Raw genomic sequence first — 125,208 nt, 5'->3', positions numbered from 1 at the left:
AAGAGAAAGTTTTATCAGACATGTACAGTATTTCTTGTTGTTAGGAAATGATATACGTACTGTTAACATTATTTATTTGCTTCATTCATACATGCCAGTAAACTATTAATATTTGTATTACAGTACTGTCCTTTGATATTATCTTCCAGAAATTCATCTTTCAGTATCATGTTTGTGAAGCAGTTACTACATAGGTAACATTTATAGAGTACAGTTCTTTGTTTTCAAAACTGTTTTTATAACTAAGACACTATAATTTGTTACATTCCTTTAAAACTAAATAGGATTACAGGTATGTAGGAAATTCCACTTGTTATCTTAGTAGTTGGGCAGATGACATCAGAAGCAACTTTTTTGTTTTGTATTTTTATACCAACTTTTTATGATCCACATATTTCAATAAATGTTAGTTACTTCAAAATAAATTTGTTACTGCAACACAAATTATTATTTATTAACCTTAAACTATTAACTTTAACTTACTGATTGGTTTTATTTACCATTTGAGATAACTTCAAGAAAATGCACTGAACGGCATATTACCTTTAATAGAAGTTATTATAAATAATATACACAAACCAAAATTTTAAAACTGTTCATGATTTTTCAGCACTGCAGAAGCTTATATTGTCATCTGTCAGACAAGCTAAAAATTTTAATAAGAAAGGAATATAAAGTGTATTTATCTGTTTGTGTTACTTTAATTAATTAATGATGCTGATTACAATTCACAAAACTGCAGTACCAGCTCTCCAAAGGGATGCCTTATGCTGGTGAAGGATTTTTGATCCAAAAAGTTAGAGCTACTTGGCCCTACCTTCAATCAAACCCAATTACCTTCTATACCCCAGGTACTGTATAACCTCTTTGGGTCTAATGATTCCTCATTAATATAACAATAACAATACAGTACCAGAACCCTCTGGGGCACATTTCTTTAAGTGATGGCATGAATTATGGTATTGCCTTGAGCCACAATTGCTGGGGCTTCCCACACCATGGTGGTTGCAGTGACGGAGACTGGCTAAGTGCTGCCTGTGTGCCTGCCATGTATAAAGCCCTGTGTATTATTTGTTTCTACTTCCCATTCCCCTCAACATGTAGCCCATCAGTGAACAACATGCTTCTTTTGTGTGTCTAGAAGTATTATTATAATCAAGTAAAGCACTAAACCTGTGGGGCAAAAAGTAGTGTGGGGGTCTATAAACAGCTAGTTGGCAAGGGGATCAGAGGTGAGGGAAGAAAAAGGCTGGAAGGGACGAAAAAGGCTTACGTCAAAGTTCGTGTATTAAAGTATAGTTGCTGACAAGAAGTCAAAAAGAGAGTGTAAGTCAAAGACAGGGCCATCAGCAAGGAGGGAAGATAAAGTAAGAGCAGTAGAGCAGCGACAGCAGTGGAGGTAAATTCTGCGAGCTCGCTGGTAAACTGGACAATCTTCAAGAAAGTGACAAACCAAAACTGGGACCCGACAAAGCTCACAGAGAGGAATAGTGCTGCTCACTAAACTGTTCAGCTAATTATGTGTGCCACCATCATCATCTGGTAAAGGGTTCTCTAACCAAGGAATTGGGGCTACCCTTTCCTTAGCTGAAGCCTGGGTGGCCCGTGGCCTGGGAGGCAGAGTGGCCCGCAGCCTGGTAGGCAGGGTGGCCCGTGGCCTGGTAGGCAGGGTGGCCCGTGGCATGGTAGGCAGGGTGGCCTGTGGCCTGGTAGGCAGGGTGGCCCATGACCTGGTAGGCAGGGTGGCCCATGACCTGGTAGGCAGGGTGGCCCATGGCCTGGTAGGCAGGGTGGCCCATGGCCTGGTAGGCAGGATGGCCCATGGCCTGGTATGCAGGGTGGCCCATGGTCTGGTACGCAGGGTGGCCCGTGGCCTGGTAGGCAGGGTGGCTCGTGGCCTGGTAGGCAGGGTGGCCCGTGGCATGGTAGGCAGGGTAGCTCGTGGCCTGGTAGGCAGGGTGGCTCGTGGCCTGGTAGGCAGGGTGGCCTGTGGCATGTTAGGCAGGGTGGCCCGTGGCCTGGTAGGCAGGGTGGCTCGTGGCCTGGTAGGCAGAGTGGCTCGTGGCCTGGTAGGCAAGGTGGCTCGTGGCCTGGTAGGCAGGGTGGCTCGTGGCGTGATAGGCAAGGTGGCTCGTGGCCTGGTAGGAAGGGTGGCTCATGGCCTGGTAGGCAGGGTGGCTCGTGGCCTGGTAGGCAGAGTGGCTCATGGCCTGGTAGGCAGGGTGGCTCGTGGCCTGGTAGGCAAGGTGGCTCGTGGCCTGGTAGGCAGGGTGGCTCGTGGCCTGATAGGGAAGGTGGCTCGTGGCCTGATAGGGAAGGTGGCTCGTAGCCTGATAGGGAAGGTGGCTTGTGGCCTGGTAGGCAGGGTGGCCCGTGGCATGGTAGGCAGGGTGGCTCGTGGCCTGGTAGGCAGGGTGGCCCGTGACATGGTAGGCAAGGTGGCTCGTGGCCTGGTAGGCAGGGGTGGCTCGTGGCCTGATAGGCAGGGTGGCTCGTGGCCTGGTAGGCAGGGTGGCTTGTGGCCTGGTAGGCAAGGTGGCTCGCAGCTTGATAGGGAAGGTGGCTCGTGGCCTGATAGGGAAGGTGGCTCGTGGCCTGATAGGGAAGGTGGCTCGTGGCCTGGTAGGCAGAGTGGCCCGTGGCATGGTAGGCAGGGTGGCTCGTGGCATGGTAGGCAGGGTGGCTCGTGGCCTGGTAGGCAGGGTGGCTCGTGGCCTGATAGGGAAGGTGGCTCGTGGCCTGATAAGGAAGGTGGCTCGTGGCCTGATAGGGAAGGTGGCTCGTGGCCTGGTAGGCAGGGTGGCTTGTGGCCTGGTAGGCAAGGTGGCTCGCAGCCTGATAGGGAAGGTGGCTCGTGGCCTGATAGGGAAGGTGGCTCGTGGCCTGATAGGGAAGGTGGCTCGTGGCCTGATAGGGAAGGTGGCTCGTGGCCTGGTAGGCAGGGTGGCTTGTGGCCTGGTAGGCAAGGTGGCTCGCAGCCTGATAGGGAAGGTGGCTCGTGGCCTGATAGGGAAGGTGGCTCGTGGCCTGATAGGGAAGGTGGCTCGTGGTCTGATAGGGAAGGTGGCTCGTGGCCTGGTAGGCAGAGTGGCCCGTGGCATGGTAGGCAGGGTGGCTCGTGGCCTGGTAGGTAGGGTGGCTCGTGGCCTGGTAGGCAGGGTGGCTCGTGGCCTGGTAGGCAGAGTGGCCCGTGGCATGGTAGGCAGGGTGGCTCGTGGCCTGGTAGGTAGGGTGGCTCGTGGCCTGGTAGGCAGGGTGGCTGGTGGCTTGGTAGGCAACGCTCTCGCTGCTAAGGCTGTCTGTGGTTCGATCCCCGGTAAGGGCAAAACATTGGGTGTTTCCTTGCACCTGTTGTACTGTTCACCTAGCAAGCAAGTAGGTACCTGGGTGTTATTGGACTGGTGTGGGTCGCATCCTGGGGGACAAGACTGAGGACCCCAATGGAAATAAGGCAGTCCCTCCATGACGCACTGCTAACCCTCCGGGGTTAAAAATCTTATCTCACGTTCAGAAGAAAGAAAATCAAGCCTCACCACGTCTTGCGCTGAATGACCCATACATGTTTAGCGCTTAACATGAATTATTGATCATATTTTTAATTTGATCTTATTATAATATAAGGTATAATCTGATACAATACAAAGCTCAGAAAAAAACCCAAGTTAAGGAAATACATTTTGGTCAAACTAACCTTAAAGCTGACATATTACTTACTAGACTCGGCTCAAACATTGGATCAGTACTGTATGACCCTTGTGGGTTTAGCGCTCAGTTATGATTATAATAATAATAATAATAATAATAATAATAATCAACCTTGGATTAAGAGTGTCTCACCTGCATCAAGGAACCTTCCAGTAGGAGACAAATATTGTCAGCTACGTCCTGAAATACATCCTTATAATATTTGCTTCCTGGGATACAGAAATAAATATTATCGTGACTTTCCCAAACACCTGCCCCTTGTGGTTTAGCGCTTCTTTTTGATAATAATAATAATAATAATAATAATAATAATAATAATAATAATTATTGTAGAAATTATTTAATTTCCGAAGCTATAGTGCCTAATAAGTGTTTAATGTGTTGATTTGGGTCAAAATGTATTTGCATTTTTAATGGAATCAGCTGGGTTCCCGCTGCGCCTGCGCAGATGTGCAGGGGGGTGGGGGGTCGAGCTGGGGCAGCAGGTGGCGGGAGTGTTTTGAATGGGTGAGGAGGCTGAGAAAACCGGGAATGAGGAAACTGGCGTTCACGGCGGCCTAAGGATCAATATAGGCCTCAATTCATAATAGGAAGTGTCGTGACTGTCCCTAGTGAAGAGTGAGGGAACGTGATTTACGGGACCACCGTAAAAGGGTGGTAAAATTAGTGAATAATGTTCGACCGGGTGTGACAGGTGCACGGCCATGGTGTGTGTCCAGGGGAAATACCCGTGTGTTAAGAGATTTCGTTCGGATTTTTAACCCCGGAGGGTTAGCCACCCAGGATAACCCAAGAAAGTCAGTGCGTCATCGAGGACTGTCTAACTTATTTCCATTGGGGTCCTTAATCTTGTCCCCCAGGATGCGACCCACACCAGTCGACTAACACCCAGGTACCTATTTGCTGCTAGGTGAACAGGACAACAGGTGTAAGGAAACGTGTCAAATGTTTCCACCCGCCGGGAATCGAACCCGGGCCCTCCGTGTGTGAAGCGGGAGCTTTAGCCACCAGACCACCGGGCCACCAATCCTCGCTCATCGGCCTCAGATCTTAATGGAGTGACCTCTAATGTGTATAATAGTTATGAGACGTTAAATCGTCTTGTGAATGGTAATGTAATCAGTGATAATAACATTGAGTTAAGAGAATGCGGGATGTGAAATAGATCGCCCTGCTCCGAGTGAACGTGTGACTCTCGTACCGAGGATAATGAAGCTTTATGGAATCACGACTTCTAAACCGGGACAAACCGACGGATACCTCGTCCTGCCGGAATAAGAACCGTGTCGGTGTAGCAGGACATCGAAATGAGATGGGGAATGGAGGAAATAAGGAGTATCAATCACCCACAGTTAAGTAACCCTTCTAGTTATAGCAGACTGATGCTGGCCAGTTAGGTATGTTGTAATTGGATAGGTTATGAGTGATCCAGCTACATCAAGTGACCACCAGAGAACATCTGGTAGTGGTGGGATTATGTACAAATGTTTTTCCTTGATGGATGTATCCATGTGTATCCTACCCCCCCCCTTCATTCAGCTAAACTAATATAATCTATACAGTCCACAATTAATTAGTAGCGCCGTGCTTGAGGGTACTACCCAATTTATACTGGTCTCGGATAGATGTTGACAAGATTGTGAGGGTCGAGGGGCCACCTGTAGTGACCAGAGGTGGTTTAAGTTTTCTCACATGTCTACACGGGGTGACTACGATAAACAATATGGTTGTCTCCCAATGAGATTACTTGTATGTATATAATGTTGAGGTACATACAGATAAGCACCCTATAAAATTTTCCACATCTGCCCTCTGGTCCTTCCTGAACCGGATGCAATCAGTAAAAAATTAATTGAATTAATTACTTAATAATTAAGTGACTGATTGAAGGAAGTGGGTATAGGGTACACAAATTTAATCGGTCGTGTGGTGGAGGATAATTAGCCCAATTAATTACCAGCACATGGGTGGCTAGGATTTATACAAGAGTAAAGTGCAAGAATTACTCTCACAAGGTGTCTACTTAAGTTGTATAATGGGTGATTATTAATTCCCTAACCATGGCTGGGTCTGAGGAAGTTAGTGCGGCTGGCAAGTCCATGGATGCCAAAGCAAAGAAAGCGTCACTACAAGCTCGGAAGGGTCATGTTACTAAATCATACAACAAGTGTATGGAGTTAATGAGACAAGAAACGGTAAACCCTGATGAATTAAAGCTACACCTAGATGCCTTAGGAAATAGACATGAGTCATATAGATTGTGGTTTAAAGACTGTGAAAAAGAGCTGCTAGAGAATTGTGCAGATGATGCTGAAAGGGAGCGGCTGCTGGATCAACATTATGAAGTGGAGGACAACATTGTGTCCTGCAAAACTAAGGCTTTGGAGAAGGTAAAGGGTGTAAACAATGTTGTTGGTCAACCTAGTAAGGAAAGTCAGAGGCGTCTACCAAAACTCCCAGAATTATGTATGCCTGTGTCTAATCCGGGAGAACACTGGGAGGAGTTTTGGTCTATCTTTAAAGCAGTCATACATGATAGGAGTGATCTTGCAAGTGTTACCAAATTATGCTATTTAAAGGGACAAGTAAGGGGAGATGCGCATGTTCTCATACAAGCATTCCCAAATGTAGATGACTCCTATAGTGAGGCAGTTGACTTGTTGGAGGTCACTTACGGTAACTTGGAGCAAAGTAGGCTGGATCTAGTAGCTAATTTGGCTAGTTTGAAGACTCCAGATCACAACCGCAACAGCTTACAGCAATTTAGGATCAAACTAGAAAGCACTCTTAAGACCTTGAGTAATAAATATGATCTGGAGGGAGCAGAGTGGTTGTTGAGTGCCTTGATTCAGAATAAATTGAACCACAAGACCGTAGAGTGGTTATCTAACAGATATCACAAGGGTTACTTCGGGTTGGAAGAAATAAGAGTGGGACTGCAAGAGCTAATTGTCCAACTGCAGACCAGCCAACCCATTACCTCTAGGAATACCACGTCTACAGACCCCAGTGCACCTGTCAAGTTCCACAAAGGGAAACCTTATCCTAATATCAATAATCCTAAGTCACCTACTAAACGGGGTTACGTAGGCACGTATCAAGTGACAGGGGCCAGTAATAGTGGTTCTCCACATCCAAGCAAGAGGAGGAAGTACCACAATAAGGGTAGCCCAGTTGATAAGAGGTCAGGCAAAGAAAGGAGAGATTGTATCTTCTGCAACGGTACTCATTTCTCTAAGAACTGTATTGCCTATAATTCATGGGATGTTAAAGTGGAAAGATTGGAAGAGCTTGCTAGATGTATCAGGTGTCTAGGAAATCATAATGTAAGGGATTGCCGTGCTAACTTGCACTATTGTTATCAGTGTAACAAGGGAAGACACCACATAGCTATGTGTAAGGGCGGATCTAATCGTAATGATGGTAACAATAGTACTGATAGTGATAATAACCCGGACACAACAGTAGCCAACGTAAAGATTGCAGCTAACGTCGGTAATGATGGCCTAGCTGAGGTAGCTTTGCCTGTGTTGGATGTGGTGATTAATGATAAACGGCGTAAATCCAAAACTGTAACAGCATTACTGGATCAGGGATCACAACGTACCTTCATAAAACGTAATTGCCTTAATGGGATGAAGGTACAAATGGGAGATCCTGCTATACTCAAGCTATCTGGCTTTCTCTCGAATAAGAAGGCCCAGTCATACGACACTGTTTATGTAACTGTCAGGCTGGGCAATGAGAGAAAACGTATTAATGCCGTAATTGTGGATAGGCTCCCAGAGAAAATATCTACAATAGGGCTTGGTAACGCTACTGAAAGGCTTTCAAGTAAGGTAAATTTGGCACCTTCTGGTATAAATAATGATTCTGTGGGGCCAATAGATATTTTGATAGGTAGTGACCATTATGCCACCTTTGTAAAGGGTATGACAAAGAAATGCGGAGTCACCCTTCTAAGGACCGCAGGAGGTCACGTGATGTATGGCAGGCTTCCTCGTACTGATAATGAATGACTGGAGGAAGCCATAAATACAGTTACGGTGTGTCTTACTCATGAAGTATCACCCCAGTATAAATATACTTCAATAGAGGATGAAGTTGAACCTGTGTATAAATTATGGGAATTGGACAGCATAGGGATCAATGTAAATGAAGAAAGTCCAGATGATTCCTTTACTCAAGAACAATACCAGAAGGATGTTAAATTTGAATCTGGACAATACTGGGTGAGACTTCCGTGGAAGCTGAACCATCCAGACCTACCAACTAATTACCGGATGGCGTATGGACAATTAAAGGCTCAGCTCCACGAATTGAGCAAGACACCAGAACTGTTGACTGCTTACGATGATATAATTAACGAGCAGTTAAATAATAAATTCATAGAGGAGGTACCTCCCGAGCAAGCCCAGATTTATGGTCACTATTTGCCACACCACAGAGTGAAGAAGGATTCTAAGACCACTCCTCTGAGGATTGTGTTTAATTGTAGTGCCAGGAGTAATAAAAGTGTACCTAGTTTGAATGACTGTTTGATGACAGGTCCGTCGTTGACGGAAAAACTGGGAGACATATTATTAAACTTCAGGTTTAAGAATTATGCCTTTACGGCAGACATAAGTAAAGCTTTCCTGAGAGTGTGTCTGCAGGAGGCTGACCGGGATTGCACTAGGTTCTTATGGCCCGAGAATCCTAGTGACCCACTTAGTCCCCTGAAGACTTTTCGCTTCAGGAGTGTATTGTTTGGTGCTACCTCCAGTCCGTTCCTACTCCAGGCAACGATAAATGCACACCTTAAGCGTACGGGTGGTCCACTGAGTGGAGTAATGGGTAAACAATTTTATGTGGACAATTTCCTGGGGGTGACGTCTACTGAAGAGGAACTAATGAGCATATACGCAGGGGCTAATGAAATAATGCAAGGTGCAAATATGCCCCTGAGGGAATGGAACAGTAATTCGTCCAGTTTAAGGGTTCAAATAAATAAAGACAACCCTGGAGTTGAAGTGTCCAAATATAGTAATGTGCTGGGACTGACTTGGGACACAGAGGGAGACTTGTTATCGTTAAAGTCTAATAACTACAGCATGCCCAATAAATTAACCAAGAGAGTCTTACTTGCGGAAGTTTCAAAATGCTTCGATCCACTAGGCTTAGTGTCCCCACTTACCATAAGAGGAAAATTGTTGATACAAGAAGCATGGAAGCTTAAGTGTGCTTGGGATGAAACCCTACCTGAGGAATTTGTTGAAAGGTGGGAAGAACTAATAGGTGAATATGTAAAATTACCAATGTTGGAGTTCCCACGTAATGTGGCCAGTCAAGATGGAGAAAATGTACTCCACATTTTTTGCGATGCTTCGAAATTAGCATATGGAGCAGTCGCTTACCTTTAATGTAATAGTGCCATTTCTCTTGTTATGTCTAAGGCTAAGGTGGCTCCAATCAAATCACGCACCTTACCTCAGTTGGAATTAACGGCCATTTATGTAGGTGTCAAATTAGCCAATTATATAAGAAATAAATTGCGAGAGATAAATATCAGAGACACCATAATTTGGTCTGATAACGATGTATCCTTACAATGGATTCGTAATGGTAACAGTAAGATTGTGTATGTACAAAACAGAGTCGCTGAAATCAATCAAATGCATGAGAAATATAACAGTTTGGGTCAGCATATGTTTACCTTTAATCACATTCCTGGTGACGAGAATCCGGCTGACTTCTTGTCTCGAGGCTTGACTTATGAAAAATTTGTGAGTGCTTTATCGTGGTTTAAAGGGCCAAGTTGGCTGGTGGACAAAATTAACTGGCCGGTGCAAAAGGCACATATTGCTCCTGTCGAAATTATGGTGAGCACCGCTCCAGTCAGTAGTCCCTCCTTAGCCATTGACATGAATAGGTATTCTTCCTTACCAAAGCTGATTAGCATGACAAGGTTAGTGATTAAATTTATAAGTAAGATGAATATCTCATATAATTTTCCCCATCCCCTGAAATACTGGCTACAGAGGGTACAAGAAGAAACCTACAGGGATGAGATTAAATTAATGATGGACGGAAAAATTGTGAAAGACTCAATAATAGAAAAGCTGGGGCTGTATTTAGAGGATGATGTAATTAGGTGCAGAGGCAGGTTACAAAATGCTAAATTGGGGGAATATGCTAAACACCCTATCTTGCTGCCCAAAACTCATCACCTGACAACCTTGATTGTCTTTAATGCCAATAATAACGTGATGCACAGTGGGGTACAGGATACCTTAAACTGTATTCGGGAAACCTTCTGGATTCCACAAGGACGGCAAAGTGTAAAAAGGGTTATCAAGTCGTGTGTAATATGTCGCCAGGTGGATGCCAGAACCTACATGTACCCAGGTCCTCCACCATTGCCCAAGGAACGCGTGCAGTTGGTAAAACCATTTGATGTGACCGGAGTGGACTATAGTGGGCCAATCATTTTAACAGGTACTTCAGATGGTGTTCCCTTGAATGTGTATGTATGTCTATTTACTTGTACAGCTACTAGGGCTGTTCATCAAGAAGTGGCTCAGGACTTGTCTGCAGAACAGTTCATACAGCTGTTCCGGAAATTTGCAGCTAGGAGATCCTGTTCAAGATTGATGATCTCAGATAATGCCACCAATTTTGTAGCGGGTGCTCAACACTTGAGGGAATTAAATAAGAGTGATGATGTACAGTCTTTGTTGACCCAGCAAGGGTGTGTCTGGAAATTTATTACTCCCAGAGCCCCTTGGCAGGGAGGACTGTACGAAAGAATGATAGGTACAGTGAAAAGATGTCTTCATAAGGTGCTACACAGGAAGAGAATTAATTTGGAGGAATTCCGTGCAGTGTTGGTGGAGGCAGAGAATCGGGTAAACAATCGCCCTCTGTCATACATGAGCGACACTCCTGACACGGAGATCCTGACTCCCTCTCACCTAATATGTGGACGAAGGTTAGAAGCTGCACCTATCTATAGAGATAATCCCGAGGGAAGTGATGAGGATTACAATAATGTGACCGTGTTGAGTGATAAGTTCAAGATGTTAAATAAGGTAATTACTCATTGGTCCGATGTGTGGCGTAAAGAATATCTTCTTACACTACGTGAACACTTTTATGGTGCGCCAGAGGCAGTAAACCGACAGAACATTCAACCAGGTGACATTGTGTTAATTGATACTGAACAACATCGAACATTGTGGCCTCTGGGCAAGGTAGTTACATTATACCCAGATGCACAAGGTGTTGTCAGAAACGTCAAAGTGTTGTGTCGTGGTCAGGAAAGTTTGCGTACCATTAATAAATTAATTCCCTTAGAATTAAATGGTGTTCAATCCAGTGCAGATGGAAATCTAAGGGAAAGTGACACGAGTGATATTGAAGACACTGACCGAGTAATGCAAGAAGAAATTGTAGTAAGACCCACTAGGAAAACAGCAGCGCAATCCACAGAGGGCTGGAATCGTCTCCTGGAGGAAGACACAATTTAAGTCGTCTAACAACGACTTCCGCCCGGCCACAGTGTGGAAAATATTTTAATTTTCCAAAACTATAGTGCCTAATAGGTGTTTAATGTGTCGATATGGGTCAAAAATGTATTTGAAAATAGGATAGAACCAGGAGTTCCCTTTGCGCATGCACGGATGTGCAGGGGTAGAGGTCGACTCGGGGCATGGAAGAGGTGGGAGTGTTTTGAATGTAGTGATGAGGCTGGGAAAGCATGGAACCAGGAAATTGGCGTTCACGGCGGCCTAAGGATTAACATAGGCCTCGTTTCATAATAGGAAGTGTCGTAACTGTTCCTGGTGGAGAGTGAGGGAACGTGATTTACAGGACCACCGTAATAGAGTGGCAAAATGAGTGAATAAGGGTAGGACCGGGTGACTGGCGCGTCGCCATGGACTGTGTCCCGGGGAAAATTACCCTTGGTTTAATCATCACTCATCAGTCTCAGATCTTAATGGAGTGATCTCTAATGTGTATAATAATTATGAGACATTAAATCGTCTTGTGAATTGTAATGTAGTTAATGATAATAACGCTAAGTTAAGAGAATGCGTGAAGTGAAATAAGTCGCCTTGCTCCGAGTGAACACGCTAGACCACGTTGTTCCCGTCACGAGGAAAGTGAAGTTCATTGAGCCACGACTTCTAAACCGGGACAAACCAACGGATACCTCGTCCTGCTGGAATAAGAACCGTGTCGGTGTAGCAGGACATCGAAATGAGATGGTGAATGGAGGAAATAAGGAGTATCAATCACCCACAGTTAAGTAACCCTTCTAGTTATAGCAGACTGATACTGGCCAGTTAGGTATGTTGTAATTGGATAGGTTATGGGTGATCCAGCTACATCAAGTGACCCCCAGAGAATATCTGGTAAGTGGTGGGATTATATACAAATGTTTTTCTTTGATGGATATATCCATGTGTAACCTATGCCCCCCCCACCCCTTCATTCAGTTACACTAATATAATCTATACAGTCCACAATTAATTAGTAGCGCCGTACTTGTGGGTGCTATCCAATCTATACTGGTCTCGGATAGATATGGATAAGATTGTGAGGTCGAAGGTCCACCTCCAGTGACCAGGGGTGGTGAAGTTTTCTCACATATCTACACGGGGTGACTACGGTAAACAATATAGGGTTGTCTCCCAATGAGATTACTTGTATGTATATAATGTTGAGGTACATATAGGTAATCACCCCTATAAAATTTTCCACATCTGCCCGCTGGTCCTTCCTGAACCAGATGCAATCAGTGAAAAAATTAATTGAATTAATTACTTAATAATTAAGTGACTGATTGAAGGAAGTGGGTATAGGGTGCACAAGTTTAATCGATCGTGTGGTGGATGATAATTAGCCCAATTAATTGCTAGCACATGTGTGGCTAGGATTTATACAAGAGTAAAGTGCAAGAATTACTCTTATAAGGCGCCTACTTAAGTTGTATAATCAGTGATTAATAATTCTCTAACCATGACTGGATCTGATGGAGTTAATGTGGCTGACAAGTCCGTGAATTTTAGAGTAATGAAAGCATCATTACAGGCTATTAAAAGCCATGTGACGAAGGCATTTGATTTAATGAATCAAAGAACCGTGAACCCTAATGAATTAAAGTTATATTTAGATGCTTTAGAGAGTAGATTTGATTGGTACAAATTGTGGTTTAAAGACTGTGAAAGAGATCTGCTGGAGAATTGTGCAGATGGAATGGAAATGAATGTTTTAATTAATCAACATTACGAATTGGAAGAAAAACTGTCTTGTAAAAGTAAGGCTTTGAATAAATTGAAGGGTGTAAGCCAGGCAGTTGATCAACCTATTAATGCAAAGGGTGGGTTTGTCAAAACCTCCAGAGTTCGGTCTGGAGAAAATCAGACTAGGTCGGCAAGAATTAATTGTTCAATTGCAGACCAGTCAGCCAAACAGTTCTAAGGATATAACACATAATGACTCTGAAGTATCTGTCAAGTCTCAAAAGGGAAAAATACTCCCAATGGTAATAATCATAATTAAGAGTTAAATAGGCACATATCAAGTGACAGGAATCAGTAATAGTGGTTCTTCACATCAAGGTAAGAGAAATAAGTACCTCAGTAAGGGTAACCCAGTTAATAAGAGGTCAGGCAAGGAAAGGAGAGACTGTCTCTTCTGCAAGGGTACTCATTTCACTAAAAATTGTAATGCCTATAATTCATGGGATATTAAAGTGGAAAGAATGAAAGAATTTGACAGATTTATCAGATGTCTAGACAATCATAATGCAAAGGATTGTCATACCAAATTGAACAGTTGCTATTAATGCAACAAGGGAAGGCACCATACAGTTATGTGCAGGGTTGTATGTGATTCTTATAATAATGGTGACAATAATGATAATGTTAATAACCCTGACACTACAGTGACTGATGTAAAGGTTGCAGCTAATGGCAATAATGATGGCCTAGCTGAGGTAGCCTTGCCGGTGTTGGATGTAATAATTCAGGATAAAGGGCATAAATCCAAAAGCATGCGGCGTCACTCTCCTCAACACTGGTACGGGCCATGTAATATATGGCAGACTACCGCCTAGTAATAATGACTAGAGGAAGTAGTGAATACAGTCACGGTGTCTTACTCATAAAAGGTCAACCCAGTACAAGTATTCTTCTATCGAGAATGATGTTGAACCAGTCTAATTTGTGGGAGCTGGACAGCATAGGGATTAATATAAATGTGGAAAGTCCAAATGATTCCTTTACTCAGGAACAATACCTGAAGGATGTTAAATGTGAATCTGGACATTACTGGGTGCGACTTCCGTGGAAGCTGAACCGTCCAGAATTATCTACTAATTATAGGATGCGTATGGACAGTTAAAGGGCCCAGCTCTGCGAACTGAGCAAGACACCAAAATTGTTGACTGCTTATAATGATATAATTAATAAACAGTTAAATAATAAATTGTTCTTACTTCAGGCGACGATAAATGCACACCTTAAGTGCACAGGTGGTCCACTGAGCCAAGTAATTGGGTAAATAATCTTATGTGGACAATTTCCGGGTGTGACGTCAACTGAAGAGGAACTAATGAGGATATGTGAAGGGGTTAATGAAATAATGCAAGATGCAAGGATGCCCCTGAGGGAATGGAACAGTAATTAGTCCATTTTGAGGGATCAATAAATATGGACAGCCATGGAGTTGAAGTGCCTAAATGCAGTAATGTGCTGGGGCTGACTTGGGACACTGAGAGAGACTTGTTATTGTTAAAGTCTCATAATTCCAGTATGCCCAACAAATTAACCCAGAAAGCATAGGCTTAGTGTCACACCTTACAATAAGAGGGAAATTGTTAATACCAGAAGCATGGAGGCTTGAGTGTGCTTTGGATGGAGCCCTACCTGAGGAGTTAACAGGTGGAAAGAATTAATGGGTGATTATGTAAATACCAATGTTGGAGATCCCAAGCCAGGTGGCCAGTGAAGATGGGAAAATTGTACTCCACATTATGTAAGTCGTCTAGCAACGACCTCCGCCCGGCCACAGTGTGGAAAATATTTTAATTTTCCGAAACTATAGTGCCTAATAGGTGTTTAATGTGTCGATATGGGTCAAAAATGTATTTGAAAATAGGATAGAACCAGGAGTTCCCTTTGCGCATGCGCGGATGTGCGGGGGTAGAGGTCGACTCGGGGCATGGGAGAGGCGGGAGTGTTTTGAATGTAGTGAGGAGGCTGTGAAAGCATGGAACCAGGAAATTGCCGTTCACAGCGGCCTAAGGATTAATATAGGCCTCATTTCATAATAGGAAGTGTCGTAACTGTTCCTGGTGGAGAGTGAGGGTACGTGATTTACGGGACCACCGTAAGAGAGTGGCAAAATGAGTGAATAAGGGTAGGACCGGGTGACTGGTGCGTCGCCATGGACTGTGTCCCGGGGAAAATTACCCTTGGTTTAATCATCACTCATCGGTCTCAGATCTTAATGGAGTGATCTCTAATGTGTATAATAATTATGAGACATTAAATCGTCTTGTGAACTGTAATGTAGTTAATGATAATAACGCTAAGTTAAGAGAATGCGTGAAGTGAAATAAGTCACCTTGCTCCGAGTGAACACGCTAGACAACGTTGTTCCCGTCACGAGGAAAGTGAAGTTCATTGAGTCACGACTTCTAAACCGGGACAAACCAACGGATACCTCGTCCTGCTGGAATAAGAATGGTGTCGGTGTAGCAGGACATCGAAATGAGATGGTGAATGGAGGAAATAAGGAGTATCAATCACCCACAGTTAAGTAACCCTTCTAGTTATAGCAGACTGATACTGGCCAGTTAGGTATGTTGTAATTGGATAGGTTATGGGTGATCCAGCTTTATCAAGTGACCCCCAGAGAATATCTGGTAAGTGGTGGGATTATATACAAATGTTTTTCTTTGATGGATATATCCATGTGTAACCTACTCCCCCCCACCCCTTCATTCAGTTACACTAATATAATCTATACAGTCCAAAATTAATTAGTAGTGCCGTACTTGTGGATGCTATCCAATCTATACTGGTCTCGGATAGATATGGATAAGATTGTGAGGTCGAAGGCCCACCTCCAGTGACCAGGGGTGGTGAAGTTTTCTCACATATCTACACGGGGTGACTACGGTAAACAATATAGGGTTGTCTCCCAATGAGATTACTTGTATGTATATAATGTTGAGGTACATAAAGGTAATCACCCCTATAAAATTTTCCACATAAATGGTGTTCAATCCAGTGCAGATGGAAATCTAAGGGAAAGTGACACGAGTGATATTGAAGACACTGACCGAGTAATGCAAGAAGAAATTGTAGTAAGACCCACTAGGAAAACAGCAGCGCAATCCAGAGAGGGCTGGAATCGTCTCCTGGAGGAAGACGCAATTTAAGTCGTCTAACAACGACTTCCGCCCGGCCGCAGTGTGGAAATTATTTAATTTCCAAAGCTATAGTACCTAATAAGTGTTTAATGTGTTGATTTGGATCAAAATGTATTTGTATTTTGAATGGAACCAACTGGGTTCCCGCTGCGCCTGCGCAGATGTGCGGGGGTATAGGTCGAGCTGGGGCACGAGGAGGCGGCAGTGTTTTGAATGTAGTGAGGAAGCTGTGAAACATGGGAACAGGAAATTGGCGTTCATGGCGGCCTAAGGATTAATATAGGCCTCACTTCCTGTGAGGGAAGAGTGAGGGAACGTGATTTACGTGACCACCGTAATAAAGTGGTAAAATGAGTGGATAATAGTAGGACCAGGGGTGACGGGTGTGTCGCCATGGAATGTGTCCATGGGAAATTACCCCTGAGTTAATCCTCACTAATCGGTCTCAGATCTTAATGGAGTGACCTCTAATGCGTATAATAATTATGAGACATTAAATCGTCTTGTGAATGGTAATGTAATCAGTGATAATAACATTAGGTTAAGAGAATGCGGGAAGTGAAATAAATCGCCCTGCTCCGAGTGAACGTGTGGTTCTTGTCCCGAGGATAGCAAAGTTTTATGGAATCACGACTTCTAAACCGGGACAAACCAACGGATACCTCGTCCCGCTGGAATAAGGACCGTGTAGGTGTAGCAGGACATCGAAATGAGATGGTGAATGGAGGAAATAAGGAGCATCAATCACCCACAGTTAAGTAACCTTTCTAGTTATAGCAGACTGATACTGGCCAGTTAGGTATGTTTTAATTGGATAGGTTATGGGTGATCCAGCCACATCAAGTGACCACCAGAGAATATCTGGTAAGTTGTGGGATTATGTACAAGTGTTTTTCCATGATGGATATATCCATGTGTAACCTACCCCCCCCCCTCTTCATTCAGTTAAACTAATATAATTTATACAGTCCACAATTAATTAGTAGCGCTGTACTTGAGGGTGCTACCCAATTTATACTGGTCTCGGATAGATATGGATAAGATTGTGAGGGTCGAGGGGCCACCTGCAGTGACCAGAGGTGGTTAAGTTTTCTCACATGTCTACACGGGTGACTACGGTAAACAATATAGTTGTTGTCTCCCAATGAGATTACTCGTATGCACGTACGAGCCACAGCCCGGTTGGTCAGGAACCGACTTTAGGTGCTTGTCCAGTGCCAGCTTGAAGACTGCCAGGGGTCTGTTGGTAATCCCCCTTATGTATGCTGGGAGGCAGTTGAACAGTCTCGGGCCCCTGACACTTATTGTATGGTCTCTTAACGTGCTAGTGACACCCCTGCTTTTCATTGGGGGGATGTTGCATCGTCTGCCAAGTCTTTTGCTTTCGTAATGAGTGATTTTCGTGTGCAAGTTCGGTACTAGTCCCTCTAGGATTTTCCAGGTGTATATAATCATGTATCTCTCCCGCCTGCATTCCAGGGAATACAGTTTTAGGAACCTCAAGCGCTCCCAGTAATTGAGGTGTTTTATCTCCGTTATGCGCGCCGTGAAGGTTCTCTGTACATTTTCTAGGTCAGCAATTTCACCTGCCTTGAAAGGTGCTGTTAGTGTGCAGCAATATTCCAGCCTAGATAGAACAAGTGACCTGAAGAGTGTCATCATGGGCTTGGCCTCCCTAGTTTTGAAGGTTCTCATTATCCATCCTGTCATTTTTCTAGCAGATACGATTGATACAATGTTATTGTCCTTGAAGGTGAGATCCTCCGACGTGATCACTCCCAGGTCTTTGACGTTGGTGTTTCGCTCTATTTTGTGGCCAGAATTTGTTTTGTACTCTGATGAAGATTTAATTTCCTCGTGTTTACCATATCCGAGTAATTGAAATTTCTCATCGTTGAACTTCATATTGTTTTCTGCAGCCCACTGAAAGATTTGGTTGATGTCCGCCTGGAACCTTGCAGTGTCTGCAATGGAAGACACTGTCATGCAGATTCGGGTGTCATCTGCAAAGGAAGACACGGTGCTGTGGCTGACATCCTTGTCTATGTCGGATATGAGGATGAGGAACAAGATGGGAGCGAGTACTGTGCCTTGTGGAACAGAGCATTTCACCGTAGCTGCCTCGGACTTTACTCTGTTGACGACTACTCTCTGTGTTCTGTTAGTGAGGAAATTATAGATCCATCGACCGACTTTTCCTGTTATTCCTTTAGCACGCATTTTGTGCGCTATTACGCCATGGTCACACTTGTCGAAGGCTTTTGCAAAGTCTGTATATATTACATCTGCATTTTTTTGTCTTCTAGTGCATTTAGGACCTTGTCGTAGTGATCCAATAGTTGAGACAGACAGGAGCGACCTGTTCTAAACCCATGTTGCCCTGGGTTGTGTAACTGATGGGTTTCTAGATGGGTGGTGATCTTGCTTCTTAGGACCCTTTCAAAGATTTTTATGATATGGGATGTTAGTGCTATCAGTCTGCAGTTCTTTGCTGTTGCTTTACTGTCCCCTTTGTGGAGTGGTGCTATGTCTGTTGTTTTTAGTAACTGTGGGACGACCCCCGTGTCCATGCTCCCTCTCCATAGGATGGAAAAGGCTCGTGATAGGGGCTTCTTGCAGTTCTTGATGAACACGGAGTTCCATGAGTCTGGCCCTGGGGCAGAGTGCATGGGCATGTCATTTATCGCCTGTTCGAAGTCATTTGGCGTCAGGATAACATCGGATAGGCTTGTGTTAACCAAATTTTGTGGCTCTCAGTCTGGTTAGCGGCTTGCTAAAAACTGAGTCATATTGGGACTTGAGTAGCTCACTCATTTCCTTGCTGTCATCTGTGTAGGACCCATCTTGTTTAAGTAGGGGCCCAATACTGGACGTTGTTCTCGACTTTGATTTGGCATAGGAGAAGAAATACTTTGGGTTTCTTTCGATTTCATTTATGGCTTTTAGTTCTTCCCGCGATTCCTGACTCCTATAAGATTCCTTTAGCTTAAGTTCGATGCTTGCTATTTCTCTGACCAGTGTCTCCCTACGCATTTCAGATATATTGACCTCTTTTAGCCGCTCTGTTATTCTTTTCCGTCGCCTGTAAAGGGAGCGCCTGTCTCTTTCTAATTTACATCTACTCCTCCTTTTTCTTAGAGGAATAAGCCTTGTGCATACATCGAGTGCCACCAAGTTAATCTGTTCTAGGCAAAAGTTGGGGTCTGTGTTGCTTAGTATATCTTCCCTACTTATATTGGATAGGCCTTGGTTTACTTGGTCCCACTTTATGTTTTTGTTATTGAAGTTGAATTTGGTGAATGCTCCTTCGTGACTAGTCTCATTATGTCGGTCTGGGGCTCCCCGCATACATGTCTGAACCTCAATTATGTTGTGATCTGAGTATATTGTTTTTGATATGGTGACATTTCTTATCAGATCATCATTGTTAGTGAAGATGGCTGCATGCAATCCAACGTACGAGCCACAGCCCGGCTGGTCAGGTACCAACCTGCCTGCTTGAAGACAGCCAGGGGTCTATTGGCAATTCCCGTTATATGCTCGGAGGCAGTTGAACAGTCTCGGGGCCCCTGACACTTATTGTATTGTCTCTTAATGTGCTAGTGACACCCCTGCTTTTCATTGGGGGGATGTTGCATCGTCTGCCGAGTCTTTTGCTTTCGTTGTGAGTGATTTTCGTGTGCAAGTTTGGTACTAGTCCCTCTAGGACAGTGGTTCCCAAACTGGGGGTAAATTACCCCCTGGGGGTAATTTAACCATTTTTGGGGGGTAATGGAGGGGTGACAGAAAAAAAGTTATGAATTCTGAAAATCAAGAAAACAATGCGGTACCCAGTATGAGGATTATTGTTAACTTTGTCTTAGTATATAAAGTTGTAAAGTAAACCTATTATAAGTAAGTAATAAAGCTAAACCAAATAACAATAAACATCAAAAACTAATATACAGTATTAGAAAAGAAGAAATATATAGCTAAGTGTGTGGAAACCCAAAAGTATTTTGACAAGTATGCTTCAGGACAAAAGTCACTCAGTAGCCCAGATCGACCTGTCCAGTACGTGTCACTCACTTCCTGAGGCTGCCTCTCAACAACGTATCTGTGCGAGAAGGGCTTCTCAACTGTGCTGGGTATGAAAACAAAAAAGAGGACTCGCTTGAATGTTGCAAACGATGCCAGGCTGGCACTTTCAACCACGAAGCCAAGAATTCCTAAACTAGCTTCAAGTATGCAACTCCATCCATCCCACTGATGTTCTTGACATCTTTGGTAATAGTCATTAGAGATGCACAATGTTCAAATACAATAAATAAAAGAAAATATCTCAAGTGTTTTAATTTAGCCATTATTATTTTTTATTATCACACTGGCCAATTCCCACCAAGGCAGGGTGGCCCGAAAAAGAAAAACTTTCACCATCATTCACTCCATCACTGTCTTGCCAGAAGGGTGCTTTACACTACAGTTTTTAAACTGCAACATTAACACCCCTCCTTCAGAGTGCAGGCACTGTACTTCCCATCTCCAGGACTCAAGTCCGGCCTGCCAGTTTCCCTGAATCCCTTCATAAATGTTACTTTGCTCACACTCCAACAGCACATCAAGTATTAAAAACCATTTGTCTCCATTCACTCCTATCAAACACGCTCACGCATGCCTGCTGGAAGCCCAAGCCCCTCGCACACAAAACCTCCTTTACCCCCCCCCCTCCAACCTTTCCTAGGCCGACCCCTACCTCGCCTTCCTTCCACTACAGACTGATACACTCTTGAAGTTATTCTGTTTCGCTCCATTCTCTCTACATGTCTGAACCACCTCAACAACCCTTCCTCAGCCCTCTGGACAACAGTTTTGGTAATCCTGTACTTCCTCCTAACTTCCAAACTACGAATTCTCTGTATTATATTCACACCACACATTGCCCTCAGACATGACATCTCCACTGCCTCCAGCCTTCTCCTCGCTGCAACATTCATCACCCATGCTTCACACCCATATAAGAGCGTTGGTAAAACTATACTCTCATACATTCCCCTCTTTGCCTCCAAGGACAAAGTTCTTTGTCTCCACAGACTCCTAAGTGCACCACTCACACTTTTTCCCTCATCAATTCTATGATTCACCTCATCTTTCATAGACCCATCCGCTGACACGTCCACTCCCAAATATCTGAATACGTTCACCTCCTCCATACTCTCTCCCTCCAATCTGATATTCAATCTTTCATCACCTAATCTTTTTGTTATCCTCATAACCTTACTCTTTCCTGTATTCACCTTTAATTTTCTTCTTTTGCACACCCTACCAAATTCATCCACCAATCTCTGCAACTTCTCTTCAGAATCTCCCAAGAGCACTGTCATCAGCAAAGAGCAGCTGTGACAACTCCCACTTTGTGTGTGATTCTTTATCTTTTAACTCCATGCCTCTTGCCAAGACCCTCGCATTTACTTCTCTTACAACCCCATCTATAAATATATTAAACAACCACGGTGACATCACACATCCTTGTCTAAGGCCTACTTTTACTGGGAAAAAATTTCCCTCTTTCCTACATACTCTAACTTGAGCCTCACTATCCTCGTAAAAACTCTTCACTTCTTTCAGTAACCTACCTCCTACACCATACACTTGCAACATCTGCCACATTGCCCCCCTATCCACCCTGTCATATGCCTTTTCCAAATCCATAAATGCCACAAAGACCTCTTTAGCCTTATCTAAATACTGTTCACTTATATGTTTCACTGTAAACACCTGGTCCACACACCCCCTACCTTTCCTAAAGCCTCCTTGTTCATCTGCTATCCTATTTTCCGTCTTACTCTTAATTCTTTCAATTATAACTACCATACACTTTACCAGGTATACTCAACAGACTTATCCCCCTATAATTTTTGCACTCTCTTTTATCCCCTTTGCCTTTATACAAAGGAACTATGCATGCTCTCTGCCAATCCCTAGGTACCTTACCCTCTTCCATACATTTATTAAATAATTGCACCAACCACTCCAAAACTATATCCCCACCTGCTTTTAACATTTCTATCTTTATCCCATCAATCCCAGCTGCCTTACCCCCTTTCATTTTACCTACTGCCTCACGAACTTCCCCCACACTCACAACTGGCTCTTCCTCACTCCTACAAGATGTTATTCCTCCTTGCCCTATACACGAAATCACAACTTCCCTATCTTCATCAACATTTAACAATTCCTCAAAATATTCCCTCCATCTTCCCAATACATCTAACTCTCCATTTAATAACTCTCCTCTCCTATTTTTAACTGACAAATCCATTTGTTCTCTAGGCTTTCTTAACTTGTTAATCTCACTCCAAATCTTTTTCTTATTTTCAACAAAATTTGTTGATAACATCTCACCCACTCTCTCATTTGCTCTCTTTTTACATTGCTTCACCACTCTCTTAACCTCTCTCTTTTTCTCCATATACTCTTCCCTCCTTGCATCACTTCTACTTTGTAAAAACTTCTCATATGCTAACTTTTTCTCCCTTACTACTCTCTTTACATCATCATTCCACCAATCGCTCCTCTTCCCTCCTGCACCCACTTTCCTGTAACCACAAACTTCTGCTGAACACTCTAACACTACATTTTTAAACCTACCCCATACCTCTTCGACCCCATTGCCTATGCTCTCATTAGCCCATCTATCCTCCAATAGCTGTTTATATCTTACCCTAACTGCCTCCTCTTTTAGTTTATAAACCTTCACCTCTCTCTTCCCTGATGCTTCTATTCTCCTTGTATCCCATCTACCTTTTACTCTCAGTGTAGCTACAACTAGAAAGTGATCTGATATATCTGTGGCCCCTCTATAAACATGTACATCCTGAAGTCTACTCAACAGTCTTTTATCTACCAATACATAATCCAACAAACTACTGTCATTTCGCCCTACATCATATCTTGTATACTTATTTATCCTCTTTTTCTTAAAATATGTATTACCTATAACTAAACCCCTTTCTATACAAAGTTCAATCAAAGGGCTCCCATTATCATTTACACCTGGCACCCCAAACTTACCTACCACACCCTCTCTAAAAGTTTCTCCTACTTTAGCATTCAGGTCCCCTACCACAATTACTCTCTCGGTTCAAAGGCTCCTATACATTCACTTAACATCTCCCAAAATCTCTCTCTCTCCTCTGCATTCCTCTCTTCTCCAGGTGCATACACGCTTATTATGACCCACTTCTCGCATCCAACCTTTACTTTAATCCACATAATTCTTGAATTTACACATTCATATTCTCTTTTCTCCTTCCATAACTGATCATTTAACATTACTGCTACCCCTTCCTTTGCTCTAACTCTCTCAGATACTCCAGATTTAATCCCATTTATTTCCCCCCACTGAAACTCTCCTACCCCCTTCAGCTTTGTTATTTAGCCATATATATCAATAATAACAACATTTTGTGAAAGGGGTAACATGCTTTATGTGGCATGTTAAATTGGGTAACAAGCTGAAAAAGTTTGGGAACCACTGCTCTAGGATTTTCCAGGTGTATATCTGGTTTCTGGATTATCTGGAGAGAGAGTTCCGAGGGTCAACGCCCCCGCGGCCTGGTCTGTGACCAGGCCTCCTGGTGGATCAAAGCCTGATCAACCAGGCTGTTACTGTTGGCTGCATGCAATCCAACATACGAGCCACAGCCCGGCTGGTCAGGTACCGACTTTAGGTGCTTGTCCAGTGCCAGCTTGAAGACTGCCAGGGGTCTATTGGTAATCCCCCTTATGTATGCTGGGAGGCAGTTGAACAGTCTCGGGCCCCTGACACTTATTGCATTGTCTCTTAACGTGCTAGTGACAACCCTGCTTTTCATTGGGGGGATGTTGCATCGTCTGCCAAGTCTTTTGCTTTCGTTGTGAGTGATTTTCGTGTGCAAGTTTGGTACTAGTCCCTCTAGAATTTTCCAGGTGTATATAATCATGTATCTCTCCCGCCTGCATTCCAGGGAGTACAGGTTCAGGAACTTCAAGTGCTCCCAGTAATTGAGGTGTTTTATCTCCGTTATGCGCACCCTGAAGGTTCTCTGTACATTTTCTAGGTCAGCAATTTCACCTGCCTTGAAAAGTGCTGTTAGTGTGCAGCAATATTCCAGCCTAGATAGAACAAGCGACCTGAGTGTCATCATGGGCTTGGCATCCCTAGTTTTGAAGGTTCTCATTATCCATCCTGTCATTTTTCTAGCAGATGCGATTGATACAATATTATGGTCCTTGAAGGTGAGATCCTCCGACATGATCACTCTGACCAGTGTCTTCCTATGCATTTCAGATATACTGGCCTCTTTTAGCTGCTCTGTTATTCTTTTCCGTCTCCTGTAAAGGGAGCGCCTGTCTCTTTCTATTTTACATCTACTCGTTTTTCTTAAAGGAATAAGCCTTGTGGAAAACTAAATTTACCTAGATGTAACTCATAAGATACATACTAGTAAATGGTAACAAAAATAATTATTCTTTATCAAGGTTACAGAGACAAGTAGGAATTTTAGGACACCTAGGTCACTAGCACGTTAAGAGACCATACAATAAGTGTCAGGGGCCCGAGACTGTTCAACTGCCTCCCAGCACACATAAGGGGGATTACCAACAGACCCCTGGCAGTCTTCAAGCTGGCACTGGACAAGCACCTAAAGTCAGTTCCTGATCAGCCGGGCTGTGGCTCGTACGTTGGTTTGCGTGCAGCCAGCAGCAACAGCCTGGTGGATCAGGCGCTGATCCACCAGGAGGCCTGGTCACAGACCGGGCCGCGGGGGCGTTGACCCCCGAAACTCTCTCCAGGTAAACTCCAGGTCGCAAAAAATGTCCTCCTTCGATACCTACCATAATCTATCTCTCCACAAGTCACTCTGGACCTATATTAATTTCAAATGAAATATACATCACCAGGAATTCTGGTAAAAACATTAATATAAATATGTGGACTGTATATTAAATTTAAAATGTGAATATATATACATTGAAGGAGAATTTATAATAATAAGACTCACCAATTAGTCTGCAGATTACGGTGTGTCATGCAAACCCTCCTGCCTAAAATATGAAGAAAATACTGGCCAGAATTTCAACACAAAATAGACATGGCTTAGCTGGGGTTCCAAAGCTGTCCTGTCCATCTGCTTTATGCTCACGTTATGCAGGACTGTAAATCCAACAATTTCGGCTCCTATTCGAGAGGTTTTAAGCTCAATATAACCCCTAGAGCGACGAAAATTTATGCACATTTCACTAACGTGCCTTTACTACATTCAAAACAATGGCCTCTCTTCCCCAGCGATGCTCACCCATCGCTGGTTCTTTATTTATTTACAAATTAATTTTTATTACCTACAATATAGGCCATCAATTTACATATAAATACACTGTATTTTTAGAAAATATACAGTATTTTCTACAAGCCTTGAGCATACATCGAGTGCCACCGAGTTAATCTGTTATAGGCATAAGTTGGGGTCTGTGTTGCTTAGTCTATCTTCCCAGCTTATATCGGATAGGCCTTGGTTTACTTGGTCCCACTTTATGTTCGTTATTGAAGTTGAATTTGGTGAAGGCTCCCTCGTGACTAATCTCACTTTGTCGGTCTGAGGCTCCACGCATACATGTCTGAACCTCGATTATATTGTGATCTGAGTATATTGTTTTTGATATGGTGACATTTCGTATCAGATCATCATTGTTAGTGAAGATGAGGTCTAGTGTATTCTCCAGTCTAGTAGGCTCTATTATTTGATGGTTTAAGTTGAATTTTGTGCAGAGATTTAAAAGCTCGTGTGTGTGTGAGTTCTCGTCAGAGCTGCCTCCTGGTGTTATCACTGCAACAACATTATTTGCCATATTCCTCCATTTTAGGTGCTTCAAGTTGAAATCCCCCAGGAGCAAGATGTTGGGGGCAGGAGCTGGAAGATTTTCCAGACAGTGGTCAATTTTTAACAGCTGTTCCTGGAATTGCTGGGACGTTGCATCCGGAGGCTTGTAGACTACCACAATGACTAGGTTTTTAGTTCTCGATCTTTACTGCTAAAACTTCCACTACATCATTTGAAGCATTAAGCAGTTCTGTGCAAACAAGTGACTCTGCGATGTACAGGCCAACCCCCCCCCCCCTGGTGCCTGTTCACTCTGTCGCATCTGTATAGGTTGTAACCTGGGATTCGTATTTCGTTGTCCAAGTGATCCTTTATGAGGGTCTCTGTGAAAGCCGCGAACATTGCATTTGCCTCTGCAAGCAGTCCACGGATAAAAGGTATTTTGTTCGTTGCTGGCTTTAGATCCTGTATATTTGCAAAGAAGAATGTCATCGGACTGTTGGTACTGGGGGGGACTTTTTTTTCCGGCACTAGTATCTGTATCTGTTGGTTTGGAGTGGAGGCCATCGACTGTGGTTCAACTCCAGAAATGACTGGATTTAGTGTACAATTTCTGCCATTTCCTGCCAGTTTTTTTTTTCTTCCTTGCACTAAAACGCCTCTCCCTCTTGAGTGGCTGTGGCTACCCAGGTTTTCCCATGGCCTGGATGTTTTGTATCTTTTTGTCCCCTTTAGATGGTGTGCCTGGCAATTTAAGTTATAGCATAGTCTTTCCTGTACTGAAGAGGGACACATTTCAGGGTCAGGAAACATTTGTCCTGTTTCCTGACGAAGCTTACCTAACCTAACCCTAATACCCAGGTACCTACATACTGGTAGGTGAATAAAGGCAGCAGGTGTAAGAAACAGCCCTAACGTTTTCATCCATGCCAGAGATTGAACCCCATACACTCAGCATGTGAGCTGGATGCGTTACCAACCGAGCCATGGAATAATTTATTGCTAAAAATGTGTACTACGTAAGCTTGACTTTTGTCATAGATATTTTATGTTGTGCAAATGTGAGAAAAGTAACCTAATCTAATGTTTAAGGACAACTACAAGACCAGTGTCATGACGTGTATAGATTATCAAGTCATGGAGAAAGTTATCAGAAGAGTGGTGGAGTACCTAGAAGTGGGTTTATACATGACAGTTATCAGAAGAGTGGACAGACACCTAAAATCAGTACTTGATCAGCCGGGCTGTGGGTCTTACGTCGGTTTACGTACGGCCAGCAGTAACAGCCTGATTGATAAGTCTTTGATCCACGATGAGGCCTGGGCATGGACCGGGCGGCGGGGGCGTTGACCCCCGAAAAGCTCTCCAGGTATACTCCATGTAGCAGCAGCAGTGACGCAGCAGCAGCAGTGATGAAGCAGCAGCAGTGATGCAACAGCAGCAGTGATGCAGCAGCGATGCAGCAGCAGCAGTGATGCAGCAGCGATGCAGCAGCAGCAGTGATGCAGCAGCAGCAGTGATGTAGCAGCAGCAGTGATGAAGCAGCAGCAGTGATGCAACAGCAGTAGTGATGCAGCAGCGATGCAGCAGCAGCAGTGATGCAGCAGCGATGCAGCAGCAGCAGTGATGCAGCAGCAGTGATGCAGCAGCAACAGTGATGCAGCAGCAGCAGTGATGCAGCAGCAGCAGTGATGTAGCAACAGCGATGCAGCAGCAGCAGTGATGCAGCGACAACAGTGATGCAGCAGTAGTGATGCAGCAGCAACAGTGATGCAGCAGCAGCAGTGATGCAGCAGCAGCAGCAGTGATGCAGCAGCAGCAGCAGCAGTGATGCAGCAACAGCAGTGATGCAGCAGCAGTGATGCAGCAACAGCAGTGATGCAGCAGCAGTGATGCAGCAACAGCAGTGATGCAGCAGCAGTGATGAAGCAGCAGTGATGCAGCAGCAGCAGCAGTGATGCAGCAGCAACAGCAGTGATGCAGCAACAGTGATGCAGCAGCAACAGCAGTGATGCAGCAACAGTGATGCAGCAGCAGTGATGCAGCAGCAGTGATGCAGCAGCAGCAGCAGTGATGCAGCAGCAGCAGTGATGCAGCAGCAGCAGCAGTGATGCAGCAGCAGCAGTGATGCAGCAGCAGCAGTGATGCAACAGCAGTGATGCGGCAGCAGTGATGCAGCAGCAGCAGTGATGCAACAGCAGTGATGCGGCAGCAGTGATGCAGCAGCAGCAAGTGATGCAGCAGCAGCAAGTGATGCAGCAGCAGTGATGCAGCAGCAGCAACAGCAGTAGTGATGCAACAGCAGCAGCAGTGATGCAGCAGCAGCAACAGTGATGCAGCAGCAGTGATGCAGCAGCAGCATTGATGCAGCAGCAGCAGCAGTGATGCAGCAGCAGCAGTGATGCAGCAGCAGCAGCAATGATGCAGCAGCAACAGCAGTAGTGATGCAGCAGCAGCAGTGATGCAACAGCAGCAACAGTGATGCAGCAGCAGCAGTGATGCAGCAGCAGCAACAGCAATGCAGCAGCAGCAGTGATGCAGCAGCAGCAACAGTGATGCAGCAGCAGCAGTGATGCAGCAGCAGCAGTGATGCAGCAGCAGTGATGCAGCAGCAGCAGCAGCAGTGATGCAGTAGCAGCAGCAGCAGCAGTGATGCAGCAGCAGCAGCAGTGATTATTATTATTATAATCAAAACGAAGCGCTAAGCCACAAGGGCTATACAGCGAGCAGCATTGATGCAGCAGCAGCAGCAGTGATGCAGCAGCAGCAGCAGTGATGCAGCAGCAGCAGCAGTGATGCAGCAGCAGCAGAAGTGATGCAGCAGCAGCAGTAATGCAGCAGCAGCAGCAGCAGTGATGCAGCAGCAGCAGCAGTGATGCAGCAACAGCAGTGATGCAGCAGCAGTGATGCAGCAACAGCAGTGATGCAGCAGCAGTGATGAAGCAGCAGTGATGCAGCAGCAGCAGTGATGCAGCAGCAACAGCAGTGATGCAGCAACAGTGATGCAGCAGCAGTGATGCAGCAGCAGCAGTGATGCAACAGCAGTGGTGCGGCAGCAGTGATGCAGCAGCAGCAGTGATGCAGCAGCAGCAGTGATGCAGCAGCAGCAACAGTGATGCAGCAGCAGCAACAGCAGTAGTGATGCAGCAGCAGCAGCAGTGATGCAGCAGCAGCAACAGTGATGCAGCAGCAGCAGCAGTAGCAGCAGCAGCATTGATGCAGCAGCAGCATTGATGCAGCAGCAGCAGTGATGCAGCAGCAGCAGTGATGCAGCAGCAGCAGCAGTGATGCAGCAGCAACAGCAGTAGTGATGCAGCAGCAGCAGTGATGCAACAGCAGCAACAGTGATGCAGCAGCAGCAGCAGTGATGCAGCAGCAGCAACACTGATGCAGCAGCAGCAGCAGTGATGCAGCAGCAGCAGTGATGCAGCAGCAGCAGTGATGCAGCAGCAGCAGTGATGCAGCAGCAGCAGCAGTGATGCAGCAGCAGCAGTGATGCAGTAGCAGCAGCAGCAATGATGCAGCAGCAGCAGCAATGATGCAGCAGCAGCAGTGATGCAGCAGCAGCAGCAGTGATGCAGCAGCAGCAACAGTGATGCAGCAGCAGCAGTGATGCAGCAGCAGCAGCAGTGATGCAGCAGCAGCAGCAGCAGCAGTGATGCAGCAGCAGCAGCAGCAGTGATTCAGCAGCAGCAGCAGCAGTGATGCAGCAGCAGCAGCAGTGATGCAGCAGCAGCAGCAGTGATGCAGCAGCAGCAGCAGTGATGCAGCAGCAGCAGTGATGCAGCAGCAGCAGCAGTGATGCAGCATCAGCAGCAGTGATGCAGCAGCAGCAGCAGTGATGCAGCAGCAGCAGTGATGCAGCAGCAGCAGTGATGCAGCAGCAGCAGTGATGCAGCAGCAGCAGTGATGCAGCAGCAGCAGTGATGCAGCAGCAGCAGTGATGCAGCAGCAGCAGTGATGCAGCAGCAGCAGCAGTGATGCAGCAGCAGCAGCAGTGATGCAGCAGCAGCAGCAGTGATGCAGCAGCAGTGATGCAGCAGCAGCAGCAGTGATGCAGCAGCAGTGATGCAGCAGCAGCAGTGATGCAGCAGCAGCAGCAGCAGTGATGCAGCAGTAGCAGCAGTGATGCAGCAGCAGCAGCAGCAGTGATGCAGCAGCAGCAGCAGCAGTGATGCAGCAGCAGCAGCAGCAGCAGTGATGCAGCAGCAGTGATGCAGCAGCAGCAGCAGTGATGCAGCAGCAGCAGTGATGCAGCAGCAGCAGTGATGCAGCAGCAGCAGCAGTGATGCAGCAGCAGCAGCAGTGATGCAGCAGCAGCAGTGATGCAGCAGCAGCAGCAGTGATGCAGCAGCAGCAGCAGTGATGCAGCAGCAGCAGCAGCAGTGATGCAGCAGCAGCAGCAGCAGTGATGCAGCAGCAGCAGCAGCAGCAGCAGTGATGCAGCAGCAGCAGTGATGCAGCAGCAGCAGCAGTGATGCAGCAGCAGCAGCAGCAGTGATGCAGCAGCAGCAGTGATGCAGCAGCAGCACCAGCAGCAGCAGTGATGCGGCAGCAGCAGCAGTGATGCAGCAGCAGTGATGCAGCAGCAGCAGCAGTGATGCAGCAGCAGCAGCAGCAGTGATGCAGCAGCAGCAGTGATGCAGCAGCAGCAGTGATGCAGCAGCAGCAGTGATGCAGCAGCAGCAGTGATGCAGCAGCAGCACCAGCAGCAGCAGTGATGAGGCAGCAGCAGCAGTGATGCAGCAGCAGTGATGCAGCAGCAGCAGCAGTGATGCAGCAGTGATGCAGCAGCAGCAGCAGTGATGCAGCAGCAGCAGCAGTGATGCAGCAACAGCAGCAGTGATGCAGCAGCAGCAGCAGTGATGCAGCAACAGCAGTGATGCAGCAGCAGCAGCAGTGATGCAGCAGCAGCAGCAGCAGTGATGCAGCAGCAGCAGCAGTGATGCAGCAGCAGCAGCAGCAGTGATGCAGCAGCAGCAGTGATGCAGCAGCAGCAGTGATGCAGCAGCAGCAGCAGTGATGCAGCAGCAGCAGCAGTGATGCAGCAGCAGCAGCAGTGATGCAGCAGCAGCAGCAGTGATGCAGCAGCAGCAGTGATGCAGCAGCAGCAGCAGCAGTGATGCAGCAGCAGCAGCAGCAGCAGTGATGCAGCAGCAGCAGCAGTGATGCAGCAGCAGTAGCAGCAGTGATGCAGCAGCAGCAGCGGCAGTGATGCAGCAGCAGCAGCAGCAGTGATGCAGCAGCAGCAGCAGTGATGCAGCAGCAGCAGCAGCAGTGATGCAGCAGCAGCAATGATGCAGCAGCAGCAGTGATGCAGCAGCAGCAGCAGCAGTGATGCAGCAGCAGCAGTGATGCAGCAGCAGCAGCAGTGATGCAGCAGCAGTAGCAGCAGTGATGCAGCAGCAGCAGCAGCAGTGATGCAGCAGCAGCAGCGGCAGTGATGCAGCAGCAGCAGCAGCAGTGATGCAGCTGCAGCAGGAGTGATGCAGCAGCAGCAGCAGCAGTGATGCAGCAGCAGCAGTGATGCAGCAGCAGCAGCAGCAGTGATGCAGCAGCAGCAGCAGCAGTGATGCAGCAGCAGCAGCAGTGATGCAGCAGCAGCAGCAGCAGTGATGCAGCAGCAGCAGCAGCAGCAGTGATGCAGCAGCAGCAGCAGCAGTGATGCAGCAGCAGCAGCAGTGATGCAGCAGCAGCAGCAGTGATGCAGCAGCAGCAGTGATGCAGCAGCAGCAGCAGTGATGCAGCAGCAGCAGCAGTGATGCAGCAGCAGCAGCAGTGATGCAGCAGCAGCAGTGATGCAGCAGCAGCAGTGATGCAGCAGCAGCAGCAGTGATGCAGCAGCAGCAGCAGTGATGCAGCAGCAGCAGCAGTGATGCAGCAGCAGCAGCAGTGATGCAGCAGCAGCAGTGATGCAGCAGCAGCAGTGATGCAGCAGCAGCAGTAGCAGCAGCAGCAGCAGCAGCAGCAGCAGCAGTGATGCAGCAGCAGCAGTGATGCAGCAGCAGCACCAGTGATGCAGCAGCAGCAGCAGTGATGCAGCAGCAGCAGCAGCAGTGATGCAGCAGCAGCAGCAGTGATGCAGCAGCAGCAGTGATGCAGCAGCAGCAGTGATGCAGCAGCAGTAGCAGCAGCAGCAGCAGCAGCAGTGATGCAGCAGCAGCAGCAGTGATGCAGCATCAGCAGCAGCAGCAGTGATGCAGCAGCAGCAGCAGCAGCAGTGATGCAGCAGCAGCAGCAGCAGTGATGCAGCAGCAGCAGCAGCAGTGATGCAGCAGCAGCGCCCTCTGTCTCAGCTGACACAGACGTCACATATTAATGGCGTCTGCTACATCACTCTTAAGAACTGCAGGTACACTTTATATATTGTTGATTGTGTTGTAGTGGTTGACCAGTGACTGTGACCTTTGACCTCCATGACCACCTTGAGACCAGTTAGAGTAATCTGACTGTTAGTTACTAACACAGGTGTGTGTGTCCGGGTCACTCCAGACTACGTGACCTATATGTACCCTTAATAAGTAACCTTATTTTAACTAACTATTACAACACTTTTGGATTAATTACAGTTGTTATTGATGGTAACATAAGTGGGATAAGCCGGAAAAAAGGTCAGACAAAGTGACTTATTAGCCGAAATGGCATTCGTAATACATGGCTTTCTTTTGGACAGTCTGTGGCCCTTTTGGGTTTAGCGCTTAAATTATAATTTTTGGACATTGGGTTGTATCAAATTGTCCTTTGACCGTGACTGTATTAAACTATAACCAAGTTTGTTATAAACTAACATGTATATACAACCAAAAATATTTTTATTTGTTTATTGGGATGTTGATGAATGTGTGTGAATGTTAAGTTGCTGTGACCTTAAGTGTTTCTCAAGGCAGGTTAATTGATGCCGGCGAGGGGCTCTTGATCCAAGGAATTGGACCTGACCTTTCCTTCTTGGATCGAACCTGGATGCATCCCGTTTCCCCCAGGCATTGTATGATCCCTGTGGGTTTAGCGCCCTTTTCATCACAAGAGTAATGTGACACTTCAAGGAATGTACCTTGATATTGTTGAAGGGCTCTTGATCTAATAGTAGCTGCCCTCTCCTACCCTGAATCAAATCTGATTACCTCTCACTTTGACCCTTTTTTTGGGTCATCTTTGATAATTTACACGAATGTCACCAAGTACGACAATTATAATCACCTGAAATGTATAATTGTACTTGTGTACATGTACTTAAATGAGCTTACTTCCTGAGGCACTATTATCTCTACAGGTTTACTGCTTCCTTGTAATACAATAATAAAATAGTAAATAATGATGGGCTAAAGTTAGTGGCTACAACTAAAGGGGTCATTAGTTTACATTTGACAGTACATACAGATAGTTTAATGTTTTTATGCACACTATACCCATCCTGTGGGTGGTAGTCAAAAGATTACAGAGGTAAATAATGGGTCCAGGGACTGGACTCCAAAGTTTTGATAGCTGAGCAAGTTACAGAGGTAATGAACTCGTAATTACAAAGTTAATGAACTCACAATTACAAAGTTAATGAACTCACAATTTATACACATACACAGTAAGCATTTTGTGCACAAATTATTATTTTGGGAGATAGCAAAAATAGCACATTTTGATTGCAAAACACACCTGAGCCAATCAACACTTAGTTTGTCATGTTACATGCCTGGGCAAATATAATGTGCCAGTACTGATGGTACATCTACTATTAGAGAACACTATACTACTATACTATACTGTTTGTTAATTCATTGCAAGCTAGGCACGCCATCATTGCTATGCCTGAATTATAGAGGAAAAGATCCACGTTTCCTGTTTGGAAATGCTTCATTTCATTTTCTGTTGGTGCCCACATTTTGGAAGTACAGTACTGGTGTTTCCTCCTTGAACACTGGGAAGTGTGGCTCGGTATAGTATAGACTGTGCTGACAGGTAACTCCAACAACATCACTTGGAGCAACATCCACATTGTTAAATTATTATTGAGAATTTGATAGTATCTTAAATTTTCACATCAGAACGTGGATTTCAGAATTTATCAGTAAGTTATAGCAGTAGGTATAAAAGAAATGGACTAAGATGAATAAAAATGTTAGGTGTCAAGTTATTTAACATGGTACTTATTGGTTAAGAATGGATATTTATCCAAATAGCCAAAACTGACCAATTTGGGACCATTTAGTGTAGTACTGTATATACTCTTGTATAGCATACTCTTGTAATAGCTTGCATTCATGAATAACTCAAAGATTCTCACATTGGTTTGATATTATTGCTATTTAACAATGATTTTTTGCAGGTGTCAATCAGTATGAAATGAGTGGGCTGTCAAGGAAACGTAGTCATGCTGAGACATTAGTGTCAACAGTAGATGACAAGAAAGATTATAATCTTGCCCCATTTACACCATTGAAGAAACCAGTAAGTTTCCTAATTAAAGTTTCAAGTAAACTGTCTGATCAGTCAGTGCCGACTGATCAGACAGTTTAAACATACACACAAACTTCCAAATTCACAGCATTTATGTCCATAGAATTCCAGCAAATGCAGATTGCTTTGGTCCCAATCTTGTTATAACCCTTCAGCTTGCAATAAGCTCTCAAAACCCTAGCATAATTTCTTAGTTTATTTACTACAAAATAATTTAAAATTTATTTTAAGTATATTTTGGTAATACAATGATCCATGTGGGTTTAGCACTTAGTTTTGATTGTAATAATAATAATTGGTAATACACTAGTGATGTATGCAGATTAAAAGTAGACATGGAAAACCATAATTTCTTAATTTATTTACTACAAAGAAATTGAAAATTTAGTTTAAACACATTATTGGAATGAGTCGATGTATGAAAATTAAAAGTAAAATTGAAAAACTAAATTTTTGGCTCTTCATTAAAGCTTCTGCATTAACTAGATCCATTGCTATATAAGAGTCACTACACACTATACTCTCATCTTGGTTTTCGGAGGATGAAACCTCCAGCATTTCACACACTTCTGCATTAATGTTTTAGCATTTTTTTTTTTTAAAGTTTTATCAGTACAGTACTGTACTCAGAAGAAATGTCATGGATTTTTGTATCTGAAATATTTTTTTTGTAGATCTTTCTTTCAACACACCGGCCGTATCCCACCGAGGTGGGGTGGCCCAAAAGGAAAAATGAAAGTTTCTCCTTTTACATTTAGTAATATATACAGGAGAAGAGGTTACTTGCCCCTTGCTCCCAGCATTTTAGTTGCCTCTTACAACACGCATGGCTTACAGAGAAAGAATTCTGTTCCACTTCCCCATGGAGATAAGAGGAAATACACAAGAACAAGAATTAGTAAGAAAATAGAAGAAAACCCAGAAGGGTGTGTTTATATATATTCTTGTAAATGCATGTGTAGTGTAACCTAAGTGTAAGTAGAAGTAGGTAGATGTACCCAATATCTTTCATGTTTGAGATAGAAAAAAGACACCAGCAATCCTACCATCATGTAAAACAATTACAGGCTTTCATTTTACACTCACTTGGCAGGACAGTAGTACCTCCATGGGCAGTTACTGTCTACCAACCTACTACATAGGATAGAAAATATTTTTTTTTTTTTTTTTTTTTCAACAAGTCGGCCGTCTCCCACCGAGGCAGGGTGACCCAAAAAAAGAAAGAAAATCCCCAAAAAGAAAATACTTTCATCATCATTCAACACTTTCACCACACTCGCACATTATCACTGTTTTTGCAGAGGTGCTCAGAATACAACAGTCTAGAAGCATACACATATAAAGATACACAACATATCCCTCCATTATGTTTCCATTAAATAGTGTAAGGAATAATATCATGATTCATAGCACTAAGATGGTGCTTCATAATCTTGATATTTGCATTTCTTTTTACACTCTGCAAGATAATTTGTTTTTATCCAGACGAAGATAAGTGCATCTATTTTTTTTCAACACTCCAACTGTCTCCCACTGAGGCAAGGTGACCCCTAAAAGGAAAGAAACATTTTCACAATCGTTCAACACTGTTACCATCATTCACACACATTCACAGTTCAGATGTCACTCCAAACAGCAAATATCCCAAAATCCTCCTTTAAAGTGCAGGCATTGTACTTCCCACAATAGTTGTAACAAAGCCCTGTACAGTATACACACAGTACATAACATAAGAACATAAGAAAGGAGGAACACTGCAGGAGACCTGTTGGCCCATACTAGGCAGGTCCTTTACAATTCATCCCACTAACAAAACATTTGCCCAACCCAATTTTCAATGCCACCCAAGAAATAAGCTCTGATGTGAAAGTCCCACTCAAATCCAACCCCTCCCACTCATGTACTTATCCAACCTAAATTTGAAACTACCCAAAGTCCCAGCCTCAATAACCCAACTAGGTAGACTGTTCCACTCATCAACTACCCTATTTCCAAACCAATACTTTCCTATGTCCTTTCTAAATCTAAACTTATCTAATTTAAATCCATTAATGCGGGTTCTCTCTTGGAGAGACATCCTCAAGACCTTATTAATATCCCCTTTATTAATACCTATCTTCCACTTACACACTTCGATCAGGTCTCCCCTCATTCTTCGTCTAACAAGTGAATGTAACTTAAGAGTCTTCAATCTTTCTTCATAAGGAAGATTTCTAATGCTATGTATTAATTTAGTCATCCTACGCTGAATGTTTGCTAACGAATTTATGTCCATTCTGTAATATGGAGACCAGAACTGAGCTGCATAATCTAGGTGAGACCTTACTAATGATGTATAAAGCTGCAGTATGACCTCTGGACTTCTGTTGCTTACACTTCTTGATATAAATCCCAGTAATCTATTTGCCTTATTACGTACGCTTAGGCATTGCTGTCTTGGTTTAAGGTTGCTGCTCACCATAACCCCCAAGTCCTTTTCACAATCTGTATGGCTAAGTTCTACATCATTTAACTTATAAGTGCTAGGGTTATGGGCACTCCCAAGCTTCAGAACCTTGCATTTATCTACATTGAACTGCATCTGCCACTTTTCTGACCAAGAATAGAGTTTGTTTAAATCCTCCTGAAGTTCCATAACATCTACGTTTGAATCAATTATCCTACCTATCTTTGTGTCATCGGCGAATTTGCTCATATCACTAGTAATTCCCTCATCAAGATTATTGATATATATTATAAACAACAACGGGCCCAAGACTGATCCCTGTGGAACGCCACTTGTTACAGATCCCCACTCGGATTTAACCCCATTTATGGACACTCTCTGCTTCCTGTCAGTGAGCCATGACTCGATCCACGAGAGCACTTTTCCCCCAATACCATGAGCTGCCACTTTCTTTAACAGTCTATGGTGCGGAACTCTATCAAAAGCCTTACTAAAATCTAAGTAAATAATATCAAATTCTTTATCGTGGTCAACAGCCTCAAAAGCTTTACTGAAGAAAGTTAATAAATTAGTTAGACAAGACCGGCCTCTTGTGAATCCATGCTGAGTATCATTAATCAAGCTATGCTTATCGAGATGGCTTCTTATAATCTCAGCTATAATTGACTCTAGTAATTTGCCTACAATTGAGGTCAGGCTTATTGGTTGGTAATTTGACGGTAACGACTTGTCCCCTGTTTTAAAAATAGGAACTACATTAGCCATCTTCCACATATCAGACATTACACCTGTTTGAAGAGATAAATTAAAAATATTAGTTAATGGTTCACAGAGTTCCATTTTGCATTCCTTAAGAACCCTTGAAAAAACCTCATCAGGACCTGGCGACTTATTTTGCTTCAGACTGTAAACGGATGGGTTTGTAGGCGCCCTTATAAACACAAACATTAAAAATCAGGAACGTGACGGTAAGCTGTCCAATATACAAAAAGAGTTAGAAACAGAAATACAAATAGCTAGAGCTTCATTTAAGGTTATTAATATAATATTCAAGAGGTTGCTAGTAGACTTGCAGTAAATCAACCATTCAAATCATTATGAAGCTGTGTGTAGTCTGTGGTCAGTCAAACAAACGGGCTACCACATGGATAAATTGTCATTTTTGTGGAAATTGGTGTCACGCTCCTTGTGCAGATATCCCAGAACTAGCTACAAGCAGTATTAAAACAGAGAAGTGTTTTTGGGTATGCCCAAATGAGGAAAATCTGTGGACTAAAATCACAAGGGTATTAAAAGAGGATAACATCAAAGCTGCTTTCATAGAAAACCTGGAAGCTTTCTACAACAGATGGGAACATAAAAAGTCCGGGCTGAATGGTACTGCCCTTGATACTGGCCATGTAGTCACAAACTGTAAGGCTGGAGGTGATGTCCTGGTAGTCAGTAAATGTGGGGCTGATAGTGCTGTCCTGGGAGACAGTAATGGTGAAGCTGGAGGTGCTGTCCTGGGAGACAGAAATGGTGAAGCTGGAGATACTGTCCTGGTAGACAGTAATGGTGAAGCTGGAGATTTTGTCCAGGTAGTCGGGAATTATACGCAGGAAGGAATACATATAAATGACCTCATAGAGGACAGGAGCCATAGTAGGGAAACAAGTGTAGTCAAAGATAAGATAAAACCAATATTGCAAACCAGAAATACCGCAGGAAATAGCAAACAAGAGGACTCCAATAGCAATAGTGAGGATAAATTACCAAAAACAACTGGTGGGAGCTCCATTGTTGGTGCTAAGGAGGATAGGAATAAGACAGGGAAACATGCACCAACAGGGAATACAGTCACAGAAACCCAAGGCAAACGGAAACCAAGCCTGTGCACATACTATGCACTTGGTATCTGCTGGCATGGGAAATCTGGAAAAACAGATGGGACATGCAACTATGACCACCCTAGAAAATGTCATGCCCATATGACAACAGGAAAATGCAAACTCCCTTCCTGTAAGCTTTTTCACCCTGAAATGTGTACCTCTTCAGTACAGGAAAGACTGTGCTATAACTTAAATTGCCAGGCATACCATCTAAAGGGGACAAAAAGATACAAAACATCCAGGCCATGGGAAAACCTGGGTAGCCACAGCCACTCAAGAGGGAGAGGTTTTTTAGTGCCAGGAAGGAAAAAAAACTGGCAGGAAATGGCAGAAATCGTACACCAAATCCAGTCATTCCTGGAGTGGAACCACAGTCGATGGCCTCCACTCCAAACCAACAGATACAGATACTAATGCCGGAAAAAAAATCCCCCCCCAGTACCAACAATACCACCAGTCCGATAACATTCTTCTTTGCAAATATACAGGGTCTAAAGCCAGCAATAAACAACAAAATACCTTTCATCCGTGGACTGCTTGCAGAGGCAAAGGCAATGTTCGCGGCTTTCACTGAGACCCACATAAAGGATCACTTGGACAACGAAATATGGATCCCAGGTTACAACCTATACAGATGTGACAGAGTGAACAGGCAAAAGGGGGGGGTTGGCCTGTACATTGCAGAGTCACTTGTTTGCACAGAACTGCTTAATGCCTCAAATGACGTAGTGGAAGTTTTAGCAGTAAAGGTCGAGAACCAAAACCTAGTCATTGTGGTAGTCTACAAGCCTCCGGATGCAACATCCCAGCAATTCCAGGAACAGCTGTTAAAAATTGACCACTGTCTGGAAAATCTTCCAGCTCCTGCACCCAACATCTTGCTCCTGGGGGATTTCAACTTAAGGCACCTAAAATGGAGGAATATAGCAAATAATATTGTTGCAGTAATAACACCAGGAGGCAGCTCTGATGAAAACTCACACTCACACGAGCTTTTAAATCTCTGCACAAAATTCAATTTAAACCAGCAAATAATAGAGCCTACTAGACTGGAGAATACACTAGACCTCATCTTCACTAACAATGATGATCTGATAAGAAATGTCACCATATCAAAAACAATATACTCAGATCACAACATAATTGAGGTTCAGACATGTATGCGTGGAGCCCCAGACCGACAAAATGAGACTAGTCACGAGGGAGCATTCACCAAATTCAACTTCAATAACAAAAACATAAAGTGGGACCAAGTAAACCAAGTCCTAACCGATATAAGCTGGGAAGATATACTAAGCAACACAGACCCAAACTTATGCCTAGAACAGATTAACTCGGTGGCACTCGATGTATGCACAAGGCTTATTCCTCTAAGAAAAAGGAGGAGTAGATGTAAAATAGAAAGAGACAGGCGCTCCCTTTACAGGCGATGGAAAAGAATAACAGAGCGGCTAAAAGAGGTCAATATATCAGAAATGCGCAGGGAGACACTGGTCAGAGAAATAGCAAGCATCGAACTTAAGCTAAAAGAATCCTTTAGGAGTCAGGAATCGCGGGAAGAACTAAAAGCCATAAATGAAATCGAAAGAAACCCAAAGTATTTCTTCTCCTATGCCAAATCAAAATCGAGAACAACGTCCAGTATTGGGCCCCTACTTAAACAAGATGGGTCCTACACAGATGACAGCAAGGAAATGAGTGAGCTACTCAAGTCCCAATATGACTCAGTTTTTAGCAAGCCGCTAACCAGACTGAGAGTCGAAGATCAAAATGAATTTTTTATGAGAGAGCCACAAAATTTGATTAACACAAGCCTATCCGATGTTATCCTGACGCCAAATGACTTCGAACAGGCGATAAATGACATGCCCATGCACTCTGCCCCAGGGCCAGACTCATGGAACTCTGTGTTCATCAAGAACTGCAAGAAGCCCCTATCACGAGCCTTTTCCATCCTATGGAGAGGGAGCATGGACACGGGGGTCGTCCCTCAGTTACTAAAAACAACAGACATAGCCCCACTCCACAAAGGGGGCAGTAAAGCAACAGCAAAGAACTACAGACCAATAGCACTAACATCCCATATCATAAAAATCTTTGAAAGGGTCCTAAGAAGCAAGATCACCACCCATCTAGAAACCCATCAGTTACACAACCCAGGGCAACATGGGTTTAGAACAGGTCGCTCCTGTCTGTCTCAACTACTGGATCACTACGACAAGGTCCTAAATGCACTAGAAGACAAAAAGAATGCAGATGTAATATATACAGACTTTGCAAAAGCCTTCGACAAGTGTGACCATGGCGTAATAGCGCACAAAATGCGCGCTAAAGGAATAACAGGAAAAGTTGGTCGATGGATCTATAATTTCCTCACTAACAGAACACAGAGAGTAGTCGTCAACAGAGTAAAGTCCGAGGCAGCTACGGTGAAAAGCTCTGTTCCACAAGGCACAGTACTAGCTCCCATCTTGTTCCTCATCCTCATATCCGACATAGACAAGGATGTCAGCCACAGCACCGTGTCTTCCTTTGCAGATGACACCCGAATCTGCATGACAGTGTCTTCCATTGCAGACACTGCAAGGCTCCAGGCGGACATCAACCAAATCTTTCAGTGGGCTGCAGAAAACAATATGAAGTTCAACGATGAGAAATTTCAATTACTCAGATATGGTAAACATGAGGAAATTAAATCTTCATCAGAGTACAAAACAAATTCTGGCCACAAAATAGAGCGAAACACCAACGTCAAAGACCTGGGAGTGATTATGTCGGAGGATCTCACCTTCAAGGACCATAACATTGTATCAATCGCATCTGCTAGAAAAATGACAGGATGGATAATGAGAACCTTCAAAACTAGGGAGGCCAAGCCCATGATGACACTCTTCAGGTCACTTGTTCTATCTAGGCTGGAATATTGCTGCACTCTAACAGCACCTTTCAAGGCAGGTGAAATTGCCGACCTAGAAAATGTACAGAGAACTTTCACGGCGCGCATAACGGAGATAAAACACCTCAATTACTGGGAGCGCTTGAGGTTTCTAAACCTGTATTCCCTGGAACGCAGGAGGGAGAGATACATGATTATATACACCTGGAAAATCCTAGAGGGACTAGTACCGAACTTGCACACGAAAATCACTCACTACGAAAGCAAAAGACTTGGCAGACGATGCACCATCCCCCCAATGAAAAGCAGGGGTGTCACTAGCACGTTAAGAGACCATACAATAAGTGTCAGGGGACCGAGACTGTTCAACTGCCTCCCAGCACACATAAGGGGGATTACCAACAGACCCCTGGCAGTCTTCAAGCTGGCACTGGACAAGCACCTAAAGGCAGTTCCTGATCAGCCGGGCTGTGGCTCGTACGTTGGTTTGCGTGCAGCCAGCAGCAACAGCCTGGTTGATCAGGCGCTGATCCACCAGGAGGCCTGGTCACAGACCGGGCCGCGGGGGCGTTGACCCCCGAAACTCTCTCCAGGTAAACTCCAGGTAAACTCTCCAGTCTGTCTATCTGCTTCACAACCATTTCACTAGTGACTGTGATGTTACATAATTTATCTTCTTCTAGCCCACTATAAAAATTAATTACTGGAATATTGTTAGTGTCTTCCTGTGTAAAAACTGAGAGAAAATAATTATTTAAAATCGAGCACATTTCATTCTCTTTGTCAGTAAGGTGCCCATAGTTATTTTTAAGGGGACCTATCTTATCTCTAACTTTTGTTCTATAGACCTGGAAAAAACTTTTTGGGTTAGTTTTAGAATCCCTAGCAACTTTAATTTCATAGTCCCTTTTAGCTTTTCTTATCCCCTTTTTAATGTCCCTCTTAATGTCAATATACTGATTCATAAGATGACCCTCACCTCTTTTGATACGCCTATAAATTCCTTTCTTATGCCCTAGTAGATATTTGAGCCTATTATTCATGCATTTTGGGTCATTTCTATTTGATCTAATTTCTTTATATGGGATAAACGTTCTTTGAGCAGCATGTATAGTGTTCAGAAAACTGTCATATTGATAGCTCTCTTCGTTACCCCAGTCAACAGATGATAAGTGTTCTCTAAGCCCATCGTAATCTGCTAAGCGAAAATCTGGGACTGTTACTGAGTTATCTCTACTATCGTACTTCCATTCAATGCTAAATGTAATTGATTTGTGGTCGCTAGCACCCAGTTCCTCTGAAATTTCTAAATTATTAACAAGGGATTCATTGTTTGCCATAACTAAGTCAAGCAGGTTATTTCCCCTTGTAGGTTCTGTCACAAGCTGCTTCAAAAAACAATCCTGAACTACTTCTAAGAAGTCGTATGATTCTAAATTCCCAGTCAAGAAATTCCAATCAATATGACTAAAGTTAAAGTCTCCTAGAATTACTACATTATCGTGCCTTGTGGCCTTAACAATTTCCTCCCATAGTAGTCTCCCTTGGTCCCTATCTAAGTTTGGGGGACGATATATCACTCCTAAAATCAGTTTTTCATGCCCCTCTGAAAATTCTATCCAAACAGACTCTGTATGTGTTACTTCAGACTTAATACCCGTTTTTGTGCAACAGTTCAAGCGATCTCGGACATACAATGCCACCCCACCCCCCTTCCCGATACTTCTATCTACTTGGAACAATTTAAAACCCTGAATGTGACATTCTGCAGGCATGTCCCAACTTTTTGAATTAAACCACGTCTCAGTTAAGGCAAATACATCAATGTTACCTGCACTAGCAACTAATCTCAACTCGTCCATCTTATTCCTAGCACTATGGCAATTAGCATAATAAACATTGAAAGACTCTCCTTTCTCTTTACCCTTCCTGCTCATTTCTGTTTTTCTACTAAACCTATTACTGTCCTTATCACCCAAAGTCCCTGGCTTTTCAATACCTACCTCGTTCTGCTTATTATTAGTTCCCCTAGAACTCGTAATATTACTACACTGGGACTTCACTGTTTTCCTGCCAAAACCCATACCACTAACTATTCCTAGTTTAAAGTCCTAACTACTCCCTCCACTGCAGTTGCCAGTGCTACCACCCCAGACCTAGATAAGTGAACCCCATCCCTGGCATACATGTCATTTCTGCCATAGAAGAGGTCCCAGTTGTCAATGAATGTTACCGCATTTTCCTTACAGTATTTGTCCAGCCAGCAATTGACACCAATTGCCCTGGACAACCATTCATTTCCAACTCCTCCCCTTGGCAAAATACCACATATGACAGGGTTCCCACCCTTACTCCTAATTATTTCTATTGCTGACCTATACCTGCTAATCAGGTCTTCACTCCTACGTCTGCCAACATCGTTGCCTCCAGCACTGAGACAGATAATAGGATTGGTCCCATTACCTCTCATAATGTCATCCAGACGGCTAACAATATCCTCCATCCCAGCCCCAGGAAAGCAAACTCTGTCTCCTACTCCTGTCCTTCAAGCAGAACGCCCTATCCATATACCTAACTTGGCTATCCCCAACAACAACAATATTCTTACCTTCCTTAATGTCTTTCGTCGTGACGTTCCCAGTAGTCGACTCACATTCGTCGGGTAGCACTGAGAATGTATTAGATGTTTCCACAACAGTTTCCACGGCAGTCTCTTTCTTCTTCATCGTTTCTACCTTTCCATTCGTCATGTATTTATCCAACCTATTTTTAAAGCTACACAACGTTCTGGCCTCCATTCTGGCCTCTAGGACTGTACTTGGGAGTTTGTTCCACTCATCCACAACTCTATTACCAAACCAGTACTTTCCTATATCCTTTCTGAATCTGAATTTTTCTAACTTAAAACCATTGCTGCGAGTCCTGTCTAGGCTAGATATTTTCAGCACACTATTTACATCCCCAGGCTGTTATTAAACATGTAGTTACTGAATATTATTATGAGATTTCACACTAAGTTATCAAGAGAGGCGGATGGTAGCATTTGTAGGAGCAAACAATACGTACCATAAAAATGGCCAAAGCCAAGAAAGTGAAGCAAAATGGAGGTAGCCAGTCAAACATTCCTGAGTTCACCAGCAGATGGTCAGCAGAAAATTAAGGTAGTGACGCTAATAATAATAATAATAATTATAAAAATAATAATAATAATAATAATAATATTAATATTTTTGTTTACTACAAGTACGTGTACAAGGTATACAGGCCTAGCTGACATCAATGACATACTAGTATATGGAAGGCCCCTTGTTATGCAGAGCATTTCGGGCACAATAGGTCAGTTTTGTCCCAGGATGCTACCCACACCATTCCCAGTCGACTAACTCCCAGGTACCCATTTTACTGATGGGTGAACAGGGACAGCAGGTGGCTTATGGAAACACGTCCCTAATGTTTTCCAGCCGTACCAGAGGAGATTCGAACTCCAGACCTCAGTGTGTGAGCTGAGTGCGCTAGCGATCAAGCTGCGGGCTAGATAGATCTCGTGCCCTAGCTGAGCTAGCAGCTAACCAGTGATGATTTGAGTCATATATACAGCACAGTACTTTCTTTGGTAGGCCTTGCCTTTTTTTTTCTTTAGTACATACATATTTGCATAGGTACATCTGTTTGTGCACTGTGCCTGGCTATTTGTAGCTACAGGAGCAGACCTGTGCTTACAATACTCTGACCTCAGCATTTAATTTACAGTATCATATAGGTATTTGTTTTTAAATTCCCTGTGATTGTAGCATTTACTACTTCCTCTTAGGTCTCATTCTGATATTATACCAGTTTTTCTTTATTTTGAAAAACTAGTATTTCTGAATATCACTATATGTATTTTCATTTTGCATTTGTGGCCTCTTGTTGTTCCTGTTATTCATACAATACTGAGAAATAATTGTTATATATTTTCTTGCCATTTTATGATTGTGTATGCAGTTGTATCCTCTGAACATCCAACAAGGGAATTTTTATTAATTTACATCTTTCCTGGTATTTGTGTTAATGTGTTATTAGCACTTTTTTAATAGTTTCTTAATTAAATTATATGAAGATTATCTTGAAGTTTGTTAGTGTATTGTATGAATTTCTCACCATTTTATTTATTTCAGCTTCCTTCAACATTCTTTGCCTATGATTACTTAAGTTGTAATTACCTCCTATTTGTTACTTATACTGGGGCATGGTGTATTGGAAAGGAGGTTCTAGCTCTTGCTCTCTCCTCTTAACTTTTGACCAAATGACATGACGGAACCCCATCATATCTCAAGTGGTGATGCAATTTGATTGATTCCTCTCGGAATACACAACTAGTCTTTTTATTGCTTTTTAATGATGTATGTGGTCATGTTATAATTTTATATCTGGTCTCTTGATATAAAGCACCTTAGTATTTATGAGATATGTAAATGTTAATGAACTTCTGAGTGTGGCCTGTTGTGGCTTATCAAGGTGACGTATGATTGGTGTTATCTCTGCTGCTATATAAAGTGAGGTAAACTTAGGGTATCACAAGGTTGTCACTCCTGGATACTGTGTGGTTTGTATTCTTGCTTATTTTAGCATTTCTGTTTTGTGTATACACTATATGGTACTTTAGAATTATTTTGATTATTTAAAATTTTAGTGATTGTATACTGTTGTTAAAGGTAAGTATTGTAAGGTGTAAGTAGTACTATGGAAGGCAAGTAAGTTGGTAGGGATATTGCAATTCAGAGGGTCATTTGAATTGTGCTCTTTGTTTACATCTCATAAGACACTTGTTAAGTGATGGTGAACATTTTCTTACTTCAGTCACTCTGATTTGGTGAGAAAAAGTAATCTGATTAAAAGACAGTATACAACAATATATTGTTTACACAAACCACACTACATATACTGCACTGAAATGTTAGTATACACAAAGGAAAAGGAAGGGTGGCAAAAGGTCTTAAGATTGACAGTAGGTTTGGTGTTAGTAAACTGTATACACAGGAGGGAGCGTTTGGAAATCATGACAGGTGACATTGTAAGAATTAGTTTATACCTGTTAATACAAAATTAACAGATGCATTTCAACCAGTTTTAAATTTTTTTTTTACTTTTTTCAAGAATTATTTTTAAATGTAAGCTATTGTAAAAATTTCAGATGATCAGGGCATTAAAGAGCTGTGTAACTTGTTACACAGTTGGTTGCACAATTTCAGTCTCAGACATTGAGTCAGACAGATTGTTGAAGTGAAAAATGGTCGTCTGTTGCTGAGTTGGCTGATGCATACCAAATGTTTTAAGTGATTAGGCAGTACTGTATCAGTCTACAGTAGTCAGGTGGTGTTTGCAAGAATCACAGCAGAATTTAAGTACTACAAGATACATTTGTTTGTTATTGTAGGCAGGATTTTATTTCCATTTCATTTATTTTCTTGAGTCATACTAAAAGTTTACAAAAACTATCCTCATTTATGAATAAGTTTAGCATCCAACCATTTCACATATGTATATTAAGTCTGACTATACTGTTTTCATGTTTTCACTTTGTGTTGTTTTTATGTTGGTCAGTGTTGATACAAATCATGTTTTACCACCTAATATTTCTCTATTTATTTACTTATTTATTTATTTATTTATTTGAACATGATACAGAGAAGTACAAAGGAATACAGTTAATAAAGTGCAACATTCCAAAGCCCCTTGTATGCAGAGCATTATGGGCAGGCTTAAAATTAACTTAACCCTTAAACTGTCCAAACGTAGATCTACATCCACATGTGAGGGGCTTTCAAATGGGGAAAATCAAGGTCAGAGCGCTATGCACGCAAATGTAGATCTACGTTTGGACAGTTTAAGGGTTAACTTGTATCCACTTATTTTAATTTAAAATGGCTTAACACTTTTGCAGCTCTACATCTCTCTCTTTTTACCATATTGACCATTTTCTCCCAAGGTAGGGTGACCCAAAATAGGAAATGCATATTTCTTATCATTCATTTAATAACTTTAACCAGACTTGCACAGAGATCACTGTTAAAATGACCCACAGAATTGCAACATCCTCACCTATCTTTCAGAGTGAAAGCACTGTTCATCCCACCTTCAAAACACAAGTCCATCAAAGTGGCTTTATTGCTCACTCCAGTCTCATATGCTGAAGCTCCTACCGCTTCTCTTTATCTGCACAAAATCTTGCAAAAAATCCTTTGTATAAGGAGGAGAGACACTCGAGCTAAAATTTGCCTTGAGGCTGTTGATTATAATACAGTGAACACACTAATTAATGGACTAATAGGGGGAATTGGGTGTATGATATTGCTGCCTGTTTGAAACTTCCGAATTATGAAATAAATTTTTCATGATCGTCCAGCTTTTGAACAAAGACTTGGTCTGTTGGTTTATAAGACATCTAGACACTAGGAATATGGGTATTGGAACCTGTAGTAATACAGTATAGTACTGTACTGTATAGTAATTTCACAATGCTGTATGTAATTTACAGTAATTTTACTTATTCGTCATGGAGAGATGAGGTGTAAAGTGCTGTAATCGATAGAGGTGACTCAGAATTAACATTTATTCTGGATTAGAGAAGCTGTAAAGTTCCACTAGCGTCTACACTTACGAGCATAGTCTGTAAGTTTGTCCTTGTTTCTATAGGTATCAGACACTTTTTCTTAACACCATATTCCTCACATACCTGTGTCGCTGAGACACCACATTCAACCTTCTTTATAGTTCATGTATCTTCTTAACAGTCTGAGCCATACATTGCTTCTTGACACCACCACTTGCTTTAAAAGCCATTATTAATTGCACTTTACTTAATATGTTAATACAGTTGCACAAAACTGTAAATTCAGGGAAAATTTGAGATGGAATGAAGTGTGTGTATACCTGAAGGGTATTCCAAGGGTCAGTGCCCCCATGGTCCAGTCCATGACCAGGCCTTGTAGTGGATCAAGGCTTGATCAACCAGGCTGTTACTTCCAGCTGTATGCAAATTGATATATGAACCACAGCCTGGCAGGTCAGGTACTGACTTTAGGTGTCTGTCCAGCTCTTTCTTGAAGACAACCAAGGGTCTCTCTCTTTTTTTTTCTTTAATCCCCCTTGTGTATGCTGGGAGGCAGTTGAACAGTCTTGGGGCCCCCCTGACACTTTTTGTGTTGTCTCTTAGAGTACTCATAATACCCCTTCTTTTCATTGGGGGGATGTTGCACCACCTGCAATGTCTTTTGCTTTTGTAGGGAGTGAGCATAAGCATTGAACGGGTGAAGGTGCCCTACGGCTCAGAGAACTATGAAAATAGACAGGTCCTAGATGTGGCCACTCTGGCCTATACTGGACAAACTTGGAGTCATAGGACTTAGTTTGATGATTCAGAAAACTACCGGCTACTACTGCTTTGGACAAAATCCGGAATTACAGACTTTTTCCATTTTTTCTGAGGCTTCCAACATTTGTCTGGACAGTTTTTTTTTTTTTTCATAATTGCATATTAATAATAAGTCACTAGGAGGTAACAAAATGGTAGTTATTTAAAAATTTGAAATAAAGATACTGTACCACAGGATAGCATGCAAGCTGTTTTGGCAAAATTGAATGAGCTACAGTTTAATATCACATGATGATGAATGTTTCGTGAGATTGATGGAGTACAAGCATTTTACATAAAATGAGCTGTATCATAAAATGCTTGAAAGTGAAATATATAGTAGAAAGCACATCTTAGGGTAATTTTTTTTAATAGACTTAAAGCATTATCCTGACTTTTTCGTAAGTACAACCCGTCATTGTAAAAAACAATTGATTTTTAGAAAATAAAAGCAGGTATGCTCCCAGCTTACACATGAGCAAACAACGTTTGAAAAAAGTGAACAAGCACAAGTCTCATTTCTTGTGAAATGGTAACCAAGGCTCTGACCTTGAAGTCTCTACTACATACATCAGCTCTAGACTATAAAATATTTAATTCCTTTGGCATGGAGACAGTGAACAATACTGTATTATTACAGTACAGTATTTCATTATGTGTTCTGAGTTAAATCATTAAGCAGTACAGATACAGAGATGTTTCTTGAGTTTATAATTATGAGTGTTTAATATATAGTGTAAGTATAGATATTTATCTCAATAGTACTATGTAACATTGGCTCACATTAGGTTTACTACTTCCCAGTAAATTTTAACTTCATTGCTATGAATATTCCTCACTAGCATACCTATCTTCTCTGTTTATGCATCATCTCATTTTGTATATTGATATGCTTGCATTTACTATACATCCCTACTGGTGGTTGAATCATGTACTCCATTATGCAGTCTGTTAGTGTATTATGCCCTAGGACTTGTAGGGAATTTATAGATGTTTCATACATTACTCTTTTTCCATTTTTTAATGTTCATTGCATTATTAAAACAACTTAAATGTCTGTTTTTCTACTGTACTTGCACCTCTAATTCTTCATTGAAATTTCTTATCTTTTCAGACACTAAAACTTAGCGTATAGTTACATGCAGCATGTCTTGAGTAATAATTACATAATATATTTCTCTCTTATCACAACCTTTACTTCATCATTCCACCAATCATTCCTCTTTCCTCCTGCCCCCACCCTCCTATAACCACAAACTTCTGCCCCACATTCTAATACAGCATTTTTAAAACTATTCCAACCCTCTTCAACCCCCCCCCCCTCCCCCACTGCTCATACTTGCACCAGTCTACCTTTCTGCCAATAGTTGCTTATATCTCACCCGAACTTCCTCCTCCCTTAGTTTATACACACTCACCTCCCTCTTGTTGTTGCCATTTCCCTCTTTTTTCCCATCTACCTCTTACTCTAACTGTAGCTACAACTAAATAATGATCCGATATGTCAGTTGCCCCACTATAAACGTGTACATCCTGGAGCCTATCAATCAACCTTTTATTGGTGGATAAAAGGTTGATTGGTAGGCTACAGGATGTACAGGTTTATAGAGGGGCAACTGACATATAGGATCATTATTTAATTGTAGCTACAGTTAGAGTAAGAGGTAGATGGGAAAAGAGGAAAATGGCAACAAGAAGTAAGAGGGAGGTGAGAGTGTATAAACTAAGGGAGGAGGAAGTTCGGTTGAGATATAAGCAACTATTGGCAGAAAGGTGGACTGGTGCAAGTATGAGCAGTGGGGGGGTTGAAGAGGGTTTGAATAGTTTTAAAAATGCAGTACATGTATTAGAATGTGGGGGCAGAAGTTTGTGGTTATTGGAGGGTGGGTGCAGGAGGAAAGAGGAGTGATTAGTGGAATGATGAAGTAAAGGTTGTGATAAATGAGAAAAAGTTAGCTTATGAGAGGTTTTTACTAAGCAGAAGTGTTATAAGAAGAGTAGATGTATATGGAGAATAAAAGAAAGGTGAAGAGAGTGGTGAGAGAGTGCAAAAGGAGAGCAGATGATAGAGTGGGAGAAGCACTGTCAAGAAATTTTAATGAAAATAAGAAAAAAATTTGGAGTGAGTTAAACAAGTTAAGAAAGCCTAGGGAACAAATGGATTTGTCAGTTAAAAACAGAGTAGGGGAGTTTGTAGATGGGGAGATGGAGGTATTGGGTAGATGGTGAGAATATTTTGAGGAACTTTTAAATGTCAACAAAGAAAGGGAGGCGGTAATTTCATGCACTGGACAGGGAGGTATACCATCTTTTAGGAGTGAAGAAGAACAGGATGTGAGTGTGGGGGAGGTGCGTGAGGCATTACGTAGAATGAAAGGGGGTAAAGCAGCTGGAACTGACGGGATCATGACAAATGTTAAAAGCAGGGGGGATATAGTGTTGGAGTGGTCGGTATTCTTGTTTAATAAATGTTTGAGAGAGGGGAAGGTACCTAGAGATTGGCAGAGAGCATGTATAGTCCCTTTATATAAAGGGAAGGGGGACAAAAGAGATAGTAAAAATTATAGAGAAATAAGTTTACTGAGTATACCAGGAAAAGTGTATGGTAGGGTTATAATTGAAAGAATTAGAGGTAAGACAGAATGTAGGATTGCGGATGAGCAAGGAGGTTTAAGAGTGGGTAGGGGATGTGTGAATCAAGTGTTTACATTGAAGCATATATGTGAACAGTATTTAGATAAAGGTAGGAAAGTTTTAATTGCATTTATGGCTTTAAAAAAGGCATATGATAGAGTGGATAGGGGAGCAATGTGGCAGATGTTGCAAGTATATGGAATAGGTGGTAAGTTACTAAATGCTGTAAAGAGTTTTTATGAGGATAGTGAAGCTCAGGTTAGGGTGTGTAGAAGAGAGGGAGACTACTTCCCGGTAAAAGTAGGTCTTAGACAGGAATGTGTAATGTCACCATGGTTTAATATATTTATAGATGGGGTTGTAAAAGAAGTAAATGCTAGGGTGTTCGGGAGAGGGTTGGGATCAAATTATGGGGAATCAAATACAAAATGGGAATTGACATAGTTGCTTTTTGCTGATGATACTGTGCTTATGGGAGATTCTAAAGAAAAGTGCAAAGGTTAGTGGACGAATTTGGGAGTGTGTGTAAAGGTAGAAAGTTGAAAGTGAACGTAGAAAAAAGTAAGGTGATGAAGGTATCAAATGATTTAGATAAAAATTGGATATCAAATTGGGGAGGAGTATGGAAGAAGTGAATGTTTTCAGATACTTGGGAGTTTACATGTTGGCAGATGGATTTATGAAGGATGAGGTTAATCGTAGAATTGATGAGGGAAAAAAGGTGAGTGGTGCGTTGAGGTATATGTGGAGACATTAAAACATTATCTATGGAGGCAAAGAAAGGAATGTATGAAAGTATAGTAGTAATAACACTCTTATATGGGTGTGAAGCTTGGGTTGTGAATGCAGCAGCGAGGAGGCGGTTGGAGGCAGTGATGTCCTAAGGGCAATGTGTGGTGTAAATATTATGCAGAAAATTCGGAGTGTGGAAATTAGGAGAATGTGTGGAGTTAATAAAAGTATTAGTCAGAGGGCTGAAGAGGGGTTGTTGAGGTGGTTTGGTCATTTAGAGAGAATGGATCAAAGTAGAATGACATGGACAGCATTTAAATCTGTAGGGGAAGGGAAGGGGGGGTAGGGATCATCCTCGAAAAGGTTGGAAGGAAGGGGTAAGGGAGGTTTTGTGGGCGAGGGGCTTGGACTTCCTGCAGGCGTGTGTGAGCGTGTTCGATAGGAGTGAATGGAGACGAAAGGTATTTGGGACCTGACGATCTGTTGGAGTGTGAGCAGGGTAATATTTAGTGAAGGGATTCAGGGAAACCAGTTATTTTTATATAGCCAGACTTGAGTCCTGGAAATGGGAAGTACAATACCTACACTCTAAAGGAGGGGTTTGGGATATTGACAGTTTGGAGGGATATGTTGTGTATCTTTATATGTATATGCTTCTAAGCTGTTGTGTTTTGAGCACCTCTGCAAAAACAGTGATTATGTGTGAGTGAGGTGAAAGAGTTGAATGATGATGAAAGTATTTTCTTTTTGGGGATTTTCTTTCTTTTTTGGGTCACCCTGCCTCGGTGGGAGATGGCCGACTTGTTAAAAAAAAATTAATTAATTAATGTAATTATATGCTAAAGTTCCCTGGGTTTAGGACTAGGTTTATAAAATGGAATTAAACACTCCAGAATTGAATACAGATAAAATTCAGGTAGTTTAGGAATGCATTTAAAAGTATGTGTTTCTTACCTCATATTCCTCCTCCACTCCAGAGCACTTGATGAATCCTCTTAAACTAGTGCAGTAATATTTATATCATTTACAGAAACTATACAGACCTACTCAGCTGTGTGAAATATAGTTCATCTTTCAGTGTTCTGTGAGATATGTCTAACCTTCATGAAAATTGTTGTCTGGTGGAAAGAGCAGTTTTCTCATTAATCTTTCAGTAAACAAATTAAGATAAAAAAATAGATAGGTTGCTGAATTTGCTAATATAAAGGGAATTTTTGCTCAAAATAGATATAGTACATACTATAATTGAAAAGATAAGAGTACTGTATTTTTTATTAGATTTCTACTAAAACTGCCACTTACTAAGGAATGTAGAGATACAGTATACTAATGTATGTGATATGTCATGGTATCTTATTAATGAAAATAAGATACCAGGCATATTAAGCAAATATCTTAAATTTGCTTGCAGCAGATAAATCAATTGTAGATATAAATCCATATGTATTCCTGTTATCCCTTTTGGGGCCTAGTTCCTAGGCCTTGTGTACATCCATATGCTCTTGCATTACCGTCCACACGATGGATATGGGGTGCACAATAAACTAGTTTTGGTGGGAAAATCTAAAATCTAAAGCTTAATTTGGTTATTTAACCCGTAAACGGTCCAAGCAGATCTATGTTCACATGTGTAGTGCTATAAAAGTAGATCTACGTTTTTTTTACATATTTTCAAATATAACAAAAAAAAAAGTAGATCAAAGTTTTTTTTACACATTTTCAAATGTAAAAAAAAACAAAAAAGATCTACTTTTTTTACATACTTTCAAATGTTGAAAAAACGTATATATACGTTTGGACCGTTTAAGGGTTAAAGTATACTCGGTAACCAAACTCACATACAATGCATGGAGTACATCTGTAATATAGTAAAAGCTCTATAACAAATATTAAACCCTGTTAGTATATTTTTTATATTTTATTATTTGTTTTTATAATTTGTTTTGGTAGGATAGCAGAAACAGGCTACACATTTCAAGTGGCTATTCCCTCACAGACAAAAGGAGGGAAAAACCCATCTGGCAGTATGAAGCGCTCTCACCAGCAGGCCTTCTCAGCACCACCTCGTCCTGGGGTACGCTTCTCCATATTTTGTGTCCTGTGTTTGAAGTGTAGGAGTCCTTGAAAATAGCATATGTAAACAAATAGTTGTTGGTGTCTTCTTTTTTTGTTCCTGGTGTTTGTCCCTATACAAAATATTGAAGTATTTTAGAATACAGTATTGAAATTAAATTTGTGGACATTGTAACAATCTTAATGACACAGCATGTTGCTATCTTGCTAACAGATACTGTAGGAGAGGTTACTGTAAGAAGAAATGTAACTATTAATGTGGCACACACGAAGCAAAGTTATCCTAGTTTGTTCCCGTTTCACTAATATTCACTTACTTTAGGGGTTATGAGAATTAAATATTAAAGAAATTAAATACAGTCTATTGTTCTTAATGTAGAAAGACTTGCACTGAAGTGTTTGGAAAAAAAAAATTTGAATGCACCTCGTAGACTAAAGTGTAGGTCATGGAGTGTATTAATTAACCCTTCAAAGGTCGAGACCCCCAATCCTTAACTCACTCTCAGGGTCGAAAAATTTTCAAAAAAAAAAAAAAAATCTTATGAAATGGTAAGAGAATCTTTTCCCGATGGTAATAACACCAAAAGTATGAAATTTGATGGAAAACTTATGAAATTACGCTCTCACGAAGTTAGCGATATCAGCGATATTTACGCATTGGCATTTTCGCCCACTCTGAGCCCTGTTTTCGGCTCATTCCACTGTTCCAGTCGACTAAAATCATAGCTATTTTGCTAGAACTCCATTTGTTCTATCAATTGAGTACAAGAAACCACCCATTTACAGATTTCAACTACCCAATAAAGTGGTCAGAAATTGGTAATTTGGCCAATTTCAACCAAATTTCAAAAGATGCCAATTTCAAAATAGGGTCCAGAATAAACCAGACAGACATTCCTGGCACTAAAATAACATTTTCTCTGTTCATTAGTCATGTCTCCAGGCCTCTCTTATATTACTCTTGCTTTCCATGTTGAATTTATATTCTCACAAAAAGTAGAAGATTTGCTGTTATGCAGACTACTGTATTATTGTAAAAATGATATAAATAATATCAGCGCACTTATGAAAGAATATTAGACTCGCCAGTTGATGTGTATTGGATGCGTGGCGTGATTTGTTTACTCCTGAACATCGGCAAAAATCGAACATTTCCGCTACTTTGGGTCCAATTTCAGGGTATTTTTCATCATGAAACCAATCAAAATCATTCCTATTTCTGCAATATATCTTCCATTCTATCAAATGAAACCAAGAAAACGAGACTTCAACCATAAATACCATACGAAAATACACTGCAAAGTCGCTGTTTTAAACCAGAAACAGAGGGTTTTTTCTCATGCACTGCATGCTGCAGGATTTTTTTTTTTATACTGCACACACTGACCACACAGACCTATTCTTTCATATGTATGTCTACCAGCTTTCTTTCACCATATTTGAAGGTGCTAGAATTTTGGTGTATAAATATGGGACCAACACTGGCTATCAAGCTGTACATATACGGGCCCAACACTGAAAGGGTTAAAGATCAGGTAGATGTGATATTTGGTAGAAGCTTTAAGCAAGATACTTTGTTGAAAATAAGTCAGCAACATAATCAGCTTAAGGGTGATGAATTAAATAGATTTTTATGAAAATGTACAATATGTACTGTAAAATCACATTCATAGTATTGTATTTCCTCTTCAAGGGGGGCTCCTTGGCGTGGTGAAGAGGCTCTTGGTCTGAGGAATTAGACCTGTCGGTCTTCTTCCTCAGACCGAACCTAATTACCCCCCAATCTCCCCTCCCCTATCCCATCCTCCCCTTTTTCCTTTCCTCCTCCTCCTCCCCACTCCTCCCTTTTGCCCTTCCTCTTTTTGTCCTTTGGGATTTCTCCCACAGGCGCGCTAGTTCCTAGGTAGGAGAAAGGATACCGGGGTCCATCCCATTCTGTTGAGGTTCTTAGCGGTGGCGTAGTTTGCCGTGGAATCTGGATCGCCTGGGGATGTCCCGATCCCTCTCCGGTATCCCGGAGTAGCTTTGGGTGTCTTTCGGGCGACGAGTGTATCTCTGGAAGCCACCTTTCGGATTCCGGGGGTGGTGGCCGAAGGAGGTATGCTTTGTGGCGGATATCCGGCCGCCCTCTCTTTTGTCCACCGAGGTAGCTCGGCAGATGTGAGGTTGCTATCCCGGATTGTTAGTTTACTAGCATGATGGGTAGGGTATGGCACGGGTTCCATGCTGCATCTGCGCTACTTGCGGTGCTGAGGTCCTCTTGGGCGCGGAGGGAGATTTCTGGCCCTTTCATTCCTCCTAGGACCTATCCCTCCCCGGTCCCCCCTTTTTTTTTCTTTTTTTTATTTTTATTTTCTTTTCTTCTTTCTTTTTTTTTTTCTTAAAAACAAAAAGAAAGAAGTAACCTAACCATGGCAGCCCTAGTCCATGAACCTGGTACCCCCGGGCCCCTTCTTGACACCGCACCCCGTTCTGACCCCGCCTCGTCTTTGGACCACTCTTCAGACATTCCTCATGCCTCTGTACCTATTGCCGGTGCTGTTTCCTCACCCGCTTCAGGTACTGAGGCCTCGACTGACTCCTTCGATTTATCGGACCTTCGCTCTCCTCTGACTATGCTTCCGGCCTCTCCCTCTACGGTGCGGCAATTTTCAAATCGCCGACCCGTTTCACGTCGGACCAACTCTGGTCCCACGCCTAAACGTCAACGACAATTACCTGCTGATGATACTTCTCCACCTTCTCGTTCTCAGAAACGATTGACACGTCCTTCACTACCTTTCCATGCTCAGTTTCAGACTGAACAGTGGACTAAATTCTTCACTTTACGACCAACTTCCTCTACTGCCTATCTTTCTGACCATAGTATTGGCAAGGCACTCCTACGCCATGTTGGTAAAGATATTTCTTTTCATGCTCTTAAGAGCGGTACGCGCATCATTACCGTACAGAATGCTACCCAGGCTCATGAGCTCTCTCGTCTTTCCCATATCGATACTGTTCCTGTCACTCTTGAAAAACATCATTCCCTCAATTCTTGTAGTGGTACCGTCATTCTGCCCCATACCATAGTTCAACAAAATTTCCAGACATGTGGCACCGACATTCTAGAACAGCTGGAACTCCAAGATCTCCCAATCCTCAAGGTAGACACTTACGTTCTTCCTGCCCGTGGGCGGAGACGATACCCTAGCAATGTGGCTCGTTTAACTTTTGACAGCCGAGAACTCCCATCCTCAGTTTATATAGCAGGACATCGGTTACAAGTTCGAAAGGTGATCCCTACACCACAACAGTGTAGAAATTGCTGGCGATTTGGCCATCCAGCGAAATATTGCAGATCTATCGCCGAATGCCCAGTCTGTGGTGCCGATGACCATTCTAATACGTCTTGCAATCGATTTCCCTCTTGCCTTAACTGTCATGAGGCTCACCCTTCGTACTCTCGCCGTTGTCAGGTCTATTTAAACGAGCGGGAAATCCGTTACCTCAAAGAGACAGAAGGTCTCCCTTATGCCATGGCAGTTTCTCATCTCCGCCTCCAAGGGAGACTCCCACGTGTTTCTTATTCCCGTGTTTCAAAACGTCCCCCCACTTCTGGTATCCCATCTTCTACACCCACCTCTGTGGTTACCTCTCCCATAATCACTCCTGTATCTAATCCTTTTGCTGTCCTCGGCTCAGACGTCCCTACTTCAACGCCTCAGTCTAATCTCGCTTCTTCGAGTTCTCTCTCACAAGCCTCAGTATCGACGAGACCTCGTACGACACCTCCTCCCAATCGTCCCTCTACTTCTCAAAAGTCAAAAAAAGGTCCGGTAACACCTCCTACCCATCTTCCACCTCTTCATTTTACCCTCCCTGTCTCTGTCCCTAGTTCTTCCCCTCTCACTGGCTCAGTTACAAGTGCAGAGGTTCACCCTCCTCCTCGTAATGTACCTTCCTCCCCTGTTCCCTCCCAAGTTTCTTCCTCTTCTGCCACCTCCCAGGTTCCTGCCTCCTCTGTCCCCTGCCACGCTTCTCCAGTTCCCTCCACCCTTTCGCCCCCCCCTACCTTGGTACAGTCCAATACAGTTCCAATCTTTACTCATCCTCCCCCTACCATTCCCAATATTGTCTCCCATACGACATCTCTGAATTCCGAAACACTTGAAGCAATCTCTGAATATATTGCAGAGACCAAACCATCAATGGACACTGATCCACCTTCCGCTCTTTCTCTCTCCTCTGCTCCATCTGCGCAACTCCTTTCTTCACAGCGCACCGTTCCTTCGCTGCTTGAACATTTTCCACTGCCTCCGCATGTGGACTTTTCTAACCCTTCTAGTCCGTAGGAACCCTTACCTGCGGATTTCAAGTATCTTTATCATTGCCAATCATGGCCTATTTACAGTGGAATATACGCGGCCTCAGGGGTAATCGGGGTGAGCTTCAGATGTTACTCTCCCAGTTTGCCCCTGTTGGTGTTTGCTTACAGGAACCAAAATTACACTCTGCTGTTATTTCTCACATCTCAGGCTATAATTTATTGTATTCTTCTGATCCTTTTCCTGATGGGACCTTTAATGAAAGTGCCCTTCTTCTCCGCACTGATATTCCGTACCATCAGCTATTTGTTCATACTTCGCTGCATTACACAGCAGCCCGTATCCACTTACATAGGTGGTATACGCTCTGTTCTTTATATCTCTCTCCTTCTCGGGCATTATCTATTCCGGATTTTGCCTTCCTTGTTTCGTCATTACCGCCACCAATTCTGTTACTTGGTGATTTTAATGCCCACCATTTCCTCTGGGGGGGGTCTCACTGTGATTCCCGTGGAATTCAGTTAGAGGCTTTTCTTGCCACCCACCCCCTCCATGTTTTAAATACAGGTACTCACACCCATTTTGATCCTCGGACTCATACTCTCTCTTGCATCGATCTCTCAATCTGCTCTTCCTCCGCCGCATTAGACTTCACTTGGTCTGTTCTCCCGGACTTACATGACAGTGATCATTTCCCAATCATTCTTACTTCCCCTTCATATTCGCCACCTCTTCGCACCCCACGCTGGCAATTTAATCAGGCAAATTGGAACCTTTACTCACACCTAACTGTTTTTAAAGAGGTTCCTTCTTCGTCCTCCATCGATGAGCTTTTACACCTCTTCTCGTCCTCCGTTTTCACCGCAGCTTCTCATTCTATACCCCAAACTTCGGGCAGGCATTCTCAGAAATGCGTGCCTTGGTGGTCTCCTGCTTGTGCTCGTGCAGTACGTTTGAAACGCGCTGCATGGGGCAGGTACCGGTACAATAGAACCACAGAGTGACTCCTTGATTTTAAACAGAAGCGTGCGATCGCTCGCCGTGTCATCCGTGACGCTAAACGCACTTGCTGGCGAGATTATGTCTCCACCATCACCTCTGCTTCCTCTATGAGTGCAGTCTGGAAAAAAGTACGAAAACTGAGTGGTAAATATTCTCCTGTTCTGCGGGTTGCCGGTGTTGATATAGCAAACCCACTAGATGTTGCCAATGAAATTGGCAATCATCTGGTCCGTATTTCTCAGGGACTCCATCTATGCCCCTCATTTCTTTCCTCAAAGTCTGCCAGAGAGTTAGCACCCTTGGACTTTTCTTCTCTCAGAGAAGAACAGTATAATGTGCCTTTTACACTTCAAGAACTGGAGGCAACGCTCTCAGCTTGTCGATCATCGGCAGCTGGGCCCGACGACATTCATATTTGTATGCTACAACATTTACATCAGTCAGCCCTTGCAGTCCTATTACGCCTTTACAATCTTATTTGGTCACAAGGAGTTCTTCCACAGCTGTGGAAATCCGCCATTGTTCTCCCTTTCCGCAAACCAGGCACTACGGGACATGAAACCTCCCACTATCGTCCCATTGCTCTTACCAGTGCAGTTTGCAAAGTAATGGAACGTCTAGTAAATAGACTTTTAGTGTGGTATTTAGAGACACACAACAGTCTCTCCACTCGTCAATATGGCTTTCGTAAGGGACGTTCTACCATAGACCCCTTACTGCGCTTGGATACTTATGTTCGTAATGCCTTTGCGAATAACCACTCAGTTATTGCCATATTTTTTGACCTTGAGAAGGCATATGACACAACTTGGAGGTATAATATTTTAGCCCAAGCCCACTCCTTAGGCCTTCGAGGCAATCTACCATCCTTCCTTAAGAACTTTTTAACTGACAGGCATTTCCGTGTTCGGGTTAATAATGTGCTCTCCCCGGACTTCATCCAAGCTGAAGGTGTCCCCCAGGGATGTGTTCTGAGCACAACACTTTTCCTCCTTGCTATTAATGATTTGGCCTCTAGTCTTCCATCAAATATTTGGTCATCACTCTATGTTGATGACTTCGCTATTGCCTGTGCAGGCGCTGACTGTCACCTCCTTACAGTTTCTCTCCAACATGCAGTCGACCGTGTTTCCAATTGGGCTACCACACATGGGTTTAAATTTTCCAGCACTAAAACCCACCAAATCACTTTCACTAGACGCTCTGTCATCTCCGATCATCCTTTGTACCTCTATGGCTCCCGTATCCCTGAACGTGATACAGTCAAGTTTCTGGGCCTCCTCTTTGATCGTAGGTTATCCTGGAAACCTCACATTACCTCTCTGAAGGCAACTTGTCACAGCCGGCTGAACCTTCTTAAAACCCTTGCTCATCTTTCGTGGGGAGCTGATCGTCGAACCCTCCTTCACCTACATTCCACCCTTATTTTATCGAAACTTGATTATGGTGACCAGATCTATTCAGCGGCATCTCCTGCTACTCTCTCTAGCCTTAACCCCATTCATCACCAAGGATTACGTTTATGCCTTGGTGCTTTTCGCTCTTCCCCTGTCGAAAGCCTCTATGCAGAAGCGAACGTTCCATCCTTATCCGATCGCCGTGATGCCCATTGCCTGCGCTACTATGTATGCTCTCATGATCTCCGCAATCCTTCCATTTATAGAATGGTCACTGATATTAGTAGACATTCTTTATTTGTTCGCCGCCCCTGCTTACTCCGTCCCTTCTCTCTTCGCCTTCATTCGCTCTTGTCTTCTCTTCAACTACCACCTTTCTATGTACATGTAGCATCTCACTTTTCCCTACCCCCCTGGGAAGTTCCAGCTGTTCGAGTCTGTTCTTTCTCCCTCCCTTGCTCGAAAGCCCAACTGTCTACGGTCGCTTCCCGCTCTCTTTTTCTTGACCACTTTCACTCTCATTCTCATGCCATTGCTGTGTACACAGATGGCTCTAAGTCTTCTGACGGCGTAGGATTCGCAGCAGTGTTTCCGGACAGCGTCGTACAAGGGCATTTACTATCTTCGGCTAGTATTTTTACTGCTGAATTATATGCCATCCTTACAGCACTTATCCGTATTGCATCTATGCCTGTGTCATCATTTGTGGTTGTCTCAGACTCCCTTAGTGCTTTACAGGCTATACAAAAATTTGATACACCTCACCCCTTAGTCCTCCGTATCCAACTTTGGCTACGCCGCATCTTTACCAAGCATAAAGATATTGTTTTTTGTTGGGTCCCTGGTCATGTTGACGTACAGGGCAATGAACAGGCAGACACTGCTGCGCGGTCAGCAGTACATGACCTACCAGTTTCTTATAGAGGTATTCCATGTACGGACTATTTTGCTGTAATATCTTCCCACCTTCACACCCGTTGGCAACAACGTTGGTCTACTATGCTCGGCAACAAACTTCAGTCTATTAAACCGAGTATAGGTTACTGGCCGTCTTCTTATCACCAGTGTCGAGGTTGGGAGACTACTCTCTCCCGTCTTCGCATTGGCCATACTCGTCTTACTCATGGATATCTCATGGAGAGGCGTCTTGCTCCTCTGTGAGAATTGCCAAGCTCCATTATCAGTCAGCCACATTCTGTTGGACTGCCCACTTTATCAACGAGCACGCAGAATTTACCTCCGTCGTCGTCTTCGCCCCGCTGCTCTCTCTTTACCTTCCCTTCTCGCTGATGGACCCACCTTTCATCCGGACTCTCTCATTGACTTTTTGACAACGACTGACTGACTTCACAAATTCTGATACTTTCAGCCCTTTCTACTTCAATCTCTTGCTACCCTCTACCCCCGTACTATCCCCTGCCCCGCTGTTTTCTGTAACCTGCTGATCATCCCCCCTCCCTTCTGCCATCCAATTCCCTTGCTTCCTTCCCTACCCTGCAGCGCTGTATAGCCCTTGTGGCTTAGCGCTTCTTTTTTGATTATAATAATAATTATAATAATAGTATTGTATTTAAAAGACAGAACTGCACATCTTTATACACTGGGATGCCTACAATAACAACACACTAGTGAAGTCACTGGATTACGTACTTATAAAACCCTGACTCTCTTGAGCATTTAGTTTGTTATGCTATATAGATATTTAAAACTTGCAGTCCTTGTAGTGCACACTACCTCCTCATTGATCCTATTTCAGCAGTTTACTACTATTTCTGAATAAATATTTAATGCTCTTATCTGCACATCATTTTTTTGTAGTTTGCAATTCAGGCTTCCTGTTTTCCTGTTCATGTTTATAAATCTTCCTTATACAATTTCTCATATCCTGTTATGATGTGGTATATGGTTATATTTGTTTTTCCACCTGTCTGCCCTTGTGGGCATTTCTAGTATCCTCTGTTTTTTCTTCCTAAGTCATATTTCTAAATTCTTAACTCTTGTATCTGTTTCATAGCATGTCTTTGTATTGTTAGTGAGGACACCATAATGCAGTTGTTCTTTCCTGATTTTGGTTTAATGTATATTAAGAAATTTTTGTTAGTTTCACCATCCATATACCGTACATTTTCACGAAGCTGTTTTTAAATTTTTCCATTCAAGTATATCCCTATTGAATGTTATTTTATTCAGCTTGAGACAATACAGTATACTATTCACTACTTCTTTAAACAGGCTTAAATCTTTTTTGACCAGGTCTCTTAAATTGTCTTTGGAAAATTCTATCGTCTGGTTATCTGAGTCATAAAGTGGATCACCACAGAGTTACAGTTGCAGTACATATCTCAGTTATTTTGTTTGATATAATATTTATATGGTTAGCATAGGGTTCAGTTAAGTCAGTCAGGCTTAATGTTTATTGACACAGCACTCACAGACAGCACTGTATTTTCCACCATGGTGTTTCATATAGTAAAGTGAACCCTCAGTTATCAGCCATAATCCATTCCAGAAGCTTGGCCTAAAACGAAAATGGCCGAAAACCGAAATAATATTTCCCATAAGAATTAATGTAAATACAATTTGTTCCAGACACCCAAAAATATTCACAAAAAATATTTTTTTTTAAAGATTAATTATAGTTTTACATACACAAAACAATGAGAACTAAATAAAATAAATACACGAACAATTAAATCAGTATTACATACCTTTATTGAAGACTCTTCTTGGCTTATGGAAATAGGGAGGAGAGGTGCTTGAGAGTCACTGTACCCCTGCAACTCACTCCATTTTGCATACATGTCCTTAATCACTGAAGAAGGCACATTCTCCCCTCTCTCTTCCTCCTCCTCTGAAGCAAATTCCTCAGCTGTGGTCTGTTGCTGTTCCAGCTCTACCCTCTACAACCATCACTACCACCATCATATCCACTACCAGCACTACCACCCTCTACCACCACCACTCTTGTACTTTGCTACACTTTCTTTCTTAAATTCCGTCATGTTTCTCACTTTCTTTACCAAAGGAACTTTACTAGGAACTTTCTTTGGGGCCATGGTTACCTATTTCGCAGTTGCACTTAATAAATAACCACCAAAAACAATGGATTATAGTGAAATGTTTGGATGAATGAGCAGAAGCTTTCTCACTCGCCCAGAGAGACAGCCAGACTGACATGTGAGTAGCTGGTGGCTGTGGGTTGACGAGTCCCATATGGCCGATAAGTGAATTAGCAGCTGATAACTAGAAGCCGAAAAGCCGGCCGATAACTGAGTTGGCCGATAAGGGGAACGGCTGATAACCGAGGGTACACTGTATATTCAAAAACATTTTTCTAGGAAAGTCATGGCATGCATCAGTCTGACTTTTATATAGTGACTTCCATAGTATATGTCACAGGTGTTCAGCATAGAAAAACTAGGTACTCTTCTTAAGCACTGTAAAAGGAAAAAGACAATATTGTAAATGAAATACAGTACCATTTTGTCTTACTGCCCACCTCATGCAAGTTAAAGGACAAAGCAAAAACATGCAGCATTGTATTTTTCTAGACGACTACATACTGCATAAGCTCACTGTGCACTAAACAAGACTGGGTTTTATTTGCCATATTAAAGAGATTTTTGCATTCCAGCAGATTATATTGCTGCTTCTGATATCTGAGATGAGAGTTAAATAGAAAATAACTGCGCTCTGTTTACAAAGGACTCTTGAGTGCCAAGTGTGAGGTCATTACCACCTTTTGGCCCAGCATTTAGTACTGTCATATTCACATATGCATTAGATTTGGAGCTGTTCTTTGCCAGCAAAAACAGTCTTCATTGAGATCGCTAGCAAATATAATAAGCAAGTGCCTTTACTGTCATCAGTCCCTGATGCTGATAGATAAAATGCTACTGACTATACCATGTTTACTCTAATTTAAAAATACTAAAAATGACTTAAGATGAATGTGTAATAGGTAATACAGTAATTCCACACTGCAGAAATATTGTAATATCATTAGAGAATATATTACAGCTGGACATAATTGAAAGTATGAAAATATACCCTACAGATTTGAACCATTCACATGTGGTTAGCCGTAAATATTCACAATGTAGACTATTCATCTATTATTAATGTATTATTGTACCATCTGGTTGTGTGCATTATGCATAGATGTATTATGGTATGTACTGTATTAAGCTTTAAAATATTGTTATTCTATAGAGTATAAAATAGAAAGTTACTTTGGCCTTTGTGTGCTTTTCTTGTGTAGTATATTTGCCTTAATACAGTTCTCATGATTACTTTCTCTGTTCTTATAATGTCATTTGTCATTATGATTTGGTCAAATAAATACTAGTTCGTGTAATTGTAGATGTACTGTATAACTCTAGTGTTTTTACATATAGCTATCTGTCCTGACAGTAAGCTTTATATGATGTGGTTATATTATTTTTACATTTGGCCTTCTCTAGGCATGGAAGAAGCTTGATATTACCCCAGAGTCTCTGGCCAAGCTTGAGAAGGATATGGTAAGCATTTGCACTACAAGTTTGAACCATCCCTCCTTCCTTATCTTGTTGCCATAATATAACAGTGTGTTGGCTTGACATGTGTTGATTTTTTATGCTCAGGTCAACCTTTTTAAAAATAAGCCTAACAGTGTGTCTTGTTCAACTAAGAAATATTCCATGTTCCAATAACCAAATAACTTGAGTAATTATTTAACAGTGTGTGTTATTTGTGCTTTGCAATACTAAAATTTGTTCTGCAACACTTTGTGTGTGTGAATAGTATTTTAAGGAAATTAGATTTAAGGAAGTTGAAAATGAGTGACAGCAGTATACTGTCAACTAGTGGTATGGAGCAAATAAAACATTACTTACCTTGTAAAAAAATTCTGGCAAAATCTAATTTTTGTTTAGTCGTAAAAAACTGCATTCTTATTATTTAAGCGAATTTAGGGCTTTAACTATAACCAAATTTTGCAAAAATGTATATTTTGCATGTTGCAAAGCTTGTTACATCAATATGCAATAGAAGTTGTTTCTTGATTCCCCAGTCTGTGCAGGCTTTATGATCTGCAGATGTCACACAAGATAAATTTATTAATTTACAGTGCATTTTCAAAGCTTTGATTCCTTGCTGTCTCTTGCAAAGTTGCATTCAGTGCTAACTATGCTGTATCTTCACCTGACACAAAAGAGCTGAGTCCCTGGCCTTTTGTAGTTCAGAGCAGTGAATTTTTGAAGTCCTCTGCCTCTTCTGAGATTCAGAATTTTTCAGTCTCCCTCAGGTGGTTGTTATTCTCCAGTTTAACAGAGGCTAACATGACTTGCAAAATTACTGGCACCACCACTGTTCTGCTTTAGTGACCAACACATGCTTTTTAATCAAATGGTGGCTAGGCTTCTGACTGTCTTTTATCACTATCCATTGTAAGAAATGATATTCTAGTGCCTATGCATTAGTTGCATCAAAGTATCGCATGTTCTTTTTTTGGAATGGTGCTGTGCACCACCCAGAGAACTGAATTATCAGGTCTTGCTGACAGCCCAACATCTTTTAATTGTTACTCTTCTATTCATCAGAGATCATATTGGCCTGATTTTCAACCTGTACTTCAGTGCCTAATATGCTTGCTTTCTCTGCCCTTCTCTCTGATAATTCTACTTTTAATGCAGAGTCGTCCTGATTTCTAGACTGACATTGGTTTACTACATTAATAACTGTTACTCCTTCCTTTTACCCTTGTTCTCCCTTAAGTGCCTCCCTAGGGGAGGTGTTTAAGTCACAAGTGACTTCTTCAGTCCTAGTACTATAGTACTAGGTACTATAGTACTACAAGTACTATACGTATATAGTAGCAGGAGTTAGGTAGCAAGCTGTGTGAGGGTAGAAGTAACAGAGGTAATGGTTGTAGGGCAGGTGAGGTGTTGTGGGTCTGATTTGAGGAGGACCTGTCAGAAGTGGAGTAACAAATCAAATATTCCCTGGTGCAGACATGACATTAATGGCTGGTGCCATTTAATGGCGGTGTCCAGCTTGGGTAGCAAGCATTTTGCTAAAACTTTGGAAATTCTATAGAAACTGGATATCTGTGGGATGGTGCTGGTTGCTACTACTGTGGTGGCTTCTGAACACAATCGATTGTGTAGGTCATTTTCACATACATGTTAATTTAGCCTCTCTGAATTTCGTGAGGGGGCCCTGCGTGCTTATGTGTTGGGCACAGTCCCTCCGTATTAGACTGTTACATCAAAGGTTTACTGTACATAAACTGCCAATACAGAGCACAATAATATTTTCAAGAAGTTACTACAGACAGTTACATGATATAGAATATAAATTAAATGGGATGTTGAGCCAATTTTATGAATGCAACTCATACAGTTGAATACAGTTGGCTTTTAAATGGGTGTGAGAATTCTTTGTAAATTTATATACTTTTAGTGAGTTTGGGTAAGTTCTGAACAGCTTAAGCTCAAGGTGTGTGTGTGTGTGTGTGTGTGTGTGTGTGTGTGTAAATTTTTAAGTAACCTTATTTCACTCTTAAGAAGTTCATGAAAGCTGAAGATGGGACACAAGTATAACTCTGTTCCTGTAGCCACAAATAGGTAGTGATACATTCAATAAATTTTGTTCACGCAGATGGATTTGTTTGTGCTCAAGGACTATGAGGGAGATGGAAAATGTGGGAAGGAGGATGGGGTGAAGGGAGGGCAGCCAGGCATTTATTTATTTATTTTCTTTCTTTTTGGGTCACCCTGCCTCGGTGGGAGATGGCCGACTTGTTAAAAAAAAAAATAAAATAAAATTGTATAGTGAGGTATACATGTACTGATAGGAAACCAGGGTCTTCCTCAGTAGCTCTGTTGTGATTTATACATATCTAGTTGTTTTAGGTGCAGTGTTGCTCTTGTCTGTGTAGTGAAGATATCTTCCATACCATGCCATGAAGGGTAACAATCTAGTACAGCACCTGCCAGTGTACTGTAGATAATTTACCATATTTTTTTCAGTTTGTGCAATAATGTATCAGATGTCTTTGATGTATTTAAATAGGAACCTAATAAACTAACATATGTAATAAATCAAGGCATTAACTTAGTATATTTAAGTCTTCACTCTTGTAGGATTGGAATTGTTTGCTTGGTGGCCTCCTTTTTTCTTCATTTTTCCCTCCTTTTTCAAATTTGTTCTTTTTCTTTAATAATCTTTGCTTTGTCTTCTACTTCCTCATCTTTTTCTTCATTTCAAGTTCAACCAATGGGTTCATGTTGGCACCTTATACATTCTGCTTATCCTACATTTCTAGATCTGGGATGACGAACATGCTGTCTTTTGGGGGTCAAGAGACGCATCATGGGATGGATGAGCATCCTTCACCCATCGTGTATCTTGACCTCAAAATGAGATATCAGCTGCCTTATTACCAGTAAACATTGTATGGTCTACCTGAGATGGCATTCTTTGGCACCATGGTACTGAATTTAGGGTAGGTTTAAATCTTAGTCTCAACTTGCAACTCATTTTGTAAAACTTAATACAAGTTTACAGGGCTTTTATCTCTTCATTGTTGCTTTGGTACTGCTTCCATCTTGAATGATATATTTGGTACCAAGGCACCTGTCACTGGATGGAACTACATTTTTGCTCAACTTTTTTGAACTTTACAAAAATAGTTTTATTAACCTTATTTTTTCTATATCGTGGAGGTAGTACATATTGTCTTAAGAAAATTGCTATAGCAAAGGATCATTGTCAGATCTTGCATCTAGATATTGGTTTTCACTTTGTATTTTTATCAGTAATTAAATTTTTCTGTGACACCTTCTATGCATTAACAAGGTGACAACCCTGTAAAAGATGCATCCTGTTTTTACTTTGGTATCCTCTTTAAGATGAGATTGCTGAAACACATTCTGTTAAAACTACTTGCATGGCTACTCCCAGATTCCTGTACCTAAGGTGATGTCCATTGGCAGTATATAGCTGACATGGAATAATTGTGCAGTCTAACCTTCAGGTCTAAAAGAGGTGAAGGTTAGGCTGTATTAACCTTTCCACATGCTAATATGACTATAGAATGTTTCAGCTGGCATGAACACAATCACACCTTCCATGATGAAAGGTGTAATGTTTTCATCAAAACATTTTCACAAAACTTGTGTACCTACTGTATACTCTATTTATTACTTGTACTCCTCTTCCTTGGATTGAACCTCAGTGCCTCCCATTCCCTCAGGTGCTGTATGATCCCTTTGGGTTTAGCACTCCCCAATAATATAATCTAATGTGTATATTGCTTGATCTAGGACTATGTCCTTTGACACTAGGGCACCTTTAGCTGCCTAGATATGCATATTAGCCTAAATTACCACTTTGGTGTTATTTTATGGTCAGTATTTCAAAAGAAACCACCCGTGATATACTCGGTATACAATGAAGCCTCTGTTTTTGCAGGGGCTTTGCTCCTGGAGAATCTTTAATTTTGGAAAAATCAGTGAAAGCATTGAGCACTGAAGTAGGGTATGTTGGTATGTGTGTTAATGCAGTAAAAAACTCCCAACTATCTCCTTCATGGGGATGTAGACACCAACTAACACTGCTGCGAATTTCTCTCTTTTGTTAAATATTATTGTAGATACAACCCAAAATATTATAATAGCAGCTACTGAGGACGCCAGACAGCAAAAATTGAGAGGTGATGAGGCTAGGAGACAGCGAGGAAGGAAATATTGGTTCGTTGGTGTTACTGTAAGTAAACTGCAGCTAATCCATATATTTGGTGGTTTTATGGTGAGTGCTGAAGTGTCTGTGGTATAGTGTGGAAGAGAGGGGGAAACAAGTGATATGGTCATGGTGGGTAAAGATTTATAAAGAAATGGGATTTTCTTTTTTTTTTTTAAGTTTTAGTAAGTTGGTATTTTATGTTTTATGTCATTATACTAATATGACTATTTGTTAAACATAAAGATGACAAATGTATAAATAAGCAGTCCTTCCATCTATGCCAAAGTGAGTTTTTACTATGACTCTAGACTGTCGGAAAAGTGACCGTGACACTAAAATGTGACCAATTTTGTGGCATAAAATTTGCTTCTTCAGTCTTCTTTATGGTGCCTTGTTTTCTGTTCTGTCATTTAAATATAGTCTTGCCTCTATACATTATTGTATATATGAGTGTAACATGTTACACAGTAATGTTTTTACTGGTTTTAAGATGTGTGAGCAAACACTAGAACATTAGAAAAAAATTGGTCCTGGGACTAATGTTAGCATTATGAGTGTAGAAATAGGTTACAAAACAAAAGCTCTTAAGTGGAAATTAATCATCCTGGTTTTGTAAAGGTTCCAGTGTATTTGTTTTATTCTTCACTACAGTATATACCTTTACTTTCAGACAATTTGTAAACCAGCGCCATTTTCGGATGATGAAGAAGCTGTGCGAGACAGAAATGCCTGCAACTACACTCAGAAAATCACATTGGAAATGGCAAGGGCAGGAACATCTCCACGAGCCATTAGGGTGTATGCTGATGGTATTTACGATCTCTTTCATCAAGGACATGCTCGGCAGCTAATGCAGGCAAAAAATTTGTTCTCTAATGTCTACCTAATTGTGGGAGGTTAGTACAGTGTGTTCTTTTGTGTTAGATACTTTATATCTAGTTGCAGTGCTGTATGACCCTGGTGGGTTTAGCACTTAGTTTTGATTATAATAATATATACATGTATCTGAAGGGGGTGGGAGAGTTTCAATGGAGAGGAATAAATGGGATTAGGTCAGGGGTTTCAAATAGAGTTAGAGCTAAAGAAGGAGTAGCAATAATGTTGAAGGATAGGCTATGGCAGGAAAAGAGGAACTACAAATGTATTAATTCAAGGATTATGTGGAGTAAAATAAAGATTGGATGTGAAAAGTGGGTTATAGTAAGCGTGTATGCATCTGGAGAAGAGAGAAGTGTAGAGGAGAGAGAGATTTTGGGAAATGTCGAGTAAATGCGTGGTGAGTTTTGAATCAAGTGTGAGAGTAATGGTGGTTGGGGATTTCAATGCTCAAGTGGGTAAAAATGTTATGGAGGGAGTAGTAGGTAAATTTGGGGTGCCAGGGGTAAATGTAAATGGGGAGCCTTTAATTGAGCTATGTGTAGAAAGAAATTTGGTAATAAGTAATACATATTTTATGAAAAAGAGGATAAATAAATATACAAGGTATGATGTAGCACGTAATGAAAGTAGTTTGTTAGATTATGTATTGGTGGATAAAAGGTTGATGGGTAGGCTCCAGGATGTACATGTTTATAGAGGGGCAACTGATATATCGGATCATTATTTAGTTGTAGCTACAGTTAGAGTAAGAGGTAGATGGGAAAAGAGGAAGGTGGCAACAACAAGTAAGAGGGAGGTGAAAGTGTGTAAACTAAGGGAGGAGGAAGTTCGGGTGAGATATAAGCGACTATTGGCAGAAAGGTGGGCTAGTGCAAAGATGAGTAGTGGGGGGGGGGGTTGAAGAGGGTTGGAATAGTTTTAAAAGTGCAGTATTAGAATGTGGGGCAGAAGTTTGTGGTTATAGGAGGGTGGGGGCAGGAGGGAAGAGGAGTTATTGGTGGAATAATGGAAACAATGGAACAAAGTAGAATGACTTGGAGACCGTATAAATCTGTAGGGTAAGGAAGGCAGAGTAGGGGTCGTCTTCAAAAAATTTTGGAGGGAGGAGGTAAAGGAGGTTTTGTGGGCGAGGGGCTTGGACTTCCAGCAAGCATGCATGAGCGTGTTAGATAGGAGTGAAAGGAGATGAATAGTTTTTGGGACCTGACGAGCTGTTGGAGTGTGAGCAAGGTAATATTATGTGAAGGGATTCAGGGAAACCGGTTAGCTGGACTTGAGTCCTGGAAATGGGAAATACAATATCTGCACTTTAAAGAAGAGGTTTGGGATATTGGCAGTTTGGAGGGACTTCTAAACTGTCATATCTGAGCGACTCTGCAAAGACAGTGATTATGTATGAGTGATGGTGAAAGTGTTGAATAATGATGAAAGTATTTTTCTTTCTTTTTGGGATTTTCTTTGTTTTTAGGTCACCCTGCCTCGGTGGGAAACGGCCAATGTGTTAAAAAAAAAAGTAATGTGTGCACTAAATATGCATTTTTGAGGCCTAGCTCTATTGCTCGCTTAATATATGATAGTGTAAACATGTTATCAGGCTTTTATAAGCATTTGAAAGTGAAAAAAACAGTTTCACTTTACAGTGATTTTCACTTTACAGTGATTTTCACTTTACAGCTATTTTCATTTTACAGCAGTAACCCGGAACCTGACCTGCTGTATAAGCAGGGCCCTCTTGTACAGCCCAGCTCTAGTTACAGTGTGTTTACCCTCCTTCCCCACACATTATATAACCCACAACATAATACTCACAATATTTAATTATTTTATAATTTACCATGGTATGAGCTAAGGAAGGAAGGGGTAAGGGAAGTTCTGTGGGCGAGGGGCTTGGACTTCCAGCAGGTGTGCATGAGCGTATTCGATAGGAGTAAATGGAGACGAATGGTATTTGGGACTTGATGATCTGTTGGAGTGTGAGCAGGGTAATATTTAGTGAAGGGATTCAGGGAAACCGGTTATTTTTATATAGCCGGACTTGAGTCCTGGAAATGGGAAGTACAATGACTGCACTCTAATGGAGGGGTTTTGGGATATTAGCAGTTTGGAGGGATATGTTGTGTATCTTTATACGTATATGCTTCTAAACTGTTGTGTTCTGAGCACCTCTGCAAAAACAGTGATTATGTGTGAGTGAGGTGAAAGTGTTGAATGATGATGAAAGTATTTTCTTTTTGGGGATTTTCTTTCTTGTTGGGTCACCCTGCCTCGGTGGGAGACGGCCAACTTGTTGAAAAAAAAAAATGAGCAAAAACACCAAAATCTAGCTCTGTGTACAGAGTTTTAGTCTAATAGTGAACATGTGTATATTGAAAGGGTTACTTAAATTTAGGTTAAAAATTTGAGTGTGCTTCATCCTAATTGCAATAATGTTGTTGATTTTTTTAAGGTATCATTGTAATTTTTGTTTCAGTAAATAGTGATGCAATGACTCATCAGCGTAAAGGGCGGACAGTTATGACTGAAGATGAACGTTATGAGGCTGTCCGACATTGTCGTTACGTTGATGAAGTTTTACCAGATGCTCCATGGAGTCTGGATGATGAGTTCTTGGAAAAAAATAAGGTGAGATGTACTGCAGCTAGGAAAGAAAAACTGCCTAAAAGACATTAGATTCTTCTTCCAAAACAACATTAGATCAGTGGAATGGGCTGTAAGAGGTGGTGGTGGGTGCTACAACTACTGGAACCTTTAAAGATGCTATGATTCTCTAAACACAGGACAGGACTGCATGAATGTAGCTCTGTTCTGTTAGAAATGGGTAATAACTGCTTACAGTTCTTCATCCATGAAGAATTCTTTATACAGTTAGTGTTTATTTTCTTTTTTTCTAGTTACACAAGTAACTGTTCTCTGTGTCCTATGCTCAATAATTAATTTACATAGATTTATAAATCTCTAGTAATTATAGCACAATATTTTTTGAGCTCATTCTATTTACTTTGTAAAGAAATGACTGTAGTGACTTGTATATTTACTTTATTATCCTTCTGTAATAGTACAATAGAAGAGGCAAAGTATTACATGAAGCTGCACTCCAAGGAAAATGGTTAACTAAAGCTGTACAGTTTTTTTTTTTTTTTTTTCAACAAGTCGGCCGTCTCCCACCGAGGCAGGGTGACCCGAAAAAGGAAGAAAATCCCCAAAAAGAAAATACTTTCATCATCATTCAACACTTTCACCACACTCACACATTATCACTGCTTTTGCATAGGTGCTCAGAATCCAACAGCTTAGAAGCATATACTTATAAAGATACACAACATATCCCTCCAAACTGCCAATATCTCAAATCCCTCCTTTAAAGTGCAGGCATTGTACTTCCCATTTCCAGGACTCAAGTCCGACTATATGAACATAACCGGTTTCCCTGAATCCCTTCACTAAATATTACCCTGCTCACACTCCAACAGATCGTCAGGTCCCAAGTATCATTCACCTCCATTCACTCCTATAACACGCTCATGCACGCTTGCTGGAAGTCCAAGCCCCTAGCCCACAAAACCTCCTTTACCCCCTCTTTCCAACCCTTTCGAGGACGACCCCTACCCCTCCTTCCTTCCCCTATAGATTTATATGCTTTCCATGTCATTCTACTTTGATCCATTCTCTCTAAATGACCAAACCACCTCAACAACCCCTCTTCTGCTCTCTGACTAATGCTTTTATTAACTCCACAACTTCTCCTAATTTCCACACTCCGAATTTTCTGCATAATATTTACACCACACATTGCCCTTAGACAGGAAATCTCCACTGCCTCCAACCGTCTCCTCGCTGCTGCATTTACCACCCAAGCTTCACATCCATATAAGAGTGTTGGTACTACTATACTTTCATACATTCCCTTCTTTGCCTCCATAGATAACGTTTTTTGACTCCACATATACCTCAACGCACCACTCACCTTTTTTCCCTCATCAATTCTATGATTAACCTCATCCTTCATAAATCCATCCGCCAACACGTCAACTCCCAAGTATCTGAAAACATTCACTTCTTCCATACTCCTCCTCCCCAATTTGATATCCAATTTTTCTTTATCCAAATCATTGATACCCTCATCACCTTACTCTTTTCTATGTTCACTTTCAACTTTCTACCTTTACACACATTCTCAAACTCATCCACTAACCTTTGCAATTTTTCTTTAGAATCTCCCATAAGCACAGTATCATCAGCAAAAAGTAACTGTGTCAATTCCCATTTTGAATTTGATCCCCATAATTTAATCCCACCCCTCTCCCGAACACCCTAGGATTTACTTCTTTTACAACCCCATCTATAAATATATTAAACAACCATTGTGACATTACACATCCCTGTCTAAGACCTACTTTTACCGGGAAGTATTCTCCCTCTCTTCTACACACCCTAACCTGAGCCTCACTATCCTCATAAAAGCTCTTTACAGCATTTAGTAACTTACCACCTATTCCATATACTTGCAACATCTGCCACATTGCTCCTCTATCCACTCTATCATATGCCTTTTCTAAATCCATAAATGCAATAAAAACTTCCCTACCTTTATCTAAATACTGTTCACATATATACTTCAATGTAAACACTTGATCTGCACATCCCCTACCCACTCTGAAGCCTCCCTGCTCATCCGCAATCCTACATTCTGTCTTACCTCCAATTCTTTCAATTATAACCCTACCGTATACTTTTCCTGGTATACTCAGTAAACTTATTCCTCTATAATTTTTACAATCTCTTTTGTCCCCTTTCCCTTTATATAAAGGGACTATACATGCTCTCTGCCAATCCCTAGGTACCTTCCCCTCTTTCATACATTTATTAAACAAAAGTACCAACCACTCCAACACTATATCCCCCCCTGCTTTTAACATTTCTGTCATGATCCCATCAGTTCCAGCTGCTTTACCCCCTTTCATTCTGCGTAATTCCTCACATACCTCCACCACACTTACATTCTGCTCTTCTTCACTCCTAAAAGATGGTATACCTCCCTGACCAGTGCATGAAATTACTGCCTCCCTTTCTTCCTTAACATTTAAAAGTTCCTGAAAATATTCTTGCCATCTCTCCCTCTCCCTATCTACTAACTCCCCTACTCTGTTTTTAACTGACAAATCCATACTTTCCCTAGGCTTTTTGAACTTGTTTAACTCAATCCAAAATTTTTTCTTACTTTCATTAAAATTTCTTGACAGTGCCTCTCCCACTCTTTCATCTGCTCTCCTTTTGCACTCTCTCACCACTCTTCACCTTTCTTTTACTCTCCATATACTCTGCTCTTCTTATAACACTTCTGCTTTGTAAAAACCTCTCGTAAGCTACCTTTTTCTCTTTTATCACGCCATTTACTTCATCATTCCACCAATCACTCCTCTTTCCTCCTGCCCCCACCCTCCTATAACCACAAACTTCTGCCCCACATTCTAATACTGCATTTTTAAAACTATTCCAACCCTCTTCAACAACCCCACTACTCATCTTTGCACTAGCCCACCTTTCTGCCAATAGTCGCTTATATCTCGCCCGAACTTCCTCCTCCCTTAGTTTATACACTTTGACCTCCCTCTTACTTGTTGTTGCCACCTTCCTCTTTTCCCATCTACCTCTTACTCTAACTGTAGCTACAACTAAATAATGATCCGATATATCAGTTGCCCCTCTAAAAACATGTACATCCTGGAGCCTACCCATCAACCTTTTATCCACCAATACATAATCTAACAAACTACTTTCATTACGTGCTACATTGTACCTTGTATATTTATTTATCCTCTTTTTCATAAAATATGTATTACTTATTAATAAATTTCTTTCTACACATAGCTCAATTAAAGGCTCCCCATTTACATTTACCCCTGGCACCCCAAATTTACCTACTACTCCCTCTATAACATTTTTACCCACTTGAGCATTGAAATCCCCAACCACCATTACTCTCACACTTGATTCAAAACTCCCCACGCATTCACTCAACATTTCCCAGAATCTCTCTCTCTCCTCTACACTTCTCTCTTCTCAAGGTGCATACACACTTACTATAACCCACTTTTCACATCCAATCTTTATTTTACTCCACATAATCCTTGAATTTATACATTTGTAGTCCCTCTTTTCCTGCCATAGCTTATCTTTCAACATTATTGCTACTCCTTCTTTAGCTCTAACTCTATTTGAAACCCCTGACCTAATCCCATTTATTCCTCTCCATTGAAACTCTCCCACCAAAATTAATCTGGGAAGGTAATCTAACATTGTTAGTGCTCACCTGGTAAATCTGAGAGTGGCCTTCAGGAATCTCAGCAGAGCCATTCCAGGTGCTTTAAGGCCCCCTTCTCTTCATGCTTCTGTGTAACTAGTTAATGGTTCAGATCAGACTGAATTATTATTATTATAATCAAAAAGAAGCGCTAAGCCACAAGGACTATACAGCAGATCAGACTGAAATGTCATAAATTTCACTCTTCTAAGTGTAAGTTATTTGTGTATTGTTCTAGTCATAGTATTGTGCCTTTTTATTGTTTGAGTGTATTTTGTCCATAATTTTAAGTGTTATATGTTGAGTGAATGTGTGGGGAGTTTTGAATCAAGTGTGAGAGTAATGGTGGTTGGGGATTTCAATGCTAAAGTGGGTAAAAATGTTATGGAGGGAGTATGGAGTATGGAGGGGGCCAGGGGTAAATGTAAATGGGGAGCCTTTAATTGAGCTGTGTAGAAAGAAATTTGGTAATAAGTAATACATATTTTATGAAAAAGAGGATAAATAAATATACAAGGTATGATGTAGCACGTAATGAAAGTAGTTTATTATATTATGTATTAGTGGATGAAAGGTTGATGGGTAGGCTCCAGAATGTACATGTTTATAGAGGGGCAACTGATATATCGGATCATTATTTAGTTGTAGCTCCAGTTAGAGTAAGAGGTAGATGGGAAAAGAGGAAGGTGGCAACAACAAGTAAGAGGGAGGTGAAAGTGTATAAACTAAGGGAGGAGGAAGTTCGGGTGAGATATAAGCGGCTATTGGCAGAAAGGTGGGTTAGTGCAAAGATGAGTAGTGGGGGGGTTGAAGAGGGTTGGAATAGTTTTAAAAATGCAGTATTAGAATGTGGGGCAGAAGTTTGTGGTTATAGGAGGGTGGGGGCAGGAGGAAAGAGGAGTGATTGGTGGAATGATGAAGTAAAGGGTGTGATAAAATAGAAAAAGGTAGCTTATGAGAGGTTTTTAAAAAGCAGAAGTGTTATAAGAAGAGCAGAGTATATGGAGAGTAAAAGAAAGGTAAAGAGAGTGGTGAGAGAGTGCAAAAGGAGAGCAGATGATAGAGTGGGAGAGGCACTGTCAAGAAATTTTAATGAAAATAAGAAAAAATTTTGGAGTGAATTAAACAAGTTAAGAAAGCCTAGGGAAAGTATGGATTTGTCAGTTAAAAACAGAGTAGGGGAGTTAGTAGATGGGGAGATGGAGGTATTAGGTAGATGGCGAGAATATTTTGAGGAACTTTTAAATGTTGAGGAAGAAACAGAGGCAGTAATTTCATGCACTGGTCAGGGAGGTATACCATCTTTTAGGAGTGAAGATGAGCAGAATGTAAGTGTGGGGGAGGTACGTGAGGCATTACGTAAAATGAAAGGGGGTAAAGCAGCTGGAACTGATGGGATCATGACAGAAATGTTAAAAGCAGGGGGGGATATAGTGTTGGAGTGGTTGGTACTTTTGTTTAATAAATGTATGAAAGAGGGGAAGGTACCTAGGGATTGGCAGAGAGCATGTATAGTCCCTTTATATAAAGGGAAAGGGGACAAAAGAGACTGTAAAAATTATAGAGGAATAAGTTTACTGAGTATACCAGGAAAAGTGTACGGTAGGGTTATAATTGAAAGAATTAGAGGTAAGACAGAATGTAGGATTGCGGATGAGCAAGGAGGTTTCAGAGTGGGTAGGGGATGTGTAGATCAAGTGTTTACATTGAAGCATATATGTGAACAGTATTTAGATAAAGGTAGGGAAGTTTTTATTGCATTTATGGATTTAGAAAAGGCATATGATAGAGTGGATAGAGGAGCAGTGTGGCAGATGTTGCAAGTATATGGAATAGGTGGTAAGTTATTAAATGCTGTAAAGAGTTTTTATGAGGATAGTGAGGCTCAGGTTAGGGTGTGTAGAAGAGAGGGAGACTACTTCCCGGTAAAAGTAGGTCTTAGACAGGGATGTGTAATGTCACCATGGTTGTTTAATATATTTATAGATGGGGTTGTAAAGGAAGTAAATCCAAGGGTGTTCGGGAGAGGGGTGGGATTAAATTTTGGGGAATCAAATTCAAAATGGGAATTGACAGTTACTTTTTGCTGACGATACTGTGCTTATGGGAGATTCTAAAGAAAAATTGCAAAGGGTAGTGGATGAGTTTGGGAATGTGTGTAAAGGTAGAAAGTTGAAAGTGAACATAGAAAAGAGTAAGGTGATGAGGGTGTCAAATGATTTAGATGAAGAAAAATTGGATATCAAATTGGGGAGGAGGAGTATGGAAGAAGTGAATGTTTTCAGATACTTGGGAGTTGACGTGTCGGCGGATGGATTTATGAAGGATGAGGTTAATCATAAAATTGATGAGGGAAAAAAGGTGAGTGGTGCGTTGAGGTATATGTGGAGTCAAAAAACGTTATCTATGGAGGCAAAGAAGGGAATGTATGAAAGTATAGTAGTACCAACACTCTTATATGGGTGTGAAGCTTGGGTGGTAAATGCAGCAGCGAGGAGACGGTTGGAGGCAGTGGAGATGTCCTGTTTAAGGGCAATGTGTGGTGTAAATATGCAGAAAATTCGGAGTGTGGAAATTAGGAAAAGGTGTGGAGTTAATAAAAGTATTAATCAGAGGGCAGAAGAGGGGTTGTTGAGGTGGTTTGGTCATTTAGAGAGAATGGATCAAAGTAGAATGACATGGAAAGCATATAAATCTATAGGGGAAGGAAGGCGGGGTAGGGGTCGTCCTCGAAAGGGATGGAGAGAGGGGGTAAAGGAGGTTTTGTGGGCAAGGGGCTTGGACTTCCAGCAAGAGTGTGTGAGCATGTTAGATAGGAGTGAATGGAGACGAATGGTACTTGGGACCTGACGATCTGTTGGAGTGTGAGCAGGGTAATATTTAGTGAAGGGATTCAGGGAAACCGGTTATGTTCATATAGTCGGACTTGAGTCCTGGAAATGGGAAGTACAATGCCTGCACTTTAAAGGAGGGGTTTGGGATATTGGCAGTTTGGAGGGATAAGTTGTGTATCTTTGTGTATGCTTCTAAACTGTTGTATTCTGAGCACCTATGCAAAAACAGTGATAATGTGCGAGTGTGGTGGAAGTGTTGAATGATGATGAAAGTATTTTCTTTTTGCGGATTTTCTTTCTTTTTTTGGGTCACCCTGCCTCGGTGGGAGACGGCCGACTTGTTGAGAGAAAAAAAAAAAAACATACATACACTTTAAATATTGAGAGTGCCAGTTGTGTCATAGATTAATAGATCAGGTTTTTCAGAGGGAATTGAAAAAAGAGGGGATTGTTTCATATTTCTGTATTGTATCTTTCCATTGTCATCTTATTATGTTTCATTTTTTCCAGATTGATTTTGTAGCACATGACGATATACCATATACAACTGGTAGTGAAACTGATGTTTATGCCCATATTAAGGCTCGAGGAATGTTCGTCTCAACAGAGCGTACAGAGGGTGTGTCTACAAGTGATGTTGTTTCACGCATAGTTAAAGACTATGATGTATATGTCAGAAGAAATTTGGCTCGTGGGTATAGTGCAAAGGATCTTAATGTTTCTTATATCAATGTAAGTGAAAATTATCATAATGTTATTTACTTTATTGGCATATGGAATGAGATGAATTAATCTAAAGTTCAGTCTGTTTTCATAATACAATATAATATAAAAAATATGTTGAGTTGTTAGATGGTGAACATAACTAATACTGAACAACTGGGTAAAGGTTGTTGGGTTGTGTGGCTTGATTTGTAAATTCTTAACATTATGGAGTAATATTGTTAGCATAGCTTCAGTGTTGTCTTGATGTACACTCCACTTATGGATGCCTGTGGACAGCATTAACCCCCGTGACTGTCACAACCCCCAATCCTGAGGTATCTCCTGGTGTCGCAAAATTTAAAAAAAAAATTTTTTTTTCTTATGAAATGATATCTTTTCCTGATTGTAATGACACCAAAAAAACGAAATTTGATGGAAAACTGACGGAATTATGCTCTCGCGAAGTTAGCGACCTCAGCGATATTTACAAATCGGCGATTTCGCCCACTTTGAGCCCTATTTTCGGCTAATTCCATTGTTCCAGTTGACCAAACTCATAGCTATTTCTTTAGAACTCCGTTTTTTCTATCGATTGAGTACAAGAAACTGCCCATTTACCGATTTCAACTACCCAATAACGTGTGGTCAGAAATTTGCAATTTGGCCAATTTCACGAAAATTAAAAAATATGACAATTTCAAAATAAGGCCCAGAATGAACAATGCAGACATTCCTGGTTCTAAAATAACATTTTCTTTTTGAATTTTTATTCAAACAAAAAATAGAAGATTTACTATTATGCAGACTACTGCAATACTGTAATAATTGTACAAATAACATCAACCCATTCATGACTGCATATTAGAATGGCTAGTTGGACATTTATTGTGTAATGACATTTGTTTACTTTTGAACATCGGCAAAAATCAAACATTTCGCCTACTTTGAGCTCCATTTCCAGGTTTTTTTTTATAGTAAAATCAATCAAAATCTCCTCTATTTCTATAATATGTTTTCAATTCTATCAAATGAGACCAAAAAAACGAGAGTACAACCATAAATACTATACGAAAATAGACCACAAAGTCGCCATTTTAATTAAAATGGCGACTCATTATGCTCTGCATGCTCCAGGATTTTTTTTATATGGTGCACGCTGACCACACAGACCCATTCTCTCACATGTGGCCTACTAGTTTTCTCCTGCTTGATTTGAAGCCGCTAGAATTTATGAGTATACAGTGGACCCTCGACTAACGATATTAATTGGTACCCGAGAACAAATATCGTTAGTAGAATTTTTTTAGCGTTAGCCAAGGCAAAATGTTAGCGTTAACATGTATCGTTAGTCAGATTTAACATTAGACGATGCCATCGTTGGTCCACTGTATATACGTCAAACACGGTACCTCGTAAGACGTATATATACGGCCGCGACAGTCAAAGGGTCAACAGTAATTTAGCTCAGGAAAGAAATACTCATTTGCTAATTCACTAAACTGAGCAGAGCATCTTGAAGGCATGTTCCACTATCTAGTATCACTAATTTTTTTTTTTTTTAACAAATTGGCCGTTTCCCACCGAGGCTGTACTCAAAGCAATCCTTCATTGCATGAATATGTCACTAGATTTTTGTTTGAACTGCACGACTGTCTCCTGCCAAAGTAGATCCGATGACCTAAAGATGAACACACATTCACCATCATTCATTCAACTGCTGTCTTTCTAAAAGTGTGCTAACTTTATAATTAGGTTACCCTCCACCTGCAGCATCCCTACCCCTTCCTTAGAGTGCAGTACTGCCCTTTCCACTTCCAAGACTCAAGCCCAGCCTACCAGTTTTCCTGAGTTCCTTTAAGAAAGTTACCTTGCCCACACTCGCTAGTTCATCCACTAAAAATCAATTGTCTCCATTCACTCCAAACATGCTTGTGCAATCCTGCTGGATGTGCTACCTCCAAAAACTTGTATGAATAAAAAATAATTCATTAGTGTAACAGTAACTTGGTAAATAGCAACTGAGTGCAGGAGACTTCAAATGGCACTAGATTGCTCACTACCATTTGGGTCTAGCATATTTCACACATCACTGGCTTATTGAAAAGGCCTTTCACCTTTTCCCTTCCCAACTCATACCTCTCCGTACAAATGTACAGGGTTCCTTTTGGACCATTTCATACTACAGTGACCCTGTGTTTATCATAGGGTCAACATTAACGTGTTAACTATGGCACCCAAGAGGATTAATTGTTATATGAATCAAGAGCCTTTCACCAGTAAATTCTTTTTTTTTTTTTTTTCCCAACAAGTCGGCCGTCTCCCACCTAGGCAGAGTGATCCAAAAAGAAAAAATATCCCCAAAATGAAAATACTTTCATCATCATTCAACACTTTCACCACACTCATTCATAATCACTGTTTTTGCAGAGGTGTCTAGATACAACAATTTAGAAGCATATACAAATGTATAAAGATACAGTATAAAACATGACCTGAATAATATAATAAACTACCTACAGAATATAATATCAGGGCCCCAATTATATATATATATATATATATATATTTTTTTTTTTTTTTTTTTTTTAAACAATTCGGTCGTCTCCCACTGAGGCAGGGTGACCCAAAAAAGAAAGAAAATCCCCAAAAAGAATATATATATATATATTTTTTTTTTTTTTCAACAAGTCGGCCGTCTCCCACCGAGGCAGGGTGACCCAAAAAAGAAAGAAAATCCCCAAAAAGAAAATACTTTCATCATCATTCAACACTTTCACCACACTCACACATTATCACTGCTTTTGCAGAGGTGCCCAGAATACAACAGTTTAGAAGCATATATGTATAAAGATACACAACATATCCCTCCAAACTGCCAATATCCCAAACCACTCCTTTAAAGTGCAGGCATTGTACTTCCCATTTCCAGGACTCAAGTCCGACTATATGAAAATAACCGGTTTCCCTGAATCCCTTCACTAAATATTACCCTGCTCACACTCCAACAGATCGTCAGGTCCCAAGTACCATTCGTCTCCATTCACTCCTATCTAACACGCTCACGCACGCTTGCTGGAAGTCCAAGCCCCTTACCCACAAAACCTCCTTTACCCCCTCTCTCCAACCCTTTCGAGGACGACCCCTACCCCTCCTTCCTTCCCCTATAGATTTATATGCTTTCCATGTCATTCTACTTTGATCCATTCTCTCTAAATGACCAAACCACCTCAACAACCCCTCTTCTGCCCTCTGACTAATACTTTTATTAACTCCACACCTTCTCCTACTTTCCACACTCCGAATTTTCTGCATAATATTTACACCACACATTGCCCTTAAACAGGACATCTCCACTGCCTCCAACCGTCTCCTCGCTGCTGCATTTACCACCCAAGCTTCACACCCATATAAGAGTGTTGGTACTACTATACTTTCATACATTCCCTTCTTTGCCTCCATAGATAACGTTTTTTGACTCCACATATACCTCAACGCACCACTCACCTTTTTTCCCTCATCAATTCTACGATTAACCTCATCCTTCATAAATCCATCCGCCGACACGTCAACTCCCAAGTATCTGAAAACATTCACTTCTTCCATACTCCTCCCCAATTTGATATCCAATTTTTCTTTATCTAAATCATTTGACACCCTCATCACCTTACTCTTTTCTATGTTCACTTTCAACTTTCTACCTTTACACACATTCCCAAACTCATCCACTAACCTTTGCAATTTTTCTTTAGAATCTCCCATAAGCACAGTATCATCAGCAAAAAGTAACTGTGTCAATTCCCATTTTGAATTTGATTCCCCATAATTTAATCCCACCCCTCTCCCAAACACCCTAGCATTTACTTCCTTTACAACCCCATCTATAAATATATTAAACAACCATGGTGACATTACACATCCCTGTCTAAGACCTACTTTTACCGGGAAGTAGTCTCCCTCTCTTCTACACACCCTAACCTGAGCCTCACTATCCTCATAAAAACTCTTTACAGCATTTAATAACTTACCACCTATTCCATATACTTGCAACATCTGCCACACTGCTCCTCTATCCACTCTATCATATGCCTTTTCTAAATCCATAAATGCAATAAAAACTTCCCTACCTTTATCTAAATACTGTTCACATATATGCTTCAATGTAAACACTTGATCTACACATCCCCTACCCACTCTGAAACCTCCTTGCTCATCCGCAATCCTACATTCTGTCTTACCTCTAATTCTTTCAATTATAACCCTACCGTACACTTTTCCTGGTATACTCAGTAAACTTATTCCTCTATAATTTTTACAGTCTCTTTTGTCCCCTTTCCCTTTATATAAAGGGACTATACATGCTCTCTGCCAATCCCTAGGTACCTTCCTCTCTTTCATACATTTATTAAACAAAAGTACCAACCACTCCAACACTATATTTCCCCCTGCTTTTAACATTTCTGTCATGATCCCATCAGTTCCAGCTGCTTTACCCCCTTTCATTCTACGTAATGCCTCACGCACCTCCCCCACACTTACAATCTGCTCTTCTTCACTCCTAAAAGATGGTATACCTCCCTGACCAGTGCATGAAATTACTGCCTCTCTTTCTTCCTTAACATTTAAAAGTTCCTCAAAATATTCTCGCCATCTACCTAATACCTCCATCTCCCCATCTACTAACTCCCCTACTCTGACAAATCCATACTTTCCCTAGGGTTTCTTAACTTGTTTAACTCACTCCAAATTTTTTTCTTATTTTCATTAAAATTTCTTGACAGTGCCTCTCCCACTCTATCATCTGCTCTCCTTTTGCACTCTCTCACCACTCTCTTTACCTTTCTTTTACTCTCCATATACTCTGCTCTTCTTATAACCTCTCATAAGCTACCTTTTTCTCTTTTATCACACCCTTTACTTCATCATTCCACCAATCACTCCTCTTTCCTCCTGCCCCCACCCTCCTATAACCACAAACGTCTGCCCCACATTCTAATACTGGAGGGATGTGTGATAGTATTCATTTAAAGATGGTATATAATATATATATATATATATATATATGTGTATATATATATATATATACGTGTATATATATATATATATATACGTGTATATATATATATATACGTGTATATATATATATATATATGTGTAAATGCAGCAGCGAGGAGACGGTTGGAGGCAGTGGAGATGTCCTGTTTAAGGGCAATGTGTGGTGTAAATATTATGCAGAAAATTCGGAGTGTGGAAATTAGGAGAAGGTGTGGAGTTAATAAAAGTATTAGTCAGAGGGCAGAGGAGGGGTTGTTGAGGTGGTTTGGTCATTTAGAGAGAATGGATCAAAGTAGAATGACATGGAAAGCATATAAATCTATAGGGGAAGGAAGGCGGGGTAGGGGTCGTCCTCGAAAGGGTTGGAGAGAGGTTTTGTGGGTAAGGGGCTTGGACTTCCAGCAAGCGTGCGTGAGCGTGTTAGATAGGAGTGAATGGAGACGAATGGTACTTGGGACCTGACGATCTGTTGGAGTGTGAGCAGGGTAATATTTAGTGAAGGGATTCAGGGAAACCAGTTATTTTCATATAGTCGGACTTGAGTCCTGGAAATGGGAAGTACAATGCCTGCACTTTAAAGGAGGGGTTTGGGATATTGGCAGTTTGGAGGGATATGTTGTGTATCTTTATATGTGTATGCTTCTAGACTGTTGTATTCTGAGCACCTCTGCAAAAACAGTGATAATGTGCGAGTGTGGTGAAAGTGTTGAATGATGATGAAAGTATTTTCTTTTTGGGGATTTTCTTTCTTTTTTGGGTCACCCTGCCTCGGTGGGAGACGGCCGACTTGTTAAAAAAAAAAAAAAAAAAAAAATATATATATATATATATTTTATTTTTATTATTTATTATCACACCGGCCGATTCCCACCAAGGCAGGGTGGCCCGAAAAAGAAAAACTTTCACCATCATTCACTCCATCACTGTCTTGCCAGAAGGGTGCTTTACACTACAGTTTTTAAACTGCAACATTAACACCCCTCCTTCAGAGTGCAGGCACTGTACTTCCCATCTCCAGGACTCAAGTCCGGCTTGCCGGTTTCCCTGAATCCCTTCATAAATGTTACTTTGCTCACACTCCAACAGCACGTCAAGTATTAAAAACCATTTGTCTCCATTCACTCCTATCAAACACGCTCACGCATGCCTGCTGGAAGTCCAAGCCCCTCGCACATAAAACCTCCTTTACCCCCTCCCTCCAACCCTTCCTAGGCCGACCCCTACCCCGCCTTCCTTCCACTACAGACTGATACACTCTTGAAGTCATTCTGTTTCGCTCCATTCTCTCTACATGTCCGAACCACCTCAACAACCCTTCCTCAGCCCTCTGGACAACAGTTTTGGTAATCCCGCACCTCCTCCTAACTTCCAAACTACGAATTCTCTGCATTATATTCACACCACACATTGCCCTCAGACATGACATCTCCACTGCCTCCAGCCTTCTCCTCGCTGCAACATTCATCACCCACGCTTCACACCCATATAAGAGCGTTGGTAAAACTATACTCTCATACATTCCCCTCTTTGCCTCCAAGGACAAAGTTCTTTGTCTCCACAGACTCCTAAGTGCACCACTCACTCTTTTTCCCTCATCAATTCTATGATTCACCTCATCTTTCATAGACCCATCCGCTGACACGTCCACTCCCAAATATCTGAATACGTTCACCTCCTCCATACTCTCTCCCTCCAATCTGATATTCAATCTTTCATCACCTAATCTTTTTGTTATCCTCATAACCTTACTCTTTCCTGTATTCACCTTTAATTTTCTTCTTTTGCACACCCTACCAAATTCATCCACCAATCTCTGCAACTTCTCTTCAGAATCTCCCAAGAGCACAGTGTCATCAGCAAAGAGCAGCTGTGACAACTCCCACTTTGTGTGTGATTCTTTATCTTTTAACTCCACGCCTCTTGCCAAGACCCTCGCATTTACTTCTCTTACAACCCCATCTATAAATATATTAAACAACCACGGTGACATCACACATCCTTGTCTAAGGCCTACTTTTACTGGGAAAAAATTTCCCTCTTTCCTACATACTCTAACTTGAGCCTCACTATCCTCGTAAAAACTCTTCACTGCTTTCAGTAACCTACCTCCTACACCATACACTTTCAACATCTGCCACATTGCCCCCCTATCCACCCTGTCATACGCCTTTTCCAAATCCATAAATGCCACAAAGACCTCTTTAGCCTTATCTAAATACTGTTCACTTATATGTTTCACTGTAAACACCTGGTCCACACACCCCCTACCTTTCCTAAAGCCTCCTTGTTCATCTGCTATCCTATTCTCCGTCTTACTCTTAATTCTTTCAATTATAACTCTACCATACACTTTACCAGGTACATATATAATTATATATATATAATTATATATTTTTTTTTTTTTTTTAATATATATATATACCATCTTTAAATGAATACTATTACACATCCCTCCAGACTGCCAATATCCCAAACCCCTCCTTTGAAGTGCAGGCATTGTACATCCCATTTCCAGAACTCAAGTCCGGCTATATAAAAATAACTGGTTTCCCCGAATCCCTTCACTAAATACTACCCTAGTCACACTCCAACAGCTCGTCAGGTCCCAAAAACCATTTGTCTCCATTCACTCCTATCTAACACGTTCATGTACGCTTGCTGAAAGTCCAAGCCCCTCACCCACAAAACCACCTCTACAACCCCCCCCACCTAACCTGATTTATCCCATATTATTATTATTATTATAATCAAGGGGGAAGCGCTAAACCCGGAGGATTATACAGCGCCTGGGGGGGGATGTGGAAGGCATTCAGGTTTAATTCGGGGAACTGGAGCACAGATTTATCCCATAGAGAAGAAACAGAAGTTTGTATTGGTGACATATTTGTGACATATTGGTGAGGTTTTGTGTGCGAGGGGCTGGGACTTCCAGCAGGTGTGCGTGAGCGTGTTTGATAGGAGTGAATGGAGACGAATGGTTTTTAATACTTGACGTGCTGTTGGAGTGTGAGCAAAGTAACATTTATGAAGGGGTTCAGGGAAACCGGCAGGCCGGACTTGAGTCCTGGAGATGGGAAGTACAGTGCCTGCACTCTGAAGGAGGGGTGTTAATGTTGCAGTTTAAAAACTGTAGTGTAGAGCACCCTTCTGGCAAGACAGTGATGGAGTGAATGATGGTGAAAGTTTTTCTTTTTCGGGCCACCCTGCCTTGGTGGGAATCGGCCAGTGTGTTAAAAAAAAAAAGAAAAAAAAATTGTGGTTTGTGTTATTGCAGTATATAGCTTATCATTTTATGCATAAAAAGTGTACAAGAATATTTTCCTTCCAGGAAAAGAAATACAGGCTCCAGAATAAGTTAGATGACCTTAAAAAGAAAGGGAAAGAAATGATTGAAGATATAGAAGGCAAACGTACTGATCTTATTTCTAAGTGGGAAGAGAAAAGTCGGGAGTTTATTGACACTTTCCTCATGCTGTTTGGTCGTGATGGACGTCTGACTCAGTACCTGACAGAAAAGAAAGACTCTGTCATGAGTGCTTTGTCTCCTCCATCAAGTCCCAAAGCTATTAGTCATTCATCAGAGGAGTGTAACAGGTAAGTGTTTTTGTTTACCTGTATCAAAATGCATTACTTATTTACAATTAAGTACTGTATAATAAATGTAGTCATTAAGAAAGAATGAAGATTATGAATTTACATAATTGAATTCCTTAAACAAATTAAGTATAATAATATACAGTATTATGATTGATGCATGATATATAGGGCAGAAGAAGACAGTGATGATTTTTTTTATCATTAACCCAGAGATTTAGTTGCTGAAGACTACCCAGTAAATTTAGCCATGTCATCAGATTGTGTAGTTTATTTCCACTGGGATACTTTAACCCTTTTACTGTACAGAATCTGGAAATTAAAATTCCTATCAGCATAGCATATTAAATGATGAGCACTAGGTTTTGCAGTTGATTGAGGCTAAATTATTATTGTTTTTTCAATGTTTAATACTATGTACACTAGTTTCTTATGATATTAGATGTGTTCAAGGATTTTAATATTCAAAATATGGGTAAATGTTTAGCAGCTCATTATAGCCTCACATAGAATATAAAATATAAAATTAATGCAGATTTTCATTTCTTTTTGTCTTCTAACATTATGTACTGTGTACAAGGCCTGGTCATGGACCGAGCCACAAGGGGCGTTGATCCCCGATTATTATTATTATAATCAAAGGGGAAGCACTAAACCCGGAGGATTATACAGCGCCTGGGGGGGGGGGATGTGGAAGGCATTCAGGCTTAATTCGGGGAACTGGAGCACAGATCCAATTCCCTAAATCAAGAGCCCCTCACCAACATCAAGGAACCTTCCTTGGGGGGTTTGATCCCCGAAACCCTCTCCAGGTATACTTGTCTTCCCCCCCTCTCCCCCATCAAACTGACCATGTCCCACCGAAGCAGGGCGACCTAAAAAGAAAAACGAAAAGTTCTCTTTTTAACTTTAGTAATGTATACAGGAGGAGTTACTAGCCCCTTGCTCCCGGCATTTTAGTTGCCTCTTATGACACGCATGGCTTACAGAGAAAGAATTCTGTTCCACTTCCCCAGGTATTACGATTTATTCTCAGTGTGATACCCTTCTAAACATGGAAATAAATCATACTGTTTGACTTTCTTAGGTTAACAATATTATTATTATAACTAAGCACTAAACCCACAAGGGCCTGGTTAACAATGTACAAAGTACAGTGGACCCCCGGTTTACGATCAGCTCCCAATGCGACCAATTATGTAAATGTATTTATGTAAGTGCATTTGTGTGTGTATGTTTAGGGGTCTGAAATAGACTAATCTAATTCACAATATTCCTTATGGGAACAAATTCGGTCAGTACTGGCACCTGAACATACTTCTAGAATGAAATAATATCGTAAACTGGGGGTTCACTGTACTTTGTAATGTGGGTGGATTATTATTATTATTATAATCAAAAAGAAGCGCTAAGCCACAAGGGCTATACAGCATAATGTGGGTGGAAAGACTCAGGATTGAGCAGTGTGAATATTCAACTATCCTGTCTGTATACATTCCCAGGTCATATTTATTTGGAGCTGAAATATTACAGTAGCTATTATCTTGGGAATTCTCATTGATTCTTTTTAGTTCCAAGCATTTAATCGAAATTTTTGTGTCATGTCATATCAGAGCTGAAATAACTTTTATATATTCTGGAGAATCTTTCCATGGATGATTGGATCTAACTGATTTGTTGCTTGGATATAATTTTACTTATCCAGCATTATCATCACTGAAAATTATTTACTTATTTTCCTTTTCATTTTCCATAAATCATTTGTACTTCATTATATGTATATTTATAGCATCATAGAATTGATGAGGGGGAAAAAGGCAAGCAGTGCACTTAGGAGTCTGGAGACAAAGAACTTTGTCCTTGAAAGCAAAGAGGGGAACGTATGAGAGTATAGTTTTACCAATGCTCTTATATGTGTGTGAAGCACGGGTGATGAATGTTGCAGCAAGGAGAAGGCTGGAGGCAGTGGAGATGTCATGTCTGAGGGCAATGTGTGGTATGAATATAATGCAGACAATTCATAGTTTGGAAGTTAAGAGGAGGTGTGGGATTGCCAAAACTGTTGTCCAGAGGGCTTAGGAAGGGTTGTTGAGGTGGTTCGGACATGTAGAGAGAATGAAGCGAAACAGAATGACTTCGAGAGTGTATAAATCTGTAGTGGAGGGGTCAGCCTAGGAAAGGTTGGAGGGAGGGGGTAAAGGAGGTTTTTTGTGCAAGGGGCTTGGACTTCCAGCAAGCATGTGTGAGCGTATTTGATAGGAGTGAATGGAGACAAATGGTTTTTAATACTTGACGTGCTGTTGGAGTGCGAGCAAAGTAACATTTATGAAGGGATTCAGGGAAACTGACAGGCCAGACTTGAGTCCTGGAGATGGGAAGTACAGTGTCTGCACTCTGAAGGAGGGGTGTTAATGTTGCAGTTTTATAAACTGTAGTGTAAAGCACCTCTCTGGCAAGACAGTGGAGTGAATGATGATGAAAGTTTTCTTTTTCGGGCCACCCTGCCTTGGTGGGAATCAACCGATGTGTTAATAAAAAATTATTGCAAGTATGTTAAAATTTCCTGTGTACTTGAAATGGTAAAATGGAATGTAACATGTTCAACTAAGGTAAATTTAAGTAGTATAATAATAACTTTTAAATCAATCTTTTTCAGTCCTCCTGCAAAAACTTCCAAATTTGATTTTTCAAGTCGACCTGGTGCATCACTAGTTGACGATGACTACTCAGACGATGACTTAGAGCCAGGGGGTATGTGAAGAATGCCGATGCATTATTTTATACACTCCATTTAATGTTATAGGATAAAATTTATTCTTAAACATGATATAGTTGCATGATGACATTTGACTATCGGTATCCTGAAAGATTTTAGCAAACTTGATTCATATTGCTTGAGTTGTGACCAAACTTCCTGATTATTAGCAACCAAAGAGATAACATATTAGGTCAAAGCACTTTTTTTTTTTTTTACATTGTCGTATTCCTCACTTGAAAGTGTTTTGGTCTGCATTATTTATTTATTGATTTTTTAAAACGTATAATAATGTATTGTTTTAATATTACACTTATTTGTTCGCAAGAACTGCTCATTATAGCAAATGTTTTATTTAACAGCAAGATGTGGTAATAGTCTTTGCTAATAGTTGTACAACAAAGTTCACAAGATATTCAGATTGTTGATGTAAATATAAATATTATTTATACATTTTCTTATTTGTGTTCATATATATTTTTTCCTTTTATTGTACAGTTAAAACAGCTTTTCATTTTCTTGTGTTGATCTGTAGATCAACATTGTTATACTCTCAAAGATGGCTTTAATGATTATTATAAACAATATTAATACCCATTTATACCTGAAGAATTGGACTTGTTGAATACTGAAGTACTTATCAAGAGACTGTTAAAAGATTTTTGCACGCACACACACACACACACACACACACACAGACAGATAATGCAAAGAGGTGAAGAACACACATGCACTTTTTGTACACTTGTGAATAATACAGTTTAGTGTATATATCTGTCACATAAAATATTTGTTTCTTTTCTCATTGTGTATTAGGATTAATTAGTTCGTTCATGAAATATATATAAAAGTGCATTATTATTTTGAAATATGTCTAAATTATTAGTTTCGTTGGTTTAGGAAGTAGAATACAGAACTGCATTGAAATATGGAGTTCTGAGAGAGTATTGCCATCTCTGCTTATTATGGAATAAGAATTTTTGAAGGCTGTATAAAGGTAAATAATGCAATACTTAAGACAGATTAGAAAGACTATATTTTTCAAGCTGCACCAAGTCTTTTGTAAAAGTTTCTCTGTGACGTGCAACTCGGATTCATGTTGTAGTTCATCCACGGCTGATGTTTAAGTAATAAAGGATGTTTTAAATGCAGGATCCCATTTTTTTCCATTTTGAAATTTATAATTATTTTATTTTCTTAGTGTGTGTATCATATAGTTTATGTGAATTGATCCTGCATTAATAGCACTGTGTACATCTCCACTTTCAGATAGTGACTCGCATTAAGTATTTGATAACTGCTAAATATTTTTTATATCTTTTGGCATTGACGTTAGTAAAACAATCACCTCCAGCTTTTACTTAAACTGTAATAAATACAAATAAGGACACTGCAAAAGACTGAACTGGGGGAGATTTATTGCCAGTAATCACATCATTGTTACCTGTAGTATTAGCAGATTTAATAGGAAATAAGCATTAATTAATTATTATTATTATTATAATCAAAAAGAAGCGCTAAGCCACAAGGGCTATACAGCGCATTAATTAATGGTATAGGAAATATAGACAGTAAAGAAAGTGAAGACTAGATTTAAAACATACGGATAGATATGTTGTGTATCTTTATGTGTGTATGCTTCTAGACTGTTGTATTCTGAGCACCTCTGCAAAAACAGTGATAATGTGCGAGTGTGGTGAAAGTGTTGAATGATGATGAAAGTATTTTCTTTTTGGGGATTTTCTTTCTTTTTTTGGGTCACCTTGCCTCGGTGGGAGACGGCCGACTTGTTGGAAAAAAAAAAAAAAAAAAAAAAAAAAAAAAAAGATATACCTTACCTTAATTTGGAAAAAAAAAGTGTATAAGAATACAGCAAAACAAGTCTGTACAAGTAATTTAGCTTGGGCGAGGGTCAAGGAAAGAGTCGGTCAGTTTCCTGCAAGGAAAGAAAGAATTAAGATATAGAATAATGGTCTTGAAATTAACAGAAAATTAATAAGACATGCTGGATACATTTGTGGTCAGGTCAGAGGAAATTGCATGTAAAAAAAATGTTCCAATATGTATATACAGTGGACCCCCGGTTAACGATTTTAATCCGTGCAAGAGGGGTAATTGTTATGCGAAATAATCGTTATGTGAATGAATTTTCCCCATAAGAAATAATGGAAATAAAATTAATCCGTGCAAGACACCCAAAAGTATGAAAAAAAATTTTTTTTACCACATGAAATATTAATTTTAATACACACAAACTGAAAAAGGCATGCACACTTACATGACACTTACTTTTATTGAAGATCTGGTGATGATTGATGGGATGGGAGGAGGGGAGAGCATTATCTTCTTACTGTTTAGAAGGGGAATCCCCTTCCATTAGGACTTGAGGTAGCAAGTCCTTTTCTGGGGTTACTTCCCTTCTTCTTTTAATGCCACTAGGGCCAGCTTCAGAGTCACTGGACTTCTTTCGCACAAGATATCTGTCCATAGTGGCCTGTACCTCTCGTTCCTTTATCACTTCCCTAAAGTGTTTCACAACATTGTCAGTGTACAGGTTGCCAACACGGCTTGCAATAGCTGTGTGAGGGTGATTTTCATCCATGAAGGTTTGCACTTCAAGCCACTTTGCACAGATTTCCTTTATCTTTGTAGTAGGCAACTTCTTCAATTTCTCTCTCCCCTCCTCTGAACCAGTTTCCCCAGGTCTGGCCTCTTGCTCTTGAAGTTGATCTATCAGCTCATCAGTGGTTAGTTCTTCATTGTCCTCCTCCACCAACTCTTCCACATCCTCCCCACTAACCTCCAACCCCAAGGACTTTCCCAATGCCACAATGGATTCCTCAACTGGCATAATCCTCTCAGGGTTAGCCTCAAACCCTTCAAAATCCCTTTTGTCTACACATTCTGGCCACAGTTTCTTCCAAGCAGAGTTCAAGGTCCTCTTAGTCACTTCCTCCCAAGCCTTACCTATAAGGTTTACACAATTGAGGATATTAAAGTGATCTCTCCAAAACTCTCTTAGAGTCAGTTGAGTTTCTGAGGTCATTACAAAGCACCTTTCAAACAGAGCTTTTGTGTACAGTTTCTTGAAGTTGGAAATAACCTGCTGGTCCATGGGCTGCAGGAGAGGAGTGGTATTAGGAGGCAAAAACTTCACCTTAATGAAGCTCATGTCCCCATAAAGTCGCTCTGCCACGTCTGTAGGATGACCAGGGGCATTGTCTAACACCAGGAGGCACTTAAGTTCTAATTTCTTTTCAGTTAGGTAATCTTTCACATTGGGGGCAAATGCATGGTGTAACCAGTTATAGAAAAATTCCCTAGTGACCCATGCCTTACTGTTTGCCCTCCACAGCACACACAAATTATCCTTGAGGACATTCTTTTGCCTGAATGCTCTGGGAGTTTCAGAGTGATACACTAATAAAGGCTTCACTTTGCAATCACCAGTAGCATTGGCACACATGAGAAGAGTAAGCCTGTCTTTCATAGGCTTATGTCCTGGGAGTGCCTTTTCCTCCTGAGTAATGTAGGTCCTGCTTGGCATTTTCTTCCAGAACAGGCCTGTTTCATCACAATTAAACACTTGTTCAGGTTTCAGTCCTTCAGTTTCTATGTACTCCTTGAATTCCTGCACATATTTTTCAGCCGCTTTGTGGTCCGAACTGGCAGCCTCACCATGCCTTATCACACTATGGATGCCACTACGCTTCTTAAATCTCTCAAACCAACCTTTGCTGGCCTTAAATTCACTCACATCATCACTAGTTGCAGGCATTTTTTTAATTAAATCCTCATGCAACTTCCTAGCCTTTTCACATATGATCGCTTGAGAGACGCTATCTCCTGCTAGCTGTTTTTCATTTATCCACACCAATAAGAGTCTCTCAACATCTTCCATCACTTGCGATCTTTGTTTCGAAAACACAGTTAAACCTTTGGCAAGAACAGCTTCCTTGATTGTCTTTTTGGTGCCCACAATAGTAGCGATGGTTGATTGGGGTTTCTTGTACAACTTGACTAGGTCGGCGATACGCACTCCACTTTCATACTTATCAATGATCTCTTTCTTCATTTCAATGGGAATTCTTACCCTTATTGGTGTACGGTTGGCACTAGAAGCTTTCTTGGGGCCCATGGTCACTTATTTTCCAGAAACAGCACCGAAAACACTGTAATAATACGAAATATTCCGAGTGTATGCTTGGATGTTACCGCGGAGGCTGGCTGGTAAACAATGGCACGGGCGGCACATGTGAGGCTGGCTGAGGGCGCACATTGGACGCGTCTCGGACGAAAATCGGTGAGCGGGTTTTTAATCGGTATGCGCGGCAAAAATTTTGCGATTAAAGTAAGCGGTATGCGAAATAATCGCTATGTGATGCCATCGTTATGCGGGGGTCCACTGTATATAAACAAGCAAAGAATAATGAATTCTTGACACAAATTGTAAAAAGAGTCTAAAAAGCTATATCGCAATGCAAATTGAATTTAGTTACATTTATAGGAAAAAGTATTAATTACCCAGTAATCATTTATATGTAGGCCTGAGTGTGGGAATTGATAAAGAAAGGATGTGAAGCCTTTACAGGTGCATTGCATAAAAAAGCTTTTTAAAAACAAATTTTTGGTGCTTCACAAATTTAGTCTGGTATGGACTAAACTAAAAACTTGCTGGTAAATCTCTCTTCAAACTACCTACACATTTTATTTAATCTCTGGTTGCAATATGGCTGCTGCTCCTTCAGTGACCAGTCACAAAGCAGTATTCAGTGGGATTATTATTATTATCAAAAAAGAAGTGAACATAAGAAAGGAGGAACACTGCAGGAGACCTAGGCCCATACTAGGCAGGTCCTTTACAATTCATCCCACTAACAAAACATTTGCCCAACCCAATTTTCAATGCCACCCACGAAATAAGCTCTGATGTGAAAGTCCCACTCAAATCCAACCCCTCCCACTCATGTACTTATCCAACCTAGATTTGAAACTACCCAAAGTCCCAGCCTCAATAACCCAACTAGGTAGACTGTTCCACTCATCCACTACCCTATTTCCAATTATTATTATAATCAAAAAGAAGCGCTAAGCCACAAGGGCTATACAGCACCCTATTTCCAAACCAATACTTTCCTATGTCCTTTCTAAATCTAAACTTATCTAATTTAAATCCATTACTGCGGGTTCTCTCTTGGAGAGACATCCTCAAGACCTTATTAATATCACCTTTAATAATACCTATCTTCCACTTATACACTTCGATCAGGTCTCCCCTCATTCTTCGTCTAACAAGTGAATGTAACTTAAGAGTCTTCAATCTTTCTTCATAAGGAAGATTTCTAATGCTATGTATTAATTTAGTCATCCTACGCTGAATGTTTTCTAACGAATTTATGTCCATTTTGTAATACGGAGACCAGAACTGAGCTGCATAATCTAGGTGAGGCCTTACTAATGATGTATAAGGCTGCAGTATGACCTCTGGACTTCTGTTGCTTACACTTCTTGATATAAATCCCAATAATCTATTTGCCTTATTACGTACGCTTAGGCATTGCTGTCTTGGTTTAAGGTTGCTGCTCACCATAACCCCCAAGTCCTTTTTGCAATCTGTATGGCTAAGTTCTACATCATTTAACTTATAAGTACTAGGGTTATGGGCACTCCCAAGCTTCAGAACCTTGCATTTATCTACATTGAACTGCATCTGCCACTTTTCTGACCAAGAATAGAGTTTGTTTAAATACTCCTGAAGTTCCATAACATCTACGTTTGAATCAATTATCCTACCTATCTTTGTGTCATCGGCGAATTTGCTCATATCACTAGTAATTCCCTCATCAAGATCATTGATATATATTATAAACAACGGGCCCAAGACTGATCCCTGTGGAACGCCACTTGTTACAGATCCCCACTCGGATTTAACCCCATTTATGGACACTCTCTGCTTCCTGTCAGTGAGCCATGACTCGATCCACGAGAGCACTTTTCCCCCAATGCCATGAGCTGCCACTTTCTTTAACAGTCTATGGTGTGGAACTCTATCAAAAGCCTTACTAAAATCTAAGTAAATAATATCAAATTCTTTATTGTGGTCAACAGCCTCAAAAGCTTTACTGAAGAAAGTTAATACAGTGGACCCCCGGTTAACGATTTTAATCCGTGCAAGAGGGCTCATCGTTATGCGAAATAATCGTTATGCGAATGAATTTTCCCCATAAGAAATAATGGAAATCAAATTAATCCGTGCAAGATGCCCAAAAGTATGAAAAAAATTTTTTTTTACCACATGAAATGTTAATTTTAATACACACAAACTGAAAAAGGCATGCACAATTAAATGACACTTACTTTTATTGAAGATCTGGTGATGATTGATGGGATGGGAGGAGGGGAGAGCATTATCTTCTTACTGTTTAGAAGGGGAATCCCCTTCCATTACGACTTGAGGTAGCAAGTCCTTTTCCGGGGTTACTTCCCTTCTTCTTTTAATGCCACTAGGACCAGCTTGAGAGTCACTGGACCTCTGTCGCACAACAAATCTGTCCATAGAGCTCTGTACCTCCCGTTCCTTTACGATTTGTCTAAAATGGGCCACAACATTGTCATTGAAATAGTCACCAGCACGGCTTGCAACAGCTGTGTCAGGGTGATTTTCATCTATAAAGGTTTGCAGTTCAACCCACTGTGCACACATTTCCTTAATCTTTGAAGTAGGCACAATGGATTCCACAACTGGCATAGGCTTCTCAGGGTTAGCCCCAAACCCTTCAAAATCTTTCTTAATTTCCATACTAATTCTCACCCTTTTTACCACAGGGTTGGCACTAGAAGCTTTCTTGGGGCCCATGGTCACTTATTTTCCAGAAACAGCACCGAAAACACTGTAATAATACGAAATATTCCGAGTGTATGCTTGGATGTTACCGCGGAGGCTGGCTGGTAAACAATGGGACGGCCGGCACATGTGAGGCTGGCTGAGGGCACATTGGACGCGTCTCGGACGAAAATCGGTAAGCGGGTTTTTAATCGGTATGCGCGGCAAAAATTTTGCGATAAAAGTAATCGGTATGCGGAAAAATCGCTATGTGATGCCATCGTTATGCGGGGGTCCACTGTAAATTAGTTAGACAAGACCGGCCTCTTGTGAATCCATGTTGAGTATCATTAATCAAGCTATGCTTATCGAGATGGCTTCTTATAATCTCAGCTATAACTGACTAGTAATTTGCCTACAATTGAGGTCAGGCTTATTGGGCGGTAATTTGACGGTAACGACTTGTCCCGTTTTAAAAATAGGAGTTACATTAGCCATCTTCCACATATCAGACACTACACCTGTTTGAAGAGATAAATTAAAAATATTAGTTAATGGTTCACAGAGTTCCATTTTGCATTCCTTAAGAACCCTTGAAAAAACCTCATCAGGACCCGGCGACTTATTTTGCTTCAGTCTGTCTATCTGCTTCACAACCATCTCACTAGTGACTGTGATGTTACATATTATTATTATTATTATAATCAAAAAGAAGCGCTAAGCCACAAGGGCTATACAGCGCTGCAGGGTAGGGAAGGAAGCAAGGGAATTGGATGGCAGGAGGGAGGGGGGATGATCAGCAGGTTACAGAAAACAGCGGGGCAGGGGATAGTACGGGGGTAGAGGGTAGCAAGAGATACAAGTAGAAAGGGCTGAAAGTATCAGAATTTGTGAAGTAAGTCAGTCGTTGTCAAAAAGTCAATAAGAGAGTCCGGATGAAAGGTGGGTCCATCAGCGAGAAGGGAAGGTAAAGAGAGAGCAGCGGGGCGAAGACGACGACAGAGGTAAATTCTGCGTGCTCGTTGATAAAGTGGGCAGTCCAACAGAATGTGGCTGACTGATAATGGAGCTTGGCAATTCTCACAGAGAGGAGCAAGACGCCTCTCCATGAGATATCCATGAGTAAGACGAGTATGGCCAATGCGAAGACGGGAGAGAGTAGTCTCCCAACCTCGACACTGGTGATAAGAAGACGGCCAGTAACCTATACTCGGTTTAATAGACTGAAGTTTGTTGCCGAGCATAGTAGACCAACGTTGTTGCCAACGGGTGTGAAGGTGGGAAGATATTACAGCAAAATAGTCCGTACATGGAATACCTCTGTAAGAAACTGGTAGGTCATGTACTGCTGACCGCGCAGCAGTGTCTGCCTGTTCATTGCCCTGTACGTCAACATGACCAGGGACCCAACAAAAAACAATATCTTTATGCTTAGTAAAGATGCGGCGTAGCCAAAGTTGGATACGGAGGACTAAGGGGTGAGGTGTATCAAATTTTTGTATAGCCTGTAAAGCACTAAGGGAGTCTGAGACAACCACAAATGATGACACAGGCATAGATGCAATACGGATAAGTGCTGTAAGGATGGCATATAATTCAGCAGTAAAAATACTAGCTGAAGATAGTAAATGCCCTTGTACGACGCTGTCCGGAAACACTGCTGCGAATCCTACGCCGTCAGAAGACTTAGAGCCATCTGTGTACACAGCAATGGCATGAGAATGAGAGTGAAAGTGGTCAAGAAAAAGAGAGCGGGAAGCGACCGTAGACAGTTGGGCTTTCGAGCAAGGGAGGGAGAAAGAACAGACTCGAACAGCTGGGACCTCCCAGGGGGGTAGGGAAAAGTGAGATGCTACATGTACATAGAAAGGTGGTAGTTGAAGAGAAGACAAGAGCGAATGAAGGCGAAGAGAGAAGGGACGGAGTAAGCAGGGGCGGCGAACAAATAAAGAATGTCTACTAATATCAGTGACCATTCTATAAATGGAAGGATTGCGGAGATCATGAGAGCGTACATAGTAGCGCAGGCAATGGGCATCACGGCGATCGGATAAGGATGGAACGTTCGCTTCTGCATAGAGGCTTTCGACAGGGGAAGAGCGAAAAGCACCAAGGCATAAACGTAATCCTTGGTGATGAATGGGGTTAAGGCTAGAGAGAGTAGCAGGAGATGCCGCTGAATAGATCTGGTCACCATAATCAAGTTTCGATAAAATAAGGGTGGAATGTAGGTGAAGGAGGGTTCGACGATCAGCTCCCCACGAAAGATGAGCAAGGGTTTTAAGAAGGTTCAGCCGGCTGTGACAAGTTGCCTTCAGAGAGGTAATGTGAGGTTTCCAGGATAACCTACGATCAAAGAGGAGGCCCAGAAACTTGACTGTATCACGTTCAGGGATACGTGAGCCATAGAGGTACAAAGGATGATCAGAGATGACAGAGCGTCTAGTGAAAGTGATTTGGTGGGTTTTAGTGCTGGAAAATTTAAACCCATGTGTGGTGGCCCAATTGGAAACACGGTCGACTGCATGCTGGAGAGAAACTGTAAGGAGGTGACAGTCAGCGCCTGCACAGGCAATAGCAAAGTCATCAACATAGAGTGATGACCAAATATTTGATGGAAGACTAGAGGCCAAATCATTAATAGCAAGGAGAAAAAGTGTTGTGCTCAGAACACATCCCTGGGGGACACCTTCAGCTTGGACAAAGTCCGGGGAGAGCACATTATTAACCCGAACACGGAAATGCCTGTCAGTTAAAAAGTTCTTAAGGAAGGATGGTAGATTGCCTCGAAGGCCTAAGGAGTGGGCTTGGGCTAAAATATTATACCTCCAAGTTGTGTCATATGCCTTCTCAAGGTCAAAAAATATGGCAATAACTGAGTGGTTATTCGCAAAGGCATTACGAACATACGTATCCAAGCGCAGTAAGGGGTCTATGGTAGAACGTCCCTTACGAAAGCCATATTGACGAGTGGAGAGACTGTTGTGTGTCTCTAAATACCACACTAAACGTCTATTTACTAGACGTTCCATTACTTTGCAAACTGCACTGGTAAGAGCAATGGGACGATAGTGGGAGGTTTCATGTCCCGTAGTGCCTGGTTTGCGGAAAGGGAGAACAATGGCGGATTTCCACAGCTGTGGAAGAACTCCTTGTGACCAAATAAGATTGTAAAGGTGTAATAGGACTGCAAGGGCTGACTGATGTAAATGTTGTAGCATACGAATATGAATGTCGTCGGGCCCAGCTGCCGATGATCGACAAGCTGAGAGTGTTGCCTCCAGTTCTTGAAGTGTAAAAGGCACATTATACTGTTCTTCTCTGAGAGAAGAAAAGTCCAAGGGTGCTAACTCTCTGGCAGACTTTGAGGAAAGAAATGAGGGGCATAGATGGAGTCCCTGAGAAATACGGACCAGATGATTGCCAATTTCATTGGCAACATCTAGTGGGTTTGCTATATCAACACCGGCAACCCGCAGAACAGGAGCCGGGTCAGGAGAATATTTACCACTCAGTTTTCGTACTTTTTTCCAGACTGCACTCATAGAGGAAGCAGAGGTGATGGTGGAGACATAATCTCGCCAGCAAGTGCGTTTAGCGTCACGGATGACACGGCGAGCGATCGCACGCTTCTGTTTAAAATCAAGGAGTCGCTCTGTGGTTCTATTGTACCGGTACCTGCCCCATGCAGCGCGTTTCAAACGTACTGCACGAGCACAAGCAGGAGACCACCAAGGCACGCATTTCTGAGAATGCCTGCCCGAAGTTTGGGGTATAGAATGAGAAGCTGCGGTGAAAACGGAGGACGAGAAGAGGTGTAAAAGCTCATCGATGGAGGACGAAGAAGGAACCTCTTTAAAAACAGTCAGGTGTGAGTAAAGGTTCCAATTTGCCCGATTAAATTGCCAGCGTGGGGTGCGAAGAGGTGGCGAATATGAAGGGGAAGTAAGAATGATTGGGAAATGATCACTGTCATGTAAGTCCGGGAGAACAGACCAAGTAAAGTCTAATGCGGCGGAGGAAGAGCAAACTGAGAGATCGATGCAAGAGAGAGTATGAGTCCGAGGATCAAAATGGGTGTGAGTACCTGTATTTAAAACATGGAGGGGGTGGGTGGCAAGAAAAGCCTCTAACTGAATTCCACGGGAATCACAGTGAGACCCTCCCCAGAGGAAATGGTGGGCATTAAAATCACCAAGTAACAGAATCGGTGGCGGTAATGACGAAACAAGGAAGGCAAAATCCGGAATAGATAATGCCCGAGAAGGAGAGAGATATAAAGAACAGAGCGTATACCACCTATGTAAGTGGATACGGGCTGCTGTGTAATGCAGCGAAGTATGAACAAATAGCTGATGGTACGGAATATCAGTGCGGAGAAGAAGGGCACTTTCATTAAAGGTCCCATCAGGAAAAGGATCTGAAGAATACAATAAATTATAGCCTGAGATGTGAGAAATAACAGCAGAGTGTAATTTTGGTTCCTGTAAGCAAACACCAACAGGGGCAAACTGGGAGAGTAACATCTGAAGCTCACCCCGATTACCCCTGAGGCCGCGTATATTCCACTGTAAAAAGGCCATGATTGGCAATGATAAAGATACTTGAAATCCGCAGGTAAGGGTTCCTACGGACTAGAAGGGTTAGAAAAGTCCACATGCGGAGGCAGTGGAAAATGTTCAAGCAGCGAAGGAACGGTGCGCTGTGAAGAAAGGAGTTGCGCAGATGGAGCAGAGGAGAGAGGAAGAGCGGAAGGTGGATCAGTGTCCATTGATGGTTTGGTCTCTGCAATATATTCAGAGATTGCTTCAAGTGTTTCGGAATTCAGAGATGTCGTATGGGAGACAATATTGGGAATGGTAGGGGGAGGATGAGTAAAGATTGGAACTGTATTGGACTGTACCAAGGTAGGGGGGGGCGAAAGGGTGGAGGGAACTGGAGAAGCGTGGCAGGGGACAGAAGAGACAGGAACTTGGGAGGTGGCAGAAGAGGAAGAAACTTGGGAGGGAACAGGGGAGGAAGGTACATTACGAGGAGGAGGGTGAACCTCTGCACTTGTAACTGAGCCAGTGAGAGGGGAAGAACTAGGGACAGAGACAGGGAGGGTAAAATGAGGAGGTGGAAGATGGGTAGGAGGTGTTACCGGACCTTTTTTTGACTTTTGAGAAGTAGAGGGACGATTGGGAAGAGGTGTCGTACGAGGTCTCGTCGATACTGAGGCTTTTAAGAGAGAACTCGAAGAAGCGAGATTAGACTGAGGCGTTGAAGTAGGGACGTCTGAGCCGAGGACAGCAAAAGGATTAGATACAGGAGTGATTATGGGAGAGGTAACCACAGAGGTGGGTGTAGAAGATGGGATACCAGAAGTGGGGGGACGTTTTGAAACACGGGAATAAGAAACACGTGGGAGTCTCCCTTGGAGGCGGAGATGAGAAACTGCCATGGCATAAGGGAGACCTTCTGTCTCTTTGAGGTAACGGATTTCCCGCTCGTTTAAATAGACCTGACAACGGCGAGAGTACGAAGGGTGAGCCTCATGACAGTTAAGGCAAGAGGGAGATCGATTGCAAGACGTATTAGAATGGTCATCGGCACCACAGACTGGGCATTCGGCGATAGATCTGCAATATTTCGCTGGATGGCCAAATCGCCAGCAATTTCTACACTGTTGTGGTGTAGGGATCACCTTTCGAACTTGTAACCGATGTCCTGCTATATAAACGGAGGATGGGAGTTCTCGGCTGTCAAAAGTTAAACGAGCCACATTGCTAGGGTATCGTCTCCGCCCACGGGCAGGAAGAACGTAAGTGTCTACCTTGAGGATTGGGAGATCTTGGAGTTCCAGCTGTTCTAGAATGTCGGTGCCACATGTCTGGAAATTTTGTTGAACTATGGTATGGGGCAGAATAACGGTACCACTACAAGAATTGAGGGAATGATGTTTTTCAAGGGTGACAGGAACAGTATCTATATGGGTAAGACGAGAGAGCTCACGAGCCTGGGTAGCATTCTGTACGGTAATGATGCGCGTACCGCTCTTAAGAGCATGAAAAGAAATATCTTTACCAACATGGCGTAGGAGTGCCTTGCCAATACTATGGTCAGAAAGATAGGCAGTAGAGGAAGTTGGTCGTAAAGTGAAGAATTTAGTCCACTGTTCAGTCTGAAACTGAGCGTGGAAAGGTAGTGAAGGACGTGTCGATCGTTTCTGAGAAGAACGAGAAGGTGAAGGTGGAGAAGTATCATCAGCAGGTAATTGTCGTTGACGTTTAGGCGTGGGACCAGAGTTGGTCCGACGTGGAACGGGTCGGCGATTTGAAAATTGCCGCACCGTAGAGGGAGAGGCCGGAAGCATAGTCAGAGGAGAGCGAAGGTCTGATAAATCGAAGGAGTCAGTCGAGGCCTCAGTACCTGAAGCGGGTGAGGAAACAGCACCGGCAATAGGTACAGAGGCATGAGGAATGTCTGAAGAGTGGTCCAAAGACGAGGCGGGGTCAGAACGGGGTGCGGTATCAAGAAGGGGCCCGGGGGTACCAGGTTCATGGACTAGGGCTGCCATGGTTAGGTTACTTCTTTCTTTTTGTTTTTAAGAAAAAAAAAGAAAGAAGAAAAGAAAATAAAAATAAAAAAAAGAAAAAAAAAGGGGGGACCGGGGAGGGATAGTTCCTAGGAGGGATGAAAGGGCCAGAAATCTCCCTCCGCGCCCAAGAGGACTCGACACCGCTAGTAGCGCAGATGCAGCATGGAACCCGTGCCATACCCTACCCTTCATGCCAGTAAACCAGCAATCTGGGATAGCAACCTCACATCTGCCGAGCTACCTCGGTGGACAAAAGAGAGGGCGGCCGGATATCCGCCACAAAGCATACCTCCTTCAGCCACCACCCCCGGAATCCGAAAGGTGGCTTCCAGAGCTACACCCGTCGCCCAAAAGACACCCAAAGCTACTCCGGGATACCGGAGAGGGATCGGGACATCCCTAGGCAATCCAGATTCCACGGCAAACTACGCCACCGCCAAGAAACCTCAACGGAATGGGATGGACCCCGGTGTCCTTTCTCCTACCTAGGAACTAGCGCGCCTGTGGGAGAAATCCCAAAGGACAAAAAGAGGAAGGGCAAAAGGGAGGAGTGGGGAGGAGGAGGAGGAAAGGAAAAAGGGGAGGATGGGGAGGATGGGATAGGGGAGGGGAGATTGGGGGGTAATTAGGTTCGGTCTGAGGAAGAAGACCGATAGGTCTAATTCCTCAGACCAAGAGCCTCTTCACCACGCCAAGGAGCCCCCCTTGAAGAGGTGTGATGTTACATAATTTATCTTCTTCTAGCCCACTGTAAAAATTAATTACTGGAATATTGTTAGTGTCTTCCTGTGTAAAAACAGAGAAAATAATTATTAAAAATCGAGCACATTTCATTCTCTGTCAGTAAGGTGCCCATAGTTATTTTTAAGGGGACCTATCTTATCTCTAACTTTTGTTCTATAGACCTGGAAAAAACTTTGGGTTAGTTTTAGAATCCCTAGCAACTTTAATTTCATAGTCCCTTTTAGCTTTTCTTATCCCCTTTTTAATGTCCCTCTTAATGTCAATATACTGATTCATAAGATGACCCTCACCTCTTTTGATACGCCTATAAATTCCTTTCTTATGCCCTAGTAGATATTTGAGCCTATTATTCATCCATTTTGGGTCATTTCTATTTGATCTAATTTCTTTATATGGGATAAACGCTCTTTGAGCAGCATGTATAGTGTTCAGAAAACTGTCATATTGATAGCTCTCTTCGTTACCCCAGTCAACAGATAAGTGTTCTCTAAGCCCATCGTAATCTGCTAAGCGAAAATCTGGGACTGTTACTGAGTTATCGCTACTATCGTACTTCCATTCAATGCTAAATGTAATTGATTTGTGGTCGCTAGCACCCAGTTCCTCTGAAATTTCTAAATTATTAACAAGGGATTCATTGTTTGCCATAACTAAGTCAAGCAGGTTATTTCCCCTTGTAGGTTCTGTCACAAACTGCTTCAAAAAACAATCCTGAAATACTTCTAAGAAGTCGTATGATTCTAAATTCCCAGTCAAGAAATTCCAATCAACATGACTAAAGTTAAAGTCTCCTAGAATTACTACATTATCGTGCCTTGTGGCCTTAACAATTTCCTCCCATAGTAGTTTCCCTTGGTCCCTATCTAAGTTTGGGGGACGGTATGTCACTCCTAAAATCAGTTTTTCATGCCCCTCTAAGCATGCCCCCCTGCTAAGCCACAAGGGTTTTACATTATTATTATAGTCAAGGGGGAGCGCTAAACCCGTAGGATTATACAGCGCCTGACAAGGGCTATACAGCGCTGTCAGTGGGATTAAAATATGTAGGTTTTCAAACTGCGCACCAGATTAGTTTATCTTTTAGCTACTTCCTAATTTTGGTTCAGTGACTAGTTCTATCAATCTAGAGCTTTCCAACAAGAAACTATAGCTTGGGTGATTTTGTGGAGTTTACAGGTACCCCTTTTCCTTCACTGCTCTCCCTGTGTGTGAACTTGAGAGGCTGTTCGTCATCAAAATGCTCTCCTGAATATTAAGCCCAAGAGGTTTCTTTGTGGGTGGATCAAATTTGGTTGGTGTGTTCTTTATGCCTTCTTTGATCATGGATCCTGATTTAGCACTTAGTTTTGATGATGATAATAATAATCATGGATCCCTCTTCTGTTGCAGAAACAGTTGAAAGGAGATTGACTTTAGGGTGTGTTGGTAAGCCAGTCATTATTCCAGTCAATTTTTTTTTTTTTTTTTTTTTTTTTTTTTTTTTTTTTTTTTGGAGTAGAGGAGCCTTTGTAGAATTACACAAGAGAAAAAAACGTGAACCAAATGAATCCTGTAGATGAATGGTTCAGAGAACCGACAAGTTGATAAATTTGACACATGCAACACTTAGGTATCTTTAATGAGGAAACATTTCACCACACAGTGGCTTCATCAGTCCATACAAAGGAGAATGGTGAAGAACAGTAGTAGTTTGAGGTAATCAGTCCCCTACCATTGAGGGACCTACTACATCGACTCGAGGCTGAGGGATTGATCACCTCAAACTCTTCCTGTTCTTCCCCATTCTCCTTTGTATAGACTGAATTATTATTATAATCAAGGGGAAGCGCTAAACCCATAGGATTATACAGCGCCTGGGGGGGGGGGTGGAATGTGGAAGGCGTTCAGGCTTAATTCGGGGAACTGGAGCACAGATCCAATTCCCTAAATCAAGAGCCCCTCACCAACCTCAAGGAACCTTCCCTGAGGGGTATAGACTGAAGAAGCTACTGTGTGGCAAAACATTTCCTCATTAAAGATACCCAAGTGTTGCACACGTGTCAAATTTATCAAATGAATCCTGTTAGTGGATGCTTGCCCTCCTCTCTGCAAACTCATTTTCAAGCACACACTGCTGCATGTTTTTTTCTATATGTACATTGGATAGTACAAAGCATTCCTGTTGATCCAAGTTGACTTTTTCAGTCCAGACTTTTTAACTTTGGCCAGCTCTGAATGATCAGATAGATATTATCAAAAACCACTAAATCTACAAGGGTCATATAGTGCAGGATCAGGTAGATAGTGCTTCACTGGTAATCTGTGTACCCTAATCTGAAGAATTTGACACTCGCTACATTTGGGAATCTTTATTGTGGAAATGTTTTGCCAAGTGGCTTCTCAGTCTAGCACAAAGATGAAAGGTGGAAGATGGGAAGACATTTGAAATTAGTCCCTCAGTCTTGAGTTTTTGTATTCAGTTCATCAGTCTTGAGAAAAGTGCAGCATATGTGCAGAGAAGTGGCTTATATACTACAAACAGGAGAGTTGAAGCAGCAGGGAGGCAGTCACCAGTGGAAAACTCCACTAGTGTAAGATTAGGCAAGCATTGAAGAATTCCCTATTATTATTATAATCAAAAAAGTGCTGAACCACAAAGGTCATACAGCACAGCAGGGCAGGGAAGGATCCATGGGTATTTGGTAGCAAGAGGGAGAGGGATGATTAATAGGTTATGGAGTGCAGCAGGGCAGTGGATAGTGCAGGGGTAGAGGTTGGCAAGAGATAGAGGTAGAAAGGTCTGAGGGAAAATGCTAAAGGTATCAGAGTTTGTATAGTAAATCAGTTGCTGTCAAAAAGTCAGTGAGAGTGAGTTAAAGGAGGGTCCATCAGCAAGAAGAGAAGGTAAAGAAAGGGCAGTAGAGCAGAGATGACGAAGGTAAATTCTGCGGGCTCGTTGATAGAGTGGGCAGTCCAGCAGAATGGGCTAACAGAAACTGGAACCTGACAATTCTCAGAGAGGAACAGGGCGCCTCTCCACAAGATACCCATAAGACGAGTGTTGCCGATGCAAATACAGGAGATAGTAGTCTCTCAACATTGACATTGATGACAAGACGGCCAGAAACCTACATGTATATGGTTTAATAGAATGTAGTTTATGGAGCAGATCAGACAAACATTCTTGCCAACAGGTGGGAAGGTGGATATCAATTACAGCAAAAAAGATCCCAAGATGTTACCGTGTCTGACATATGATGTAAATAGCTTAGAAGACAGACAAGTTGAAGAATTACACTTTTGCAACATTTGAGAATATTGTGATTAGAGCAATGATTGACTTAATCTACAGCAATTTTAGAGGGGAAAATAATTTTAGGAGTCTTTAATAGCAGTAAAACATGGTGTTTAACTATTGCATATTAAAAAGTTTGAGTTTCTGAATTAAAGTACAAGAGAAAATGTAGTGACCTGTAACTGTAAAGCAAATCTGAAGGTGTACTGTATCAATTTTGGTTATACAGTGGTCCCTCGTTTTTCGTAATTAATCCGTTCCTGGAGCCTTTACTATAAACGAAATTTAAAATTTACGAATCAATTTTCCCCATAAGAAATAATGTAAATACAATTAATCCGTTCCTGACACCCACTAATATTAAAACAAAAAAAATTTTTAACATGAAATATACATGTAGTACATAAACAGTACAATGGGAAATGATGAATGAAACATTAACAGCATAACACTTACCTTCATTGGAGATTCTTCTTAGTGTATGGGAGACTGGAGGAGGAGAGAGTGGATTGTTCAATGATGGTTTTCTTAAATTCAATCGTATTTCTCACCTTTACCACAGGCTTGGCACTAGGAGCTTTCTTTGGAGCCATGGTAGCTTATTTAGTACTGGCAAGCACTAAAATAAATGGAATACTATTATGAAATATTTCGCTGGAGCACGTGAGGGGACCTTCGCTCACTGGTAAACAATGCCAGACTGGCTGCCGCCCCAGCTCACGCCGTGGGTACGTGTCCCGGATGAACTACGACTCGCGAGTCAACCTATGAAAAGCGAGTCCATGTTTATACAAAAATACCCCTATGATTGGCGAAATTTACGATTGCCGGGAACTACGAAAAGCGGGGGACCACTGTAGTTGGATAGTGTGAATACTCAGAATATAAAAAATTTAGTAATCATTGAAAAACTTTTACTATGGTAATACATTGTTAGTGGTTTAGGATAAGCAACTGTAAAGGAAAGCATTAGTTAGACATATTTTTACCAACACAGATATACATGTTAAAAAAAATAAATTTTATGTTCCCTATGAGAAATTTGTTAACTGTTTAGCCTGTGTCCTGTGATGTACTGCTGTGGGGGCAGTAACTGGTTCTCGTCTTGGATAACACTCGTACGACTTGTAGCTATGTTACAATGGTTCATCTTCCAGTGTCCTTTTTCTAATATTTTCTTGCTTGTTGCCCTGAATACTCTTCATTCTTTTCTCGTGTGTTATTGCAGGTCTCGTCTAATTTTTTTCATGTCAGCTGGAGGTGAGAGTTTTATTTACATTGCCAGGCTACTGTAAGAGTTATTTGGCAAATATTTTAAGCACATTGCATAAGCCCTTAATACTTGTATGCACTGAGAGAAAATTCCCTTAGGCCATCCTTCTTAAGAAGTTACCAGTCAGTGAGATATCAGAAGTTACAGTACCAAGCAGGTAGTGTCAGTACGAGAAATTTATGAAAGCATTATCAGTCTTTATTTAGTATCATTGAGAAGTAATGGTATTGTAAATTTTTGATGGTACTGCATAAAGTGATATGTTAAGTTTTTCTTACTACTTTGTTCTTTTTTATAATCTTACTGCTTTGGAGCACTAAATATCCCAAATTTTAAGATGCAAAATTATGCTCTAAAGTTAAAATATTTTTATACAGATATTACATACTGTATATCAGTATGATGGTTTTCCCAAATCTTATGTCAGATTTATTTGGCATGACTAGCTTTCTTGGGAAAATTAACAGATATTCTGTTATATGAATAGAAAACAGTTTTCTTATTGCTTCCAGTTTACACTTCAAAGTGACTTAAATTTTACAAATGATAAGCATATGCATTTAAAAGTACAATGAACATTGTACATTCTATATAAAATACTTTAATTGTGCTATACAAGTGTTCATGTGACACTATAATAAAACATGGTAATGACTTAAGCCTTAATGGTCTTATGAAATTTCTGATTTCCTTTGTTATTTGTAATTGCCTTTTAATAAGAATATTCTTGTGTATATACAGTAGTCCCTCGTTTTTCGTAATTAATCTGTTCCTAGAGGAGCTACTATAAAAGAAATTTACGATTTGCGAATCAATTTTCCCCATAAGAAATAATGTGAATACAATTAATCCGTTCCTGACACCCAGAAGTATTAAAACAAAATTTTTTTACATGAAATATACATGTACATAAATAATACAATGGGAAATGATGAATGAAACATTAACAGCATAACACTTACCTTTATTGGAGATTCTTCTTAGTGTATGGGAGACTGGAGGAGGAGAGAGTGGATTGTTTATAGTTTGGAAGGGGAATCCCCTTCCATCAACACCTCAGGTACCAATTGCTTTTCTGGGGTTGCTTGTCTTCTCTGTTTCTTAATGCCATTAGGACCACCTTGAGAGTCGCTGGAGTCCTGTCTCGCAAAATAACTGTGGAGAGAGCTCTGTTTCTGGCATCTCTAACACTTCCCTAAAATGGCCCAGGACTTTGTCACTGTACATGTTGCAACATGGCTTGCAACAACCTTGTTAGGGTGAATTTTTTCCATAAAGCTTTCCATCTTACCCCACATAGTAAATATCTAATTTCTGAAGGCACCTTCCATCTCTCTTCCTCCTCCTCTGCAACAAGATTCTGAGCTGCGATCTGTTGCTCTTCCTGCTGAAGCTCTTGCAGCTCCTGAGTGGTGAGCTCTTCGTTGTGGTCTTCCACCAATTCTTCCACATCCTCCAAACTCGCATCCAACCCCATGGAACTCCCCAGTGCCACAATTGATTTTACAACAGACATAGGCTCATTAGGGTCAGTCCCAAACCCTTCAAAATCCCTCTTGTCGACACAATCTGGCCACAATTTTCTCCAGGCAGAGTTCAAAGTCCTAGTAGTCGCTCCCTTCCAAGCCATACCTATAAGGGTTATGCAATGGAGGATGCTTAAGTGTTCTCTCCAAAATTCCCTTAGGGTCAAGTGAGTGTCTGTGGTCACAGTCAAGCACCTGTGAAACATTGCTTTTTTGTAGTTTTTTAAAGTTCGCAATGACCTGCTGGTCCATGGGCTGGAGGAGAGGAGTGGTATTCGGGGGCAAGAACTTTACTGTGATGAACCCAAACTCCTCGAAAATTAGGTCATCCAAGTTTGGAGGATGAGCAGGTGCATTGTCCATTACTAGCAGGCACTTGAGATCCAATTTCTTTTCCAGGAGATACTCCTTCACACTAGGGCCAAACACTTCATTGAACCACTCGACGAAAATTTCCCTCGTGACCCATGCCTTACTATTAGATTTCCAAACACACAATTTACTCTTCATAACATTGTTTTTCCTGAACATACTGGGATTTTCAGAATGGTACACTAGTAGTGGCTTCACTTTGAAATCCCCACTAACATTAGCACAGAACATTAGCATCAGCCTGTCTTTCATAGGCTTGTGTCCTGGCATTTTCTTCCAAAAGAGGCCTGTTTCATCACAATTGAACACTTGTTCAGGTTTCAGTCCTTCAGCCTCTATGTACTCCTGGAATTCATGCACATATTTTTCAGCCGCCTTGTGGTCCGAACTGGCAGCCTCACCATGCCTTACCACACTGTGTATGCCAGTACGGTTCTTAAATCTCTCAAACCAGCCTTTGCTGGCCTTAAATTCACTCGGATCACTAGTTGCAGGCAATTTCTTTACCAAATAGTCATGCAACTGCCTAGCCTTTTCACAAATAATCGAAGTCATAAGAGTATCTCCGGCTAATTGTTTCTCATTTATCCACACCAATAATAACTTCTCAACCTCTTCGAGTACTGGCGATTTCATTTTTGTCAGCATAGTTACCCCCTTTGCAACAACAGCATCCTTGATTTCCTTTTTCTTGGCCACTATAGAACATAAGGTTGTGTAGGGTTTCTTATACATCTTGGCCAGTTCAGCCACACTTGTACCACTTTCATATTGTTAAATGATGGTTTTCTTAAATTCAATCGTATTTCTCACCTTTACCACAGGCTTGGCACTAGGAGCTTTCTTTGGAGCCATGGTAGCTTATTTAGTACTTGCAAGCACTAAAATAAATGGAATATTATGAAATATTTCGCTTGAGCACATGAGGGGACCTTTGCTCACTGGTAAACAATGCCAGACTGGCTGCCGCCACGGCTCACGCCGTGGGTACGCATCCCAGACGAACTACGACTCGCCAGTCAACTTATGAAAAGTGAGTCCATGTTTATACGAAAATACCCCTATGATTGGCGAAATTTACGATTGCCGAGAACTACTAAAAGCGAGGGACCACTGTACAAGTAAATATGATTTTCCCATTTTTTCTTGTATGCATCGATTTGTACAATAATTAATATTTGCTAAAATTTACACAAGTTTTCTATTTTTATGCTGATTTTCTTTTAAGTTTTGACATCAATTATGTTATATTGCTTCGAAAAAGGTAGCAAGAATACGTAAATACCCGTTCCCTTGTAATTTTTTTTACTTGGTGATGATTTTGCTTATTAAGAAGTACTTCTTTTGTCTTAGGAGTGCATCATAGGAGCTGCTCATTACTAATTCTTCATAAATTGATTATCCATTTGATCTCTAAAAATTATCTTCATAATTTTTTATAAGGAAGCTCTCGTGACTTTTTTTTTAAAGGAAGGAAAAAAAAAAAGCAGTTTGCTTTCATTCATATCAGCAGTGTTTAACCCGTAAACGGTCCAAACGTATATATATGTTTTTTCAACATTTGAAAGTATATAAAAAAGTAGATTTTTTTTTTTTTACATTTGAAAATGTGTAAAAAAAAACGTAGATCTACTTTTGGAGCACTACACATGTGAAGGTAGATCTGCTTGGACCGTTTACGAGTTAAACTTGATATGTACCTTCATGAAGTGTATATAGTCATGATGATGTGTTACAAATTTTGCTGATAGCATATACAATCACCTAGGTATGTTTACATTATTATGTATATAGTGATACTCGTGTATACATTGATAACATCTATAACCACGTTGACGAGTTTAATACCGTTTACACTCATGATGGTACCAGTTATGTCAATTGAAAATTTGACCCAAGATGCTCTTACATATTTTGCTATGAAATGTTTGATTGTATTGCTTCTCATTTCTGAAGCAACTGATTATAATTCCCTGGGCAGCAGGAATCAATTGTGTTTGATCTAAGGGAAAGAAGAGTACAATTCCTTGGGTCTAAAGGGCCTTCCTGCATCAAGGAACCTTCCCTAAGGAGATTAAAATAGAAAATTCAAAGACAAATATATTTTTCCCCCCATTTGTTTTATTTTTCATTGGGGTGCCTTACTGTTTATTTTTGATTAGTTAAATATTTAGTACTGTACCTTCAAGGATTGTATAAAACATTGCAGTCATAAGCAGCATTTAAAAAAATGTACGAGCATCATATATTTCTGTAGTACAGTATCTGTTGAACAAAATATACACTTGCACAGTAGCATGTTAGAGGCTAAAACTGTATCGAGACTTTAAATCTAGTACCGTTTTTCATGTTCGCAAACACTATTTTCTCAGTGATTAAGAAAAAAAAAGACCTAAATTTTGTCTTATTCCCCCTCCCCCCCTCTTTTTAATCTGGATAGTGGGGAATATTTCATGTGAGCATTAAACCCACATGGGTCATGCAGTGCTTTTGAAAATATGAAGCAATATTATAATCAAAACTAAGTGCTAAACCCACAGCACTGCAATCGTGGCCTAGTGGCTAAAGCTCTCTTCCCACGGCAAGGGTCTGGGTTCAATTCCCAGCAAGGGTAGAAACATTGGGCGCGTTTCTTTACACCGGTTGTCAGTGTTCGCCCATCAGTAAAATGGATACCCGAGAGTTAGTTGACTGGTGTGGGTTGCATCCTGGGACAAAACTGACCTAATTTGCCCAAAATTCTCTGCATAACAAGTGGCTTTCTATCGAGTAGTACATTTGTCATTGTGTCAGCTATGGTCTGTATACCTTGTACATGTACTTGTAGTAAATATATTTTTTTTTTTTGGGGGGGGGGGGGATTAGTGCTGTATGACCCCTGGAGGTTTAGCACTCCCTCAAGTAATAATACATTTTTTGGGATTAAGAGCCCTCTGCCAGCATCAAGGCACCCTGTTGAAGGGATATTATAGCTTTAATTAAAAGTTTTGCAATTCTACATTTTCTGAAAAGCAAACTATTTAACATGAACAGATTCATTCATATTGCATATTCATTCATACTGCATATTTTTTCTTGAAGTGGAAAATCTAGTTCTCCTTCCCACTGTCATTATATCAGTTCAGCAGTAACACCACTTGAAATATTACCCAAGTGTCTTCATTTGAGAGAGAGAGAGATGTTAGAGATGAGATAAACCCATATGTGTCATACACTGCTGCATAGATAAGGGTATATGGAATCAAAGCTGGTGCTGTCAGTTTGTCAAAAAAAAAAAAAAAAAAAATTACTATAAGGTGGACCCTTAAATTAAAGTGAAGTCAAAATGAGCATATTTATACCTTTTAGATAGCAGGAATGAATTCCCAGTGCTCTCTGATAAGTAGGACAATTATTAATATATGGTTAACTACTGACCAGTCTTCACAGAAATATTGGGCTCCTGTGCATATGGTGTCTGTGTGTTAGTTGTGTGTTCAGTTCAGACATGCGAGTGTGGTTTCCCCACATCTGATATTGATGGCCAGAAGACTAATTGCAGCTGATGAAAAGCAATATATGGTCTCCCCAATTTAGGTAAACATTTGCCAGCAGTGTCAGTCTCGGGAACAGTACTGGAAAATTGGCCCCCCCCCCCCAAAAAAAAAAAAAAAAAACTTCTGTGGGAAATTGGTTAATTGTGATTAGCAGACAGCAGCTGAGTCTATGTTCATGCCTTATATCTAAGTATCCATAAACCCTGCAAAATTTGTGCTTGCTTAACAGTCAGAATAACTATTTTATATGGAGATTACCACTTTATGACACCATTCAGGTGTAGCTCTTAACCATTATATACCTTAGGAAAGCTTTCAATACAGTAGACCACATCTTGCATCTTAAACTAGAACAATATGGTATTAGAGGTCATGCACTTGCATGTCTAAAAGTCCTACCTTAACAACAGACACCAATGTCTCTCCATGAAAGGCATAACCTCAACAGTGCAACCTGTCTACATAGGGATGCCCCAAAGCAGTGTTCTAGGCCCTCTGCTTTTCCTCATACATGTCAATGATCTTTCAAAAGTACCTCAACTTAAGACCTGTCCTGTTTGCAGACAGCGTTTGTCATCTTCCCAAATCCGAATTCTCTCAATAACACTGATGAGCTCAAAAGGTATTTACCTGGATTACTACCATTAAAACTCACTTTAACAATTATGTTTAGCACGTAATTTCTTCTCCCAAACTCTTCTCTACTCCTGGGAACTCTTCTGAACTTTGCCTTCCCTACACTTCCAGTCTTTCTAATCTCGACTCTCCGTTCCTTAGATATCAAATTTACTTTCCGCCAGACTAACACTCTTCGCACTAATCTAGTTCATACTTCTCCCTTTATAGATGCTCCTGGTGTCTATATTTCTTGTTCCTCCTGTCCTCTTCAGTACTTTGGGGAAACTGGCCAATCTCTTTCTGACAGACTTAGGGAGCACAAAAGTAGTGTTAGGCTTGCCAACACTAACAATGCTCTTTTCTGTCACATCAGAGATCACAGTCATCCTATCAACTGGTCTTTTGCTAAAACTGTCTTCCCTACTTCCAACTTTAACAGTTGCCAACTGGTTGAATCCTCCCTTATACACAACTTTCCTTGTACGAATCTTAGTCCTGGCTTCGTCTCTGTAAAATGCTCCAAACTTTTGAACACCCGTGACTTAACCCGATTCCTTTTTCTTCTCCCTCTTCCCCTTTCCTCTTTCTCCTTTGGCTTTTCTTTCTTCTGCCTTGGGTTATTTGTTCCTTCATTATTCCTCCCCCCCCCTCTGTGTTCTTGCTCCTACCCTCTGTGGGGCCCCCTAGCTCCCTTGCAGTGCTCCTCTTTCTTAGTAGTATTTGACGAGTTCCACCACCATACTTCCTTCCCCACTACCACCTCCTGGCCTATATATACTACTCTCCTTTTCATTAGTGTGACTGCAAATGGTCCAAGTTGGACCGAAACGTCGTCGTAAGCTCTTCTCTATGTGGGGGTAATTTGTGTATGTTCAGGGAATAACAGCTTTTTCCTCTATACAAGGTGAAAGCGTACCTCAAAGCTGTGTTCTTAGCTCTATACTGCTCCTACTCGCCATTAATGAAATTTCCTCTGTTCTTCCTTCAAGTATCTGATCATCTGTGTAGATTTTGCTATTGCAGGTACTAACTATCAGCTCATTGCAACCCCCTGCAGGCTTTTAATTGTGCTTCCAACTGGGCTTTCTCTCATGGATTTTAAGATTTTTATTGCTACAGCCAACCAGGTAACTTTCTCAAGAAGTCCTATTATACCCCACACTGTTCTTTACCTGTATAGTTCCCGTATCCCTAAACAGAATACAGTCAAATTTCTGTCTTCTCGATCATCGAATGCCCTGAAAAAGTTGCATAACCTCCTAAAACATCTTGTCATAGCAGCCTGAACCTCCTTAAAACCAGCCCATCTTTCTTGGGAGGGTTGATAAACCTTCGCCTCCATTCATCCCTAATCTTATCTAAACTAGACTGGGGAGGCCAGCTATATTTTTCAGCCTCTCCTGCTCTTTCTAAACTTGATCCCACTCATCATCAAGAGTTATGTTTGTGTATCTTTCCCAGATAAGAGCCTCTGTACATGGCAAATACCCCTCGTCTGCAAGATCGATGCGATAACCATGGTCTACTCCTTTAACCTTTACGATCTTTCCACACATAGAACAGTTATGGATAGTATGGCTAAATTGATCTAATCACTCATTTATTACGCTCCTTTCCCCATCGTATTCACGCTCCAATGACTTCCCTTCTACCTTCCCTTTACCTTTATCCCGCATCTTACTTTCCCCTCCCTCTTTGGGAAGTTCTGAAGAATCAAGTTTGCTTCTCCCAGCTTCAACACCCAAAAGCTCACTTGCCTACTACAACTTTATTATCAACTTTCATCCTCATGCCATAATTGTTACACTGCTGATGCTAAATCCCTTGATGTTGTTTTTTCTACTAAAAGTTGGATATATCAACAGTGTGCTGTTACTGTATTTTATATGATTGTTATAGTGGAAACAAAAGATAACTATTAAAAAAAAACAATCAAAGGGCATTTAATAGCGTTAACCAGTATATTCGCAGCAGTTATATAGAGTTCTCACTATGATGCATTTCTATCATATCCTCGTCAATATGGTTACAGACTAAGAAATTAGATGCCTATTGTCCTTCGCATACAACTTTTCTTTGCCCCTTAAGGGAGGTTCTTTGATGAAGGCGAGGGGCTCCAATTCCCCGAATTCAGCCTGAATACCTTCCATCTCCCTTCCTCCCCACAGGCGCTGTATAATCCCTATGGGTTTAGCTCTCCCCATAATAATATGACTTTTGTTATGTCTGGTAAATACAAAAGTCGTTTTTTTGCTGGATCCATGGACACGTTCAGGGCCATGAACGGACACAGCTATTCAGGACCTTCTGTTTTCCTACAGGGGCATTCCGTTCTCTAATTATTTTTCAGTGCTTTTAAAACTCTACAACCACTGGCAGTGTTGGTCAGAGTTAAAACGCAATAAAATGTTCTCTCAAACCACAGTGGGGACTCTGGCTGTCGGTCCGAGAAAAGGTATCACGTATTCCACACAACCCTAGTCAATCAGAAGAGACAATCAAGTTCTCATGGAAACTAATACTCCAATTTCTTCAGTAAAATATGAAACTGTCGCCTACACAGACCAATATGAATTTGCAACTTCCACTAAGACAGCAGCTTTGAGAGGCTACAGCCAACCATCCGAGATATTCTCTAGTCAATTATCTCGCAAAGATCACTATTCCAAAACAATCCCCTCAAGGGAGGTTCCTTTATGCTGGTGAGGGGCTCTTGATCTAGGGAATTGGATCTGTGCTCCAGTTCCCTAAATTGAGCTTGAATGCCTTCCATCCTCCCCCCCCCCCACATGCGCTGTATAATCCTCTGGGTTTAGCGCTCCCCCATGATTATATAGTTGTGTTCTTAAGTTAGCGCGATGGAATTCTGAAGCTGATTTAATGAAACGTTCACAAATCATGGCACAAAAAAAGAAATCAGTATTTCAATTTCCCTAATTTTTTCAATATTATTATAATCAAGGGGGAAGCACTAAACCCGTAGGATTATACAGCGCCTATGGGGGGATGGAAGGCATTCAGGCTTAATTCAGGGAACTGGAGCACAGATCCAATTCCCTAGATCAAGAGCCCCTCACCAGCGTCAAGGAGCCTTCCTTGAGGGGGATTTTTTTTTTCAATAAACTTGGCAAATTGGCACAGACACGGACCAAAATCAATCTAAATCTTTCCTTAATATAAACCAATGTTGAAGGTTTGCATTAATTCACGAGGGAGAGTGCTAAACTCGTAGGGAACATACAGCGTCTGGGGGAATGAGAAATAATCAGGTTAGATCCAGAAAAGGGGATGTCAGGTCCATTTCCTTGGACTAAAAGCCCATCGCCTGCGTTAAGACTTGAAAGCCGATCTGAAGAGATCGTCTAGTTACTGCACGGGACTAAGTTCTTTATTAAAGTTGACGACTTAAAACTTGCAAGACTCAGAATCACTGCAGAACATCTTGCGAGGAACAACAATGACAGAACTGACTGACGGTTAGGTAAGGTTTGTCAGGAAACAGAACAAGTGTTTCCTGACGCGGGTATTAATCGTATGATGACCCATAGCTGGAGCTTTTGGTCAGCTGACCGAGGCCTTCCACTGGCTTACTGGTCCACCCCTTTAAAAATTATGAAGGACCGACGCTTACCATCTCGCAGATTTCAAGACCCGTGTGGGTTTAGCCTTAGCTTTGATAATCTCAGAATTCAAACATTGCAATTTTAATAACTATGACAGTGAATTTGTCAATTTCTTATCTAACAGCCTAAACCAAAACGATTATAAGAACTTACAAGATGTATCAGTCCATAAGATAAAGCAGTTCATAAGATTGGTACATCCTAGTACCTAATTACTGCTAGGTGAACAGGGGCAGCCAGCGTAAGGCAACATGCCGTAGCTCGACCGCTAGCACACTCGGATCTTACACTGAGGTCCGGGGTTCGAATCTCCTCCGGTACGGCTAGAAAATATTAGGGACGCGTTTCCATAAGACACCTGCTGCCCCTATTGGTGTGGGTCGCATCCTGGGACAAAACTGATTTAATTTGCGGGAAATGCTCAGTATAAGCGGTTTTCTATACAGTAATATGTCAGTGATGTCAACTATGGTCTGTATACTTGTACTTATAGTAAATATATAGTATTTCAACAAGTACATATACAAGGTATACAGACCTAGTTGACAATGACATACTACTATACAGAAAGCCGCTCATTATGCAGAGAATTTCGTGTAAATCAGGTCAGTTTTGTCCCCCAGGATGCGACCCATACCAGTCGACTAACACCCAGGTACCGAATTTACTGCTAGTTGAACAGGGTCAGCAGGTGTCTGAAGGAAACATGTCCTAATGTTTCCACCCGTACCAGGGGCCGAACCTCAGTGTGAGCAGAGTGCGCTGGCAATCGAGCCAGGGGATCGAACCCCGGTCCTCGTGTGAACTGAGGCCGCTACCAGTTGAGCCACGAGCACCAATTAAGGAAAATATCATGGTACCACCATATAATATGTAACTAATTTCAACACAACGTGAAATAAAGAGCAGTAGAAGCATTAACCGAGCAACAAAGTATTATTCTTACGTGGCTTCCATGACTTGTGGAGCTGGATAGACAGCGGAAGTCAATAACTGACCAGCCGGACTGTGGTTCCTACGTTGGTTTACGTGCGACCTGCAGTAACAGCCTGGTTGATCAGGCCCTGATCCACCACGAGACCTGGCCACACCAACCCCCAGAACCTCCCTCCGGGTATAGCTCCCGGGAGGACACTAGCTGCAGCTCAGTTGGTCAAGTACCTCAATCTCAAAGGAAAGAGAAATAATAAGAAAAGAAACTTAAATGTAAAAAAAAAAAAAAAACCCTGCGAGAGCGGCACTAGTGAACACTCTCCCCAGTAGATGGCATCCAGGATATATGACGATTTCTCCCCCCACCAACACCTTAACTAATTCACACCGTAAATTTGATTGTTTCAACTCTACCCTCTTTCTTGACTATATATCTGGTGAACAAAGTGTAGCGTCCTGTGCTGTACCATGATGTTTGTGCTAACATATTACAAAGAAGAGACCAGTACTGAGTTTACACACTCTGAGTTGACGTTACAAGAGACGAGGCTGTTACAGTATTCACGGGTACCAGGGTACAAGTATTCACGGGTACCAGGGTACAAGTATTCACGGGTACCAGGGTACAAGTATTCACGGGTACCAGGGTACAAGTATTCACGGGTACCAGGGTACAAGTATTCACGAGTACCAGGTATACAAGTATTCACGAGTACCAGGTGTACAAGTATTCACGAGTATCAGGTATATAAGTATTCACGAGTACCAGGTATACAAGTATTCACGAGTACCAGGTATACAAGCATTCACGAGTACCAGGTATACAAGTATTCACGAGTACCAGGTGTACAAGTATTCACGAGTACCAGGTATACAAGTATTCACGAGTACCAGGTATACAAGTATTCACGAGTACCAGGTATACAAGCATTCACGAGTACCAGGTATACAAGCATTCACGAGTACCAGGTATACAAGTATTCACGAGTACCAGGTATACAAGTATTCACGAGTACCAGGTATACAAATATTCACGAGTACCAGGTATACAAGCATTCACGAGTACCAGGTATACAAGTATTCACGAGTACCAGGTATACAAGTATTCACGAGTACCAGGTATACAAATATTCACGAGTACCAGGTATACAAGCATTCACGAGTACCAGGTATACAAGCATTCACGAGTACCAGGTATACAAGTATTCACGAGTACCAGGTATACAAGCATTCACGAGTACCAGGTATACAAGCATTCACGAGTACCAGGTATGCAAGTATTCACGAGTACCAGGTATACAAGCATTCACGAGTACCAGGTATGCAAGTATTCACTCAGCCACGGTGCAGCAGCACTAGCTACATGGTCACTCGCCACTCACTGCTAATCGTTGATACTCAAAAAATATAATGAATGAGACAAAAGTGCAACATATACATTTGAGTGGCGAGATAAGAGTGACAAGGTTATATATCTGACACTAAGCACTATATCTGACACTAACTAGGGATGCCAAGCCCATGATGACACTCTTCAGGTCACTTGTTCTATCTAGGCTGGAATATTGCTGCACACTAACAGCACCTTTCAAGGCAGGTGAAATTGCTGACCTAGAAAATGTACAGAGAACCTTCACGGCGCGCATAACGGAGATAAAACACCTCAATTACTGGGAGCGCTTGAGGTTCCTAAACCTGTATTCCCTGGAACGCAGGAGGGAGAGATACATGATTATATACACCTGGAAAATCCTAGAGGGACTAGTACCGAACTTGCACACGAAAATCACTCACTACGAAAGCAAAAGACTTGGCAGACGATGCACCATCCCCCCAATGAAAAGCAGGGGTGTCACTAGCACGTTAAGAGACCATACAATAAGTGTCAGGGGCCCGAGACTGTTCAACTGCCTCCCAGCACACATAAGGGGGATTACCAACAGACCCCTGGCAGTCTTCAAGCTGGCACTGGACAAGCACCTAAAGTCAGTTCCTGATCAGCCGGGCTGTGGCTCGTACGTTGGTTTGCGTGCAGCCAACAGCAACAGCCTGGTTGATCAGGCGCTGATCCACCAGGAGGCCTGGTCACAGACCGGGCCGCGGGGGCGTTGACCCCCGAAACTCTCTCCAGGTAAACTCCAGGTAAGCCTCCACAATCATCCCGCCATCAGTTCTATAACAGCAACATGCCCAGTCAACACTCAGTTATCTCCTACGATGCTCATGGTAATGATCAATAGCGATGTAATTTAATACCTAATGCTAATATCTCTCAAATGTGTGTAAGGGAGAACTTACACACTTCTTGGATGTTGAATAAGATAGAATAGTAACTGCAGTTACTTCAACATATCTTGATGATGCACAGACAACTGTTTGAAGGTTGATATGTAATTACAAAGAAAATATTACTAAAATATTACTCCGTACCTACTAAAATATTACTCCGTACCTACTAAAATATTACTCCGTACCTACTAAAATATTACTCCGTACCTACTGAACTCGCCAAAGCAACTCTAACTTATAACCTCTAAATACATCCGGAAACAAATTCTATTTAGAAGAAATGCAGAGAGCTGTCACTCCTGTCTCACTTCCTCAGCCCATGAAGAACTGACCACAGTGTTCATGTACACAGCCTCACACACACTGCTCAGCTATCTTACCTGCAGTATGCTTCAGTATTCACAATTTAAGGTCAATAAGACAGGTGTGATCATTTACATTTTAAGAGGATTCTAAAAAAAACACTTTGAGTGTCAGTAGTCATCAAGTAACGTCACTGAAGACAAGAGTTTGCTAGGTTTAAAAATAGGATAAACATATGAGGGTGGGTGAGCAGGACCTGGGCCAGGGTGGGCTTCAGGGGCGAACCACTGTGGACTGGTTCAGGTGACCCACCCTGGACCGGTTCAGGACGCCCAAATTTAAGGAACGCCAAACATAGAAAAAAAATATGTATAAAATATCACTATCAACAAGAAACAAGTGAACAGTATAAAAAAAAAGGAATTTCACATGAGAAATATTCGGGTTTCATCCTAGGGAAGGGTAAATTCAATTCCTTGGATCAAGAGCCCATCACCTGCATCAAGGAACTTCCCTTGAAGGCACTTAACACTATAGCCAAAAAAAGATCCTGTTGAAGGTGAGTTTGATGGTGAGGAGAGACGAAGCGACGGAATCTCGATCGAAGAATCTTCCGACGGAGAGAAAGTGTCAGGGCTTAAACCTGGCACAGTGATGAGCAGGGAAGGCAGGTTGGACGACAGGCCAGCAGCACAGACGAGGAAGGCAGGCAGGTCAGGGGCTGAGCTGGTGCAGTAGTGGAGGATGGTGATTATTGTGATGTATAAGATGCACGGTTATTTAGCGGCTAAATCCTTAATGCTCCTGTTTCATTCCTGGTTCCGAGACTGTTGTGTATGTCCAAGAAGGTCTTGTGGTCGATGCAATCTAGGATGAATCTCCGGGGACATATTTCTTGGGACAAGGAGTGAATTAAAAATTCAGTATCGTACATGGAGTCACTGTATCTGTTTACATATCTCCCTGATCCGTTATCTAGTCTCTTACACACTTCTCTGACGAACGTGGGATAGCGGAACCTCTTGATTGTGTCGAGATAAACAGGGTAAATTTTTCGAGAGTGACTTGAACTTCGTCAATAGCCATTTGTTCAGTGTAATGGGTTTTCTGAGGAGGTGCTGAGCTGTGTTGGCTTGAGTGATATTGTCGTGCACCATTGCTGTTTTGGTTGGTTGTTTGTAGTGGATCGGCATTGATGAACTTGAGTCTTCGTGTAGATGGGATAACGTCAGGGAACTTCAATTCTGGTAGATCTTTAAGACGGAATAGTTCATTGGCGAGGTTATTAAACAATCCCGGATTG

General features: G+C 41.6%; 1 protein-coding gene and 1 long non-coding RNA gene across 15 annotated transcripts; one reads left to right on the top strand and one right to left on the bottom strand.

Annotated features, from left to right (window-relative positions):
* Positions 1–32,169: 32,169 nt before the first annotated feature.
* On the top strand, positions 32,170–93,162 carry LOC128687015 (choline-phosphate cytidylyltransferase B). Of its 13 annotated transcripts, none has more exons than XM_070082179.1 (9): positions 32,170–32,320; positions 34,286–34,407; positions 54,385–54,462; positions 65,631–65,687; positions 70,562–70,787; positions 73,241–73,392; positions 80,416–80,637; positions 88,991–89,256; positions 91,913–93,162. In XM_070082179.1, exons 1-9 carry the CDS (start codon positions 32,287–32,289, stop codon positions 92,013–92,015), a joined length of 1,260 nt encoding a protein of 419 aa, XP_069938280.1. In that variant the 5' UTR covers positions 32,170–32,286; the 3' UTR covers positions 92,016–93,162. The 13 variants fall into 13 exon arrangements, with proteins under 13 accessions (XP_069938280.1, XP_069938282.1, XP_069938283.1 ...); XM_070082180.1 differs by lacking the exon at positions 32,170–32,320 and adding an exon at positions 32,326–32,436; XM_070082181.1 differs by lacking the exon at positions 65,631–65,687 and having other exon boundaries at positions 32,171–32,320.
* LOC138852332 (uncharacterized) lies at positions 54,425–121,833 on the bottom strand. 2 transcript variants are annotated; one of them, XR_011391649.1, is made up of 4 exons: positions 121,327–121,833; positions 93,850–93,947; positions 77,081–77,167; positions 54,425–54,574 (listed from the first exon to the last, which is right to left on the bottom strand). It is a non-coding gene; the product is annotated as an uncharacterized lncRNA (long non-coding RNA). The 2 variants fall into 2 exon arrangements; XR_011391648.1 differs by lacking the exon at positions 77,081–77,167 and having other exon boundaries at positions 121,327–121,704.
* Positions 121,834–125,208: the final 3,375 nt, after the last annotated feature.

Source organism: Cherax quadricarinatus, chromosome 7, assembly GCF_038502225.1.
Source record: "Cherax quadricarinatus isolate ZL_2023a chromosome 7, ASM3850222v1, whole genome shotgun sequence".
Lineage (NCBI taxonomy): Eukaryota > Metazoa > Arthropoda > Malacostraca > Decapoda > Parastacidae > Cherax > Cherax quadricarinatus.
The sequence above is the reverse complement of the archived record's forward strand: the minus strand, read 5'-3'. Positions and strand labels throughout refer to the sequence as shown.

What these genes read in the sequence shown, in the direction of transcription:
- LOC128687015 (XM_070082179.1), top strand. Translation starts at nt 32,287, where the DNA reads ATGGCGTCTGCTACATCACTCTTAAGAACTGCAG. An exon ending in ATCACTCTTAAGAACTGCAG is followed by an intron (nt 32,321 to 34,285) that starts GTACACTTTATA and finishes GATTTTTTGCAG; the next exon opens with GTGTCAATCAGTATGAAATG. An exon ending in TTACACCATTGAAGAAACCA is followed by an intron (nt 34,408 to 54,384) that starts GTAAGTTTCCTA and finishes ATTCCCTCACAG; the next exon opens with ACAAAAGGAGGGAAAAACCC.